The sequence below is a fragment of the Varroa jacobsoni genome, unplaced genomic scaffold (genome assembly GCF_002532875.2).
Source record: "Varroa jacobsoni isolate VJ856 unplaced genomic scaffold, vjacob_1.0 contig00812, whole genome shotgun sequence".
Lineage (NCBI taxonomy): Eukaryota > Metazoa > Arthropoda > Arachnida > Mesostigmata > Varroidae > Varroa > Varroa jacobsoni.
The window spans coordinates 1-118,868 of record NW_019214531.1 but is presented as its reverse complement, the minus strand read 5'-3'; the positions used below and the strand labels follow the sequence as shown (position 1 = coordinate 118,868).

The window sequence follows — 118,868 nt, the reverse complement described above, 5'->3', positions numbered from 1 at the left end:
ATGATAGACCCCTTTGACCTGTTGCTAACCTGCCGAACTTCAACAAATACAAATATGTGCGTAACATGCGCTGAACTGTATTTATGAAAGAAAAGATGTTTTCGAATATGCCAAAAGTACTGATTGTACAGTTAGTTCCGGATACGTACGATTGTTTATAAAAACAATACGTTACTGAAGAGTCGCAGCGCGACGCAGAAAGTCTACCTAGTCACTCGTAAACTTTATACTGTAATTGGTAATAAAAGGTTTTCTGAAAACCATAGAACAATGTTTCGTTGAAGGATAGATCTAAGAAATCTTCCGCAGCCTTCTCAAATGTTTACTATTGTCTATCGGTAGTGTGACGCGAACTGTGATTCCAAGTTCTGACAACCAGCTGTTACCTTACATTAGGCTTGTTTTAGCGATCAACACTTGTTCAGGAAGAAACTTTTATCATAGTATATTATATATGACAATTCATTCTCCCGTAATTGGCTTTGCCTAGCTTCCATTCTACTGGTCGGTAAACAAATAAATGTTAGAAGACTTCGGGTGACAATTACAGTCAGATGAAATTCTCATCATTGAAAAAAGTGTGCATAAACCAGTGTTCTACTTTGAAGGAACTTCTTAGAATAACAATCCTAACCCAGCTGGTGAGCGGCCTTTAGAGTAAGTGAATGATTTCTGAGTCGACCATGTTGAACTTCCTTCACAGTTCAATGAGGATTACTGCAAGCTCCGACAGAGAAAGGTGAAGCAAAGCCATTTTTAGACCAAGTTCCAGTTGTTTCCCGGTACCGCTTCCTTTTAGACGACAGTCCAGCTATCAGTGAATGATGCCACCCTAAATATGTAACACTCTACGCTTGGACCCCACACTAAATTAACCTACACCCACTAGCGATATTCTTTTCTAGAGAGCAGCGGTAGCATGTAGGAGCTACATGCTACCGCATGCTACATGAGAGTATAAAGCGCTAATAAAATATGCGATACTGGGTAAATTTGAAGATATTAGAATTGATTTATTTCATTGTTTTTGCTTAGCTTAAATCGGAACGACAGCTTTGAAATTTACATCAGAATTGCGATTCATCAGGATTAGAACAACCCTCAACTTAAATTACAATTTAAAATACTTTTATTTAGAAAAATACAGTTTTGCTCAAATCAAATAAGCTATATTGAGAGTTGAAGATGCCATTCGCTCTCTCACTCGATACGTGTGTGTGCGAGGTACACGTCAGCACCGTGGCAGTTACTAACGTGCGCAAATTAGGAAAATGAACAAGTGAAATGATAAGGAACTTCATTCATCGACTTCAATGTTACTGAATTTTCAACAGCGCCTTCATCAATCACTTCATAGCACTAATGCTGGACGCTATCTCTTTGGACGCAAACCTATCTCCTAAATATATATTATGTAATATCGATAAAGCAAGTCCGGCTTATCGGATCCAGGAGCCGTTGATGGGTCATGAGCGAAATATTTGAATTTTACACTGCTAGCACAGTATGTCTAACTCACACTGATTCCACTTAGTTCTATGCATTAACAAGGATTTATACATTAACAATCATTTAGACTTAAGGGAAAGAGAGTGTTTAATTAACTTACATGAAAATCTAAGACCGGCACGAAGGAAGCGTAAAGCTATAATAGCTCGATGTGAGCGTAAGACAATTTTTCCTACTGTTGTTGGACATTGACTAGTAGCTTGAGAACTAAGCTAAGCATACAAAGAAGCTGAAGACTATCTTCGCCCGAACGATTTTAAGTTTTGCCTATTTTTTAGTGCTTGTTGAAGCTTCTTCTGTAGGATAAAAGTAAAATCCATTGGCTTAAATAGATCTCTTTGTGAACATTTTCGGTTTCTCGATCAATAGAGATCTGGGTGTATGTGAACGCTCTACTCGACAGGGCGGTCTGTAGCTGGTAAGACGTAGTCTCTCTACATCAGCATGTGACTGTGGATATTAACAAAGCTGGCAATTTGTCCCAGACGCCACTTGGTAGAAAAAAATGAGACTTGAGACGCTTATGCCGCCTCGACGGTTCCCTATGTTCGGATTCGGCTCACTAAGCAGGCTGTTTTTTTCCCAGTCAATTGGTCAGGTCCATTGCATAGTATGGAAGTTTCGACTCGCTTCGAACATCGGATGTTCTTGCCAAAACGAAGTCAGTAAAGCGTGAAGCCGCTAAACTCAACCAGGATCGCTACATCACCCACATCGTAGTTTTGTTCCTTTATTTTCTTGTCAATTGGCAACTAGATTTTAAGACCAGTGGCGCCGCCAGAGTCACTACAAACAATTTAGCATTCAGTAGTTTGGTGATCGAGCTCGAGCTGCCTCTACCATGGCAGGCTTCAGTCGACATTTTATCATGTTGTTCTGATGTGCTCTCCGTCTGGCCTGGCCACTCTACGACCCTGCCTTCTTCACGGAATCGGTGCCTATTTAAGGAAAGACTGTGGTAGACCGGTCTCTTTAAGAAAAGATACATTTCGGCGAATTACAAACGTGACAGGATAAGTCACGTCTAGCCATGCTAAAATTAGGGAAAATTTCACATTTTTGCATTCGTCCTTGACGGATATTCGAGTTCGTCAGCCCTTTGAAGATCAAAAACAATCCACATATTGCGGTGACAAAACATTGCTTTTCGAGTAAAAATACGCGTCATCCACAGAAAAGTATCGTCGATTATAGTACGAAGAGAATGGAGAAACGGAAGGGACGGTGAGTGCAAGGATTAATTGAATAAGCATGTCTGTACATTAACCTCATTTGAAGCGAATATACATAGCCTGTTCCGTCTGCTTTTATGCTTTGGTTTTTAAGAAAATGTATTAAGCTAGACCTACTTGTTCATGGCAAAAGTGAGACCATAGTTAGATTTTACACTAAAAGGACGTGTTCCGTTGTAACGGAAGGAATAAAGTTATCCACCTGTGAACTCTATGTGTTCACATTACTTATGTTCTATATATTAGACATTATTTAACATATACTCTATACATAAGAAAGAACTCGCAAAGATGGGCTTACAGTGTTCTCTTTTCTACTGGTCTTTTTTTACAAGAAACGTAAAGCGATGCGAGATTAATCGCAGTTGGACGAATATTATTGAATATATTTCATCAAAACGAGTGTCAATTGGCTTCCGTCCAGGCTATTATATAATAAAGCATCTTGGATATAAAAAAAAATCCATCCTCAAAGACGTTCCGAGAAGCTTTCAGATAACGTGTGACGGCTTCCACAAGCCCAAACTCGCCCATTTTCATAAATCTTAGAAGAAACGTCATGATCCCTTACTACGTTAATACAAAAATATCTAGATTATAAAGTACATTCCGAGGCAAAGAAGTCAAAAAAAGCTTTACGACAAATATCCAATAAAACCTTACATTTAAAATTTAGCTAGAATAGTGGTTTCGTCTTATTTTAAATATATGGATTTATCGAAATGCGTATCGCAAGATGGTGTCAGATAAAACGGTTATTGAAGTTTTTCTTAAATTATGATAATATAGATTCGTGTACTATGCAAGTCAATTTCGTGCTACATAGCGATAAAAAGTGTTCAAAGAAGAAACAAACCAGAGAAAAAAACAAAGAGTGGGATAAAGTCAACAATCCTAGTGGCCTACATTTTTCAGAACCTGCACTATTTTTTTTTGTGTGTTTTTATTGCTAAGTTCGTATGGAACGAGAAGCGGTTTTCTGTCGCTAGTCAGCGATCTAGATCAGGTTCGAATCCGGGCGTTGACACACCGTTTTGTTTCGTGCTGGTGGCCGGCCGTCTAAAATAACTTCTTATGGTTGAAGTAACGGACGCAAAATACGAAAAACATGTTATTATCCGAGTACGATTTAGCCGAAGAAAGATATCACTGATTTTTTTGCCCACTGTCCTTCATTTCTAGTTGTCGATTTTTTAAATGCGTTTATAACTTGTAAGATATCTGAGCTCAACACTAGCTATACGCTAAGATCGAGCCATCGACTTCAATTAGCACGCGCATAATCCTAAGCATAACACTATAAAATGCTTGATTTGCAGATAAATCCGTTGTAATTACAATGTCCGACACAGTTTAGTAACACCTTTTATCTTACACATCGTCCTTGAAGTGCTCCGTTGAAACGTGCTTAACCTGAGTAATTCAAAGACAATCCAAACAACTAAAGAAGATTATAGACCTAGCTACATCCTAGCGAAGTACTCGCCATTGTCGAAGACCTGTTTACGTTAACGCAGAGTCTGGGCATACTGTACGTTGTGCCTAGGATATGGTCAACGAAAGCTTTCCTTTGTACAAGCAACAACATTTTCGATGCAGATTTCGAGCACTGGGTAAGGTTAAAACCTAGCATTATCAGCAAAATGTAAAATCACATCGGCTGTTATACGGCCGTGATTTTGATAGTTGCTGAAATTGTCAAAGTAAAAGAGCGCGATCCTGCTTTATGAAGTTTATGAAAATTACTCATGAGACGAGCTGCGTTTTTTCTTTGTTGAAAACAGACTTGTTACATTGTCTAGATAGCGTGCACCTGGACGTTGATGTTGTCAGTTCCACATTTATCAAAATTTTACGTGTTTAGTCAAGGAAATGTATATTTGACCTGTTTGGTAAGTGATAGCCGACAAAGCCATTTACCGCGTTATCAACGAGGAGGAGCATGGTCACTCTAGTCATCTACGAGTACGTAGGTCTGTTTTAGACTAAGCAACACTTGCTACTAACGGTCACAACCGTACCAGTCTTCACCTTTTGTTTTTGCATAGGTTTCTGTCATTCATAAAGGCGCCGCAACTAGAACGTGCTTCACAGGCCTGCGTAGCTTTTTCAAAACTCAAAACGGATTAACGTTCGCATCGGTAACGATGTTTTCAAGCTTCTTCTTTACGATAGTAACTAAGTCTGCTACGATAAAAGCTCATAATATGATTGTACTTCATTTTACCTGCTTTGTACTCTTTAGCTATCTATTGATGGACAATCATCAGCTTTTTTTTGAGGTTTGTACCAGCCGACATTCTAATTTTTCTTTGCTCAGGCTTTTTCAAATCCTTTTTATCCCATCTCTCATAGACGTTATTGTTACACGTTCGATATTCACGCGTGACGGAGTTCGCAAAGCGCCACATCCGACACTTTTCTTCATTTTGCTGCCTACTTACATTGAAGACACTTCTTGTTTTGTATCGTAGTGCGATAATTGTTTCCTTGTACTAATATTGGTAACGATAATAGCGCCAATATGTATGCGATATGATCCGTATTGCAGACAAACCTGGGCGCTATCGTAAAGCTAGTACCTGTCGAAGCGTGTCTCGAAGACCTATCTGAAGTAAGTTCCTGTTGGCGGCTTCATACGACCATTGCGACCTAAAGCTGTAGTAATTTTGATTCCTTTACGAACCGGCCGCCCTTACCCCTTTCGTTAACGTTCTACTGCGACGCAGCAGCCGATCACCATAAAATTCTAGAACAGCCCCTATTTTTCCGCTAAACGCGCATTGCTCAGCGCCTGCGTAGACTGTTAGCCTACCGCTCGTGGGTGGGTGGAACACCTGCCAGTCGTTGGAATTCTCCATGGTTCAGTTAGCCTGCGCGGTACACCAAAGGTAAAGAAGGCCATCCGGCATTGACGTACCAGGCGGCAGTCCGCCTGCCCGCCCGCACGCCGACGTGGAACCATCGTGGTAAGATGCCTGCTAACGCATAGTGAAAGCCGTTGAAGGCTGCGTAAGTGAACCAAGGCAGGGGCGGAGCCCGAACGTTCCAGAGTTGGAATGAAAGGCGGGGCCGCACCTCCTCCTTCCTGCCCTCTCCCATCTGGATATCGGCGGGACCTTCTTCTAACAGGGGGCGACAGGTGTGCGCAGCGTTTGCGTGGTTGGTTTGTATGTTAGCAGGTGACTGTTCGTTGGCTCAGGGTACAACTATGGCGGACTTTGTGGCGTGGTATGATCGTCATGATAGTGGTGGTAGAGTGCTATGGTGTGATGTGGTGCGGTGTCTCTCATGCGTTGCCACAACTGTGATGGCGCCAGCGGCAGCAGCGCCAGCGGCGGAACGTCCGTTGGGAAACCAAGCTGCAGCTTCTATCCCCTAGGTTACAGCGTCAGGACAAACCTGCCTGCCCCCTCCGAGCAAGCAGTGTATCTTGACTGCTTGTTTTTTCAGTCAGCCGATCTATCGAGCTACTGACAGCAGCGATCTCACTGTTGGTGAGGCACACACGCCGCCCCGTGCGCAGAGCGCTGGTGTGCATACAACAGTATATGCCCCATACGTACTCACCCACATCGAGCGATGCGTTTACCCACACAGAGAGCGAATGCCGATACCTAAATAATGGCAAATACATTCAGAAAGAGCGATTCAATTCCTCATCATAATCACCGTCATTGCAATAGCATTAACAATGACGATATCAGAATTATATGCAAGAGGCAACGATGAGAAAGAATCGATCCAAGCAAAGAGCACAGACGAGGAGGGAGGATGACAAACTTCCTATTTGATATTTATGTGTATGTAAATGCATCTGGATATGTAAATGAATATCTATGATGAATCGATTTTGAATCGGATCGATCGATCGAGCGTTCTGGCATATTCTCATCACCAGATTCGCGCTAAAAAGTACGATAAGGGCGTCAGTCGGAGTGCCTGACTGACAGCCTGAACGATATTCTACCAGAAGCAAATAGAACACATAGGGAAAATATCGACCTAGAAAGACGCGATGACACAGAAGCTCGCAAAAAACATATATATATATATATATATATATATATATGTATGTATGTGTATGTATGTATATGTATGTATGTATATATATATATATATATAGAGAGAGAGAGAGAGAGAGGGGGGGGAGTCCGTTTGTTAGCATCGGATCTGAAAAATAGTTATCTACAGAGATACCCAAACGCACGATTTGAATATTCAAAAAGTTCGTGCAAGAAGGAAGAGTCACTTAGTTGAGCGAAATAATTAAACGCTGGTCAATTTCATTTTCAAAATACACCATAATATTTCCCGTGTATTATTTTTTTGCAGAACGTCATGCTCTTTATTAAAATCATGTACATATGCCCTGCTACGTTAAAAAATGTGAAGTAACGACTTTTTGGTCCACTAAATATGTATATATACCGCGATATAAAATTAAATCCACAAGAAACTAGAAAATGCCGAATTGTCGTCATTTGAGGAAATCCGGTTAGAAACTGGTGGGCGAGCTATAATAAATGAAATACTTTAATGTAAATAGATAAATATGGCTATATAAGCGCCAAGAGAGCAGTTGTGAAACGCTCATTCCTGCAAACCAACGAAAAAGCTAAATCAATGTATATATAACAATAGTTGAATATGAGCCACCATCGACTTCGGAGCTTCGGTGCATTGTCAGTTAAAAGAGTTCTGAAAGGTGGAAGCTCTACGGCCGCGAAAATCGCACTACACAGCGAGGTGATCGATGAAGGATTTCATTCTCAAAAAGACAATGCTTTATGCACGATGAGGTACAATGCCAGGCTTAACGTTCTATATTCGTGTAATGGCAATATTGCACAATAGCTGGCACGCAAATAAGTTTACAATGTGAAAAAAAGGCTTACAGTTCGGTCACACAATGGTCTAGCGATGGCAAAAGACGGGTTTAATGCTAGGAGACTAGGCCTATAGATTAAGGTGCATTTATTTCGACAATAAATTGCTTTTTTACAAAATAAAAATACCTTTGCGATCTGTATACTTATATATAGTATGTCCTAAATAATCGTATCTTTTCAAATGTTACACGAGGAGAAGCTCTATTTGTGTTTCCTATCACCGATCAACGAGCTACTGTGCCTTTTCGTCATTTTAAATTGTAATTTACAGACCATCGTCAGAATGTCGGACTTCGTCCATTCCTTGACTCCCTAATACACGCGTACAAACAGAATTGCTATGCAGTATATTTTTCAATGAAAATTCTAATAACGAGATCCTCTACAATAAATCAGTGTAATTTGAAGATTAACTCCAGGTTTTGCATGTCCCATATGATTAATTTAGAGGCTCATCACACAGAAAACCTACGAACAATGTATTTGTCTGGCAGTACTCGACCAAGGCACAACAGCAAATTCAAAGCTTCCACGTCGCCTTAATGTAAATAAGCTTCTTAGTTGGAAATAGCTTTATTAAATTGATCTACTTTAGTAATCTATCCTAGCAGACGCGCGGTTCTTGTATGCTGCTCCCTGATTGAATCAATTTGACTAAGCATCTTTATCGAACTTGCAGGAAATAGAAATCTCCAGCCGACATTTACCCATAAATATTCAGACTAATAAATTTACCTGTTTTTTTTTTTCGATTACCTGACTCGGGCCCATTCTGTAAAGTCCCAAGAACTCATAGCTGTTAGAATTAGTTTCGAGATGACAGACACATACGGATATAAATACATGGCTATACAAATTTGCTTGCCATTCAAAGCTACTATCATCGTCATTATTGTGGTTTGCCATAGAAATTCTGAAAGGGTTAAGAACTTGACAAACGACCCACTATTCACAACAGGGTCGTTCGAATGATCTAAAGAAAAGCAACATTAAAACGGTCATGATATCCGTTTCCTTGTTTAGCCTATTCGAAGGCTTCTGGATGCCTGTGCTGAGTAGAGCCTATAGCGAACGTACAACAGGCCTCGTTCTAACGGTTTGCGTCATCGCGACGGAATTGGCACGGTGGCCAGCGCTGGCCGAAGAACCCGACAGTTTGCGTGAAAGCGATTCGCGTGATTTCGGTGAGCGTAGTGACTGTGCACTTCTGCTCAAACGGCACTATGTACCACATGGGCAAAAAGACCCCAGTTATAGTGATCTATACAGTGGCACGTACGGAAATGGCGGCGGCAGTGATAATGACAAAGGGTAAGTAGCATAACATTTAGAAACTTCTTTGTTTTTTTCTCGGAATTCGTTTGTTTCTCGTTGATAGTTACCTGCATTCATGTGACGGTTTCTATCCAGAAAACGCTTGAAGCTTTCATTTCGTTCAGGATTTTGTTTAGAGGTGACGGATAGCAGTTGTTAAGCAGAACTAAAGTGTAGAATTTACGGGTAACGAATTAAAACTTAGCAGAACTTATTCGATGGTTCAACTAGAACAATGTATATCTAAAACTGGCTGTGCGCTTTAAATAACTGCTTATTGTAATGCGCGTTCTTTTCGTGAATAGATGTATTTCTTGCAGATATCTGATGATAGGTCGTTTAGTAACTTGGGAGAATAGGTCTTCAATAAGGAGTTTTCGATCCCCATACTTTACGCACCGGTTTCGTGTATATATGTATATATATAGTATAATATCGTATAGAGAGCCAGCATTTCACATGCGGTACGCGTTACATATAAGTATACACGTACCTATTATTCCGGTACTACGCTAATATATGGCACATTATCGTATGGCTTAACGGCTAGTAGTAACAGTAAAATTTCGTTTGCATGATGTCACGGCACGTTGCCCTGTATAAACAACAACAACAACAACGGCAGTACAAGCTGCTCTATTCAAGGGTACTCTTTCCTGTTCCTAAGAGTGCTTAGCTGATCTCTGATGTGACGTCTAGGATTTTCCATTCTAGACAGCGTGTACGTATATACAACCCGGGAAAGTCGCTCAGACCGAGATTGCGTGGCCTGTCAGTAGGGCGCCAATTTAGTACTCATGCAGCGATATTCTAGCTCATTTATTAGTTCCCCAGAGGGACGAGCGAATGAAACAAGCAACAAACCGTAGCAGAGAATGCATTTCTCTGACTGGAAGAGTAAATCACTGAACATGGCGTAATTACACTCGTTTGGTTTGGTCACAGGCAGGCAGGCAGGCAGGCAGGCAGGCAGGCAGGCAATAAGGACAGTTACAAACCACGACGCGGTCTATGAAACTCGAAGAGATCGAGCATCTATATGAGTGTTATTGCCACATAATGTATGTACGTTAGGCCTGTATTGCATCCTCGATTTACAATACGTTGTGTTTCTTGTTGTTGTTGCTTAATGCTGTATAGGGAGTGTGCAACGAATGAATCAAGTATACATACGCGACTTGTTGAAAGAGGGACTGATCTTTTGCACAGTAACGATTAGTTTGGTTTAGCTGAGTCCAATACGATATAATTAGGTAATTATTAAGATGTATTGTTTCAGTTGTTCATGAGATTGTGATGATCCGTGTGGCCTCTTTACATTTGTCTTTCTCTTTTTTTTCCTTTTATGAGAATTGAATCTGAAGTAGTATCAGTACCGCATCGTAACGGTATGACCCTCAGCACACGATGCTTTACTACTGGCTGAATAGTGAAAATTAGGCATAGATGGTGGCCGCAAAGATCGGCCATGCATGAATGTTTATTATTGAGAGAATATGCTGTAATGACGTTTCGATGTGATAACTATTCCCTAACCTGTATCGTTGAACCATCTCTATTCTAATATAATAATATAAAACTCGGATTATCCATAACATGCGTATTAAACGATGCCTAAATTGACTAGAATGCATCTTCTATCTTATATCTGAACTTTATAGTTCGATAGGCTACAAAATTATAGCACGTCTAAATCCAATAATGGAAGCATGACTACATAGGACCGTAAGCTAAATCACTGAATACCTTTTCAGGCTGAAACCCAAAAAGCTATATATTTTCAAGCACAATACTTATCCATAGCATCTGCGTGTTGCGTTATTTCAGTTACTACAATGACATAGAGCCATACGAGATGATCTGCATCAAATACTCGGACGTTAATAAGGCAGCAATGGAAGCTAAGAAGCGACTCAGTTTGTAGTCGTATCTATAGATTTTGGCTCTGTTATCTGATATATTTGATAGAACAACTTGTCTTGCTTGAATACACAATTTTCATTTAGATATTCTTCATCTTGATATAAAAAAGATCTTCTTGGAAATGGCTAAACTGTGATATCTTCTTCCATATACTTGCTAGACGGAGTTTGAATCTGCGGGTCCTAGGAAAATCACCGAGGACAGGCCTAATGGCCGAGATAATTAAGTTACAGGAATCGTCGTGTCAAATGTCTTGACATAAATCATAAAAATATAATCTCGTGACTATAGCTATAACTCGACCTATCTTTCCTTCTGACGACAAGCTAGTGGGCTGCATCTTAAGCGACCATGTCCGTCTAAGGATGATTATAGGTCTACCCTAGAAATAATCTTCAAATACGTATTCAGAATCAAGCAGTAATATCTAGACCGTTTCATTTGCCGCGTTCGTGCGCTAGCATTGCATAGAAGAAAAGACTGAGCGTGGCTTTTTTAGAAGGCTATTTACTAAATTCCAGCGGCTCAACGAGGTCTTCCGTCCTCTTTTCATCGCAAAAGCTTGACCTTCCCTCCTCATTGGCCGTATACCAATTTCCATCGAAGCAGATCGTTAGTTTTAAATCCATTCTCTCACTTCAGAATACTTCTTCGACTAATGGAAAATTGATACCCATTAAGATGTCTCCACAAACGTCCTAAGCCCTAATAAGTTTTGAAGGAACAGCTTCTATATGGAAAATGTTGCTTGATACAGACAATGTGTTTCCGCTTTTTATTAGCCCTCGCTCGATCCCTGCGATAGCAGTAAATTTAAGCCGTAGTTTGCAGAATATTATGTCTTTCATATAGAAGGCTCTTAAAAACAATCGCTCATCGTCATAAAGGCCTATTCATTTTCAAATGATTCCGTAACTCTTTAAAATAGATTTGCTATTATTATTATTCTGCTTTAATAAATGCCTACTTCAAAATGAAGATATGATTGACTTTCACCTTCAGTTACAGCTAATCCATAGAGTGGTATAGGCTATGACCTACTGCGCTCTGTCCCTAGTTTATTAGCGGCGCCCTCAAGGTAACTATGTTTTGTATCTAACATGGACGACTGAAGAAGCCATCTGTCTACAGCCATCGGGCTAATTTCGGCGAGAAAGCAACCTGATACTGTTCATCGTCATTACAAGCACAATCATCATTATTATCAGCAGCCATTAACAGCAGCTGTACCCGCCAGGGGTTCATCTAAACCTCCCAAACGCTTTAACCTGTGTGTTGTCTTAATGAATATCCCGCACCCTGGCAAAGCCTCCAGCCTACCAGCGTAGCGAAGTACACACCATACGAAACCAATGTGGCCTTCGTTTAAGTTCAGCTCAAGTGGTCTAGCTTGTTTCCCCGCGTCGCACCCTAAACCAATAACAAAGTCAGCCTATTACGCGACCCCCTTCTCCCCAGCCCCTTCATTCAAGCCGACATTAACGCCGCCGATTCTACACGGCACAGCTTTACCGATCTTTCCTTGATGTACAGGGTGTTCGGATAAGTTGGAAGAAAACTGGTATCGTTCGGCCATTTTGGCCGCGAAGCTTACATGCCGCATCTAATTGGTAATAGACACCTGAGTCTCGAAAGCAACCCCTATTTTTTTTTAAAATTGTGCACGATTTTGATGAATTTTCGAGCTCTTCCTAATCCCTCTTGTGGATCATTGGCTTTCCGTGAGAGAGTTTTTGGAGGCCGCATGATGGCCACTAACAAGGCAAGTTGTCAACTTCAAGCAACTAAGGAAGTTTATAAGCTCGGTGACGAGTAGCGGTTCATCTTGTTTAAAATCGCTGGACAATAACTAGTCTTCGCCTATAGTTTGTCTTCGCCGTAATTAAGTTGTGAGTATGAAAGAATCCAGTCATGATAAAAAGTCAACTCATGTATGTCTCAATTTATCTTGAACGCGTTGTAACAGTATTTTGTCGTATGCTGGCACGATACTCTTCGTCTCGCTCTCGATTGCCACGGACACAGCAGTGGCTTTTTTAAGCGTTCATTCTAATAAACGTAAAGCGGAACCACCTTCGAAAAAACATTAAGTTCTAATAAGGACTATTACTCGAATAAACAATACATAGAAGTTAATTTTAGTGGGTAAAAACTAGGGTACGGTAAGATACGTCATACTAGTTAAGCGCCCGTTTAAGTACAATTGTCTATACACTTTAAATAGTACATTATGTATGCTATACTTTTGGGCATTGGTTCCTTCTAATATTATAAGGCGACCTAAAGACGTCGAAACCCGCACAATAGTAGCTTTAGAAGAAGAAGAGGGCATACTTTGACAAAATAAGCGCTAGCCTAAGTGTACCTTCTTGCTCATATGGAAAGGACAATGCGCTAATTCTCATTGTCTTTGGCACGTGTTCATTGGTTCATATAAACGATGACTGCCATTTTAATGGCGAATAGTCAAGTGCAGGAAATGAAGGGTGATGGCAAAAAACGACAAGATTTACGAAAAAAAAAATATTTTTCTAAGTTTTTGGCTAGTTTTATACCACTGAGGCTAGTTAACAATCAGCTAATCTGGTGATTTTATCGGCTGGCGATGTTATAATTATACCTTTAGCCATTGTACAATTTTAGACTTCATCCGTCCGCGTGGAATCGATGATCCATTGCCAACTGAACGAGACATTGCATTAACTGGAGAACTTATTCTTGAAACTACAAGAATTCTTTCAGGTAGCGTGTTTGATTAACTTATTCTATCTAGGCTACTCTTTCTGGCGTACGGTGGGTAGACGTTACGTTTCATGCGCATGTTTCATATGTCGAGTATTCAAACGAGGGGCACTCCTACCCCATTCTGTACGTATCCATATGTAAATTCGGATGAAACCGTTTTATAACTTGTTGTTTCTTTTGGGAGACGATTTCTTTAAGGCACGTTCATCACCGAGCATTCTAGATTATAGATTTAACATGTCTGCGATTCCGATCCGGTCGTTTTCGTTTAGCTATGTTTCGTCTCACTTACGACGAGATCGCGAACGCTTTACCTCTTGTGGATGTATCACGTACAGAACTCTGGGATGCGTGTCCTGCCCATGTCAAACCAATTCCGTGCACCGTTGAGCGATTTCGCACACAGGACGCAAGATGTAACAATATTAAACACCCCTCCTGGGGAGCCACCAATACGCCCTTTGTCCGATTTCTGCCCCAGGTCTACAGTAACGGTAAGTCAAATACACATTTGACTTTCTCACACTTTCTAGTAACTCAACAAATACTAGGCTAAGTGATTAACAAAGCAGAAACGTCACCCGTAGCCCCGAATCTCCATAGATTCTACTAATCAGATCTTGTGTATTTTACTATTTCGGTTACGTTTTAATTATTCGCTTTTGAAATGGGGTTAGAAAATATAGCTAATAATACATAAGCTCAAACTGAACTTGACCGGGCGATCCAAAAACAAACTAGCAAAACTTTACGGAACACATTGCTTCCGCTACCTTGAAATGTTTGATCTTTATGAGTTGCAAACAACTTAGGACAGGCTTGCGCTAGGCTTAGCAACGTCAAGGTGGCTTTCGTGCTGTGCTACAGCCATGGATAAATGGAATTAAAGGTTTCTGTCTCCGAAGTAAAAGAATCAATATTCCGTTCGTTCAAGTAGAGTGTTCCTGTACTATAGGGATTTTCGCTCTTACCAACTAAATAGATAGATTTATTCCGGTCAATGCCTTCTCGTCCAAAGCGCCCGCTGCTGAGAAGGGTTTGTTTCAGTCTCGAGACGTTTATTGAAATAACATGTTAATTCAAAAAGTTCTTCAAATTTACATTCTTTCAGCTCTTGTTAGTGAGGATAGCGCGACAGGTCAGATTGCTCTATCCTGCTTTTGTAACAGCGACAGCTCCCGTCGACTTAGTGAATAGAAAAGGGAAACTTTAAGATCAGAAAATAATGTATTAATGTAATTTATGTATATCCAATAATATATTTGTTTGAAGTGCCCATAGAAAAGGAAGGAAAGCTCTACGATTCGGCTAGATGGCACCAGCACGGCAACCAACAGCTGACGTTTTTGCCTAATTAATGAGGCGTTCACTTAACCAGGACGACTCAGCGGGTGATTGATATTCTTGACGTTAGATACATCGTCCTTCGCTCAGCGGCGATTGGTTATATGGTAGGCATTATAAAGATACGATCGAGCAAGCTAAGCTTGTCGTTGCCGAGGTCATATAGCTTCTAGGCTTGAAGAAAGTAAACGGTTCGCTCTATAGTCACTGCGCAGCTTTTCAGCTACATTAGAATAACGCATTTAAAACAGCAGGATTGCATACTCCATAAATGGGTCACTTTCCAAAAACTATTAATTTAGGACCGCCGCTGAGAGTTACATTGAACTGCTGGTCGCCATTGTGTAAGCAATTTTGTTCACTACCATGCACCTCAAATATGCCTTTATGGTTCATGGAGAGATACGCTATTACTGAAACATTTCGGGGAATCTTTTAGAATGAAGCCATGCTTCTTAAGAGAAAATGCGATCATTAAGAATTGGATCCCAGGAAAATTAGCAATTATCACTAAAAAGAAATATAAAATTGGCTTAATAGTTGCTTATATTGTTACCATGTCGTTTCATTGGTCTGTGGGAGAAAACTCAGATATCTACAGCAAGGTCTAGTCAAACTACACAGCTCATCGCTGCTATCCTGGAGAACACTTGACAACCGTTCTTACAGAAAGAGAGCCGGAAGGCACTGATAAAAAATCAATCTATACATAAACGAAAGTACTAGATTCTGTTAATCTTAGGGACACGTTGTGGTCGAGGTTCGAATTCAGGGATAGACACTTCATGGAATGCCTGACGGCGATGCCGGATGCAAAACTCGAAATACTAAGATTGTCTTATATTCTATGCGGCCGTTTCTTATTGGTATAACCAAATCTGCAGGTATCGATGGACTGCGCAAAGCACGTGATGGAGGTGATCTGCCGAATCCAAGAGCAATTTCAAACTTCATTCATCGGGACTTCGATGAGGCTTCGCCTAGGCTGACCATCCTGGTGATGTCTTGGGGACAGTTTATTGACCATGATCTCACGTTAGCTGCACCTCCCCGTGGTACCTACTTGATACAATAAGTTTATTTAGAACGTCATTGTTGATTCACGGCATTTTACCTGCCGATGCGTTACAAATACGAATAGTCGACACTTTATGAAGAAATGTCGTATGCTTGCAGAGTATCACTTATATGAACTGGCAAGCGTGGTATGATCCATAAATACATAACGTAACTAAAGTGACGCAGTTAGTGGAAACCGAAAAAAAAAAGTAAAATAGAACAGCTCAAGTAATCAAACAAGGAATTACTCAAATGATAAGTGGGCAGCCCATTGTGACGGGTTTTCGCTGATAGCTACTGCCCCATATCATAACTATTGCAATAGCTGGGCGTTTGTAGCCATCAGACAAAAGAACATTCATATAGGTGCTCGTTTTAGCCAGGTTTGCTATATCGGACGACAGCGATCGACTTCGTATTCAGGCCATCTTTCTACCGTATCCATTGAAGCGAAAATTGCGTTCACAGTCAACAGTGTGCTAGTTGAAAAAACCATCGGTTTCCCCATACTTAATAGCTCTCCATTCGTTCTGTCCGCTTACAATGACTAAGCGAGACGGTGTATATCATTCGGAAAATCTTATTATGCCCCATATCCTATCTGCCCAATAGCGAGCGGACGAAAGTCTTCAAGCTGGCAAGATACTGCTTGCGTATGGTACTTAGCTTCTAGCATCTTTGCTGGACGCTCTCTCGCGTCCGACGTTACCCTGATCAAAGGTAAACCTAGACAGGAGTTCGCGCAAACCTTTTTATCCGTTCGCATACGAAGCCCTGTGTACAAAGGGGCACATTAATTCTATTTGAATCTTGCTCTAAGTCTTTGACCAACAAGCTCTAGTACGGTGAAATCTATGCAAATTTTGGCTTACTGAGCGATTTCCAGCATATTCGTAAGATCTCTAATGTTAGTAAAAGTTCCATTATGCGTACAACTAAAATCACGGAATGGAAAACTTTGCATCCAAACGATTTGGTCAGCTAATATTCATATTTAAAGTCGAATAGATATACCGTGGGGCAGTATATAGTTCAAATACATTTCTGATTGCCTCATTTTTTTATTTGTCAGCTTAAGCCGGTTTTTGTACAAACCCGCCTAGCTCGGCCTGATCACAGCTTAGCTAGTCACTCAGGCTCAGGGGTATGCTACCAACTTTAAACCGGTGTAGCCTACTCCACATCTCGACGTTTGCTAATATTAAGTAAGCTTTATTTAGTTGTTTATCTAAGTGTTGTATCACACTGCGGTTATTCTTCAGCTATAAGATTATAGAACTTGATTTCATATTAATTACCATATTTGCTGACATAAGCGAAAAAGGATGTAAGCGGCAAAAGCAACTCTCGTTTCTGTTACGAAACACCAAAAGCTCGAACTGTTATTAAATAAACAGATGAACAAGACCTCGACTTCGACTGCTGTGGAGTGCCTCCAGAAGTGCAGCATCCTTTATGTCTCACGATAGACGTACCGCCCAAAGACCCTTTTTATTCAAGATTCAATCGACGGTGCATTGAATTTAAAAGGAGCCTCGCAGGACAACGGCCCAATTGTGCCCTTGGTACGCATGGACGTAACTACCTAACTATATAGCAAGCGTAACTATCACGCAGTACGGCTGTTGAGAACCTTACCTGCTTCCTGTTACACACCACCTTTACGTCTAGCCGACGCTGTTCAATAACTTCCCTTTTATAGCCTTCCATTAACTTAACCTACAACACATTAGCTTTCGACCAACTCCTTTGTGTTATGGCACTGTTTTTTCATTCTACCAACCTGAATGCTAGTGCAATGATTTTCCTCACTAGATCCTCACGAAATTATTGACTTGTTCATTTTTGTCGTCAACACGTCCTCTTGGCTTTGTCACTTGTTAAGTAGTTATTGTTAATCTCTATTCAGGTCCCCGAACACACATTAATACCTTATCGCACGCGGTGGACGCAAACTTCATCTACGGATCATCCGATGCCCTTTCTGCCCGCCTGCGTGCTTTCGATAGAGGTCAGTGGTCTGGTCATTTCCAGCTGCCGCCATCAATAGCGCAACAATTGGCTTTTTCTTACGGCGGCCATATCAACCAATACGATATTAGGTGTATAAAAACGCTGTGGGTCCCACCAATTAATACGCCATAGATGGTAAATTTTACTTAAAGCTTACCAATCACTTCCCAGTACTGGTTCCGTTTCCGGTCACTAGGTTCTATGAATTGTCTTAGCTTTTTTTTATAGAGATTTCAACAGTGAACGCAACGACAGATAACATGATTTCAACATATATGTATACATAAATTATAGAGAAATTTCAAGTTGCTTGATTGCTAAGAACCGTATGTTTGGATGAGCGTATTTGCAGCTTCTCGGTAACTACCAATATGCGTATCTGGGTGTCGATAAGCAAACAGAGAACTTATAGGTAACTAATTTAGTGTTAACTAGGTTAACAGTTAGAGGATCGTACTCATGAGTCACGATGATTGTTACTGTACCGGTAGCATTTCGAAGCGCTTCAAACATTCTCGAATATATTTTCGGAGTAAGTAGCGACGTGTGACATGCGCCACAGTTATTTACCTGCGACAATTTCGAAAACAGTACAATCGTCAATCTGCCCGTAAAGTTCCTTCTCATTTCTAATGAACGAAAATCATATAGAAACGATCGTTTTTTTTTTCGACAATCTACTGCTTGCGTCATTTTTGTTCAAACGCGTACACGAAACAGATGGACTGCAATTAGGCATCGGGTGTTTTGTGTTGAAGGTTCTTTTTTAATCGATGTAGTATTTTCCTCTGGTATCTGTGTATGCAGTGGTCTGCTTTGATCAGTTAACAAAAAAATCAACATGTATTTGCATATTGTTCCATGTTAATTTTTATCGGCTGTCCTATCCAAGAGTTCTACTTAGGTACGTTAAATCTGATTGTCCTTTCATTTACTCTATGGCGGGCTCGGACGTCAAATACTCGGTCTTAACAGCGCAGCGTCTGACTTCGCCTCGTGATGCACTTACTATACATTAGAAGCACGATGTAATGGGTGTTCGAATGAACTTCGTCATAGCGTCCGTTTGTTCATTAGCAATAACCAATATCACTATAGACATCAACTAGCGAGGGGATTTCGCGAAACGAGCTTATTTTAGAATTTGTAAAGCCAGTGTTATGTATTAGAAACTTTGAACTAGGAATTATGGGTGCATTGCGTATTTTGATAGATAAATAAATACTCACGTAGAATTGTGTAATATTAACGCCGACTAAAAGCGTATCGTAAACATTTCTAAATACTCCAATCTTACCTACAAGGGGAGTTTAGCCGACGTTTAGAGATGCGCCTTCAAAGCCTGCAAACATAGGTAGGTTGAACCATTTTCTCTATTTTGTGATATTTCCAAAGATGAGCTGGAAATGGCTTTACGTTATTCGTTAGTTCACTCAGTACGTTTTTTTTAGGTACTTGTGGAAGCTTATATGTATCCCTATTACTATACATTATATCAATATGGCTCGATTCTTGAAGCAGGACTGATGCGGACGTGGGATCGCTTTAGGGATCTGGGTCTTAAGCCTATCCTTCCACCGGAAAGTGAAAACCCTGAGCGTGATTGCATCGGAAGGCCCAGAAACCTTTTTTGCTTTATCGCCGGTGACGAGCGCGTTAACGAACAGATCCATTTAACTGTTCTACACACATTCTACGTCAGGGACCATAACAGGTTTGTCATTTATGTATCAAATAATATTATAAAATTTCTTAAATTAAATCGTAACGTAAATTGAATCTTTTAATTAATGCCTGGAGTGATACGAAAAACAACAATAGTAGTAATAGTAATACCAATAAAATAGAGGCAAAGTTTTTCTTAATATTTCTTTAAACGGAATACAAAACACTATCACATCCTTTCGATTTGTGTATGGGTCGGGTTCCATCTCAATTATCATATATATCCGATCATTTCATGTGCGCGTATCGTAGAAGAAGGACATTGCAACGACGAGTCGCCTAGATATTTAGCGGCGCCATTGGAAAATTTCTACGTTTTGCCACTGCTGTCATGACTTACAACAAGTACCGTATGCCTCGTTTCATGTGAAGGTTTTTGTTATCCCTGAAAAGCAAATAAAACGACATTCGTGGGTGATTTGGCCAAAGTGGTTCGTTTTTGACGGCATTGTCGGTTTCGAAGTTTCATCGTACGGTAGACGCTCAGATAAACCAGAAACGCTCCATACCCTACATTTCACCTCGTCTGCTGTACCATCACTGCAGCCGCTATAAATTGCAAACATCTCCATCACTTTGCTTCGCGAAAAACTACACATATGGGATCAACACCATCATCACGGCCATAATCAGGGTTTTATCGCCTTCGTTTCAGCGGTTTTTGCGTAAAAACCGCTTTAGCAGCCCTCCTTTCCGTCTCCCTCAGTTCCTATTTGTTTTAGAATTATGGCCAAGAGCGAACATTTTAGGAGCGCTTGGAAAAGGGAGACTAGGGATGTGGACGAAATTGGGGCAAATAAGCATCCACTATTTAAATAGCACATGTACAGCCGGGGTATTCTTTCTTGATTCCTTACGATCTTGCTTACATCTTGGCTACTCCTTCGATAAAATCGTGTATTCAAAGATCATAAAGGTAGTAGAAGGAACATTAAAATCGTAAAGAGAAAGAACAACGACGAGAATATCGTTGCAAACTGCCCTGTGTTTAAAAAAGTTATTATTTGTTTCTTTTTTTTTTGTGTATGTTGACACGCAAATGACCTGTAAGTACACCGAACACTTCTTCGCAAGCCGGCGAGGTGCTGGCGGTAAGGTTTTCGCGAGGTCAAAAAACCTATGGAACTCTGAAAGCACATAGAAGAGCAGTAGAAGTATTTGATATAACAATGTATGGATCTTCGAGGAAACAATATAGTTTAGATTATTTAACTATAGTAATATTGCCTTCCTATATTTGGAACTTTCCTATATTTGGAAGTGACATTTTTGCCGGTCTACATGCAGGTTCGAGTATTTTTGTTTGAAGTGAGTGCTTTAGGTCTAAGAGCCATGTATATACTATGTTTTTGCTATTCTTGTACTCGTACCTGGACTTATTTCAATAGGTCCATTCTACATAGCTTATATTGACTGAGTTCTAACGTTCTGAGCTTTCGCTTGATCGTCACAGACGTTTATATCCTAAAATGTGTCCTTCGAAATCATCATGTCGGTTGTGTCCAACTCGAATAAATTTAATGGTTTCAGGCCACGATTCCGACTGTACGACGGGGTATGTCGTGACACAACCTTGTTAAATTTCAGTCAAGCATGAAAAAGCCTTTAAAAACAGAACGAAAATCCAACGTGTTTTGATTGATGTGAAGAACTGTTCGCTCGACTATGAAGATAATATCTTGTAAAGAAGTGCGACATTTCATGCGAAAGCCAAGTGAGATGAGTGCGACAGGTCACAGCAGGAAGAGGACCTGAAAAGGTGATAGCCGTATGAATCTGCAACTGCAGGTCTGAACAAACCCGGTTAGAATTGCATCTGACAGCGTTTTATTCTATCGATGTCAACTCATAGGTCTTCCATCTTCCTGGCCATTAAAAAGTAAACGACCACTCTGCTCATGGGCCTAAATAAAATATAAGACTATAGGTTAACGGAGAACGTTTTGGGCCTCAGAATTAAAAGATTTAGGCTGAGTTAATGTCAACTTTAAATTTAGACTGCACAAGCAGAAAAATATGAATTATTATGATTATTTGATTTTGCACGAATTAAAACAGACGAAAAGCTAGATTATAGGAGCACTTTGGTCAGCTAAGGCAAACATATACGCGACTTTAGATGCTCTGTTTAGGTAGATAGAACCTCTTGCGGTGGTATTATATTTAGTCGCTAGTTTAGACGGGCATCCTATAGCTAAATCGGTGTAGAAGATTGTTTAGAAGATCAATCTAAACAAGAGACTAACCACCGAAATTGCGAACGAACGAACATGTAACTGTCGCAAGAAAAATTCATTTTACCTACCTTTAATTTTATCTGAAGCCATCAGCAAGATTCCGACAATTAATCCTATTTTAGCCATATCGCTTCTCGGCCTGTGCTAATTGACGATCATTTAAAAAACAATACAGACATCGCCTCTGCTAAAGAATACTTCAGTTATTTACTAGGATTGTTGCAACAATGACTTCATGATCGAATAGAGAGGAAGAGTTAATGCTTGATACTGGCTCTATTTAGGTTTTTGTGGAAACTGGAATTGGCTAATTTGTTTTGTATTTAACCGTCTATATGCCCTCCAATATATATCGAAGTATAGGGTTGGCAATTGCTTTGGCATCGAAATGTGTTGCTCACTGTTATATACAGGGCTTTATTTGTTCAAAATATATAGGTATTATTGAAAAAGTGTTGACTGTAGCAAAAAAAATGTACCGGCTTCGGACTCATGACGTTATACGTCTAAAAAACCAGTGTATCACTCCAAAGCCCTATAAGTGATAATATATAATAGTATTTAATAGTAATACAAATTTAGGTGGTCAACTATAGGATATCTAAAGGGTGATCTTTTGCTTTCACAATTTTGTGTGAACGAGTGTTGGTCAAGAGCATATGGATCGATCGTTGTCACAGTCCCTAAGCTGTAATTTAGGGGTTTGTTTCTTTCTAATATTTGCTCAACTTCCTATTGGCATGTTTCGCTAATTTAATGGCTATTGTGAGGAAAAAAACTCTTACACAGGTAGATTGGCAATAATTCGGTAACCATAAAACGATAACCAAGTGTTTATGCATTTTAGGGTTATTTAATTTCTCTGGATCTCTGTAAGAAGACAACATGCGAATGCAGTACGTATGGTAGGAGTCTATGGTGTTCAGTATAAATATATTAGAATAACAATCCCTAGTCCAATCTTAGGGGGTAACAATAATTAAAACGATCATATGAACAGCTTATAAAGAATGGTTCTTTGGCTGTACGTACCCTAAATACAGGCCTGTGGCCTTCTTATCCCCTTCCTGGTTTCCGCATTGATTCGCGCCGACGCACGCCTAATTAAATTCCTAAAGGCACCAGATATTGACGCTAACGGAGCACCTGCCAGGCACTACTGTATAAACAGACGCTTCCCGTCAACCTGACCTTTCCCGGTTGAACCTCTTACTTCTATTCCTTCTGACTGATGGTGATCAGCAGCAGTGGCACGCCGTGCTCACGTATAAATTTATTGACACTTTTTTTTTTCAATGTGCTTCCATTAAAAACCCCATTTGTCCATTGGAACTGAAATGACCATTTGCTCACGTGCTCAATGATATTGTTCACGCGCAGATTTCTATGCCTATAATATCATTGTTATTATTATTGACATAGTGTGATTTGATGAAAATGAAGTGGTAAAGCGAAATTTTTTCATAGATTTCTAGCAGGGCTGCACCTTACTTGTGATGTAACCTAGAACAAGGAAATATGTGAGTGAACGCCCTCGGGATCCTTGAAAACACTTTTCCACAATATTTTACAAACAGTAAACAACAAAACTCCTAAAAACATCGAATCGTTCGTAATAACGGAAACGTTTGTTGTAGCGAGAATATCCTATTATGATTTAATATTATAGCAGAAGGGATCGAATGGTCCGATCAACTCAAAGTAGTACCTAACAGGATTAAATCATTTTCTCTCTTGATAGTGGCTGGCCAACATGACGTCTTGTGTTATCTAAAAAAACAACTATTTGTCATATATGAGGGAACCTATTCATACATGCATGTATCTCTAGCTAGATAACTATTATACGGCAATACAATTAATGTCCATAAGGATGGATCCATTTCGATCACATCACTACCAAATGTGTATGCACGTCGCACCTATACATTAATTTTGGATTGTTTTGCACGTTGCACGTATCAATGAAGCGGATCGCTACAGCACGTAGCTGACCTGCCAAATCGACGGTACCGTCGATTTGGCAGGTCAGTAATGACGCTGGTCTGATACCTGTGCTCTATAATGATGCTGTGGACGGATGATCACTTTACTCTCGTTGATAGCTTTGAAAATTTTCATGGAAGGCACTTGATAAAGATTTATGTTTGTTAACATCTTACGCTATCATCTACATAGCTCACGCGCTCAAATGAAAAGCTTATAATTGCGCTGGTTAAAAAAATGGCTAAAAGTTAAGTTAATTGTTATTTTCAGGCACTACAACTCATCGGTACTGATGAAAGAAAAAACACACACACACAAGCTAGTCGTAAATAGTAAAAAGTTTTAGCTATTCTCTGTTCTGTTTAATCCCTAACTTTGACGACGTACAGGGTATAGTATCGTTATCCCACCTATTACCATGCAGCGTCGGAAACACGTTGGGAAATAAATACTCGTGTGTTTTTGATGTTGAACAGATGGATCTATTGAACGCATAGGCTGATTGGGAACTTAAAAGAAGAGTCGAAACGTGAGAATTTGATGATAAAAGCAACGCGTGTTTAAGTAGCTTGTAGACACGGTCGAACCTTTCTACCCTGGATTAGCTCTAATGCAAAATGGACAATTATCCGTGACAACCGTTTCTGACGAACGAAATATTTTATCGTTCTTCTTGAGAACTATGTAACGTGTAAATTTATTTCAACTTATATTTTCTTACGAAATAATTGTGGAGACGGCTCAATTTGACTGATGATTTCCTGTGTAAAACGACTGTCCTAAATCAATAGTAGCTGAAATTCACTCGTTTTATTAAGGATTTTGCTGGGCACATATCATTGGTAAAATAGCTCTGAGTAAATTTTAATTTGAATGTTCGTACGATGGGAAGATGTGCAACCGAATAGTGAAACCTAATTAAGTAGGTATAAGTGGGCCTCTGACCACGGAATATAATCGGATTTTTGGCAGCTCTAGTGATTTCCCAAAACACGGACTAAAGAAACTTTATTTAACAGATCTACGATTTTGCTGCTCGTAGATTTGCTTTGGAGTTGGGTCGACTCAATCCGCATTGGGACGACGAGAGAACATATCAAGAGACACGCCATATTCAAGCGGCCATGGTCCAGTACATCGTTTACCATGAATATCTCCCGATGGCTCTCGGCCCCGAACCCATGCAGACATACAACCTTACACTTGTGGAAGATGTACGTGTCGCTGTATTTCTATATATAAGCAATGAGATTTGATAGTAAACGAAATAACGGTTTCATATATTATAAAATAGCTCCGTTCTATCTGGATGTTGATACGTGTTTTTTCAAGTATACCGATGACCGTGCAGAAATGTTCATGCCATGGTCCGAAGGCAACAGCTGGGCCTATTTCATGGGCCTCTTTCTAGATAATGTTTCGAGTTTACGTTTTGGTGCACGCATAGTTTCAAGCGAAAGGACATCAATAAATGAAACTTGCGCTTAAAATGCACGTGTTCCAGAGTAAACGATTGTTATTGTACCGTTTAACCGAATTAGTGTGCTGTCAACGTGATATTGACAACATCCTCCTCCTGTATCTTAGAAAAGCCAAAGCCCCTTACAAATTACCTGGGAACAGTTACCAACAATCGACTGTATACCTTTTAAAATGAGCTACCGAAGGATTTATTCGTCGCTTCTGTTTGTCTTTTTTTTCACTTATGTCTTATTTTCGCTTATGTCTTTTGACATATAATTTTCCGCCTTGTATCTAAAAAAAATTCGCTAGTCCAGTCGGCCTTTGGCTGACGTCGACTGTACTCAAAGTAAAGCAATAGTTTCCTGTCAAATTGATTGATCGTTTGAGCGCATTCAACTTTTCTTTAACACCATATCTTACCACATAACGGATTTAATGTGAAGACTTAAGCACTAAAAAGGCTGTTATCCTGTATAGTTGATCAAAGTTAAATCCCACATCACCATGTGAGATACCAACCGGTGCGCGCTGCATGTGTGAGCAAACTGACAAATCATCCTCGAGAAAGGGGTCAATCGACTGATATTTCTATCGATGATTTGGTTTATCAGATCATCGATGGAAATGTCATAAAAAGAAAAAAGGGTCCAGCTCTAATTGCCATAATTCAGCACGCTGCATTTTACTGTAGTCTAAAATGTGGCACTTTATAGTTGGACATGTATAAGTTCTGAGGTCTTGCAAGTTAACGAGCCTTTTACGTGAATTTTGGTGACATTTTTGAGTCTAGTCTTCACGGAAATCGTCCCCTAGGATCTCACAGACCAAAAGAAAGCGCTCGGTCCGTCATAAAGAAAGTTGACCAACGGGACCTGAAGACCTCAATAAATAATACACACCATCCTAGCTCTCGACATCCCCCTGGTAACCTTCCATGAAGAAATATCATTAGCCCTGTCAGCACAGCATCCGCGACTGTTTTCTTTGGCTATCCAAAAAATGCTCTAAGCCATGACACATAGCCCACCTTGAAAAAAATGAGACTTGGCCACACAACAGGTTGCTTGCTATCTGTGGTCTGGCTAAACGTGAACCTACTAAGATCATCTATTATTAAACATTTATAACGACTCTTAACATTTCCACCACAACCGTGTTGAAAGTAACTTAGGGGGGCGAGTCTCCAAACTTATCCAATCGTAACGCAACAGGAATATAGTCATAAGTTATAGTGGACTTGTGCTAACGTTGTCTGTATTTGTAATTTATATATAGAAGTATAAAAAGACGTTTCAATGTCAGATGAACGAGCTCCTAAACTAAATAAAAATTGTTTGGTTAATCTAAAAAATGATGATTTCGTGACTAGTTCTGATTGGGCACGCCGGGTAACAGCTATCGTTCTCACCGGGCGCAGTGGTACTAAATAATAATAAAATTTGATGCCAAATAAAATTGACAACGACAGTTTGCCTTCAGGGCTATTGGGATGGGTATGATCCGGACGTGAACTTCGCATTGACCAACAGCTTCCAAGCTGCAGCGTTCCGCTTTGGCCATACGTTCATCCAGGGGATGATTCGAAGATATAATAAGTACCACGAATTTCTCGGTATGAATCAATCATTATTAGATCATATTATTATTTGAGCGAGAATGGATGCGCTGCGAACGGCATCCCCTTTGATATACTCTGTTCATGATATAATTCGTGATGGATAACCCAGATGGCACATTACCAGCTACTCCTCGCTGGTATATTTAAGTATACATTTTTAAACACTGATGTTCCATAGATAAAATCACCCTGAATGCTCTCGATGTGGATATTATGTTCTTGTCCAGTGTTCATATGAATAAATACATTTATCGTATAGAAAGTTTTCAGCTAGGTTACTTTCTAACCTTGCTTGCCTAGCCATATAAATGATCGTTTATATAGTTTTTGATTTTCATTCGTTTCGATTTGAGTGTTATTACAGTCGTTATTAAATTAACACTACTCAATTTCACAAATGGTAATGACGAGATGCTATTTTGCAGGCCAGACGCCTTTGCGGGAACATTTACAACAACCCTTTGTTCTGTACGAGCCCGGCAAACTAGACGAATTAGCATTGGGCCTTATCAATACGCCTGCACAGACATATGACCCTTTCATCACTCAGGAGGTAAAAAATCTTCTTTTTTTAGGATATCGACAAAACAGAAAGGCCTTTTTCACTCTTCAGAAGAGCTGAATTTGGAATAATTCAACATCCAATGGAAACTTTCATGTTTCTTGCTCTCTAAAAGCTCTACAAACGTATGTCGAAGACACTACACTTCTCTTCATTAATATTATCTCAATTATCAACCCCCTATGAAAACAAAACTACTAATGATTTGTCTGTGTCTGCGGTGCACGTAGCACTTTCTGTTAGACTTTTAATCATGCCTTGTTTTGGGCACAGGGTCTGACCCTTGGTATTCGACTGAATAAAAAAAAAAAAAGTGTTTACATTTCATCCTTCTCAGATGACAGAGTGCAGGAGCACGGAGTGAGACGGCGTGGCATTACATAATTTTGATAATAGAAATAAGTGGATTGTAACTAATTCTCAATGAGCCATATATCCAAGATGCTGGTATCTGAGCAAGATCCTAGTTTGCAGACTAAGATACAAGGTGAATCAAGAATAAACGCAAATTCGAGAAAAAAACACACACACACACACAGAGGGAACGCATAACGTATTGGTGCATTTCGAATGATCTACGCTGCATCTCTATGCTATAGATGTGAGTTGATTTATTTTTTCTACAAGAAGAAAAATAGTATTTGAAGAAGCATGCTCGCTGACATGTTGAAGCCGATGATATCTTATCAAATTCCATATTGTATGACCTATACTTTTAGAATGTGTGATCTTGTGGCACAAGGTACAAACAGGCATAAGAAGACTCCGAGTGTCCGTAAGCGTGATATCTCTATAAATGCTACGCATTAATTTTCCCAAATAAACTATTCCCTATGGCTCTCCTGCGGAACCTGCAACACTTAGAATAGAAATGTTATGAAAATAACTTTTATTAAATATACGTAAAGCTGACCAATATAATAGTAACAGAAGCTAGGGCTCTGCGACCTAGTTTTGTTAAGGTCTGCGAGCGAACAGTCAGTGATCATCAAACATAAGCAGCTAATTTGATAAAACGATTATTATCACTATTACGCTATATAACGTATAGTTCAGAATCTTTAAGGTTAGATTTCTCTAGCTTATTTTTTGCCCGTCAAGTTAATGAACTTCTTTACGCTTAGCATTATAGCTGGGGGAGTCAACATGTAAATGTTGGGTGCAGTCGCGAACTAGCGCTGTTGGTGTCACCTGAATTACCTCTCTACTATATACAATAGATAACTATGAAATCGCGTTTGTTTCAACCAGTTCATCGGAGTCCTGCCCTAAAGATGAATAAGCTGCTTTTCTAAAGCCGAATTCTTTATGCTTATTGCTATTTCTCGTGGTCTTTTTTTTTTAATAATGAAACAAAAATAGATGGACAAAAAAAAAAGAAGAAAGCACAAAAGATGGCCACAACAGCTCTTATGTTCTTAGCGTTTGTCCAACAGATACCGAGGCTTCTACTAATCGCCAATCAGATAAAAGCAACATGGCTTTCAAACTTTTTTCCGTCCTTAATGGATTACAGCTGCATTAGGACTAAATAGTTGATACCTTCGATATCCTCTTAAAACTATTAACTCGATAGCACTGTTACAAACATAAGGGGAACGGCAAAATCTCACTCGGTGTTACGACAAAGCTTCTTAGAGCTTTTCGCGGTAGTTGTACTTACCAGTCGCTAGACGCATAACATTATACCCAAGTTTAATGTTGTCTAAAGTCATCCAACAGAAGCGGCGCTCTCCTCTTTCAAGCAGTCTAGCATAGTAAAAGTTACATTTTCAATATACTTAAATGTTTCATACCATGTTTAGCAATGTAAATCTAAACACGTTCGTAGTGTTTCAACATTAACCTCTACGGAGAACAGGAAGCGTCACCGCGAGATTTTGCGTTTTATCAAACTGGCCGAATCAGCTAGCAAACAGCGTTATAACAAAGCAATCGCTCAAATGCAGGTCGAGTATAGTTGGAATGACGCAAAAATTTAACGAGGTCCTACAGAATCGTCAGCTTCCGAATCTTCGAAATAGCCTTACAGTCTAGACGTATCTGTTGATCCTACGCTTCAATACGATGTTTTAAAAAAATTACAAAAACGCTCGGTGGTTTCGTGGTATCGCTGGATATAAACACAGATGCGGGTTTTTATTTTAAAAGGCTCAGGACAACTCGACATGTACGCGGCCATTTTTGCTTAAGAAAATAACGGTTTCGGGTATCGGGACAAATTTTACTATGCATTAAGCACCCCCAGAAATGATGAATCCTACATAAATGTGTTTCGTGTACTGTTGCTATACTTTTTTTTTAAGAACTATCCGCTAAAATGGCGTTACGTGGCGTTTTACCAAACAGCAGAAAAATCTGAAAGAAGGACACAGTCTATGGCTGCATCTACTAAAAATTGCCCTAATCATTTCGTCCCTATTTTTTTATTATTACTTTTCTTTGGCGTAGCTACTGGGTATTGGTTCCGCGTTATTTTGAGCATCTAGCGATATTGATCGCCTTATTGGATTTCTTTTATTTATCTCCTCCATTAGTCTTCCTCCGAACTTGAAGCAACAGGTTGTCTAGCGGGGTCCCGGCGACTTATGTGGCCACTTAGCCCGACCCAATATTTTGATGACCCGATGATGGAGACTCGCTTTTAGGCAGCTGCTGCCAAGGGCCAATCTTCGTGTATGACAGCAAAGCCCGGGTTGAGATTGAGTTTCCTAGCGAGTTAACCGAACTATGTGTAACACAACTAATAATAATAGAGGTACTAGCAGTCGTAGCAATACAAGCGAGCAATAATAGGAATATTAAAAGTCCCTTATATACATAGCGATGATTGGGCCTGAGTAAGATCTCAGCTAGAGTTCGTAGCCTAAGTACACGACCGCCACTCAGGTCTTTGCCTGTTATGTTGTATGACACTGGTATCAAGCTCAGAATACCGAGAACTGCCACGAAGATATCCTTGATTAGCCGGAATGTCCTTCGTTCAGCGTTATGATTTCGCCCGAATAACCGATCAGACATTCTCAGATACAACTGTGTTGTCTCTACATTGCTATAATTAAGTAGGTTAGTTCGACCTTTTATTAAATGGAATTTTTTCCGCAGGAGACGGTCGGGGCTCACAAGATTCTCGTTTCGGGACAGACAACTTACCTTGAGTTCTTGCTTTAATTTATCGTTTACCCTAGAATAATGCGAGTATTATAAAGGTTGTTATAGAACAGAAAACAAAAGGCTCTTTTCCTAGCTATAGTTGTTCCCTGTTCGCTAAATTAAGGGTCCCACAATTTCACTTATCGAGATTTTATCATTTTGTGACGGTAGAGTGTGTCCCAGTAAAATCCAATGATGCCCACGAATTTGTTGATTCGTTAACTTTAAAAGGTACACCTACACAAGTTTAACTTGCTCCGAGATGCCGAAACTAGAAAAGCGTTCTACAAGAGTTACTCGCATTCGATCGCTGGCCATATTTGAACAGAGTTTAAGTAAATAACATACTGCCAAAACGAATTGATCCCAGTCACCTCGATTTGTTCGCCACTATTTGCAGGCTGCATTGAAGCTATGAAGAAGCATTGTTAGGCCGCTTACGTAAGAAGAACGGATATTAACGTTACGCATGGCCACGTTAATGGATTGCGAGTGACCTGCGTCTGCAGCGGCGGTCTACCGATACTAAATATCGCATGGCGCGTGCATGGACAATGATGCTTGAACTTCCACCATTTGCAATTTAAAACTATCATATAAATGACTTGCTCTCTAATCCACTTCTTAGTTAACTCGGATCCAAACGAGTTTTCTACTACTCAGAGTTGTTCCCATTCATCTGAAAATTTTTTCCACACGTAGACAGACCAAACTGGAACCTTGTTCATTTGTCTCTTAGTTGTTTGGCAAATGAACTAAACCTTATTTTCCTATGCCAGTGGCAGTTCATAAAGAAGTAGCTACTGACAGTATCATTTATGCGGTACTACACAATGACCATTACTGAAAACTATATGTTTCTTGGTAGGTAACGGAGCATTTGTTTCAAGACCCAGACGAAGGTTTTGGTCGAGATCTTATATCTATAAATCTCCAGAGGGCTCGAGAGCATGGAGTGCCAGGTTACAACGCGTTTCGTGAATGGTGTGGCCTGGGCAAAGTCGAAACCTTTGAAGAACTAGAGCCGTTTCTCAGTAATGGCACAGCTATGCGATATTCGAAGATTTACGAGTAAGCTTCTACAAACCTAGTTCATTATGTTCGAATAAAAATGGAACATTTACCTAGGCTCTCTCAGTGAGTCAGTTCCTGGCGAGAATGAACCTTCGGCGCGTCGCACTCTGAAAATTTTATCTTTATTTATCCTGTTTAGCTATATTCATAGATTTTATCTGCTTTTACAGATTAATATTCCTGTTGAACATGCGTTTTACTCCGATCAAACGTTGTTGAAATTTGCTACGCCGAAAATCCATATGTAGACACTGAAATAGATTTGCGAAATACGTGTTATTTTTATGTAAAGGAAAAACTTAAATTCTAAAGCTAATCAATAGGTCTATTTGTCTTACAGGCATCCAGACGACATCGACTTATGGTCTGGCGGTATCTCAGAGCGAATTATTGAAGGCGGGATGATTGGGCCAACATTTGCCTGCGTTGTGGGTCGGCAGTTTCAAAATCTCCGACGAGGTGATCGTTTTTGGTTCGAGAACCCTAATCTGCCTTCATCATTCACCCCAGGTGAGATCGGATTGCACTGTCTATCGGAAGTGTGTAGGATATTCAGCGCAGTGGTAGCAATTTCTACAGATTGTTTATGTGTTTTCAACGACTGTTTGCTTATAGAGCCCCGTATGTATTGGAAAAGCGGTGAATGCGATACCCAGAAATTTACATTTTACTCTAGACCCCCTAATCGTAAATGTGTTGAATTGCTCTCCTTAATCCAGCTTCAATCAGTCAACAATATCCACCTTCGAACGCTGTTCTTTTTCCTATCTGCACTTAATATTCTACATCATCGAAAGAACATTATGTCGAATCAACTTTTAACGAATCTGCACAAAAAACTTCGATCAGCTGAACACACTATACAGCCGATGGGTGATTCGTATCGCTGGGTCGGCGCCAAAATCGCTTCGCGCGCCAAAAGTGGGACGTTGTCATCAAGCGCCCTCAGCTGGCTGATCGGCGCCAACAGCAAGACCACTAGCAGAAGAGAATCACAAATTTGACCCTCAACAGTGTACGCAACGGATATGGAACTCGCTAACGATACTCGCCTGCTTAATTACTATTCGCTTTTTGACTGCTACCTCTACCCGTGTATTGCAATTGCGTAACAAGGTGCTAGCATTTTTTAAAATATAAATTGAGGCATCAGCGTCGGTACTTCATTGTTTGTTACTTTGTGTTTCTTTATTTTGGTTGCAATGGACCTCGTTTACTAGAACAACTCCGCGAAATTCGAACAGCGTCACAGGCGAGGATCATCTGTTCGAACGGAGACGATATTCCGACAATCCAGAGATTCGTTCTTCGGCTCGCACACCCAGTTTAGTAAGTTACTTATTCGATAGAAAATCCTGTCAATCATACAGCTATAGTATCGTTGATTTTTTCGTTCTCACAACGCCATTATTATTTGAGCTGGTTATTCTGTACATCTGTGCCTTGAACAGGATGTATTCCAGTATCGAAGTTGATTTAATCTCTAATCAGATTGATAATGGGAAATCACGTTTGTTAATGGTGTTGACAAACAAATCACCACGCTTATCAGATAATCAAAGTCCAACAACACAATTCGTCTGTTTTGTTTAGGATTCAAGTAACAGTGTTAAATTATCAAGCGAAGTATTTTGTAAAGTCGAAATGGACTTAGGCTGGCCTGAGCTAAGCTAGCAGTATAATTTTCATAATCTGTGGAGTAGTCGTTTGCGATTTCCGATATGAGGGCCTTTGAAGTTAGCGTCCAATAATTGAAACTTATATAAATTCTTATATTTGATATCGATAAACTGAAATTAGCCCTAGGCTCCCGCTAGAGCAGTAACTGTCATAAAATTACGAAGATTATAATATCTTGGGGTTTGATGTGTTACTAACGATTCGATCCAGCAAGCAATAAAGCTCCTTATTCACAGTAATCCGCGGGTTCGCTGCGAAGAACTGCCTGAACCGGACCTGAGCCTGTGGAGAGAAGATCCGCGTTCGGGACAATGGCCCACCAACAGTGATTTCTACAAGAAAAAAAAGAAGAAATAGGTGCAACAACATCCTCTCGACGACAGATATTATGTTCGAAATAAATAGCTTAGTGACATTTGTACTTGCTTACAAGTAAGTTTACTTGAGTGACTGTCGCACGTTTCGTGCCTTTTTCTCGCATGGGACTCTCCTCCCATCAATATTATGTCTCAAACAGTGACTCCAACACGTTTCCCGTATAGTGGAGGCTATATTATAGGCCTCGCGATTAGTGACGCATGCATTTAGGCCGTTGCCGCGACGCTGACACATACTCTAGCAATGAAAGAAAAAAGTATGCCAGACACAGATGTGCACAGGAGCCTGACAAAACGTGTTTCTCATATAATTTTTGGCCTTCTTACACTATCCGAATCGACTTTTCTGGAAAATGCATGCATATTTTCGCATAATATGTAAAACAAGGTTTCTCAGAGGGCGCCCAGCCTTGACGAACTTGAAAAAGAAAAGCACCTGGAATACATCACGCAAGGTTGCCAAAAAGACGTTGCGTTTCTTTGCGGACATGTTCAAATAGTTGCGTAATCCCATGGCAAGTTCTCTAGTCTTTTAAGCTACGTTTGTTTCAGCCGGAATGGAAACTAACAGATCTGCCTCAAGCAGGCTAATAAGCAAGTATAAATATTTCTTTCTTAGGCCAGTACAATAAATTCGTACATAATTTAACCATACACAAGTGATAGTTTTTTAGATTAATCTACTGTCCATCCATAAAGGGACACAATTGCCATGATCTAGGCCTCAAGAGCTTCCTAGATATGCTCCATATGGTCAATGAGTCTGGGGCCCTCGACGGAGACGGCGCCTCTATGTGCAACAATCGTTGCATAGTTTTCGCTATCCATATTAGGATCATACAACCGACAACTGTATGCTTGCACTATGGCACTCTCCGCTAAGCGAGATTACTTCCCATTCCTTCTACCGCTCCGTAATGGACATCTGCAATTAGAGAATTTTCCATCCCGACCTTTCTTCATCTAATCCCCTTCACGTTTCCCACTTTCCCTTCCACGCCCGATATCTTCATCTAGCTGCTTCGCCTTCTATACTAACACTAACGACGTTTCCGGTGGCTCATCCGCTTATTGTCACTTTCCACTTACCTAACCCACCTTACACCTGAGCCCCAAATCACCGTGAATTTTTCCTTGTGTCGTCTTCCTTGTTGTCTTTTTGCCCGCATCCCAATCGACCTACGGACAGATCCGCCCGCCTACTTTTGCCGCAAACTCCTGACCAACGAATGCAATTTAGGCTTAAGTTTATCTCGCTGGGAGTCTTCGCAGCGATCATTCTCATGAGAATCAACAACTCGCACGGCTTTTCGACCCTAAGTTTGCCCTTTTGCTAACCCATAGATACACGTATAAGAATGATGGAAATCGTACGACCATCTGCATATAAATATTATAGTTAACGGCCGACTGGTGGTAAGAGCCACCCGTGGGAATACTGAGTGATTGTTGGAATTCTACCTAAGTTCCATTCTACAGTACACAATTATAGATTTAATTCTTCTCATCGAATTAGCGCGGGCACGATGTCTTGCTGCTGTAAAACTGCCGACATTGAAGAGCTCGCATGTCGCTTGCTTGAATCACATTGCTTTGATACGTGCGATCAAACGCACTGTAAAATTACCATAGTTGTTGCTAGATTTTCACTAGAAAAAATTAAATATGTAGGTAAAAGTATATATACACTATTTCTCAAAACTTCTTCAAGCCTACAAGAAACAGCGACAGAGCTAATACATCGAAGTATACGCGTATTTTTCACTGCGGATACTTCGGATGTATTTGGAAGGTTTTTGTTACAACCTTGGTTAATTGACGATGGCACTCAAATATTATGACGTGTCATTACCGCTGCATGCGTAGATCTACAAAATTTGTTGCAGCAGATTTTCTTGGTAGGATGATGGGAGAACTGTAATTGCCGAGGACAAAGGCCGTTACCTGTTGCGCGCGAACGGCGACGTAGGTGATCTGTAAACCATCCATTGAAGACTGAGCGTTGTTGTTCCTCTCTAAAATGAAACAGATGATTACTAGAGTAGTATAGTAGGATTCGTTCGCTTGCTTAGCTTCTACCTATCCTCATATTTGTTCGCTTACGCCTAGCGCGCGACTCTGTTCCGGTCGAGTCTGCTTCTCGGTGATTCCACTACCCCGCCCACCGAACGGGAAGTTCTTCATTAGCGTTCGCCTTTACCAACCTGCCACTGTCTCCGGCTCCATCGTCCTTTTCGACTGAGTCCTTCTCTTCTTTATCCTCCTATATTTTTTAAAAGGGGTGGCGAGGTAGAGTATCGTTCGTGTTCCTAGATGGCCAACCAGCCTTTCTGGTATAATGCAGCGCGTTAGCTGTATGATATAGTAGGAGTCTAGACAATGAAGCGGAGAATGGGGATTTTTTAGTCTGTTAATAGTCATTGCGGTAGAGATAATGCCACACAAATGTGATTCCACAGGTGGTGCGCGTATCGCTGCGAAGGGTCCTTCTTTTCCATCGGTAGATAGTATCTGTGTTAGAGAAGGGTGGTACTGGTGTTTCCTGTGGGGCCAAATAGCTGCCGGGACAGAGTGCAAAGTGTCTTGTCTCAATTTCGAATTGTCTAGTGATGTATGGTAGCCTAAGTAGGAAAGTAACGGAAAGGAAAGGACTGAGATAAGAGGCCGCCGAAACCCTTCCCGAGAAGCTTCCTGCAAACGGACGACTTATTTGCGTAGCCGATGCACCGCGTTGCCGAAATACAATGCAGTTGCTACGATGCAGTTAAGGTTGAACGAGGAAGACCAAGAGAACTAGATGCTATAATTAGTGAATATTTCGCTGTTATGATAAAGGGGAAACTGATGAAAGTGTTGAAGGCAGCCACATATAAGAAAGGTTTTAGTTATATAACTTTGCCTGTGTTAGCTTATACGCTTGTCCCGTTGAAGCACATAAGCTGTCACGAGAATTAGCCTCAAGAACGGCAGTGTGATGATTTATCTATATGACTCCAAATGTCTGGTCGTCCAATAATTCAGTCACATACATAAACAACTGTAAAGCTACGTACGTCACAATATCAATATAACATAAATGAATTTTTCGCTATGTGAGTGCCCAAGGCTCTTCTCCACGCGAACACTACATGCGGGATAGAAATACTAACAAAAGCCATTGTGCGGAACCTTACAAGTACCTACAAATTACACAACAATAAACATGAACCTCACGAGAAATGTCAATTAATTTGTATAAGATCTCTCCAAGGTAAATCTATCAGTACCTATCATCCCAGAATAGACCTCTACTTCGTTGCGCTTTTAGCAAAAACCTACCTTTTAATAGAACTAAATTAACCACTTCGTGTTTCTTTTTAAAGTTTTCTCATAAAGGTCGTTCTGTCAAGACAACAATCCATGTAAAAGTAAGGCATTCATTTATAAAGTTATTAAGAAGGCTTTACGTTAAAGGGTGGTATAGCAGAGCGGTACTAAAAATTATATCGACCGCAGGGTCTTTCGCAGTATTGTCAGCGACAGTCATTTTTCTAGACACGTTACAGTCACGTGCCGTCGAAGTGCTCATCGTGAACCAAAAAATATAGAATGACCAATTCCCGCTACAATGCAAACGTTTCGGTATCATTAGGTACTTACTCCTTAATATGATAAAGATCGTTTAAAATCAATGTGCCTTAATTTAGGTCTATTTTGAAAATAGTAATAATTCGTAAAAAAGCTATAGCAGACAAGAGAGCGACGTATTTACAATGAACACTGACGTTTGTTTATGAGCACCGAACTTATTACCTGCCTATGTACACCACTCACTAGGCCTTGCCAGCCAAGGCTTCTGTTAGCCTACCCTAAAACGTTTCCTCAGTCTGTTAGCAACTTAATAAGAACTTTATTAAAAGAATAGTAAAAGTGAAATCGTGTTAGCACAGCATTTTAGATTAGCGATATCATCGGAAAACGGAGGGTATTTACGCTAAGATTTTACAGATACTTTTTGGTAGTTACACAATTTTTTTTCTTTTTTCATTTATGAATCATCGCGTAAGCTATCTCAACGAGATAAACGCAGGAGTCCTGCACGAGAAGTGACCGATGGTAAACGGTGAATAGGAGTAGGCCTATAATGTTACTGTTTAACGAACAACAAAAGGTATTACCAATTTAAACCTAACGTTTGGAAAGCGACCTAACCATCAAAACCTTAGACATGTATCGAGCAAGCTGGATTTATTCGTTCGAGATTTTTTATTCGAATCATCACACATGCCAAACTTTGATTTTCAAGTGTCGTTCTCCGATAACCGACTCCTCATACGGAAATTGTGTAGCGTCTGGCTAATCGCAGTGCCATCCTATAAGCAACTGCTAAATAACATTGTCGAGTTACCATTGTCTAGATTTTTTAGCTGAATGGCATTTATAAAAATCGATAAACACGGGATCAAGCGTTAGCCCGGGAGATGTTCGAATGCTGAGCTCCTCCCATCGATGTTCGTTCTGAAAGATGTTGCCTGAACCACTACGTTCGACGCTTAACCTAGACATTTTAACGCATAAAGGGAGACTTGGTAAAATAAACAATTAAAGGCTGCTATAGAAAGAGATAGACTTGCTAATTCTCAACTGCATCGGTGACTCCTTGGAAAAGTTGAGCCCACGAAGGTTTAATTGAAATGAAATGAAAGCAGAACTGAGTGGATGAGATGAATGGTAGCTGCTCCAAGACGTTCACCGCAACGGTCAATGGTCTCCCAAAGATCCTAAACAAAAGTCGATTAGGAATATAGAGCGGTAGTCGGCAGGTCCAATACGGTTACCTTCAATATTTATTAAAAGAAAAATACTCGCGTTTATTAAGACATCGGTGACCAGTGCTAAAAGATAAATTGATTACATTAGCTAATAGATAAACAAGGGTCAAGGCCTCTATTTTTAGAAAGTGCTCTAGCTAGCTTTCGTGCCTTCGCGAATCACCTAAAACTAGGAACTAGCCCAACGATGCGCAATTCGCCTGCCAGGAAATCCGCATGGAAGCCAGCTCAAGTATCAAAGGAAGCCACGGTACTGGAGCCTATGCTTGAGAAGCGTACATTGAGCTTATCAATTGTAGCATGAAGGATTATCTCAAGTACAGCTTTCAGTTATTTTATAAACCTCTAAATTGAGAAGTATGATTCTGCGACAAGCCAAATCAATACAATTGAACTTCAGCGCATGTCTGTCTGTACCCGTCATATACTGCATGGGATTGCTGTGAATTTCTGATACCATTTGTATAGCTTGTTAATCTTCTTCCTAAAATGTCGAAAGCTAGATCAGAATTCCGACATATGTGAGCCACAAAATAAACGTTTGTTCTCAACCGTGACGAAACATCCATCTGATTTATAGTGTAATAGTTTCAAAAATGCCTTAAGCTTAGAGTCAACATCTTTTAGAGACAGTTTATGTTCTGCCTATCATGCAGAAAAGTGAAAACTTAATATCTTATGTCACATTATCAATAAAACGATTGTTTAATATATCTATAATTTGTAAACGGTCAAATCAAATATTTCCACAAGAAAATTTCAGTCGGAATAATAGTCGGTTGCTTGCGATTTATGCACGCCTAGTAATGTGCCTTAAGAAGAAAAACGCATACAAAATTTAACAAAAGGTTATTAAAAAAAAAAAAAACTTTAAAATTTAGGTAATACCCTATATAGCTTTTAAAAGAAAAACAGCTCTTTTTTTTTTTACCAAGACTAGTTTACGGTTATCACACGCACTAGACGCCCATTGCCACTTTTAAGTTCTAGGTAGGTTTGTTATTTTTCAATTATACATATATGCAAAATGCAATGTTATATAAAAAAAATTGTTTCGATTAAAATTATATACCACTAATATAAATTTTTCGAAAGTACGTACATATATCTGGCATTATGCGGTAGTAAAGTAAGTTGAAGTGCATGGCACAAGGTTTGAGAAGAAGTATGTACTGTCTAAATAACCAGAACTAAGATTCAATTAGTTGGACCGTGTTATTGGTAACGGATAACAGATCCACACGTACAATATTTTTGGTCAAAAATCACTAAAGAGACAAGCTTAAGATACTTCATAATGGTGTTCGATTTTATCCTATTCTTGTTTATGTTACACGATATTCTTAATTTTTAGTACTTGACTTAGTAGAAATAGAATTGGCAAAACATCTTTTTGCAACATACTCACTTACTAACAGGAGATTAGCTATAACACTTGATTGTGAGGAAGAAACTCTCGACTAACTCGCAGCGTCAGTTGTTCATGGCAATACATAGACTGGATAGGAAAAGTCAGAAAGCTAGCTAGTCAGTCTGTCTATCAGCCTTCAGACTAAACCCGCTACAGTGGATGGGCTTCCGTCAACGCAAGTGTCCCAGGCAGCCCTTAGTATTCCCCGTCCGGCAGACACAATGTTCACCAGTGTTTTACCCGCGTCGTCTTATATGTACAGTTGTACGCTTTCCGGTTTCTTTTCGAGAATCAAGAGACTCACGCTGAGTGGTATATTGCTTTTTAGCTCTTTTTCTTCTGTTCTTACGCCTCTCTTTCGCCGACCCTCCACACCACTCATTCGACACCCCACAGCTTCCTGCAGCACTTGATTCGTCTAGTCGTAGCAGTACTACCCCCACCGCCTTAGTCACCTGCTGTACGCGTCCGCATAGATAACCCACGAATGCTGCGCTTCTAGTTTCTAGCTAAGTGCTGCCACCTGGCCACTGCGGTGACGATTTCGTTTAACCAGACCTTCGTATTGCAGAGAATTTAGCTTTTGTTGTTCTTTCGCCAGGCAGCCAGCGTGCTCTCCCTAGTTGCCGTGAGCCGCTACATCGGTGCCAACTGTATCAATCAGTAGGGCATATACGGTTTGTAGGAACACAACGAGGAATACGCTTCCGTGCCGCCGAATGCAGAAGCAGCAGGAGCTTCACTACTCCCGCTAGCAGAGGCAAAGGAAGTTGTTTGCATTGTTGAAAAGAATCATAGTCGACAACTTTGCTAGATATATGCCAATACCGAAATTGACTCTAGCGCATAGCGAACGCGTAGTATGCCATAAAATAGAAGTTCTTGGTTCTCCTCTTATATAAAATACAGTAGGTCTTGCGCAAAATTCACCTAGTACCTATTTGATACCTGGCGAGTGACGTGTAGCTTGGCTTTTGGATAAGCGGCGGGATGGCGAGAAAGGGGCTCAACGGTAGGATACTTTAGGAGGCGGTTGAAAGACCGACTTGTACGAGCTTTTAGGCTACGGCAAGAGGCTTATGAAGCCTTCAGTTGAAATCGCCAACGAGGGCTTGTCAATGAACACGGCTTGAAGACAGAGCAGCTCCTTTGCCTCCGTTTCTGCTTTGTGCTCAGCCTTTCCTGCTTCTGAAATGTCCTGCCTATAACGTGTTTTGAACAACCTCTACAATATATCTGTATATAGTGCTGCCCTACCTTGCCTGTATAGATTCCTTTCCAACTTCGTGCTTACTATATGTGTATGTGCGTGCACATTACTTTTAACAACATCGCCATCGTAAGACTCGTGCGTTCTAGAGATATCTTCTCAGACAGGAGAAATATTTTCTACACAATGCATGTTCTATGCAATCTATATGTATATATATAATCATTCTTCTACCTTGATCACCTCCAACCTAGCTCCTCATTTAACAGTATGGCGGGCTGAGGAAGAGGCTACTCAAAGATGTTCAAGTCTTCAGAAGCCACCCTTAATATATTGCCCTTATAATCTAATCGAAAAGCAATATTGTGAACTCGAAGTCGTGATGCTTTAGAAGACCGCTGTTTTTGATACCGGACGATCACCCTATCTGGCTAGTATTTTTCCATTAAAATAATCGTCTTTTCCCATGAGTTGAAAAAATTCACACCACAATTGAGGGTTTGTATAAAGCTAACTCCTCGAATGCATCTATCTAATTTTTGGTGATGCATTGCAAAAATAAGCTCGGCAGCAGTATGGTTCAGGCTTTCTTCACGGGCCCTCCATAATTCTTGCTACCCTCAATACATACTAGCTTCTGTGACGATGTCTACAATAGTTCCTGTTACGACCAATAATAAGCACATTATATTGGCTGCCTGTATGCGTAGCGGGTCGAAGTTTGTCCTGAGAAAAAGAAGTTACACAGAAAAAAAGAGGTTACAGTCATTACATCTAGCACCCAGCAAGACAAGTCGATGAGAAAAAATGTATAAGTTGTCTAAGGCAGAGCAACGACATTTTGCAATATGTTAGATGTGCCCCACCTATCGTTCTCTTCAAGACATGAAAGCACCCAAGATTACACGGATTTAACTCTGAAAAACATGAGGGCTAAAGCTATTGCTGAAGTCTGTCTTTTTCGATCCAGGCTTGAACGAGGCATGGCAATGGGGTTGTGTGTTGTCGTCAAGAAACTATGTTGCATGCTGTGGAAAGCTGCGTCGTACGAGACCCTTAAAAAATGTAAGATATCTGGTAGCGTTGACGGTTTATCTTTTCGTGTAAGGTCTCGTAATGTTTTGAACATGACGATAAGTTTACACTCCAATCTGCTCGGTGTTGCCACCAAACCTACTTTCTCATTCTCTTCGTTGATCCCTGCTAGTGGATGGCCCAGTTAACTCATGTTTCGCCTATTTCGGTGGTAAAATTCGGACGGGTTCTTTACTGATAGTTCCGTAAATTATCTCTGAAGTGCACACGCGCGTTTCATCTGTTCAGGACGTAGCTTATGAGAAACCCATATTTAAATTTCTCTTTCATTTTTAATATTTTCGTTACAATTTCAAAATACGTATTCCGAAGAATTCTGTATTAAACTGTGAAAGGTCTATTGCGCATGTTCTCATGCTTTTCTGAAAAACTTCTGTAACTGCACGAATTCCCTTTCCGTTTAGCGATTTGCAGTCTCTGAATTTCTGTTTTGAAGTCTAGGTCTTGAACGAACCAACAGCGAATTATTGGTTTGTTCAAGACCTAGTCACGAGTGTTTTCGCCGATCTTTGATAGACTTCACAACGCTCTGACCTTCGAGAAACATAACTAAGTACTAGAATTAATTTTATCTATATGTTTGCCTCTAAACGTATCACTCGTTGTCTGATGACACGTGGAACGTCTTTCCTAGCCGACTCTCTGTTAGTAGTTTCTCAAAACTTCCGGCTCAGTAGTTTCGTGGGCATTATTACGAAAGCCATTAGATGCACTCGCTTAACCTCGTAGTTCCCCAACCTCCAAATGTTTGTCCCTCTAATTATGTTAGCATTTTCCTCACTATATAGCTTCCCTCATAGCACCTAGCCAGCCAGCTTATAGTCGTAAATAGCCAAACACGTAATGTAAATATTTACAAAATTTTGCCTACTAACTTACTTTAAGTTTGTCAATTTTTCTAATTTGCCACAGGGCTCCGGATAAGCTAATGCATAACTGTGAAATTTACGAACATTCTAATATTAGTACAGTTACCATAGTTCATAGCTATCATTATTCATTTATTTAAGAATAAAGATGATAAATGTACGACCTCTTTACAATGCAGGGCAGGTTTCGATATTTAGCCAGTAGATAGAGCTTGCTAATTGAGACGAAATCAGAACAGGCAAAAAATAAGAACTGACTACTCGCGCACTCAGAGCAGAATGGGTTTGCTATCTGGCGGTGAGGCGGCAGGCGTAGCAGTAGTAGAAGGAATACGACTGCCTCAGCTACTTCAAGTTCATCGTCCTCGTTTGAATTAAACCTGCCTTGCACGTTACTGTTGCTCTTCCGCCTGCTGCTACTGCCTAAATGCAACTAACTCGTTTACCGAGGTACAGTAACGCTTTTTTTTTGCCTTGCGAAGGGCGAACTCGCAGAGTGAGGCGGTAGCTGCGAACGACGACGGCCAGTCGTCACGCACCGAAATCAGAGAGACAACGAGGGGGGTTCAAAGGCCATTCCGCCGTCGGCGTTGGAGCAGGGGGTCAAAAAAAAAAGGCGGAAGAGAAACCGTGTGAAATCCTCTGGGATTTCAAGCCGCAACCGAGCGATTTCTAATTGAATCTGTGTGTGCCCTCCCTTGGCCGCTCCCACGCTGTTTGGCCCGCTTACAAGCTGGGTATTGGCAGCCACACTTCAGCCTTGGCCCGTTGCCGCCATAACCCGCCCGACTGACATCTTGACACTTGCGTGCTGCTACAACTGCACACGCCTGCTTTCTAGGGGCCAGGAAATAAAACTGCGATTAATGCAGAGTGCGAAAAATCAAAATTGATTGCGCAAAATTAGGTTTCGCCTTACTCGATCCTGCTCTAACTGCTGTGTGACAATTTCCAGTTCATACGAAAACATGGGCGCTATTCGTTAAACGATAGTCTTAGTCTGCTCATTGCGGCACTTGTAGGTTGATTGATAAGCTGGTCACGACCAGTCTGTGATCGGGAGTTAATTTGTTGCTGGTTAAACCAGTTGGGTATCACAGCCCCAGAAAACGGATTACAATGTCTAAAGAACTGCTAGCATAAAATAGAGAAAATTTAGCTTAATTTTATTTCTTAATTTATAGTGTCATAAAGCGGTTTAAAATAGACAAAACTGTAGCTGGTTGGAAATGGTAAATGAATCAATAAGTTTGATAGGCACGAAAATTTGCTTAAACGACATACGTTGTTAAACGTGATGCAAATAAGGGCGTTTACTCAATGCGCAGATAAATACATGTGTGATTACAGAACGGCGAGAGTCGACAGAAACCTGATCGGGCGTCCAGTGCTCTAAACAAAGTATTAAAATTTTTTTGAACGATTCAAAAAGCCCGGGCTTCGTTTTGTCTTGCCCTAGACAAATACGCAGTAGATACTAGGCAAGTATAGTTTTACTACTAACGGTGTCGCCAAACTTTTTCTGCGGCACAAATTTCATTGAAACCTACACAAATTTGTCCGTAACGATGATTGTAACACTGCATACGTTTAGAAGCGGCACTGAATCGCTCAAACGTTATTATTGAGATTTCGCTAAAATATTGCAAAGCTACACCGTCTATGCCGATACGCGAGTACGTATCCGACTGGAAAACGTGACACAGCTTAATAAATATCCGTGCGAGAGTTTCAGGGGCATAAACCATAAAGACACGACAGCGTCGATGAATTCACACATCTAAAAAAACGGACCTTTCGTCATTACGGGAATACGGATTGCTTGACGCAAATTTGAAATCAGCAGGCTAGAACAAGCTGTTAGATAAACTGATAAAGTAGTTACCTGAATTCGCACAAGCTACACCTCGTTATGTGCACAAACAGATACTAAAATGAACAGCGCAAAGCTAATTTTTAATTGAAATTGGAGGAGAATAGCGCTGCAGCCTCATAGCCCTTAATAATTGTAATTTAAAGTGGAAAAGGCGTGGTTGCCCTTTTCTGCCTCGCTATGGTTCATTTACTATTCCGCCGCCCGCCAGTTTCGTATGCCCTTTTTGTGTCGGTCGCCGTTCCTATACTCCTTTGCGATTGTTCTGTTTTCGAACAGTTTTCTTCCTCTTCTTCACGACTGTCCTAACTTAGGGATTCAGGTCTTGAATCGCACGAGCCTGTGCTGCCTCGGTCAATCTCGACGGCCTTTTCCACCTCTTGCCCCTGCTCATTTTACTCCATCCAAATCACACAAGCTTCTTCACCCTACAATATCCCTCTTAGTCTTAATTTGCTGTGACGAACTCTGCCTGCTTCGAGGATATCGACAGGCTTCATTCACCAGCATTTGCAAAACGCTATTGCCCGCAAAATTACAGCGTGTTCCTGACGCAGTGTCCACATCATTCTAGGTTCAAGTTCACAAGTCCGCAAAAAAGTCTTCTCAGAATATGCACCGCATATCTTCGTAGTCCCTATAACAGTGCACGAGATATGAAGAAAAGTCGGTTTGTCATTTCAGGTTATACACAAGCCTGTTGGACAAAGCAAGACGAGACGTTGATCCTTGACCTTGTCACATTTGAGTCACGAATCGCTCGTATAACTAATTAAATTTAATTGCACATTTAGAGAGGTACACATTAGGTCTCACCCTGTAGTATTTTGTATGGCACCATCAGACTGTAAACGATTGTTGTCATATTACATCTTTGTTCTCGCAAATAACAATACAATAATACTTGAATCGCCTATCACTCCGGCTTGCCAAATGCAATACGCAGCGTGTAACTTCAAAAGATTAACGTTTCCGAAGATGGCTACCCAAGCGCTAATTGGGACTATCTCAAAACATACTTGAGGACCAAGCTGACTATACCTGAAGACGATAATGTTTTAATTAATGTAATAGAATTTACTTATCGTATAACTAAAGCCAATTTTAAGTACTATTTCATGGGCATTTGTAGCGGATTCCGATTTGAAATGGTTTAAATTAGCAAATATATTAAGAATAGCTTGGTCCAGGTGGTAGCTGTCACACATTGCGTTTGTCTCCATTGTTAGCCAGGGGTACGAATCGCTGCTGCCGTCTACACAGAGATATTGTTGAAGATAGCAAGGTAACTGGGCTCTGCCCTAAAAGAAGGAGAAAAAGATAGCCTACTGACGGCCTAAGGGATAATTTGCGTAGACGCTGGATAACCCGACAAGCACTGGGGAGCAACCGGCTACAAACCGCTTGTTTCATCGGTTTTCCGCCTCGCCTCGCCGCTCCAGGAGGCTCTCACTCGAGTCAATCCACGCTCGTTTTACTAGCGCTATCACGAGTGGCACCCTTTAAAATCTTCATGACTTTGCCCACTTTGCAGAAGCCACATCCCGATTACGTAGGAAGTAGCGCCCTCTGTCTGCAATTCGCTTGTAGACGCTCTTGCCTTTAGGCTGCACGAGAAACACGTTGCGGTCTAAGTTAAGCGTCAAAGTTGCCGCTATGCTCCGACGGCTAATATTTCAAACTTTCCTATATACTCACGCTTCGCTTGTATACCTTGTTATACTACTAGTCGAGCAGCTGGGCAGCTGGCATCACCGTGTGTAAAGCTATGGGAACGGATGAGACCCACTAACGAATCTTGATGGCTGCTGCTAAAGGTAACAGTGTAAGGGTAAAGCAGATAGGGAATAGGAACTAAGAGAAGGGAAAGCGGAATCCCCGTCGCTGTCCTGTTGTCTCGTCACGTATTCACGCATATTCACGCTTCGCAGGCTTGGGTGCAGTGTTTATCCTGCTGCCCATACCATATCAGACCTTTGCTTTTTAGCCTTTTTGCTTTCGTTGCCCTCTTTAGTGCCGTCCCCACCAGCCGCCTGCTGCTTTTCCTGTGCAGATACGACAGAAAGAATTCTAGAGGACGTTTCTAGCACGATCGTTTGAAACGACGGAGATCCGTTTGGAAAGTGTGACGTCAATTGTTTAGTAGTAAGAATGTACCCAGAGAAGACAGGGTTCATTTGTTCAGATTCCAATTTGACGTTTAGCTGTCCAATTAGCGATTATAGCATAGGAAATTCTTTAATGCTACATTGAAATTAGTGCTGATATGATTAGCATAGTTTAGAAAATGCGTAAAATACTTAAGTATTGTTCGAGAGAATGGCAATATGCACTAGCGATAAGTTCGTTTGTTTCTCTTCTGCTGACATTGTCCCGTCAATCATTTCGCATTCCATATAACCATCTGTATATGAGTATCTACACGAGGCTGTGACGAACGAACTCACCTGGATGCCCACCGCTGGCCGACAGGCCGAGATGAATGTGTTTATAGCAAAAGTTGCACTTTTTGCGAACCATGAGCAACATTCGCCGCCGCTTTCCGTTTTCTACGCGACTTCCTTTCTTGTCCTTTGCCCGTATTTCTCTTCTTCTCTATTTAATTAAGTTTGCTCTGAAACACGACAGCGCCTTCAGCAGCCGTTTCTTTGGGTCGGGCGCAGAAGTCGCAATGGCCATAGCAATTGCGCCGTCAGCAGCAGCAGCAGCGGCGGCGGCGGGCGCCATCGAGCTACGTTGTGCCAAAGACGGCTAAGACAAAGAGACACCCGAGAGTCAATGTAAACGTAGTTGTCGACGGCTGCCTTAGAAAGGACAACCAGATAAGAAGAAGCGCTGAGGGAAAAGGCGACTGCCATGAGCCACCTAGCTTAACTCATGGACCTTCCCTGTCAGCCGCTTCTTCCTGGTAAAATACCAGGGGAAAGCTAAGAAACAGGACAGGGAAGCAAACGAGAAGGAGGGATAGGGATAAGGCAGAATTAGAGGACGCGTCAACCACAGTAAAAAGAAATGCATGCGTCGAGCTTCCCGAGGTTGTTGCTGTGTTCGTCTGACAATGGTAGGTACACACAACCGGTCATAGTGGCTGCGACGCTGGCCGGAACCAACGGCTGCCTATTGAGGTAATAGAGGCGTTCGGGGCAAAATTGACTGACGCGTTACCGTCCAAGATGGGTCCTGACACAAGTAGTATCATCAAAGTGTTTTCTCGGAAACGGAAATCTGACAAGATATGGCGCGAATATGTTACAAACAATTCACTGTCACCTTCGTATAAATTTTCTGTGGTTCCGCCTTCGCCTCCACAATGTATTCTCGGGAACTCAAAGTAACTCAATCGAAGGGGTTGCATAGGCCCTAACAGCGATACAGGTTAGGTACATCACAATAATGCTATGGTGGAAAATTATGGCGGCATGACTTGGATGTGTGTGAGATACGGGACAGCGTAGTGAGTGGTCAGGAAGTGGTCCGATAGGTGTGTCCTGCTTGTCAAGGTCGGGTTCCTATATACTTTGTCAAAAGTTTAGAGTTCGGCTTGAGCTACTATTTCAGTGATCGCGTTCAACGGTAGCATACGGCACAGAAATACGCTATAACTAGGTATGTCATTAACGAAAGCAATTTAAGCTTTTAACCGTTGGAGTTAAAATTCTTAATAAAATTCAAAATGGTTAAATTCAAAATGTCTATTACACAAATCGCTTCCTAGATCACGATGAACAACATGATCCTACACTTCATTTAGATACAATCTGAAACTGATTTTAGCGTCCTATATTAAAATATGGTAGCATATTATGCATCAGCTTTCCATTTGATGGTTCCTATACTTTTTCAATAAAAAGGAAAGATGAAAAAAGATGCTTATCATATCACCATTATTTGGTCTTCTGTGTAGGCTTGTAAAAAGTATTTTTTCCTAATTTTTTTAATTACTTTAGTGTTTATAGGGTAAAAAAGGAGATATTTAAGACCTGCGCAGTCGCGCGAACCGGTGATACTAAAACTAAAGAGAGCGAAAACATATCGATATTCTATATCGTACATTTATTCGTATATTATCGCTCAGTCACCTAATATTTCCTAGTTGTCTACTTAGATCCCCAGCAGTTAGAATAGACCCATGCTTATCCATATGTGTGTCTCTTTCAAGCTAAGATCGAAGTCTGATGACGTTGCTTAGAATAAACTCGAAGTAGCTCCCCTCACACATTTTAAGAGCTCCTTAAAGTTTTGAGCTAAATATAAATATTGAAAAAATAAGTTATATTAGGGTCAATCACCATTTTGGTTAAGCGTCATAACATGTATTTTAACTATCCATTAGATTAAATTTGTTACCAAGGTGAATAGACTGAGTTCTTCCCTTGTATGATCCCTGTATGATTACTATCATAACTCTAATAATCTGACCATTTTCATTATATATTATATCCGCTATCCCTAGTCGCTTAGTAAGCTATAGTCAGCATCAAAAGCAGTGTTTGTCGTTCTCTCTTAATGACTTTTGAACACCGGAAGGGACCTTCGTAAACTACACTCCAAACGGCTTTATCGGATTTCGCGTCAACTAGCAACGTTATCCGTACTTTATCGAGTTGGCACATAGCGTCAAAGTTTTTCGACAGGGATCATCGCGATTTTCCTATATACCATGTTGCGTCTTTCTGCTTCGATATCTCACCATATGAATTCAATTGGGCATCGTAGTTCTTCCATAGGATCCCCAAAGATCCATACTCAACCCTAGCGACCACAGATTGATCGGGTCGCTTGAGACACGGGTACCACTCTCTGTCTTAGCAGATCTATCGAACTCACTGCTAGTTCGGAAAGCTGATGCTTGCGGTGCATCATGGAGCTGCTGCGGAGACAGTGCTAGCCGCATTTACTGCGGCGGTCACAGAAATGCAAGAGATGAGAGCCGAATGCCATGGAAACGGCGTGTATTATGATTTGTCACTAGCAGCTGGGGAGCTAGAAGCAAGAAGCTGAGGGATAAACAGACTTGTCCAGTAAAGAGCTAAATAGCAAGAAAAGGCACTACGTTAGCCAGCATGCGTTCCGAAGGTGTTGTGAGGTTTTTGGGCGTTTGATAGTTGGTATAAAGAGGATAAGGGGTAGAGCATAGGTCTTGATGTGGCATGGTTAGAAGGGACAAGCTGTCGGTTCCTCGTCGGTTGGCTGCTGCTGCTGTGTAGCGTCTGTTCATAAAGCTGATGTCTCAGAATAGGCAGCTAGCTTCTCTTAGACTCCATCCAGTGCATCCCCTGTGGAGAACAACTACGGGGAAAAATGTCCCCCTAGATGCCTCCAACTTGTTAACCTGTCAGGTAGGTTTCCTTGGCGTGAAGTATCGACCATCTGTCCGCCTTCCTTGTGCCTTTCGAAGTGTTTGATGGAGTGCATCCTTTACAGCTCAATTAACCAAGAAATACGCTTGCTAAATTTAATATTTACGCAGCATGTTGTATTGCATACTCAAAAAAGCTGCATAGATATACCAAAAATGTCAAGGGTTTTCGGAATCATCTTTTGAAACGGCCCTGGAATCACATAAGATATGACTAAGTTTTCACATTTAGGAGAATCCGTAGTCCTATGTATAGTAAAGAGATGGAGGAAGGCACCTAGGCGTAGCACGACTTTAAATAATCTTCTTTGACTGTAACATAATGAAGAATATGCTAAAAGATTTGTCACTATTCCATATGGCATCTTCGCATCTAAAAAGAGGCCCACAGTCAAATAGGTACCACCCGGCTAGTTTGATTTAAACATCAAAAATATAGAGTGACAGTCGACAATGTGCCTGATGATTATTAATGACAATATTTTATTTGGGTTATTTAGTATAGTTTCAAATCTTCGGTGTATTATTATTATTATAAAAACTAATATTTTTAAAAGTACTACTTCTAGGAATAGGTAAACTTCTATCACGTAAAAATTATGACCGTAGGTAAAACCATGAAGTTTTTGCAATACATCTACTCGCGTTCATCACGCGAGCGTACAAATGAGATAATTCTAAATTCGATGGATCTAGTTCATTTGGCTATCAGCGTATCCTTGTTTTTCATTTATGGTGGCCCTTTACGTTCAAACTTATTTATTGCTTCCGTTCTAAAATGTGCTGTGGGGCTACGTGGGGGAGTCAGATCTTTGGTGCTTTGATTGTCGATTCTTTAACCTAAATACCAACTAGTTATTTCTTCAACTAGTAGGTGGAATGATACGCCACGCCAATATAACAAAGGGTGCGATATGCACTACATTATTGAAACCCGACTTATTGCAGCACCGTAGAGTAGCAGGACTATGATAGCTAGGGCACACCAACGCGTATCACAGCATTTTGATTCTGCAACAGAAATCACTCAAAATTTTCGGCTGTTTTAGGGATTATAGTTTTGGGCCAAGCTAGACGAGCTTTTTAAAGCCAACTTTGGGGCTTTCAAACGATTTATTAAGATCAAAACGCATAAAGAGTTACGTTAGGTCGTAGCGCTTCAAGAAGCAGACCTTCTCAGTCGCTCTACTTTTCAATTAGCTTAGAAAAGAATTTTAGCGAGAAAAACCGCGCAAGCCTTTTTTAATGCGTTGCTTTTTGAAAGCACCTTCAATGTTCTTTCAAACACGTTTAATCTGGGTAATACAGGATCATATCCTCCTATAGTTTGGCATTTATCGAGTCCATTTGAAATAAGCTAATTAACATTTAAATCAACCTGCCAAGATATTCAATATTCGCTAATGCGGCGTCTCAAGTCGATTCTGTCACTATAGAAGGCAGCATACATCTGTTGTGTCATAAACATTTCATGATATTAATGCGATACCTAGCTGGTTCATAGTTCCCGAAATTTCTGAGATCCAGGGAGAAGCCATTTGTTCTCTTAGACTATTGTAAACTGTGAATTTTTGATTTTTTACTGTCTCATAAAGTTGCCTGCCTGTGTGAAGGGCATTGGCTATATTAGCAACTCTTCGACATCGTATATTCGTTTGACTTTGCTAGGTTAGATCACCCCCTGATTTGCAGCAGTAGACGTGCTGCTGTACGAGTATATGAAATGTGCTACGTATACTGTTATGGACGTAATCTATTCTACGATTATGGACCAAGGGCTGGCTCGTCGTATAGTCGTACTGAGAGCGATAAAGAGGTACAACGAAGTTGCTGCGCCTAACCCCTAACAAAATCATTCATCGTTCGCACGTCGACGATGAATGCTTGCCAACCTGTTGCTGATGCTGCTGCTGTCTGGATCAGACGAAGTCCGGCAGGGGCGATGAAAATCTCTCTGGGGGACCTGCATGATGGACACACAAGAACAGTCGGTGACACATGAGAACAAATGTTCCCCGACAGAAGAAGCTTTCTCAGACGTCCCCGCCCGCAAGCAAGGTCGCGCCTGTGAAAGGTAAAACATGTTGGAGAGGAGATAAGTAGCTATTGAGGCTAGTCTGCGGGTTTTTCCCCATCACCTTTACGATGTTCACAGATATGCGACTTTGAAATTAAGTTACTGCCGCAGAGTAGCTTTGGAAATCCTACAAGAGTCGCGGGACAACAGCTTGGACCCTTCTGATGAAGCTGGATGATCTTACGGTCGTCGAGAAGAAAGCAGAGATCGGGCTGTAGATACAAATGAGGTAGGTACGGACGGTTTGTTTTTGCGTACAAAGTGTGCAAAATTTATCACTGTATATCTCAACCCGGAGGATAAATTAAGAGATGTACACGCTTGTTGGAACAACGAAGAATTACAGAGAACAAGGGCTTGATGAACGACTTGCTTCCTGTCATATGAGGAGATGGTAAAGCTACCTAACAGACACTGGGAAATTAAGCTTGGATAAGTGATCAGTGCTGTATCTATAGCTTAAGTTTATTGTGGTACATAATCTGGCTGAAACGCAGCCATGAATAGATTGAAACATCCCCGTTAGGGATTTTATTTTGACAAGGTAGATATCGAACTGCTTTCGAATGTCCCTTGTGAACTTGCATTACTATTAAAGCAAGCACCGGTTTAGAATCGGAAACAGAATCAGGTGCACATCTAGTGAGTGCTACTATAAGAAGACGCTGACATCTTCGCCTCGCGTGCTCCGATACCATAGCAGATGCCTATACGTAAGACTTGGTATCTTATAAATGAGGCTTATACATCAACGCAAAGCTCACAGACTTTTAAACGAAAGGTTTTGGGTTCGTAACTTAGGTAGTTCTGTTTCGTCGTTCTGTTCAACTCAAGCATTTCATCCACTAGAAGGTAGGTATTCCAGAAAGTTATGATTTTTCTAGATAAATTGCTTACAATAGTGCAACAATCATTGAAGATTAACCATTGAAGACGATAATGTCAGCCTGAGGTTCCGGAAATGTACAGAATGATCGAATGGTCATCAAGCTACTAGTGGAAGAAAACAATACTATAAATGATATACAGCTCGGTCTGTGAATGCTCACGGCTTATGCCAACATGGTTCTTTTGAAACGCTACTTAAGCAAAGGTTCGGTTACAAATTTTAGCAATATGCCTGTTGGAACACCGTAAAGGGTACGTTGAAAATAGATTCCCCAGGTCCGACGAACATGCTACTCGAATGATATCTGCAGATCTGTCAATAAGCTTATAACTGTAACCATTCTATTAAATAGGTGGATTATTCTATTGGCTTACAAACGGATAATAGACGGATCGACCAGCATCTAGAGCATGCCCGAAATGCGCTAATCCTATATTTTAACTTAATCTATTATGGGTGCTTTAATAGTCCGGAAGTGGCCACGTATAACTTGATAATAACCTGTTTAACGCTTTTAGGTCTGTCTATATAGCAGCACGTAAATCTCATTTCTTATTTTACATTACAGACAATCAAGGTACCTTTTAAATCGTTCATTATGAGACGCTGCATAGTCGGATTAGGTGGGGTTTTTCGTGGTCAGGTAGTTTCTCGTCACACTGAGACATAATTAACTACTAGATTATATCGTCGGAGATGATTCAATGTCAGCTTGCGGCCTATGTTTGTCCATTACGGAAATGCGATCATATCAGATATATTTAAGGTGGTGAAGCTATACCGGTCATTTTACTTGCTCTATATCTCAGTGAAGGCTTTGCAGAAACCCTACGTCCATCTGAATCTACTAGTTATGGAGTCTACTCGAGCTCAGGTAATGGTGTGCACGTACTTGACGATCCTGCAAAACTCTCGCCCTTTGGTGGTCTTGCATAGTTATGCAGCGGCTGGATCTGGTTAGCGTCAGCTGCCTCAGAATTACCCCTTGACAATTTCTTATTCATGCAGACATTGCAATATTATTATGCAGACACTGGAACGTGCGACCCGCACAATAGACAACAGTATAAAGTCGCATAAATAGTTAAAATTTCCAAAAGATGTTAAAGCAGTCGTTCTGGATATGCGAAATTTGTGCCAAGCGCGATTTTCAAATACGCTCAAATCAGCACACAACTAACTGTTATAACAGCAAAGATCTCTAAATGTCTCTCTCCCTATCTCGAAAAAACGTTATCGAGCACGTTTTAGATCGATGATCCGTACCCAAAATAAAGCCGCTAAGGTCCCAATGAACGAAACAGTTGAAAATTCGTCGGTAAAAAATCCAGAAAATATTAAAGGTACAGCAGGAACATTCCGTTTCAAGTTCAAAAAAACCGCCTTGATGACATTTGCCACGCGTTAAATCCATGCAACCGGGGCAAATAAACGCGCCGATCAACTTGTTGATTCCTAGGTAGCAATTGTTAATGAGCCAGGCCCTCACTGTTTTATCAAACGCCAAAGCATCATTTCCTTTGGGCGAGAATCTGGTTAGACCTTTGGCTTAGGTTTTTCTGCTGGACCCGCTGATTTCGATTTCTTTTACTTACAGACACCATTTCTCATCACCGGTGTCAATTCTGTGCAAAAATTGTTGATGACGCTTAATACCAGCAGTTATGTAACGTTAAACCATCATCTCATTTTTTGATTCCGAGAGTTCATGAGGTACCTAAGCTCTCAGTTGCTCTGCAATCCCAAGAGAAAAAGTGGTTGATGGCGGTTATGTAGGTACAGCTCAAGAGTGCCTTCAGATGGTCGTCATAAGATTCAGATAACCGGTATCCTCTGAGTCCCGGATACGACTTCATACTTGGTAAACTACTCTTGAACAATCCTTTCAGTGATAGCAACCTTATCGTATATGAAGTAAACGTCCTGGATAGGGTTTGACCATTGTGTCCTGTAAGGTCCACGCTGGAAGCGGCTCGCTGAAAATTCCGTTGCAGTTTGGTGTACAGACTTCTAATCCACTTGTTGCTAAACATTGTCTAAGGGATTACCACCACGTTTGTCGGTAATGAAATTAGTTGTTATGCGAACGTCTAACTTAAGTTGGTTTGGGTAATTTCCATTCTGGATTGTATTAATTGCAATGCAAATGTACTTGGTTCTAAGGAATACAACTTATCACACCGGTTCAAGTGAGATCTTTAGATGGTATCTAGAAATGACTGAGGTAACCGTAATGAACAATTTTACTTGTATAACCACAAATGTGTAAATTTATGATACAATAGAAGAGGAAAACCTTTATGATACGTTCCAAACTGTAACTTTACCTGGCTGTATAACTTTAAATGTAACTTATATGTATAACTTTAAATGTAATTTAATGTTTTCTTTCGTCTTAAATATATTCAAGCGATGATGTATGTTCATAAACAAAGTGAGAATAAGGATAACAATATTCTTAACAAGCTATATCAGAGCACTTTGGTTATAATCTTCCAAATATGTACATTTTATGGACTAATTTTTAGCATCCTTTTTGTTATTTGTATATAGCTGGTCTAGTAAATGTGCTAACGGGTTTTCTGGCATTTTTCTATAGCCCTAAATGCTATGTGCTGGCGTCACATTGATTATTACTAGTACAATATATAGCGCGACCAAAAAATTACAAAAAATGCTCATTGATAACTTCCGGTTCGTCCTGTATCATCGGTTACACTAGCACCGGCATGAAATACATGAACTCAATTTATTGTTTAAATAAATAGGCTGCCAGTTACCTAAACCACTTTGTGCCAGGCAAGTTTTTGCCCCTACAAAGGTTGGATAGGAGCAGTGACGTCACAGGGTGGCTTTGCCTTGAAAGCCGAGGTTACTATAGCTCAAGTTTTTATATAAGACACATACTTTTTACGGTAAAAAATTGAATTGCTATAATATACGTACCCACAATATCTGTATACTGTTTGAACCATTTCTAAGCTCGCTCTGCTTTTTATCTGGAGTTGCTATCCTGCAAAAATACAATGCTTTTGTTTTTTGCCCAGAATATTGCAACATTACTGAGCGCTTATTGTGAGTATATCACTACGGGAAAGACTAAACCAAACATTTGTTTTTATGTGTAGATAGAGCCTCTAGCGCTTCTGAACTCCATATACAGGTGAGAGAAGCAACTATGACAGTACTTCGAACCGCTCTGAAGTTGTTCACGACAAAACCTACTTAAATCTTTTCTTATTTAGCATCTGCTAAAGGCCGCAGTTGTACTAAGACCAAGCCAGTTGTCTGCAAGAAACAAGTCGATAAAAAAAGTGTCTCGATCGTTGGGCTTCCGCAGGACAGTGACCCCAAGCAACAAGTGAAATATAATATATATTGGAGAGACGGTAAAATCGTTTTCCAAATCTTTATGGGCTCTGGTTAAATGACAACATCTGTTCATCAACAGTAGAGTGAAAAGGCTTTAGCCGGTTGTGAACACTGGTGAAAAAGGACAAACGTCTTATAGGTCAACGACTGTCTACCAAGCCTACCTAACATAGGCATCAAAACGATATTAAAGTCTACGACTGCAGGAAAAAGCACCCGAAGATCTTGCCGGACGTTCTGGAAGCAAGAGGCCAGCAGCCCCATGGGCAAGGAATGATTATACTTATATATAGCATTGAATGACAGAGAAAACGAAGGAAGAGAACATAACTGATATGTACGTGGCTATTTTTCTTTCAATCATTGCATAAACGCATTCGAAACTGTTTGACTTCAGGTTTAAATTCTTTGAAATATCTATATCAATAGCTGTGAAATATTAAAAAAATCATTGTGGCATAGAAGTTCTACTTTGATCGAGAAGCCGTAATGTGGTTGAAAACAGTGTACCTGAAAACTGGAGGTATTATATATATTAATTTTAATATTATATATATATTAATTTTCCCCAGGGAACTATTCAAATAATATGCGAATACCACAGCGTAAGCAAGTGGAAAAAGAACATTTAATCAGTTCCGCTCAGAGCGGGTACTGTGCTTAATGTCATAGACAAAATATTGCCGTTAGAAGTTAGCATTGTAATGTATAAAGCTGCCTAACAGCAAGGTAAGATACTCTTTTTTTTTCTTTTTGTTTTTGCTATGGTAGCGCGTTATCTTATTAGACTTTAGATGATTTAGGCTCGAAGTCGAGCATAGACACACCTTTTTTGATGCTAGTAGAGTCAACCGTCTGGGGCAGTGCATAAGGGTAGTATCGGTCGTAAGAGCATGAATATTCATTTCGATTGCATCATTCGGTTCGTAGCCCTCTTGACATACTTTATCAACTAGCAGGGGTTATGTAAATGTACTGGAGTAAGAAATCGGGGAGGGAGAGGGGGGGGGATGTAAAGAATTGGATAAGTATAAGGACAACAGCCAGATAAGTAATAGCAGCCTGTTTCATCGTAGTTCATCGTTTTGATCAGGAGCGGGAAAAGAAACAGTGCGAGTGGATGGGTGCTACCACCACGCGACGCGATCAAGGGGGCCTACTTGTCGCGCTACAAGCCGTCACATCTGGGGGAAAGGTGGAGGTAACGCGCATGCGCTGAGCGCGCCCTCTACAGGTTGTCGCCGGTGTCTTACTTTGAGGGAAAAACGGGAAGAGAGGAAGTAGGGGAGCAACTATTCGTGGAGACGGCAATTGCGATGGTAGTAGTAATCTGGGCAAATAGAGTGTAGCTTTTGTTCATTTAACACCACTAACTTGACTGAGAAGTCATTCCGGCAGGTAAGATCGTCTATTGCGGCGATTCAATGTTGCCGCTACATGCTTCTATCGCAAACAGATTGTAAACTATGCGGTTCGCTTCATGCGAAGTTTACGCTGAAACGCTCTTGTGAGTGTGTCTCAACGTCTGCACAACCATTATATATACATATATGTGTATAAGAGCGACAAAACACACTATTCGCAATTACTCTACATTCATCTTAGTACCTCTGCGGATACATGCTCCCCTATCCAATAGCTAAGTCACGTTACATCACCTATCGTAAAATTACACGATAAATATTACTTCTAAAAATATAGTTTACCTAAGCTGCCCTAAATACAACACCAATAGGTAGATCGATCGATGTTGGTTAGATAAAATGCCATGGCCTTGGAAATTCCCGTTTTTTTTTCTTTGCGCAATCAAGTAGTTGTCAAGGCGGAAGTAGGTATACTCCGTGTCCGTAACAAGGATCTTTCGGCTTTCACCATTTAATGGTGTTTGCTGTAATAACGCCTATATAACTTTAATGTGTTGGGTGGCGAATGTTCATGATTTTATATAACTTGTCAAAAAACAAATAGAAGACCTGTACTAAAACGAATAAAAACTAACTAGGTTTTGAATCGGTGCTAGTTATGACTATTATTTTTCTCTCTGCCACTGTTCTTATTATTTGACAGTACTATCCCACACGCTCTGTGTGGGCTCCGGGATGCCCATTCTGTGGGCTTCAGCCGTAGAACATCGAGTATGCCCATTTTCAGATGTACCCTTTCCCCAAGGTGCGCAAAGCCCTCTAACCAACCGACTATCTACCTATCCTTTCCTTTTACGACTACCCTGGTCTACGAACTGGATGACATCGTTGTCTTCGTTCGTCCGTCCATCCGTCCGCTCGCTCATTTGTAGGAGCTTGCTAGAGTTGGTCACAGGATCGTCGTTAGCATCGACCAAGCGTCCCATTTACCTTAACTTGCCTTGCCTTCTTTGCTTGCCTTTTACCACAGTTTAGCCATCAGTTACATTGACTCTTTCTCGTGCACTCCACAGATAACCTCTCCCATTTCTCTCTCTCTCTCTCTCTCTCTCTCTCTCTCACTCACCTGTGTCTTACCTGTGGCGTGGTCCCTTTCCATCGTTCCACCTTCTCCTGAATGCGGGGAAAGGCAGCTCAGGTTGCGGCCAGGTAACCAGTTACATCCTCTAGCTCCTCAATCCCTCACTCCAATCCGAAGCGCGATCTCGTGTTGACTGGAGCTCTTCTCCTTACGTCCTTCATTTTATCCCGCCATCACTACGTCCTCAAAATACAACACGAGAGTAGCAGTACGACTGGCGTCCTCACCTAAGCCACAACCGCTGAGATATCATTACACCTCCAATTATTGTTATTTGTAGTAATATAGCTCTCGTTACAACTGATCGTGATAATAGTTATATAGCTGTTATGAATTTCTACATCGAATGTTGAACACCACAGGCACATCGACCGTCGTGAACGTATTACGCCACCAGGAGCAGGAAAGGAGTCGTCTGGCGGAAATGTGAGTAATATTTGACTAGCACATTATAGTGGAGGAATTATGGTCCGTTTGAGCTGAAAGCCGCGAATAACCTAGAATGATTTAGAAGACATTCATCATTAACTTTTTTGTACGGCGCTCTGCCACTCACGGTAATCACCTGACCCTAGATATGGCTATCGTGCTGACGGTACTGATATCCTGCAATTACTTGTTCGCCAAAGGCTACAACGTAATGGCTTAGGCTTTTCCGATTTTAGTCCAGGCAAGCTTCCCTTTGTCTTCGGTAACTGATATGATTAATACACTATCTGCTTACATAGTCCATTTTAAAATAAGGATAGAATTTCTAGTCTAATTTCTACTATACATTTCACGATTGGGAACACTACTTGTAATGTGGTGACGAGGTCAACGCCTTCAAATAAACCTAGCGTCCCAGTGTAGCAAGACTGGCAAAACTAGTTTACATAAAATAGAACGGGTAGCTGTTTTTTATTCTGCTGTTCGGCATGGAATGTTCTCAGTCACCTTCCTTTTGTTTGCGTGCGTGTGGGAGGATGGGGTGATGGGTCTGAGAATTGCGAAATCGGTGGTAATTCCTCCGTGAGGTGTAGGATCAAACCAAGAAGAGGCTTTTTCCTAAGCGAATAAGTGGTCGTTCCATCTTTGTTTTGGGTGCCGCACATTAGCCCCGAACTACAGCCCGTCGCAATCGCTTGAGTTCCGCCAACGCTACTCTAGTGAAACTGGTGCCAATTGTTTGTACAAGGAAGGGAAAAAAGCTGTGGTTTTTCTGCATGACCTTCGTTTTTTCCTCTAGTACTACTCGATCTGGTCGACAGAAGTAACCGTCTTACTGTTTCGGCCACTGACAGCAGCCGTGTTCCCTGAAGTAGCCAGCAGGCAACCGCAGCGGTTAGCTTTTTCCTCTTGACTATTTCAACATGAAGTTGGGTGATACTGCCAAGACGTATCGATATAATATAATAATAATAATAATAATAAGCGAAAACAACAAGGAAGAAGAAAGTAAACACCTTCGCAAGCGGTCACAATGACAGCAATAGTAGGACGTAGGGTGGCAAAACAACTATACCGATTGTGGCAAATAAATACACGTAAAATAAAAACTCAACGCACGATGGGTGTTGACTACAGTTTTTCTTTAGTCGGTAACTAACTTCTCTCTGCTACTGATACTTTCGCTGTTACTAGTGGTGTCCGTTCAAACAAATAGTAGCTGCGATTGCAGGGCGACGACATTGGAGAACGAAATACATTACGCCAGCTGGCCAGGGCTGGTGGTCATCCTTCGTAGTGCAAACAGCCATCACCGGGGCCAATTCTCATGAACGTCTCGCTAACTAGTTGCTTCTACTGAGCTGGTCGTCGGTCGACTGCCGTGCAGCTCCCTGCCTCACCGTTTCCTTACAATTCATTCTAACAAAACCGGAACTCTTTACCATTGCCGCCGTAACTGGCATTAGAGGTGGTCTAGCGGGGCTTCAAGCCACCAATGAAAAAAAAGTTGCATCTCGTGGCTACGTGGTAGTCGTGTGTACCCATTTCAAAATGAAAAGGCTGACGGCGGGTCAGCGATTGGACTGCAAGATGCCGACTGCGATAGCATACGATGAAGCCAGTAGCGTGGCGACAATACCGACCGCGAGGACAATGACCAGGATAGTCCCCGTCGCCGTTGTCGTTGTCGCAGTCGGCCGAGGTCGCCCTTTTCCACGGTCCCCGTACTCCCCCCTAGTCCGTTGTTCCCTTCTTCTTTTGGCAAGTCTCTCGTGTACTCCTTGCTGGCCGTTACCTTCTGCTTTCCAAGCGACCCCTAACAGTAAAAAGCAAACATATATCCAACCCTGTACATAGCCCAAAAGCTGTGGAGGCCGAAGCAGCTTTGGCAGCGGCTTCACTATCGTCGACTCGACTAAGGCCCAGTCACCTGCTCGCCTTCTTAAACCATCTCACCGACGACCTCAAAAGCAGTAGTAGCAAAGCGCTTGCAGCTCCGTTGCCGAACAGCCGCTCATAAGCCCGGCCGTCGAATGCCGTGGTTCCGAACTACCGGCCCGGATATACCCGACTGCGACCGTTTTCCTTTCCCTCTTCCTCTTCCTCCTCCTCCTCCTCCTCCTCCTCCTCCTCCTCCTCCTCCTCCTCCTCCCCCCCACTCTAAACTCAACCCTGCTTCTGGCCAAACATTGATACTTGCAAATCTTGCTACTTGTCGCTAGCGGCTTTCGACCCCTCCTTCTAAATTGAATTGAGAACGGCCCGTCGCTGTCATGGTGAGCTCAGCGTCAGCCGCCACCATTGCCGTTGCTGATGCCCACAGTAGTGTTATGAGGCTGACAAGAAAAAACGCAAAGGAAGTGCGGGCGAGCGATAAAGAAAGAAGGACCAACGGGAACATTTAGCAAAGCAGGGGGGTACGACGACTCCTGTTGGTTTTGAGTAGAAACCGTGGTGTTTGGTCGTTGGCTATAGCACCAGCAGCCGCAGCGATAGCGGCCAGAGCGCTCGGTACGACCACTGAAAAACGACCACTGGCTGGCCTAAGGTACGGGATGGGGACGTAGAGAAGATGAAGGAGATTTGGGGATGTGGCCTGAAGGCGGGCAACGAGAAAGGAAGAGGAATAAAGAACCAAGGGGAGGGGTAAGCGTGAGACTCGACAGATTTCTTTTGGGGCGAGCAGAAACAGAACTAGTTCCGACTGGCTCGGTGGCTCCCCCAAGGAGTCGCCCGCTGGGCATAACTGACCCTTGAGGCTTTCAGCTCTCGGCGGCGTCAGAGCTCACGGGGCTATATAGAGGAGTTAGTCCCTTTAAGCCTCGTCCGAGCTAGGTCGCTCGATCGCTGTCGCGACGGCATCCGAAAAAGCCCATCCTACCCCAACATCGGTCTGAGCAAAATTAGGTATCAGTAGTAGCAATGGTAGTAGCACTCCTGTGCGGTGAAACTATGGGAAGCTGGCTTTGCCAAAGAACGCGGCATGTGGCGTTTTACCTAATACCCCCGTTTCCAAGCATATCTATTTTTGGAGCAACTGAAAAAAGTTCTTGATAGACACCATTTATCTTGAATCTTATTAATGTATATATGCCTGAAATGTTAACAAATGCAGTTAGTAGTACAACAATAATAATAATAAAAAACACTCCCAATTTTAGTTAGAAAGTACAACGCAATAACATTTAGTTTTGGGGCATCAGTCCTGATTTGTTGCTGCTTTTCGACCTGCTAAATAGGTCAAGATAACCTAATAATAATAATAATAATGCAAGTAACAGAGCTGTAAATCAATTTGACCAACGACTTGACAAGTGTCACTAGGAGCAGCAACAATCAGCGGGATGTCAGCGGTGACAACGCGAGGCTTCCCATAACTGTCGCCGTAGTCTTTCTGCGTTTCTTCTGATGACGCTGTTGACATCCCGTATTGGACGCAACCTTTCATTTGCGTCAAGCTCGACGGTTAAAGATGCCCGTTTTGAGTGATTTGAGAAGTTGAGTGTTCTTGGCAGTAACGTGTTACTAATCGGTTACAAAAGTAATGGATATTTTAATTTATTACTTCCCTCTTTAAGGATCCTTTACGGCTATATGGAACGTTATTGTTCTATGAGATTATTATCCTATAAAAGTTTAGCTTGAATTGAAGCTTCGAAGATGGCCATGTAAGCTAAATAGAGCACTAATTCGTTTTCCGTCGATGTCAAAAAGCTCCCGAAACAAACTGGGCAAACAAAGACAATTTTGAACTGAAATCGCTATACAAGAAGCGCTTGTCGAGTTCAAAGAAATTTTTTGACAATGAAACGAGGATCGCTGTGAGCTGCCGTTGAAAACGGATAATTGCTCAATCAGCCTATATCACCAAAATTGGAGACGGCTCAAAGATACTGGGCAGATTTATCGGATTGCGTCGGTAGGTCAGTATCCAAAAATTCACTTTCATTTTACCCTGAACTATCTGCTTTTAGGGGTAGAGCTAAAGCGATGTTGATAGCCTTTTTGAAGTTGAAAAAAGGGATTTTAACAGAACAACACAATGCACAACAACATGAAGAACTGCGGTTTCGTTTGCAGCCATCAAGTGTACCTATCTGGTAGAACGCCCCAGCAACAGAAAAAGGTTCTTTAAGAAGAGAAAAAAAAATGCATTTTAAGAACCACAGAAAAGTTTCTTGGAGAGAACTTGCTTGGGTAAAGGAGCCATTAATCATTCCGAATCAGACATGTGTGTGCTGCAACACCCAAAATGGGTTTTGGCTTTTATACTATTCCATAACCCAGTAGAATGCATTCATTTGCCCGGTAGACTAGCGACATATTTATAGCAACGTCCATTGTAACAAACGCACCTTTTCCAAATCTCGATAGTAGTTTTCAACAGAACGCTTTAGAGAATATTCCTTAGAAATGTCACAACAGTTTGTATCTATCAATTCATGGCAAGAAATCTGCTGGTGTTCCCAGAAGTCGTTTGCTCAGTAGACAAGTATATATAATAGTAATTCTTATAGTAGTTCTTTTCAAAACGAACTAATGAGATAATATCTTGCCCTAAGTCTCGGCCTACAGTGGCCTGTACACTCTGTTGATCTGCTTTGTTTCTTGTTTCTCCGTTGTGTAGTCTAAAGACATAGCTACATATATGACATGAAGGTACAAAGACATAATGGGTAGTATCATAACTCTAGTTACCGGCAAGTTTGCCCATGATCTTTTGCCTCTAGACCTGACACTTTTTCATGTGAAGTTACCAAGTCGTTTTACTGATTTAGCAAACATGAAATAAAAAAGGAAACACATGTTAATAACAGAACATAGGGAAAACTTGTCACATTTAGGCTCGCATCCAAGTAGATACTGTTGCGACGCTGCACTTCGTTTATAAACGTATTATGATACACAGTTTATCTAATAAATGATATATCTCAGTAAAAAAAAAGTAGATATCGGATTGTGTTGTTAATATGGAGTATCATCTTGCGCACTGCTTGTTGCCAAGTGATAATAAAAGCTATGAAAAAATAAGAGTCCCAAGTCGAACCATTTCCGTTTAGGATTAATGAAACCCAACTGCATCACGCCGTGGCTGGCACCCATCATAACATACTATTTGCAATAATGTCATTTGTGTCAACGGAACTTTCGGTAGAACGATAAATAAATGTATCCAGGCTTGGGCGAGATATGTGGGCCTCGTGCTAGCCGGTACGGTACCATTAATACAGAAAGCAAAGTGCAAGTCATTGTGCCGGTAGCGAGGTAACGCAAATTACTACGCTTTATAGAAATGCAAATCGACATGCGTATGGCGTTCATTCAGCCGGCTTGGTCGTCTACAGCGACTAGGCCGGATTAAGGGGACTAGGGCCAGTCAGCCAAATGTTGTCTCGGTCTATTTTCAGCCGATCGCACCTACCACTACTGATGATTTGTCCAACGGTATCAGGCCAGTCAGCCAGACAAACCACTCATTTGCGGAGATCTGGTCGAAAATACATCGCGCGCCTCTATAAAGATGCCTATGTGGTATACTACTTATAGGTAGATCCGTAAAGCAGGTCCATAGCACTGACTGTTGTGTATTGAAGTGTTCGCTGTATTGCGACTGATGCGCGAATTCTGGCTACCGACTAACGAACGAACGCCCGCCCGCCCGCTGCTTGCTTCGTTCAGGCTGAGTGCGTTCACTGTCCGGATAGAAGTGCGACAACCTGTTGCCGTCGTGGCTGCAAAAGCCGCCACCTAGCCACAGGTTGCCACGGCCACGGGCATACGTTGTTTGGTGCTTCTACCTGAAGCCATTGCCTATCGCTCTGTCATATCTCGCCGGCTTGCGCCCTGCGCATCTGGATGGGCAAGAGCCTTAGTAGGGGTAGCAGCATTATCGCATACGCTTACATCACTTTACACTCAATGTGGGCAACCAGCAACAGGTAGCAACGGCGATGGTGGTGAACGATAACATTGTAGCCTGGGTCGGCGTTGACGGCGTTCAGCAGTTAAGTCTTACTGAACAGTGAAGCTATAGGCGCACGATGTGGCAGCGCGACGCGTACTCGAGTTCCTCGTCCATCTGAGGATAACTTGCGGTTAGGAAAAAGTAAGGGCAAAAAGCAAGAAATGGCTATCATTTGACAGCATCCCGGCTAAACATATTAAAACGAAAAAAAAAAGCAAAAAAGAAAACAAGAGAGAGTTACGAGCTGCACTAAAACTTACAAGGTAAGTGCTGACAAACGGTTGACAACAATAGATCTATTCGTAATCTGTACTAGGGATACGATTAGTTTCTTTCCGGGAACAACTATGCATACTCATATATTGCTGATCTGTATGATATGACAAACTCTGTTATGTTGCTTTCAGTTTTATCGTAATACCCACATAGTGTTTTATAATCTGCTGCTTGAGTGTGTTTACGCGTGCCAGAGTAACACGAATACACTTGTTGGTTTGAGTGTTCCAATAGGCGATCCTCGCTGTTGTCTGCTATGGCCGATTACTGTTCATACACATCGTGTATGGAAATAAGGGTTGGCTAGTGGTACACAGGGGCACACAAGTGGGTTAATCCCCATAGCAGTATTCATTATTGCACGTTGTTTTGTCCGCGGACTGCGTTAAGGGATGCTTTCGTCGTAAAGGCGATTTTTGCTTGTTTCAGAAGATTTCTTATCGCGCCAATGAAGATAGCTATAGTCTGCTATAATCCAGCTGCCCAAGCTGTGGCAGACGACACTGACCGGTGCTATGTATTACGTAATATGAATCAGTGGTCTGTACAGAGTAGCAACAACGACAGCGGCGACTTTGTAGATAATTTTTCAGTCTTGCCCATCTATCGGGTGCCGCTGCCCGTCCACTACAATCAATGGCTCTGTCGCCAGTTTGGCTCTGTATGCATGGACTAAGGAAGTCACGTGCACTTGCCTCATCGCACGTTATCTGTCGCATGCGAGCTCACCCCCGGGGGGACATGCGATTTCTATTTCTTTCTCGCCATCTCTTGCTTTCCCTGCAAGTCCAATTATCCGCGAAAAATCATTGGAGCTCAGAAGAGAACAGCTACCAGCATCGGAATCCCGTGCCCCACGTCGTTTACATAATACTGCCTACAATAGGGACCTTCTAGAAATACAAGAATGAGATAAACATAGTACATATTCTCTTATTCAGATATATATATAAGAAAAAGCTCATATTATGTGGATGACCGTAAATTTTGAAGAAAACTGCTGTTTACTATCGCAACGACCAAGTTGCCTCATTTACTAATGGAAAGCACTAATGAAAAGAAAAAAACTATAACAGGTAATGTTTTTTGTTTACTCGCATGCACAGTAGCGGTGCCCCTTCTGGGGCGAATATCAGCCCTACGGTTCAAGGTATGACAATAGAGAAAATCAAAGAGTAGACTTCCTTCTTACTTACATTTGATGTTAAGGCGTACGCAGTAGTGGATTATTGCAGCCTTTATGAAATTAACCGTCACACCCGGACCGAGGTATAATTCTGCATAGGCATCCTAAATATGCCACTACATTGCCTACCCGAGCGTAGACATTGCCGCAGTACATATTCACTGTTAACAGAATTTAAAATCCAATTGTGCTTTTAATACGCGCTAAAAAGCTATACTCGATATTTATCCGTCCCGTTCAACCATTAAGTAGTATAGCAATGACGACCGCACAAATTCTGCAGTACGAGCATACAACCTTAACACATTCTGGGTCTGAACGAGCATATCAACATACTGATAAGTTCATAATGAATTGTTAAGCAATACCGCTTTACCATAGATGACGAATCGTGATAAAATAGAAGAAGACTTTTCAATCAACAATTAAGTATGGACCGTATACACCAAAGGACCTCTGTTAACATTTCGAGCATCTTGACTTACTGGTAACGAGGGTTATTTGAAAACCTTCCCATCACTCGGCCTGCCTGAGATGATGATCTCTCTTTAATTGTCTTTAATAATTTTTCTCTATGATTGTTGCTTTCAGAATCGTCGCCCGACGACATTGATGGGGGCGTAGTCCTAGAGGTTATTTGGTTGATTGTACAACTAGTTTAGGACATTATTGTAGGGGTGCGTGAACATACCCATTCTATAAACTCAGCGAGAACGGAGTGTCTGCTTTTAAGCTGGATCGAAGCATTTAGTTAGACATACTGACAATCGAAATCGAGTGGTGAGGTCCAAAGTGTCGTTGGCAAGGCATCGTCGAAAAGCTGAGACAAGTTGTAACACTGGTGAATACGTTGCTAAGCGAGATACTTATAAATGGAGAGTCGGGAGAACGAGTAATGGGCTTTAGTGGCCTGAAAGAGCAGAGGAGGTTCGTCGTCTGGAACGAGATCTAGGTTCTCCCCTACGCACGGCTTATTGCTTGTACTGCCAAAGCGCTTTAGCTGGCCTAGGTGCGCTATGCGTTTAAAACCTTGATGTTCGGGTCGACAGACTCTACGATATTTTTTTCACCATTACTAGAGATCGTAATATGGCATTTAATTTCCTTAACATACTAGCCGTGTTTTATGAATATGCAGATCCCCATACAACGCCACCGGCTCGTATGTTTTGTATTAATACCAGTGTGTTTTGTATTAATACTTTTTGAGCCCTTCACAATGACCTAGTAGCCTAACGATATGCTTGCTCCCTAACCTTGTTACTGGGCCTTTTCCAGCTTTCTCCTTCCGACTAGCCAAGTATTTGACTACCAACTAGCAGTAGATCTGGAATAGCTGAATTAAACCCACACATAGTTCTGATAAAGACTACGGCGATAGTGCCCTTTACAGACGTAGTAATCTGGCATCTGCCTATGTACGTTGGTGACGAATTCATTTGGCCGAAAACGAAGAGATTATGCCATGTCCGCGTTCATATTGCCTGCTACTCAGGGTCTACATCTAGAAGTTAGATGACGCTTGGTGTTCAACCTTTAGAGTTCATCATCACCAACGTGGTCAGCAAAAGCTATTCCACGATTCATAGTATAATGTGCGAGCAGGCTCCTTTTGAAAAAGATGCATGAACAGCAGATATGATCACCGCGGCAGACATCCCTTTAATTGGGGTGAGATAAACAAATTCGGTGAGTTTAGGGACCACTACCAACACACTGAGATTTCTTAGAGAGCTGGTAGGACACGGTCCAACGTAACCTAGGTGTATGCACTTGAGTGGGACGCGCTAAGGAGTAGACGCGTCAAGAGGTCCTGGTTGGTTGCCTGCTACGCATGGAACGCATTGATAGTTCTGAATTTTGACGGACAGTTCTATTCAGAGAAACTGCTCGATTCCGCACAACATTCTCATGGTTACCGATGGTACTGCAATAAATATGCACCGAACGATTTGAATATAGCGCTGGCCGAACTTGACTGTGCGAAAAAGCATCTACATGCGCTTTGATACCTTACGATGCTAAATCTTGTATCGAAAATTCTGCTCTCAACGCGTTCCTGGTAGAATAGGTATGTTGATGTTGACAGAATAAGCGAAACTTGAACCGACGTTTCATCAAAAATAGTTTTAGAGTTTCCAGAGCAAACGCGATCGCCAGTAACATTAGCCCGATAAATAATAAGTAGCCTCTACTTTGCCACACTTACGTAATACGTAACGAAGATGGTATTTTCAATTGTAGCTATGAATCTCGATCGGCATGCCACCCGTACCCACTGCTGATGCATCCATTCATGACTTTGTTTCAATGAATGAGTTAAGCTGGTTAAGAATAAGCATTTTACCCATGACGACCTTAAGACGATTGAAAGGTGACTGTTGGGGATCACTCCACTCGAGTTCAACTTTTAGCAGCGACTGCCTCGAAGCTAATCCTGATATAGGACAACTAAACAAGCAACCGACAGCCAAAAATTGCCGTACCTGTGTGGCCGATCCTGGATTGGAGCACATAAAAATTGTTTGTATAGTCGACAGAACAAAGCCTTCGTTTATGAGAAGACACATAACCACGACCCCTCGCAAACCAAAATGATACAAGTTTGGGTTAAGCCCTAGCTAGATCGGCGGCATAGAAGCAATCAAAAAGCAAAGGAAGCATCCTCAATCAACGCTTCATTGATAGAGTAGAATCGATTCAGTCATTCTAGGACAGGTGGTGAGAAGATGATTAAATACAGCCGGCCCGTTTGTTAAACAGTGAAGCTAGCGTGTAAATTTGCCATCAAAATCTGAGACGATTAAGGCGGTAAATTTCGCCAGATCCTTCACGAGGAGTATTTGTAAAAAGCCTTCCATAAAATCCAGTTACGAAGGCAGTTACATTTAACAGACTTATCGTTTCATCCATTATATTCGATACAAGCCATTAAAAAGTCAACTGTTCGACCGCTTTATCACCGCTCGTAGATTCTTCTAGCTAAGAACCTGTTGGAGACATTTCGCGTCGCGATAGGCGCTTGTCTGACATAAGAGCTAGTCCTATCGGTCACAATACTGTTATTTCGGCATTCCTGAATTGTTATATCAGGGAACTTTACGGTACGGTCCGTTTCATTTAGTTGAATGAGAATACATCTGAAATTTTTAACGAAATTTCAACAAGGAAAGTTAACAAACTTATTGACAGTCGTTAGGCATCCTAGTAACTAAGTTCTTGGTGGGTGCTGGGTTATGTGCGGCGAGTCGCGAGAGTAGGGCAACACGTGTACAATACATATACAAGGAGGCTTGATTTTGATCATGTAGAAGCCGACAAATAGGTTTACGATATGCCAGCAGCCGATATAGAATAGTCATAGGTGTAAAATAGAAATAGAATGAAAGAAAGTTACTAAATAAGTCACGGGTATGCCGGGTAGAAAAGAAAAAGTTTCTTATATATATATATATATATATATATATATTTATAAATAACATGACATTTTTATCCCTGTGACTTTTGAAGATTTAAAGTTAGGCATCAATCAAATTATTCATTCCTTTTTATTAGCAATTTTCAGGTTTTTATTGTCCACCAGATTCATTGTCAAATGAATGCAATACCGAATCCTACATTCGAAGTCTAGAAGGGCAGCTCTGACAATGTTTTTAGTGTATGGCCTTACGTTATCATGAAGCAGGATAACCTGAGCTGTTATGTCAGGTCTTTTTTAAAAACCTTTGTTCTCGGTGCAATAGAGCCAAACCTGTTGATCAGTCGTTTAGTACGCAGGCCGCAATTCGCAATGAACTAGGCCTTATCAATTCCATCAAACGTAAACCATAACGTTTGTTGCATAAGTTCCGATTGATGTCCTGGCGCTACCCATTCCGAATTTTGATACATCTTTTCATTTCCCTCTACCCGTGACAACCCAAAAACTAGTCGTTGTGGCTGCATAGCGCTCGATCCCAGATGAGATGTAGCATAAAGCCATAATCCCCTGTTGGATTCAGACGTTTTATGAAACACGTAAGGTCCAGATTTTTGTGTAAACATAACGACTTTAGGTGATTAATAATAATTACATGGCTACAGCCCATCTTTTCGGTCAATCCTCATTAATCAGTCCTTAGTCGGGGCACTTGTCGGCACTATTTTGTAAAGAATACCTTCATACAATTGTCGTCAAGTTCAGATGTTCGACTAGAGCGGAGACTATCCTCTAGATTCCAGTCAGTTAAATTTAACAATGTCGCAGACTGTTTTAGCAATGTTAGCAGAATGCGTCGAATGTGCATCTTCTCTTCCGGTAAAAGGAAATAGGAAAGGAAGCTTCTTCAAAAAAAGCGTATTGTTTTTTTTAAAAAGTGCAGCTTTAATCACTTAGTTACTTAAGATACGTTTATTTTTGCTGATAATTTGAATGTTTACTATATATATATATATATATATACTATCGTTATGTTCAAGATGGGGGCTCTATATGCTGATATATTCGAATATCTTTTTATCAATAAGGTGAAACCTATCAGAAATGTTTGGCTCTTTTTAGTCGCATTTGATGGTAGCGCGCCCTGCTAAAACTTCTAGTGTCTTTTTCGTCAAACTAATTTGAATACCATGCGGATGTTGCGTAAGTCATGGATGGCTCAACACATATCTTGAATAGCTTGATATATAAACTTTGGTCTCTTAGAACAATTTAGTGTAAGGTCTAGTTAGAGCGGCGGATTGCGCAAAGAACTATATACCTGTCTCATGCATCCTGTCACACAACGTATCTTGGGGTAACTGCCGTGGCAACCCCTAAATCATAGATAATTTTTTACTGCCTGCCCAATGGAATATGCATAATTAGCATTTCAGTGCTCAAAACGTAGAACGGCACATCTATCTATCCACTCTGCCAACTTGCCAACTTCATCTTGGGATAGCAAGCTACCATCGTCGTTATCGACCCTTGTGTATATTTTTTAGATCATCTATATACATTTTTATAAGTAATAATGGAAATAACATGTGATACATCGATCTGTGCGCGAATTGTACCTTGCGGACAACCCCCGACAGCTTTAGCGGTATTTCTCATCGATTCTACAGCCATTAAAAAAAAATTGAATCCATTTCACCGTTCTTGTATATAACAGCACAAATAATGTTTTCGAGGAGTGTACATTTTACTGTAGTCATCTTATTTGCTTTTTGTCGGTAGGTTCGGCCATTGATCCGGTCCTATACACCAGACACAATGCTGCTATATGGAATATTTGACCAGTTCTGATCTCAAGTCGCTTGAAAAATTGTACGAGAAGATACAGATTGAGATTCTGAGCTTTCTAAATAAGTATGACGTACATCTGCACGGATCTCACTAGTATTGGACTCTAAATACTCGAATGTCTTCAGCAGGTTCACATCTATATCATGGGCAGTAAATTAGAATAAATAATCAGCTTGGGACTCGAAGAAGGCACTAAACTTTGGGAGAAGCAAAAAAGGCATTTTGTCCTTTTTCATAATAATCTATCTATCTACCTGTTTGAATATATGGACAAACTACGTTCGGTAATATTAATCCAAAAATGTTTATGAGAATGCTTCCTGATTACTGCCCCTTACGATGCTTTTCCGTTCCACTAAACTTGCACCAATATCATACTAATATTAATCATCACTAATGCTTAAATACAAAAGAAAAATCAACATTTAATGCATTTTTTTGAGTACTAGCCAAAATGCAAACGAAGCTGGAGAAGCACGAAGCACGTGCTGCAATTTTACTTCCCTTTAGTACGAGCTTCGTCTGTATCTTTTGCTAGGTTCCATTGCAGTATCGTTTTTGTTTTCCATAACAGTGGGTGGTGTGGTGGCGTATTACGTGTGTCTCTCTGTGGTAAAAGAAATCAAAAATACTTTAGATTCAACTTGAGGCTTTCTTTCGTTTCTGTTTCTGCGTCATTGGCTCGTCGTGACGTGCAAAGAGAAGTTTTAGTTCAAGTTGTGGTTGATCAGGAGTTAAGTTTGCAGAGGAAGCAGAGTTGAAGCGGCAACGGGCCTCGCTTCTTTGACTTTCGTCAGCGCCGGCAGCTGTGGAACATCAGAAACATGCTTTCCATCCAGGACAGCGCCCATATGGGGTTACAGAATGAGAAAATGGCTTAGATAGGTTGGTTGGTGGATGAAAGCATTTTCTGGGACGCGCCTCACCCCACAGAGCTGCGGCAGCTGCTTCTGCTGTGACCGCTGTTGCCGTTGCCGTCGTCATCGCTGTCACTGCCGTAGCACTCAAAACGAAGGATGTGCGTGTGAGTGGTCTTCCTTCACTTTGCCACATACCATGTGCCGCGCCATACATACGTTATCATACATTTGCAGTTGTATAGGACTGCAGCAGGAAGCCGGGTCCCAGACGCTTCATCTTGTTCACCGGGAGAAGCCAGTTGCATAGGCCCTATTCATTTTTAGTCGGGCTCTTCTCTCTGTTCTAGCCACGTTCGAACCTCATCTGCCTGACTTTGCGTCACTAAATCTGCCTGCTAGCTAGGAAATAATTACTGGACAAAAAAAGGAAAAGGGGCGCTGTTCGTCCAGCAATCTTCAGCAAAAGACGCACTGCATGTGTCTTCCACATACACTCATCACGTACAGACACTCGCAGTCACACAACAGGAGAGTAAGCTTGGGCAAATTGCAGCAAGACGTACCTAATCCTGAGCCGGGCACCGTATTCACAGACAGCACTACCACTGTGAAAACGTCACTTCATACGCTCACAATGTACACAAACGTAAAGTTGTCTATAGATACGAATGAAGTTAGCATTAGAATGGATGACGAGGTGGAAGGTACGAATGCATGCCCTTAGAGCAGGCCACTAACATCCTCAATATTCACCTGACTGCCGTTGCGCGATAGCGACCCTCGCTCCAGTTCGCTTACGGGTTTGACATTGTGTGTGTTTTTGTTTGTTGAAAGGAGGAGACAGATATACTATCTATGGCGTCACTAGTGGCTGAAGGGGCAGCATAAAATGAGGCGACAGCCTAAAGGGAGGGATGAAGTACCTTACCGTTTCCTGCCGTTCAGAGCAACCGTCATACCATGTAGAATGCCGGAAAAACAACAATCTCTCAGCTTTTCATCGACGTACTAAAGCTGTATACTGTTCATAGATTAGCGCGTATGCAAAATCTGTGCACAAAAGTCTGCCTAGCCACTTTCCAGTAGACTAATTCTCACTCTTTCGCTAGTTAAGTTTCTTTTGCACAAACATGGGCTTGTCCCCGACAATCGACATTTTGCCCGACAAACGACCTCTGTCATCATCTCATTTGCTGCCACCGTTACCCTTTCTAGCAGTTTTTGCATCATTTGAATGACTCAATGAATGAACTAAAAACTTTACTAACCAACGTCGGCGCTTTGCGACTGGAAGCGAACAGTGACCTGCTGTGGATGCTCTTGTTGTTTCCAGATGGGACTGAGTCGCTGTTGATTCTTCGACTCTGTTCGATTAGTCTTTTCCTTGATGGGTTCCGCCAGTTGAAATCCTGAGTGCGAACAAACGATGATCCTTCGCGAGACACAGGGTAGCATCTGTGTTGACTAGAAGCAAAAGTGGGGCTACGGCTAAATTAAAAAAAGAGGTAGAACGGGTTTCCCGCAAATGCTACAGCGGTGCACCCGTGAAGACGTACGCCTTACTCTGTACTTTTTCTGCTGCGCTCTAAGAGGCAGACGCAGTAGAAAACAAAGCGTATACTTAGCATGAAGGCAAAGGTATTTACCGTTCTACCGAAATTGGCTTCAAAAAGTAGCTTATGCCTGTCATGATGAAGCACTGACCCACAATGATTATTATTATTATTATACAGGTCTAACTCCTTCCCTTTAACAGGCCAAGTTGAAGCTTGCTATGACAAACTGGTTCTCCAGAACCAGTCCTTCATAGCTCAATTAAGTCATCATCTTCATAACGACCAATACTATCGTTGGCTCCTTTGCTACTTCCTATGTTATTCTGCTTTTATTGCACTGTTTCACGAGCCGTCGGCTCTTTCGGTCGGTGACCCATTTTTCCCCGAAACGTTTTATCCATCCCCAGAAAAACTGTTGCTTCGGCTTTTTTCTGCTCTCCTTGTCTCACAGTCCTTATTCATTGAGAAGTTATAAAAACGTTTACTGTGGCACGTGCGCGGCGTGCCTTCTGCTCTCGAATGCTGACTAGTACGGAAACTTGCGAGTCCAACCGTGGCTCACAAACCCATTTTTCATTCGTTTGGCCTGCCTGACATGGGGTCGGTCCCTTCAGTTACACGTAGAGGACCAAACGAAAGGAATGTTGGAGGGCCACTGCCGATGCCCGTATTGCTACAGAATTAGTTAACGCTGCGTGAGTAGTGCACGTAGGTCAAAAAGACGTGGAAAAAGCCTCATACGCGATTCAAGTGACAGCAGGTAGCGTGAGCATTCTTGCATAGTTGAGCCTAGCTTACTTTATTTACTTCAAAAAATCCATTATGGACGCTTGTCTTGCTTTTAGACGTTTAGAAATATCTGTCCCAATCTATATGTTGATTGGATCTATAAGTATAAGAGTATATATCGATATACTAGCACTTCGCGTAAGATTACATCAAGCTGTATCGCATATTCGCCGTGTTTACGTGTTACGTCGCACGATAGAACGACAAATAGGCGTCAGTCATTTTGAGAGGAAACTATGGGCGGCCACTACTTCTAGTGAGTTGGCGTTCATTTTTCGTAAGCGATGGCGCTGTTCCATTCAATACTTGTCAGAAACGACAGATTACGTTAGTACATCCCATGCGATTAACCCATGCCCAGTCTAATGTTCTTCGTATTTTGCATCCAGTACTTGAGCCGTTAGGCGTTCATACTGCCAACCGCTAGGACGAAAAAAAGCGCCCACACTTAAGCCAAATTCAATGAACGGCTCTAGCTGACATATAATTTTACCAATAATGATTTATTTCGCTGGCTTTTTTTGTATAGCTCTTAGTATGTCTGCGTTGCATGATAATTGTAAACACTGGCACCTGATTACGGGCCAAACTTTGGCTTGTTAGAATGATGCATAGGGCCCTTGCGCGCGAGTTTTCCACTTGAGTTGCCGTAGGCCCCTGAGGTCCTCGGAAAGAACATTCCTTCACCTTTTCTCTTTCGCAGATTGTCCATCAGCAGCAGTAGATAGCTAATCGAGTTAACGTAGGATAATCCTACCCCGGGGGGGGGGGGGCGTTCTACCTTTGTCTTCTGCTTAGTGCAGTATATATATATATATGAGTTTCAGAGCCGACATCGGGCCAGTAGCGGCATGGCAAGTTCTGTTCGGCTAGCGCTTCCGCACCATGCCTCTCAGCCGCCAGGTCCACCTTTAGACCTAGCAAGCTTTTTCGACGGGTGTCGTCATACACGTTAACGTCACGTTCATCTTTTATACTGATTTTCTGGCCCTTCGTTCAACTTCCTCTCGAAGGAATATAGCATTAGGGCATCATTGTCTGTTGATAGAAGGAGCAGACAGATATCGCACACAGGACCCGCCGATCTGCCGACGTTTTTCGGGAGATGAAAATAGAGTGATACGTCATGTACCCACGACAGGAAAAGAACGACTTCGTATGGGAGGTCCAAAGACCGTAAGTTCATCTAGCAAACAGTCATTTTGTTAGATGATGTTATACTAAACAATTAATTACACCCTTTAGCCTGTCTTTAACTGTAATGCTCCCGGACTAGCAACTCTCGGTGATCGAAGTAGGTCGATCAATGATATCTTCTATTGGGTATTATTGTATTAGAGATCGTATAACGCTTAATTCCTGCAAGCGTAATGCAAAGCATACAAATCCCAAATGATCTCTGCCGCTTCGTATTAAAATAAATCTAGGTCCTACTGTATTCTAGCAATTAATAGATTCAAACGCAACTTATATATGCAGCTGAGGATATGTGTTACAGGAATTATTTTTCCCTTAGACAACTGTGTAACAGAAGAGTAGTTCAATATACACATTACTACGAACCAGAAATGGGTTCTTAGATGACTTTCGAAACCAGCTGATTAGCTAAACGTCGAGGCCTAAATCAGCGCTAACCGTATAGACGCGTCTCCTTGATGACTGGAAAGGCTTGGCAAAACTTTATCCATTTGGTGAACCATTTTATTAAAGATGACGACTACCGAGTGGTCCGCCTAGAGCCGGTTAAACTTGCTAGGCCGTTTGTTGTAACGGGCATGCATTCACCGATTGTTCTCGGTGCCAGAGGTAAGCCAGCCCTTTCTCGAACCATCATGGCGAAGAACAGTGGGCGTTCTTAAAATCTGAAAGAAATTATCCAATCTCTTCGCGTTAAGTGGAACTTCACTAAAATTAAAAACTTTCTTTCTTGGCAAAATCGACAATGTACGTCTTTAAGCGCTCCAAAACTAATGAAGGTAGCTTAAGAAAACTATTTTTCATATATCTGGATCCTTTTTTTCAAAAACTAACGGCTCTTTGGAGAGGAAAACATTACTTGCAAATTGATTGTCCAGGCAATCTCGGACCGTTAGTCCTTTTGAGATCTTTGGCCTGCTGTCAGTTCAACATTTAATTCCGCTGGCATACAACGTACCTAAATGACGTTTCAGCGAGGTTACATTTTGCAATATCGCTTGACGCAGGGTTGCTATCAGGTCGTGAATTTAAAGAGGAATATTTTCTACGTCCTGAATGAATGATGTCATCGCAACGAATGACAACTATACTGAATAGAGACCACAGTCAGGGTGACACTTTCTGTACGTGCTAGAATTTTGCTTGGAAATTTGCTTTTATTCTGACAGAAGCTCAGAGACAGTTTATAAGAAAACTTCCGGATCTAGACGGAACACACTGTGCGTACAGGATACAGAAGACTTCGTTTCTCCTCTCTATGTTTGTAAAGCTAGCAGAGCCGACGAACAGTAAACACAGCAGCTGGTATAGTTTGCGATGGTACGGAACGCTACAATATAGGAAACGCGTTCGTCTTTATTAACGTTATTATTTTCGGCTGAATGAATGAACAAAATCTTCGTATCTAGAGCTTAGGGAAGCTAAGGGTGAGTGCTGAGTGGGAAGTGTCGCAGTTTACTTGCGAAAAATTACCGCGATGTAGCTTGAAAAGGAAAGTGTCATTGGGTCCTCTTTATTCGAAAATGAAGATGGAACAACCAGTACCAGTCGATTGCGAGCTCAATCGTAACATATATCCATAAGTCTTTTTGTAGACAGAACTGGGCTGTAAACTTTTCGTTTTGGCAAGATAAGGAGACTTGTTTGGGAAACAATCAATCTGCTTAAAGGCATGTTACCTAATCTCTATACACGGTAAACCCGTGCGGCTACATCGGTCCAACGATTTAGCTTTTCTTGATTTTTCCTTTGGGGCTATATGAAAGAGAGAACCTATAAGACAACGACTGAAACAATCTCGGACTCGAAATACTGTATATGTGGAGTAATCGGTGAAACCGATGCCAGGCTGCGTAGGCTCATAATTCATAATTATGCGAAATTGATCAAGTTACACAGGCGATCCCCGGCAGGACATCCGGCTAGCTCCGCTCTGAACTAATACTTCATTTTCCATCCCGGGAACGTTTAGTTTGAATATTTTTAACACACTCTATATAATATTATAATTAAAATTCGTCGACCAACTAAATATAACGGTATACAACATGTAGTATTTGCCCAATGGTCTTTAGCTAACGTACCTTAGGTGGCGTTAGTTTTTTCGGTATAGATACAGGACGTGTATCCCTTGTAAAATACTATAGGTAGCGTTTTTTATATGATCGGCTTCTTGTTGATGTTGCAATTCCGCAGCTGTTCACGCCCGATTCCTACTAGATTTGGCGCACATTGGAAGCATCCATATTGATCACCTTCATCTGAAAGCCCGTTCAGGGCGCTAAGGAAGAGGCTTGAGCCTAGCGTCGGATACACGAAGTTCTGAGACGCACATAACAGCCATTGTGAACCACATTTGCAACACAAATCCCCGACCGGATTCTCTCAGCGGCTCACCAAGTATGCTTGCCTCAGCAAGTTCCCGTAATAGAAAACGAAATATAATGGATTTCATTTTGCCAGCAGCAGCAGCAGCACCGGCAGTGATAACGAAAACAAGACCGAGCAGGAGCAATGCTTTCGTTTGTGTTTAAATTCTGTGGCATACTCTCTGCTCCTAATGGTTGCTTATTACAGCTTCAATCTAGATGATCAGGCCCACACGTTTTTGTTTACCGCAAAATGCCGTCTTTAAGTGTAATGCACCACGAGACTTATTTTGCAATATAAGGACATATATTTTAACTATTTAATTATCTAATGATGTCTAGTAATCGGCACTAACCGATTATGATGTCCGAAAACTTTCGGATACAACTTTATAAAATATATAGTTCTATCTCTATATTTTATAAAGAAAGAAATCAGAAAATTTCATAAACAAAAAAAAAACTATCTACCTGGTTGGTGGTAGATCTTTAACAAAATAAGAACTATCTATGTAAATCAGAATATTGTACATATTCCAAGGGTCAAAGCTCTGAATAGCTCACTAAATAGAAAGTAAACGCTAAAAGCTTTACAACATAGTGCGACTTACACCTTCGAAACTGTTTGCTTGAATTTTCTGACAAAAAATAAATAGATGCGGGCCATTACGTGGTAACTTTACGCCATTAAGCGGCAACGTCTTTGGCTTCCCATCTCGGCCAGCTGCCATCGCGTTTACTTATTGTGTAATTCTGTGGATATATTCCAAAAGTTAAGAAAAGGTACGGATCCCGCTTGTTATTTGACGCAATTCGTAACCGATCATGCTTATTTCGATGGATCTGCTAAGCCGATACATTTTTACCATGTTGTATGTTTAGTACGGCAAAAGCAAATGAAGTATTGATAACCTATAAGGACAACGATGGTATTAAAAGAACGAATAGGCTCGCTAGAACGCGCTTGGCAGGCCTATAAACAAAACGGAGTGTGTGTGCGAAAAGCGATGTGATAAAGGTGAATGAGTGAAAAGAGAGAAGTTGTGGGTGATGATCCAACTCAATTTGCATACATACTGTAGCCACACAGCCGGCTTTTCTGGCGCTGACTAGGTATCACCGAAGTACCGTACTTCTTGCAGCCGACTTCGGCAATTTCCCGAAAGCAAGCCAGCTACAACGAAAACCCTAGCCGGACCTTGCAACACTCACTAGTAGTTGTTGCGTTTCAAGCAGGCCCAGCTTGGTTGTTGCTCCTGCGACTGCCAGTGGCCGTATCGGCTAGCCAATAAGTGTTAGGGACCACAAGGAAAAGCCTCACTGATCTCGCCTATCTCGATGATCTACATAAACTCTATTTGTTGAGGTGGCTGTGATCGCCAAGTAGCAGTGGCCTGCCACACGCAGGACCTATCTCAGTCCCTTTTCCAGCGTGTTTTGCGATCCCCAGTGGATGCGGCTGCTGCTACTGCTAATGGCTGGTAAAACATGGGATGCCGCCTGCCTTGTTCCCGCTGCGTCTGTCTGGCACTGTTCGAAATTATCACTGCACCAGTGCTGGTTGGATGCTAATCTAATATTGTTGAGAAGCTCCATGCACTTCCCTGACGCTCCGGTTAAGGTGGTGAATTTACCGCTACCTCTGTTGCGACTACTGCAACAGAAACCGCAGCTGCTATCTAATGGAGTACCAACATCCACAATATCTAAATACTAGATCTCGTAGGTAGAAAAGACTAACCATTCTCACTACTGCACGTCGTGTGAAAGTACAGAATAGAGGAGTGATGATAAAAAAAAAAGAAGCCAAATGAAAAACGCACGACCACTAATACTAGACGCCACTAGCAATGCGAATGGTCGTTGTTGTTATCCATGTTTTTGTTGCATGTCGTCGTTAGAGAGGGCCTGCGTAACCGCAATGGCTGGGGATGTCTTCGGGACTAATCTCTAAAACAGGTGCTGAGACGAAGCAGTCCATATTAAAACACTGATTGCAGCGATATCTGATTTAAAATAGTATGTACGCCAATAGGGACAGTTGTGTGTGTGTGCTATTTGCATTTACTTTTATCAGCGACGCCTGTAAATATACATTCCTTTGTGAAAACATATTTTTATGGGATCATCGCTGGGGGCACAGAACTGATGTGTCTGACGAGTACACAAATTGTATAACCGCCGTAGATGTTTATGTAGTTTATAGATCATGCGGTTATAAACATTTATATTAATGTGCTATCATATACGATCCGATGAAGGAGCGCGAGCCGGCTGTGATTTCCGTTCTGCTGTTGTCATTGCTATGCTGAATGCCTCGTTGTCGCGAGTACTCAACTAACCGACCTCGTCGGTCCATCGGTGCACACAGCAATTCCAGCAGCGTGTACGCTGAAGGAGTTGCTCACACTGGTATGCGTTGATTACGTTGCGAGGAGTGTAGCTTAATCTCCTGGCTTAACCCCAGCCCCTTTCGAGCTTTCATCTCCTCTTTAGTCCTGCCTGCCCCTCGGCCTGCCTACAGTGGCGCTATCGTGCGTACAGGCACAAGTGCGTACACATACGTTCACGCTCGCACTACAACAAATTCACGCCAGAAGGACACTTTTACGGTCTTCCTTTGCAACAACGCAGCACGCGAACGAACCAATCGCTTGTTCTCCCATCTTTTCGGTTGTGTCTTATGTCCAACAGACCAACCAAACGCCCGTCCATAGAGCTGCTAGCGAATCTATTCGCCCGACTGCAAGCTGCCAACAGCAGCAGTCGAAAGTGTGTTTGGATGGTTGCGGGCCTGATGCGGCGGCGTCGGCAGGGGCAAAGCATGGCGCAGCATAGGGACAGTCGCTTTTTGAATGGGTGGATGAGCGTGCGCGTGGGGGACCTGCTTGAGACTTGGCCAGGCCTGCGAAAGACGATACCGGCAGGCCACCGACCGAGACCCACCGACCGTTTTGGAGAAAGAAGCAACACGCTAAGCAAAGCAGAGGTAGCGGAGCCAGCGACTTGGAACCGCAAGCCAAAAGATTGGAGTTTCCAAGCAAGGAACCAATCAGCGGCAATCCTTCAATCCCCCAGCGCGACGTCGCCGTTGCACTAAGATACAGTGAAATAGAAAAAGAATGAAAACGCAGCCAGGGCAAGTGAAGAACTGTCCGCTCCTACCGATTGTATCACAACGTATGTGTATACTACTATAGGCAAGGCAGACACGGGGCCAAAGTTGCCGCTACCGTCGAGAGTGGCGCTTGCTTACGGGGCTAAGACCATAGAGGAGCCATTTTTCGACCGCGCAAGAAACGACAAAAGGAGCTACGAAGACGCGGCAGAGTTCGAAAAGCAGTGGGTTTGATTCTACTAAAACAAGCATAGCGCGAAACGAGTAACCGAGATTACAGAGGTATGGAGGGGTACAAAGTAAGGGATACAACAAACAGTTCCTTGTTCGCCAGCCCGCCCGCTCATGCTATTTACACCACAATCACCACTACCAACATCGTTATTTAGTGGACAAGAGTCTGCGCTGTATGCCTCTCGTTCTCCGTTTGTAGTTTTGTCCTCCCTGCCGGCAATGTTGTAGTATACAACCATGTGTTTCCACATGGGGTAGTACGAACTACGGACAGCGATGCGGATCGAAATGATGACGGTGGTGGCAGCATTGGCATAAGAGTTCAAGGAGAGCAGTGAGCGACTGTTGGAAAAAGTTCGAGCGAGCTCAGCAGTTATTCTCAACAACGATTGTCAGTAGTGAGGAAGGGAAACGCTGATGTAGTGAGAGTCTAGTCAGCCAAGAGACATGGCCTCGTGAAGCAACCAAACCCGCCTATCCATATTAATATTAATAGTGACGCTGCTCGATGAGCTTCTCATAAACTGATATGTAAGCGAATACGTGGTATCTTTCTTTCGGTTAGGAGGGAAGGCGACGGAGGTAAAGAACAGAGTAGTTAGACGCACCGCGGGGCGGAATAATTGGGAGGGATTTTCGCGTCGACGGACAAAGTTCGTCGCAAGTTAGGCTCGACGAGATTGGACACATCCGACTTGGTAAAACGATTTTAGCAGGCCGAACATTCTTCTGCGTGTGTCTGTGTGCACCGTCGTTAGAGAACAACATGGCACTGCGTGGATCGATGTCCTGTAGATGTCCGAATATGGCAGAATGCGCTATCTTTTTTCTCTAGTCAAGTGTTAGCATCGTTGCTGTATCACAGCATCACTGGCGCATTCGGCCCTTCAGTATCAGCCACTGTCCTATCGACCATCGAGCGAACGGGGCCGTCTGGTGGTGGTGAAAAGGGGGGTTTGCTCTAGGGACGGAGCTGAAGAGCTGTCTCATCCAGTTGCTGTGGCAGATTGTTACGAGAAGTCCAGTGGCTACTAGTAGGACGAGACGAACAGGAAAGCGGACAAGCCAACCCGCAAGCCTCATCCGTGGGCAACGGTCCAGTGGCTGACTACCTCCTTCTGCCAGACGACCACAGTAGATCTATCTGGATCTCTTAAATTATTTACGACGGCGTCCCGGCCTTTCCTAGGGCGTTCGCAGCCGCGGCGTCGCACACATCTCCACAACTCTCGAGACCACTAGCCTCAGACGAGCTATGGAGGTGGGATGAGCAGGAAAAGGCGGTGTAGGTTGCACTCTCACAAGCTGCAAACGAACAGCAGCGATAGGTGGAGGAAGATGGGCCGCAATAGAAGTATAACAGTCACAATAACAGCGCACACAGATTCACAATAAATAAAATCGTTACTGAAGGTAGCGATGGCGCACAGTATTGAAGCTCCTGTTTAAGATGTATTTGCGGCGGCTGTAACTAGGACGCGCACTGCCAGTATGGCCTACAAAGAAAAATGCCACAGCATCAACCCCTTTTATCTACCTATAGCTAATGTTTTGTAGTCTCTCTTCGTGTACAATTACAAACCTACATCGTTATGTTTCTGTCTACGGCAAGGGCAGTTTCCTAAAACTACTGTAGGATATGCGCTTCTGTCTACCTCTGTGTACTCGTGTCAAGAGAATGCGTGAATTGACAATTTTTTTCTCATTTAATCATCTTGTCTTACAAGGTCCCACGGGATCTAGCCAACACCTAGTTGCACATCTGTATGTAGCAGGTCATTTTGCTTCTATGCAAAAGTAAAGCAGCCTTCTTTCCTTTCTTGTTCACATCGTGCGTCATAGTAAAGGCAGGTTAACGCTAGAAGGAGGAGTTTGCCTCGGGCCCTTTCGTTAGTACAGATTTGCAACGGGCGGTATCAGCAAAAGCGGTCATTGTAGAGCAATGGCTCTAAATTTAGGCTTTTAATTATGTACCGGTTTGCATATGAGCGTGTGTGCCTGAGCATGGTGGGTAATGATAAGCTAGTAGGAGACGACAAACAAGAGCAGACAGGTAAGAATATGGTGACTGTCTGGTTTGTTGAAGAGACCGGATGTAAACGGTGGCAGAGATGTCGATTGCAGCCGTGCGTTCATGCCGGGATTTCCCGCTGCGGCTATTACACCACAGACAGCCAGTAGCTAGCTGGCTGGATTACTAACCGAAGATGCACGTAGTGGGGTCGTCGTTGGTACGTCGCGCCGCGTATGATGAATCTGAAGAGGGATTTTACTCGTTCGTAGATGTGAGTTTGCATTTAGAGTCTGCGAGCTCGGCGGCAAGTAGTGGAACCTTCTAAATAAAAAGGGAAGGTGACAGTACGAATCGAAATGGGTATGTCATTCCCTATCTCCCCTCAACCGTCAATTCTGTCCCCCAACTGCCGCTGTTGGTGCCCTATTGCCTTTTCGCTAGTTAGACACGTGTGGTTTAGATCGAGAGGGTGGTAGCTGTAGTGGCGATAGTCATACTAGTTAAACCCAGAAAAAGCCGACGACTGAAATGGCGATGACATTTTTGCGGCAACGGCTGGATCGTCGAACCCGATAACGGAAGCAGGAAAATCAGTAAGTAAGGCGTATAACGGTATGGGGCAAACATTCGAAATTAATACATAGAGATGAAAAAAAGACAGCGCTACAAGACTGGAGAGTTACACGGTATTGCACATCCGTCTGTGCTAAAGCAAAGCTGCGTGTCTGAACGCGAGCGCACGGCCTTAAACATGATAAGAACAAGCGGTAGTTGGCACGATGAAAGAATCAATGATACTGGCAAAACTAGTGCACGAAATTGATGGTCCTAAATAAAATACGGGACTATTGCGTCAACAAGGACGGAAGTAACAAACGCATCATCGGCAGCTGTAAACAGGACACACGTTACTGTCTCTAAGAACCTCAGGAAGTACCATTAACAGTTGCCATACAAATTTCTGCCTTGCAATAAAGCACTATCGGCATATGTTGCCACTTTATGTACACAGACATTTTGGCGAGCGCCTATACGTCTGTGGACATACTATACACGCATACGTATGCCTACAAGCATGTAGGGTAGGTACATGAGAGCGTGATGCCGCTATTTTAACGTAGTGGTCTTTTCAGGTAGCTGTGTATTCTTATTCTCTCTTTTTTTCTCTTTGCTGTGGCGTGCCCACTAGGCGCATCCTTCTGTACCAATCCAACGCAATGAAAACCGCTTGACGAGGAATAAAGTTAGAGCGCGATGCAGAACGTTAGCAAAAAAGATACTCCTTATGCTACAGTTGCTACAGCCATTGTTGCTTTTACCTTCTTGAGCTGAGATGAGCAGCGTAATGACGACGACGTCTCGCTTGAAGAATTTTTAAAAACCTCTATCTCCAATGCCGTAGCAGCGCGGTGCATTGCCCAATGCGGTGTTATGACAACCGATGACGATGTAGCAGCCGTGGCGTATAGCTGTGGCGTTATATATAACGTATATAATGACAAGAATAGCCCTAATCGCTAAGCAGCCACCAAGTAAGATCTTACGTGGTATAGCCGCTAGCGCAATGAGAACATCCACTTTTTCTTTTTTTGACTTTTGCCGCGGCCATCACTGAAGCACAGCTGTCAGCCCTCAGACGCGACGCATTGTTACCCACCGCTCACTCTATTCTCTTTACTCAGTAGTTCAACTCAAATCAGTCGTTTTCAATCTGCCGGATCGACAGTTACGGCAATAACGCACTTCAGCACCTCAGAGCTGGCTGATCTTCATACGCCGTTAGCTGGGCGACGCTAGCCGAGGCGAAGATGGTGCTGCGTCGAAATGCCTGGCAGAACGTACCACACGGAAAACTGCACTAAGCAACCAACTACTTATGTCCTATATCCAACCAATCACGCTCTACATAGCTCAAACCATAAGCTTGATGCGAGATTTCTGTGCGCGGTTGGTCCTTACGCATAGCAAAGACAATAATAACTACGACGTGGTAAACCATATCGACAATCAAAAAGAGCCCACGGATCAACTACATCGGCGTTGTCGTAGCCTTCTACATGATAAAAACAAGCAGGACAATAGCATAGTCACGTGCCGCCATTATAACTTGTGCTATTCTACTCAGCCACTTCAGTGAAACTAGGATAGCACTTTCTACGCTTAAAATGAACGGACTGCTTATACGATGTCTACATATACTCGCTGAATCTTGAGTTTGTATATTGGCAAGCGGCTGTATATGTGTGCAGCCACATGTCAGCTTGAACAGATGTACCCTTATGATGTACCATGATCTGGAAGTTTTTTTCTTCGTTAAAAATATAAACTTTAACAAGCCATTTCGAAAAAAAAGGGCGGGGACCCTGCTTATCGAATAGAATCCACCTCATATTCATATCACTAATCATCACTTCTGCCCTCTCGGTGGGCTTCTGTAGGAAGGCGCAGCACGAATATCCACATAGGTGTATTTTTATTGAATCGGAAAAGTATCTATTAATACGGCGCAAAAAGGAGATGGCTAAAAAAGAAGTGGTGGAACACAGGAGAGAATAAGAAGAAGTTGAGAGAAAACAGAATAAAACCCACCTCAACATCGGTTCCTCGTTTCCTCGTTCAGTCGTCAACTCAATGGAACGATATGCTGTACAAATCGCATAACGGCCATTGGGGGCATTAGATGCGGTGGGGGGCTAAAAGAAAGCGACAGCCTTAGGGCAGTTGAGCAAAATCCAGGTCTCCTGTTTAAAGCCCGCCTTTCCGCCCATTGTGTTCTTGGTTCAGAATCGAAACCTATGAAAGAAACATTTTCACGCAAAGTATTGGAAGGGCAAAATTCGCCCATGTGAAACCGTGTTTGTGCGGTGACAAAAAGTGTTTAGTGTCAATTCATCGCTTTGTCCAACTCAGCCGGCTGAACGCTGGATTGGCATCGACTGACGCTATCGGCACTGGGGGCTATGTCACGATGGCAGCCAGAATACGGTGTATAATGGCAACCGCATGGACGTTAACGTAAAATAGCTGCTTGTCCTCTTCTTGAAGTTGTTACAATCGTTACCGAAGCTGAATATTACCAACCATCACGATGACTGTGAACCATTATAACATAGGCAGAATATGAGAAACGGTTAAAAAATAATCGGTATTCGCCAACTTGAAAAAGCGTTGACATCACTCCGCCCCGGTGACCTATCCAAAGCCAATTTAAGGCCCCCTTGAAGGATAACGGTTAGTCAGTTGTTATATCACTATCATCGGACATTTTAAATCTATCGGATTTGGTTAAAAAATAAGGAGTTTGTGTATCGCAGCAACTAAGTGAAGGTACACAAAATACAGTTTGTCTGAATAGAGAGTCTGTATAGAAGCTTTTTACATCTAGCACCTTTCTGAGGGCTTAAGCCGATGAACTCTTAATCTTTAAGATGACAGGCAAATGAAATTTGCAGTGGTACATTTGATACTAAAGAAGCTTTCAAAAACCATTTCTATCGAGACGGTGCAATTAGTTATACAAAGGTTGCAGAAAGCGATGGCAAACACATTGATCCACTGCTGAAATCTAGAAAAAAATGAAACGCATAAAATGTATATTAGCGGAAGGAACTGTCACTACTTAAGTATCAGTTTTATAACATGCCCATGTTCCCACTGGTCCGTTCAATTCCATCTCCGTAACGGTTCCAAAGAGTGTCTGGGGGACACACATTTAATGGCCCATAGAAAAATGCCGCATTTCTTCGTCGTGGTTACTGCCGCATGTTGACCTATTTTGATGAAAAATCATTTTAGAAAGGCGCAAATCAAACGTGTGTGTTTAAGTGTTACTGAATCTGTTAACTGTGTATGCATGTATATCCGTATGTATATTGAAGCTGACCTTGTATGTTATTCATGTAAACTGAATTGAGTAAGCAGATCTCTGCGGGCATGGCCATCGTCCGTGCAATAGCTAGCGCCGATTTCTTTCCGTACACCGGCAGAGCTAGATGATGGACGAAAGTGTTACGGATGATACCTGATGAGGCTGAAAACATGAAAACACCAGACTTCAACACAAATAGCTAAAGCAAGCTAGACATAGGGAAGGGATTAGGGAGAGAATATTAGGCGAGACAGGAATTCTCGATTGTTTCAAAGCCGCTATCCACACGCTGTCCGATTGCGGAGACCGTCCCTGGTGAAAGCGGCAAGGACAAAATAAACCGATTTTACCCAACACGTCACTGGAAGAGTGTCAAGCCTTCGGTTCCGGCGACTGTTAGCTAGCCTTTTTAGTTTGTTTTTGCGCCAGCCGCTCGTTCCTTCGTCGTCTTCGTTACCTAAAGGACACTCGACGTGTGCCTTTGCTTCAATGATCATCTGCCTAAGTAAAGCATGACAACGACAGCAAAACGGAGTCGAGAAAACGAAACAGGATGGCTCGTAATTAAAAATCAACATCATTCTAAACAGAAGCTGAGTGACCGGTCAGATTGCCAGTTTGGTTATTGCCGCTCTAAGCCAGCCATTACGTAGATTTCGCTGCTGTTCCTTCTGCCGATGCCACTGCTGCACTAATCGATACTGCTAATCTTAGGGATGCACTGGGGTGTAGGTTCGAATCCGGGCATAAACAGGGAGACATGGTCTTGCTGAAAGCCAGCGCCCTAACGGCGATATTGGACATAAAACATAAGGCTAGGTGACACTGGCTTCCTTCTAAACGCAGAACGTGTGGATGATATACCATTCGAATGTGCGTTGTTTATTTGACACTGGATAACTTCTATTCATCGCGTGTTACACTATTAATATGACTGGGATGTTGCACAAAGGAATACGAAGGGTTCAGTTTCAATTGGCAATATGAACCTTCCATAACTTTACGGACCGCGGTAAAGGTACGCCGTTATAGAACTAAAGCTGCTGTTGCAGTTGGTGGCTATCATGGCGGCATCGGACGCAAATGCTGGAAGACGAGGTTACAACTTGAGCTAGGTTCCATGGCTGACTGTGTTAGGATTTGGGCCACTGCTACTGCCGCGCCCGCCGTCAGAATGCGGCCAGCCAGACCATTCGTTTCACTTGCTCGGCGGCGACGCTGACGGTGTTGATGATGGTCCAAAATATCAGAGGTAAAATATGTGATACGACCAGTTTGGCTGCAATCAGGGCGCACTTGAGTTGAGTGATTACAGCCATGTCAGCGCGATATCCAGTGCTTGCCCTAGAAAAGCTCAGGATTTGGGCTAGACAAGGGTAGTTTTAAGGGCAACTGTCGACGAAGGGTGGACGGGCCGCCTAAGAGGATATGGATGTAGAGGGGATGTGTAAAACGAATGCACGAACTAAAGAGGGTAAAATGTCGGGGTAGGCAGTATCTGTGGCTAGCAGTAGCAGCTAAGGGAACACGGGCGGTGCGCCAGTCTCAGACCGAGACGAAATCCAAGAGATTTCAGCGTAGCTCAACAAAACTGCCCTTCATAGCTGTTCTTTTATTTTTAAGAGCAGACGAAGTCAAGGGATAAACTCACGGGAGCACGCGCTTAGCTTCGAGCTCACGAATCTTGTGCCCGTTAATCCGTTGGGGTCGACCGTCACTGCCAGCCGAGTAGCTAGGACCGCTCCTTACAGACATTCTAATAGCCGACATACGTGAGGTCGTTTTGAACTCATTTCCTGAGAGACGACGATTCTCTACCTGACAATTACTATTAGACGGCCACAGTGGGCTGGCTAGTTCGTAGGTAGACTTGTAGGTGTAGACAAATGGCGGCGACGATTGTGTTGGTGCTGCTGCTGTTTCAGAACAAGCGGACTGTTTCGTTGGTTACTGGCGGTGTCGTTTCGTATTCGTTTGCTTCAACCAGGCCCTGAGCGATAGTTCGAACCAAATGACTTGAATGCAGTGCTAGGAACAGGCCGAACAGATATCCGTCCTTCTGCTAAGATAGTTATGGTTGTAGCAACGGAAGCAGTCGCAGGGCAGAAAGCCCATTACGAGGAGGCATAAGGTGAAAAAAAAGGACCAAGGTCTGGGAACGGTGCATAGTGCGATCGAGTTACTAAGAGACAGGAAACAGGTAGGATAAACTGGAAAAGACAAAAAAAAAAAAACAGAAAGGTGGTATTGGATGCAAAAGAAGAGAGACGTTAAGTAAGATTACAGGAAAAGAGATGGAACGAGAAACGGCGACTTAGAGAAGCTGCTGTGTTGCCAAGCGCATGATTTGCGTGGCGACAGCAGGAACAGCAGCTCAGACACTGCGCCGTGGGGTGTTTCGCCCCAGTGACTCGTTTAAGGAATATTTTAAGCAGAAAAGTATCGCTCCCTCAACCCCGTTGAAGCCTGGCTGAACCGCACCGTTTCCCCATGGTTCGCCTCTAGGAACTAGCGTCTTCTACCTTTAGGGCTAGCTTTCGGTGTCAGCGCACAAACAGAAATAACAGTGGCGGTTCCACCGTTGTACTCCTTGTTGTTCATCTAGTTTCCTTCGCTTTCCTTTCGACGACACTCTGCCTGTTTTTGCTATAGCAACACAGTCTACACGGCGTTAAAATCTTTCTGACTCGATTTTCGTATGCTGGCCTCATCGCTTAAGCTAAGCAGACGCCACTCGTTCTATTTGTATAGGACTGTTCATTCCTATCATTATCTTCCGTCGTCCACCTCCATGATGGTTTTGCGCTTCGCACTTCTGCTTGGCAATTGGTACGGTGTAAGAAGTGCAGATAGAAAAAAATAGTGATGTCTTGCCGCAGAGACACTCAAATGGATCGAATTGATTGGAAGATAAAGAGCTTATTTTGATTATTATCTTCCCTTTCGACAAAAAGCGCCACTTTTTGTCTGGAACTTGGCGGTTTGCGCTAAGGTACGAATAGATATAGGCATATTTCGTGGCACTGCCTTAACAATTGGCGTTATAGAGAAGCACACAGGGTGGCCATAGACTCCATTGAGTACAGCTAGCTAATGGTAATAGCATGACAAATATGTTACCTACGTAGTCGCTGCTCTTGGCGAAATCCGTTCTAAGTGCGACTGGTATATGGACCAACGACATCTTATGTCCGACGCCGGCTTTAGTATCCTTCTGAGACAAACCCCCATTTTTGAAAAGGAAATACGACCTAGGAAAACTAAACACCTGTCCTCATTGGCTAAGTCATTTTGACCCTTCGCAAAAGATGCTTAATAGATACAGTTGTCAACATCACCAAATTGAAAATCTGATTACTGCAACAGCTAATTGGTTTCGGCCTATTCAGTAGGCGTGTATGCGAAATTGTCGTAAGGAGGTTCAGTAATAAAGTGAAGGACTTCTTAATATATATATATATATATATATATATATATGTATATACTATAACGTGGATACGGAATGTACAAAATGGACAGCGTTTCAATGCTATTCAACCGAAGTTGTTAAGCATCTTCAATGCATCATTATGTATATTTGTTTATTTAAATTTTTACCATATACATTGATAACCGAGTATCTTGTTCTATAGAGGAAAGGAGCGGGCACCTACATTCGTGTTCGTAGAGATTATACTCTTTCATAACCAATTTCAACGTCCAGCGTTCTCTACTCAACGACATGATGATAGCTGCATGTTTGTGCCCCCCATTACGGACGCAATCACACATGCTCATAGACGCACACACATCTGCATTTGCCTCACCATACGATCAGGTCTATTGGCGACTGTAGGACTTGTACTGCGCAAAAAGTGAACCGACGCGACCATGGGGCAAGGCTTGAGCTAGATGTGTTTTTTTTCGAATGCCCGCCCCGCCCGCCACTTGCGTATCGGTGTACGTTACTGTTTGTCTTCCAGCAAACGTTACAATCCTGAATGTTTGTTGAATCGATGGCCGGTCGGTTTGTCGATCTAGAAATTCAGCCGGTCTATAATCTTGCCATCAATTCATCGCTTTGCTCTCTTCCGTTAGCATCGGATGTCATCAGCTGAAATTTGAGCTTATTGCGAAAATGCCTCTACTTCAGCAACAGCGTCGGGCTACGGTACGAAACGAGGGTGGCGGATCATCAATAGAGGACAGACACCGGTTGGATAAGTAGCAGTACAAGACCAGATTGTAGAAGGAAAGGCCGACCAACTTGCTGGATGTTGTTCTGTCCCCATTCCCTTTAACTCATCATTTTTCCTATATACACACATATACAAGGATTTCACTGACCTCCCTCACTCCCCTACAGCCCTCGTTCAACATTTTAGAAACCGAAAACGGGCTCGCCGAGTTTTACCAATAGTGATGATGCAAAAGCGAACTCTACAGGAGCAGCATGAGCCCAGACTGGGATATTGTTTCAAAGCACTTAGCTGCCACTCATCCTAGTCTTTCAGCTCTCGCTTTTGTTCAATACGCCATCATTCGCTACTGACGCTTAAGATAGCTTCGCCAATTCAGGGCGGAATCTTTCGTATTACGTCTATGCCGTGATGTTAGCTTCGTCATGGCTCTGGCGCTCCGATTTCCTTCCCACTTCCCCCTTTCTATTCCTTTCGTCTTTGCCATTCATCCGTCAATGGACTTACCTAGATATCGTATGTATTTATCTAGCGAGTTTTGCTGGGACTCCCTAACTGCGCCACTTCTATACCCCCTGAAATTTGCTGGGGTAGTGTTCGAATTTCCTGTAACATTGGCTACATACTATTTGTTGCTCTCGGATTTCTTGAGTTGCAATAAGATCTTGTCGACGGCAGCAGCAGCAGCAAACCTAAATTGTTGTGTATGGCCATCTCCCGCCTACATGTTGTCGCTATGGGCTTGTCTCGAAACATTTCGCCGCTTTCTCCTCATTCATGCACCCTTCACCCACGTTTGCGTAGGCTTTTTTTTTTTCTATATCCTTGGCTTTTTTGGTTGACCGCGTTTTTACCACTGCCAAACTAGCCAAAATTCAAATTCTGTCGCTCTTTGATATCTTTTATGTCTAGGTCGAGGTCTTTTTGTTCCCCTTAGAAAGGAAGCAAGTTAGAAGAAGCCGAAAATCCCCCTGTCGATTAGTCCCAGCCCACTGATCTATCTGTCTGTCCACGAGTTACTAGAGTTCCATTTAGCATTTCTTTCTAAGAAGCCGCCAGATTTGCCTCTAATAATGGTGATAATAGCGATGTACTTTTGCAGCGTGCGCAGACAGCAGAACACCGCTCAGTTCCAACGACTCAGTCCCCTGCTACTCTCTCCGGCCTACGCCCCTGTTTAGATTCTTTGTTTTGCTTAAATTAAGACTTTAGCATAAGTTCGATACTGGCACTAGAATTACATCTTACATTTATTCTTTGTTCGGCGTGTTTTAAAGGGATGACTTCGTATAGAGATTACCCGCGTCAGCCGTTATCGAAAGCAAATGATTAATGATTGGTTGAAACAACGGCAACTGCTATTCTGAAAACTGCATCGTTATTTATGCTTTGCTCATTTGTCTTATCTGCTATCTTTCGTTCAAATTCAGACAGACCTTTAACCACCACGAAAGGAACTGTCTGGTTCGAACGTCATCTGCTACTCAGATGAGACTTTTACACGGCGGCATTTTACAATTTAAGAGGTTATTCCAAGAGACTGGAAAATTTATGACGCAGGCTACAATATTGCGTACCTCCGTCCACTGGATCGTACCACAGAATAGAGTTTAGCTTGCGATTTAAAATGAAAAAAAAAGAGGACGTGAAAAGGTATCTAATACGGAAAGCAATAAACGCCATTTGGCTTCAGAATGGCCAAAGGATGCTCGAAGAAACGGAATAGGCGGTGGAAATTAGAGGATGTCCGCCTTTAACCGGGCATATGCGGTCTTGACTTGCAAATTTGATAGTAGAGCAAATCATTGGACTACACTTTTTACACTAATGCTAATGCACTCGTTACTGCTTCACTTAGGGTAATCAATGTTTTTTGCAGAAACTCAATTGCAATTGGGAGTAGCTTGTCGCTAAGTGAAGCTATTATGTTAGCAACGCTTATGATGCACGAAAAACGACGCATGCATTTTAAACCTATATCTTAATCATTGATAGAGAAAGCCTACATATGGTCCTTAATCTCACTAACTGACTGTCCCTATCTCCGCTTCGTGTCCTACATGTATGATACGTATATCTAGGTTATTTGTTGGTATGTAATGGGCTCGACTATTTCGTTCAAGAAACGCCGACATCACCAAGCCGTATATCGTTAGTGTGCTGATTAGGAAGAGGGGCAGGCTCTAATACCAATCAGATAGTCGGAGTTGTCAATCTGGATCAGTCATGTGAAGGCACAGTTCGCCAGTGTTTAGTCTCCTGGGAACAGCGAGGAATCTATGGCGTGACATTCTGGCCTAAGCCGAAAACTGCGTCCTACGCCATGGCTCCTCATGACGACAACTGAAGGATGAGAAAAGTACGAAGGAGAGATACTGCGAAGCACAGTGGCCAGGTCCACCTACCAGCTGAACGTAATGTTCCTCCATGCCGTGGAGGTAACCTTTCAGGAAATGTTCAAGGCGACATGTGATCTTAGTGGTCAACCTCGAACTCAAAAAAAAACGCTTTATGCAACGTCCTATTTGAAGGTAATCGACGTTTGCAAGCGACAGGCTTCCTGATTTCGTCCAGTACTACAATCGGCTTACCAATGACGAAAGTTTGCCTAACTTTCAAGTCAGAATCTAGAACAGCCACGGTGGACTTTCGATGCCTGTCCTATTGCCTGTTGCTTTGCAGCAGTTAAGGTTCTGGGAAAAAGGATTACTGAGTTATATGACCGGTAACATCACATTTAAGTGCTTGCTACTGCCGATCGTTAATTATGGCAAATGAGTCCAACAGGACTGAGCAGCTCCTCACGTTGCGTATGCATCTGATATGTAGTTTTTTACAAATGTGCATGTGTTATTATGTTGCTGCATTGCCCATAACGTTGCCTTGTTGGAAGGCCGGCAGGGAAGGGCTTCCCCACACTTAAATGCTACCGTGGATGATAGACATCTATCATCAGCGTGTACCATATCATAAATTAGGATCAGGCTGTTGCAACATTTTCTCCTCGTACCTTGACATCGTCTCCGAATTCTCACTTTTGGCTAATAACGAAAAATACTTATTCACATAAACCTACTATAAATGTATGACTATTATTATTATAGGAGAAACACCTGGCTTTTATTTTACGAGATCTGAAAATGTTCGAAGGTGAGCATGGGGGCATCCAGTTTTTAATATTTACTATTGTACCGTTCATTCGGTTGTCCCTACTATTGATTGTTGGTAAACAGACGGTTCAGGCATGGGAGCAGAGCGGACATGTATCACCAACGAGAAAATGGCTAACAATAGTTACAGGAGTAATCCCTTGTGGACGTTCCGTCTCTCAAGCGAATCCTCCTCGTTCCGTTGCTTTCTGTAATCTTTTTAGAGAGCGTATTAAAGAATACGGATGTCGACTATCATTTCGACCGACTAATCACTACGATTCATCGTTCTACTGCAATTGCCGTTGTAGCGTCGAACAACATGGCTAATTCAAGTCACGTAGAATGAGGAATATACAGTACATACCACTTGCTCGTATTCACTGCTTGCGTTTCTGTGTGCCTGCGGCGTGCCGCTGCTACCGTTGTCCCTGACACTACTCCTTGATGCCTAATCAGGCGGTTCTTGTGCTAGATCGCACCGCCTGCAGTACCATTCTATTATTCTATTAAGGCTTAATAGGACCGACCGGCAGCCTGCTGCGTAAAGCAGTAAAGTGAACAACGAAGCGGCCAGCGACCAGTTTCTCGTCGTGGTTATGCCGTCCCATCTAGAAATAGCGATAGAAGAAGAAACGAACGACGAAGAGGGAAAAGGCGTTGCTTGCCTGGCCGATAGATGAACGAAAGGTAGTGGAGGAAAGATGCCCGGGGAAAAACATTCGCAGTTTCGAATCTGAGGGTGTTGCGGACTAGAATAGCACTGTAGTAGGACGGTGTTTTGACAACAGAAGAGGTCAGAGGATGCCGACGGCGGCAGATGTGAATGGTTTGTGAGATCGGATCTTTGCTCTCTAACTTCGTCAGCATCCGCTTCGAGTGCACTTCCATAAAAGCTCCGTGAAGCCTAACGGGATTTTAAGGTTTACGCTAATGCTCCATATATTTTCAAGCAGCCTTATAGGGAAAGGTTAGCTTGATAGCTTGATGAGATAAAGTTCATTAGTGCGATTATTGAAAAGCGTGTCTTTCGTATCAGCTTCTTGTTGAACGACATATAGTAGTGTACTTTACCTATAAAGTGCCTAATTCTCTCAGCAGGTTATGCTTAGCGGGAAACTCATAACATTTATAAGTAGATCAGATAATAAGTTCATTGACATTTCATCTAATAATTTTATTTTTTTCTATTTCTTTACTGTCCAGGTCCCACTTGGGATAATGAACGTTGCCGACTACACACTAAAACTGCAAGGTGAGGCACATCATTGTCAGTCAACTTATCAATACAAAATTTAGAGTTCTGAGAGCTTTTCCATTTGACTGACTCTAGACAAGCTCTAGCACAATGGCGACGTCGGATGTCTTCCGTCTGCTCGCCGGCTTTGCTGCTGGCTGTCAGACACACGCTTACACATGCAGAAACATCAACTGAAAATTACGTAGCAACGTAATAGGGAAGTGGTGAGGCGCGATGGAAGCAACAGAGAAGGTAACAATTCATTGGCGCGATGCGCTATATTCATATATGGTCCTATATCACCCAGCTAGCACCCCGTGTTAGCACGACCGCCGCGTCGTCCATAATTGACATTGGGATCACTTGACGCATGGCGTCGCTATAGAGTCAACTACGGCACCCTCGTTCCTATAGCCATGCCATTTCTAGTTACAATCGTACCACATAACGGTCGTATGTGTTGTGGGCCTAAGCAATGGCAGGAAACGACGAGTCGAAGATTACGAAACTAAATGACAATTGATTTCATCGATTTCACAGAACACATCGACTATAGACGATAGCAAGTGATATGACTTGTATAATTAATAGCGTGGTTTCTCTAAGGTACATTGTTGCGCCGAACTTGGCCGATTTAGTGGTAGCGTCGTGGGTAAGTAGCTGACGGATGCCGGTCAGTACGCAGTATAGTACTTGGAGCTCTAATATTGTGTCCCTATTCTACGAATGAAGTGTAATTTAGTCTAAGGAAAATGGGGTCGGAAAGGATCGTTTCTGACCCCCTGCAAACGGTCCTCAAGGCGATAAAGTAAGTAAATTATTAGTGATATATACTATTCTATTCTGTCATTGCTATCTAGTAAATTCAGCACGGGACTGTTCCATCGAAGCCTCGACTACTAATCATGAAAAAGGTTTTAGTTTAACATTTTCATGTTAAACAGGTGGACGTTATATTTAGAAAAACCAGAGGGTATTAACGGTTTACGAATAGACACTATGCAAATCTTCTATCTCTTGTATGAGATGAAATGTGCTAATTAAGATCGTTTCTTTTGCTAGATAGCTATAATAACAAAACTGACCTTTTAGACATTATTTAGACGCTTATAAAGTCCATTTCGGTATAGGGTGTACGGCCCCACACTCGTTATATATTGACAAAAACCTTGGAAGACATTTTCTGCATCTTTGCTTCGATGAATAATAGACTATGCTAATCTGCTTGTACGCATAAAGACGCTGATAAAGTAGTCGTAATGTTAGCCCATGACCCTAAAATGCCGACTTTAATATTTAGACGCCAAGGTTTAGCTATGTTAAACTGATGATTTCTCATTTGAGGCGGAGAAGGTACAAGTAGGCTTTGCGTGTTACAAGTATTGTGCCAATCACGCACAGGGAACATACATATACATATGTATATATATATATATATATATATTGGTGTTTTCGCCAAAGATGTCTGTATCTTTCAGATGTGTTGATGTACATTGCTTTCAGAAAAAATCAACTAGAGACGGCTACTCTGTCGGTTCATGTAGCCCCGCATAGTACGGCTATTAAGCCCACAAGCAGTTTTTCAGTGTATAACCATTATAGACCCGGGCACTAGCACATTCGCCAAATGTATTTTAGCAGAAACGTGAAATAGTCTTGTCCCATATAGGGTATAGCACGCAGCGCAAAATATCATATAGCCCTATTTCACTCCGGCTCATGTAACTTGACGCAGTAACTTTGACCAGGTCGAACTCCATTCACTTTCAGTATTCTTTGAAAAGGCTAGCGTTTGAATCAGTGCGCTAAAGTTCCAGCCTTTATTCATATCGAAAATGCTACAACCTTGATAACGTTCTTTTTCAAAAACCGACGTTCCTATTATAGAAAAAACGGCCTGGCTTTTATAATCCCAAAAATTTCAACAATATACTTGGATTGTATATAGAGAAGTATGGGGCTATGTGGGCCGTAATGCATTGTTGAACATAACCGATGCCACGAAAAAAGCTCCTCTACTATGTGGCCGAAATTAACTAACTACAGTTCGTTCTTTTTTGATAAAATATCAGTTGAAGTTACCTACGTTGTAGGCCCATAAAACTCCATGGGCCAAAGCTGAAACTATATGGACAACTAATGATTCCGTGTGACGAAATCACTCATTCAACAAAAAAGGACAAGGCTTCCTCTTCTTGAAAATCATTCGAAAAGCGATTTCGAGCAGCCGATACTTCATAATAATACCGTTAGGTCGTATGGCAGAACGAATATTCGTTTACCATACGCCTACACGAACTTCTGCCGCGCAGTTTGAAGTCACCTTTTGAGTGACCCAGGTACTGGCGGATTTACGAGTAGTTTTTCCTTTGACATTATTTTCGGGTCAATTTGACCGGCTTTACATGCATGTCGTGTTTATACATAATCCTGGAAAAATAATCATGCGCCGTCAATTCTGATTTATGTAGTTCATAGTTATCCACAATATGGTGCATATGGTTTTTCCGAAATAGGCGTTCTGTAAAAAAAAAAGCAGCCACCTGTAGCCCGTTGTTACTACGACTCCTAAAATACGATGCTTTAACTTGACTGGAAGTATGCTCACATATACGCATACCTAATAAGCTGAGCTATAATCTGAGGCCGCGTGGTTCCTTTAATTTTTCTGAAAAATTAGCACCAACGATGTCCGGTTTCGTATGTGTTCGCAGTGCAGTGGCCTATACAACCTCCTTTCATTTTGACCCAGGTAGACCCAAGGGTGATCACGTAAAGCACTATTTTTATGAAACGTAATCTATCTTCAATTTGTCTTTGAAAATGTCGCTTTGGATCAGACAAAACTGTGCTATAAAAACAAGTTTCTGATTCTTTATTGGTGAACAAAAGTTCGATTGTCGCATACAACTCGATAATGTCGTGTTTCGACAGCATCGGCACACCCATGCAATGGCGATCAGAACGATGAATTAGATGTTTCTTAAGGAAGCATGGTGCAGTTATACAACGAAGCAGCAACTTCCTTCGATCTTTCATCAATATGCTCATCAGTCCATATGGTCCTTTAATCGGTACGTCCTTTTCGTGCATCGCGGTCAGCACACATAAGTTTCTGCCACCTCTTTGTTTCCGAGTTCCTATCTGTGGGTGGCGTGCAGACTTCTTCATTTTGCGAAAGTTTCTCCTTTCTCGACTTGGTTTTTCGTCCGCCCGCTGTGCATCTCTCATGGGCAGGTTGTGCCCGTAGGATCTCAAGACCTAAAGGGGCCAGTTGATCGCAACCGCCCACGTAGGACATAAGGTTAGCTATACTATGTTTCTATACAACTTTATGATGTGGATGCTGCCGTCAAACCCCCTATTAATCGCCAACAGACATGTATATAAATACAATAGTAATGATGCTTATAATGACAGAGTACTTTTTATTGGGCTGTTGTACAGCAGCAGTGGAGGAAAGAGGGCGTCCAAGCCCTGGTAGACGCGCCAAGAGATATAGAACGGCTACCGTTCCGTCACATCGTTGTGGGATGGATGCGGTAAAAGCTCACTAGCTAGAAATAATAGCCAGTGATACCCTCAAATCAACGAAGAGGAACCAAGGAAAGCGTTGTAAGGCAGGTATAAACCGCAATAGACAGATGAAAAACAAAAAAAGTGAAAGGGTAAGAGTGAGATAAAATTTACGAAGGCAATAATGGACTTTCTGCTTCTGTAGTTCGAGAAGATCCACCCGCTGCCGTCGGCTTATACCAACCCATGCTGGTCAAAATGAGTGCGGTGTATGGACAGAGGGGGAGGAAGACTGAAGATAAACTGTGAAGACCACCACCGACGAAAAGAGACGACAAGGGCGCCCAGAAGCTAGAGGGGAAGGGAGGAGTCTGTAATAGTGTTTTCGATCGTGGGAGCGGACAGCTGTTCACCAGACGGATCCTTCAAGCCAAGCGCTTTTTCCTTGCTATGCCTCCAAAAGGTATCCCTGGAATGACCAGTTGTTGCCTTCCGAAAATTATCTCGATTTATGCACTGTAATATTGTGCATTTCCATAAATCTAAAAATGTACAATAGTACAGTATAAATATATTTTTGCCATGTCAAAGGGGGGAACATATGATGGTAAGGGCCTAGTACGAATAATTCAATTTATCTATTTCCGATACCTGAGGCGCTGTGCATACAATTAGTAGGGGCGTCGTTGCAGGCCATATTTTTTGTTATTAATGTTCCGTAGAGTCTGTCACTGCGTATTCTAGAGGTCTTCTTTAGCTACACAATTTCCTTTTTTTTATTTTCAGGATATATGTTTGCTTTTCAGAACCCTTTTTTGTGAGAGCTATTTAGAAATTCCAAAGGACCTTATATTTGCGGAACTTGATATTACGAAGAACTGGACGCAAAGCACAAAACGGCCCCTTATTATTGAGACATAAAAATAACATGGCAAAAGCAGAGTTTAGATTCAAAATATCTCCTCGATGGTCACGTTTGCCAGACCAAAACTAAATTATGGTGTTTATAATTGGGTATCTTGACCGCTATCTGTATAAAGAGATTAAATAACTATTTCAATGCTTCATAAGATTCCAGCCACGTCAAAGCCGATGGCGTTCTTTAATCTAGTTAGCGTCTTCCGATTAAATAAGTCGAATTTCGATAATTAGTAAAATTAAACAGATTTAGATATCGATTACGTAAGCTTTGCCTGCTAATGACAAGCCTAGAGTAAAATAACCTTGCTTGTTTTAAAATAAAAATTTAACATTCAATTTTAACATTTTGTTCATAGAGCACAGCGGGTAACTTTAGCCCTGAGTACTACTGATTATCCATATATATCCTTTTTTATGCCGAATCAATCCATACTATTCTGTGAATGAAAGATCTACAGTAGCTTTACGGATATTTCCTGGACAACTTTTTGGCTACTATCCAAACGAGAACTTGAAAAAGTTTACTGTTCTAGCCCAAAACATAAATAAACTATTACTTTCGGTGAAGGCTTGCTATGACGTGCATGTCAGAAAGTAATTAGCTAACTAAAGTGTGTGAAGTCTGCATTGTGTTGGTATCCCGAACCGTGTGTGTTTTGCCTAGAAAACAGATGTGGATGTGTCAAAAATTGCCTCAGAGTGTACGTATCCGCACATAAACTTTAAAGTGGCCTTTGAAGCAAACGTTGCCCAAACGTATCTTTATCGATACGCTTAGAGACGGTTTCGAGCTTCATATTCATTTGTGTGTACTCCGGCGTCTGCGTGTTCTCACTTGGTCGCTTGTCATAGGTTTGTAGTTTTATATTTCGCCGCAGACCCGTAATTTGTCTCTCTGTCTTTTCACAAGCATGGTTTTTTTTGATGCAATTTTTTTTGCTATTACCATACCTGAATGCTTTCAAATTTCAAGACTTTGCTATCTTTCAAAGCTTAGACAATATTCATAATGTCTTAATGCTGTAAAATTTGCAATACGCCTGCTGTTAGAAAATTTGTATGAGTTGTGGTTCTATCGGCCATGTAAAATATTTCACCACAAGCTCCATAACAAAAAAAAAAAAAAAAAACAATTGTGTACCCGAGCTGTGGATGGAACCGTACAATGATCGTATGTTGAATTCTGGTGTACGCTAAGCGGAGAATTTGACATATGTCAAAACCAAAGTAGTCGCTCGTAACAGTGAGTTACAAGAAACTGACGCGGGGGGTAGTGCTATCTCTGCTTAATAGTAGAATTGAACGGTGTTCGATTTTGATGCAGCTATCTACCCTAACTCTTTTGCCGTTGTGACATGAGTGGACGGACTTCTTCGCTCGCGATGACTCCAGCCGCGTCGAGCCCCAGTGTTAATCAACACTATCCCAGCTCGTTTGAGCTCATTAAAGTGAAAAGAGGGCAACAGTTGACACAATCCTTTGCCTCTAATTGGGACCGCCGTGTGCCGTTTTTGACCTCCTGCCCGCAATCGTGCGATTTGTCATAAAGCATATACTATTCTAGCAAATAACCCTAATCTTGGCGAACCCGACCTGTATAATGCTGCAAGACCCAAATTCAGCCCCCAACCTTGTACCTGTGACGGACTAACCACAGTTACGAAATGAAAAATTTGTCTTCTGAATGTTTCTAAATATCTGAAGTACGAAAACTGATAAATTGGCCCAACCGCCCAGTACAGTATAACTTTAGAACTTGCAAAAAAAATAAAGGCAGTTGACGCTGTTTGCTGTGGGTTTACAGTGCTAAGACGAAAGCCTTTTTCTTTATTTTGAACATCAAAGCCCAGTCAAACAGTACATGAATGTCGACTAGATCAAGTCGAAACAAATATCTAACACCGATTCTGAGGCTATTTAAGAAGTGAAAATTGGTATGCCTGAGTTTGCCTTTGCGGAAATAAGGGAAAGCTAGGCAAAAAGCGCGAGAGTGCTTTTCTGCCCTACCTTCAGGTTTTCGTGTACGCCGAGAGGGCCGGCCGCTCAGAAATTAGGAAGCGAAGGATGGTGCGATGGTTTGCGTAAAACGGCTACGTTTCCCAGTATGCTTATTCTAATGGGTCGGCGGCGATTGGTTCCAGCCAAACAGCTTTGGCCTCCTCCAAGGCGAAACGGCTCAAACCTTCATGCGTGGGAAACCCGTCCAGCTGATGGTAAGCTCTTCTTTCCTCATCAGCATATCGGCTGACGCAGTCTCACCAGCCATGTTGCCTTTGATAACTTGAACAGCCCTCGCCCCTGAATCTTTCCTCTTAGCTATAGGCCGCTTGATTTTCTCTCTTGCTGTTTGCCTTTTGTACAGAACTAACCTACCTCGGGTCTTCGATCGAGACACGCGAAATGGATCACAAAATTTTCGAAATACTTAGTCTAAGTTACAGAGAATATTGCATAGATTCAAATTCGTATCTAGCCCTGCTACTGCTTATTTGGAGTCCATCAGTGCATGGCGTACATGGCGGTGATACGTTCCGACTTCTACAATACGGGAGTGATGATTTATAAAGCCTGGAGAGGAACGAACCTATTCAATACATATTTACGCGTTTTGCATTACATGGCTGTCGCTACATCCTATGCGGTGCCCTGGGATTTCATTTGTCAAACGCTAAATGCGTCTGCACAAGGACGCTGAAGACGATGCATTGCCGTCGTTGAGCGAATTCTCTAAGTAAGTGTATCAAATTTGATTTCTTCATTTCGTATGTCCATACAAAACAACTATATTTTTGTATACATATAATAAACATTTGATAGATATTACATTATAGTTATCCACATTTTTTTAATAATGATACGTATGCATATTAAGTAGAGAACCGATATGTCTGAATTTGGCTTCTTCAGACAACTAAAGTAGATCGGCCACGTAAAGTCAATTGGACGAATCAATCAGCGTAGCTCAAGCGATAAAAACAATTTTTGAGTAACAGCTCACAAAACCAGGAATAAGAATATGATGCGTTTGTGGCTTCCAGGCGCTTGAAGACAGTTTCCTGATAAACAACGAAGTTACTATGTGGCTTAAATCATATTTTGATGTCTTTATGGAAAAACCACGCAATAGATACTCTTAAATACGTTATTAAAAACGTGTGTTCTAGGTGATAGTGGATTCGTAGCAAACTCCAGCTTTACAGCGAAGAGAGTAACAACTCATTGCTGACACTGAAAAAGTGTAATTTTTCTATGGAAAATTATAAAAAGCAACAATAAAGGCTCAACAAAATGTACCATATTAGCTGGATTAATAAAACTGGATAAACAAAATTTAAAAAAAAAAAAAAAAAGTGACTTTGGAGTTCTAAAATCTATTTTCGAAGTTCAGGATGAGTCAGCATAAAAACCTATTAGAAGCTGTAGAGCCAACGCTTTGGAAAGGTTGTAATAGAGTCGAAATTCTGGAGACGGTCAAAGCAATCAATCGGATAAAGGTACTTACACAGATTAACAAATACTCTTTACTCATATACCACCCCACACAACATTGACTAGTAATGCCTGCAAACTGAGCGATGTATGCTGGTAGAAAACCCTTTGAGCTGTTCTATACAAATATTAGTACACATTTAAAAATACTGCAAAGAGAATAACAGCATCGAATAATACCACCTTCATTGGCATCATGCAATTGCAGAAGTGGTTGAAAAGTACGGAAGTGATATCAAAGCTCACTGTCAAACATATTAAAGCTAATTTCAGCAAAATGTAATTTTCTGGAATCTTTTTTTTTTCTGGCATACATTTAAATCGGTTAGCTCGCTAATTTATCGATGTCTTTTCGCGAAGGGTCGTTAAATCAGTCATGTGTACCGCAAAATTATGTGAATAGGAATCACAGGCACTAATGGCGGTGGGTCTAGCATCGAATCCCGCGTATTGACATCAAACGGCGTTATCACGAGCACTTCGTTCAATACAACTCACCGAATAGCATATATAATGTTTATGGCTTACAAGTTCCGATTAGTTTACCTCGAAATTTAACCATTATACTTTGTGTCAGCCATAAATCTATGTATATATATCAGTTCTCGGGCATGGATGTGCTAACGCTGGCACTATGTTATAAACAATAATATACTTTTACGTGTGATTACGAAGTACACCAATGTTTGCCATCTGGAGATGACGTTAGCAAGTGACTTGAACGAACGATAAACTAAAAAGATCACGATTTTTTTGCATCGTCGGTGTTGGAAAATTTACCACGAACAATCTTCAAAGACCACACATTATACAAGCACTTTATCCCTTATGTGGACTGGCCTCGACATAACGAGGTCGTACCAAAATAGGAACGTCTAAATTATGCGCCCTGGAACGGTGCCTAAAACTCTACTTAGTTGAGAGAGCAAGTTCGCTAAAAACTTGGCCGGAAGATCTGTGCTTTGTACCTCGGACCCTGACAGCAGCTTTTAAATACTAAGTGGAACACGCAAACGCACACGTGCGAAGGCAACAGCACACTTGTGTTACGTGATGCACAAGCGATCCATTTATGATAAAACTTCGTTTGGATTGCCACGATCGATGACAAAGAGTTCTTCTATTTGCATTGTGCCAAATATACCCAATGAAGGCAGTAGAAATTTAAGCCCATCTATAGGTTCGTTAATGCTCGCGGCAATAGCAGACAGTCGTCACAAAGACGAACTAAGCACAACAGAACGATTTGTACGGAAATTGGCTACTATCCATTCATATATCGCTTCTTGGCTTTACGACAAGCAATCAGCTTTGTTATTTATGATGTAACCATATGACTTCGAAACAAAATCACCAATAAATGCAAAACCATTGTTAGTTTCCAACTCCCCTGATGCGCTTTCACGAGGCAGTTGCCGATCAGCCTCTGTTCTCGATTCTCGAGAACCAATATCATCAACAGCAAGCATCCTCACATATAATGCATCCGCTGCCCTGATTTTTGGCTTGTTCCGAGTACTGCGTACGATCTGTCGTACTCTTCGCAGACATTCCGGCACACAGACAATATCAGACATACATAAACCTTCAATAAATAGGTAGATAGTTCTAGATGGAAAGATTCTTGGATATGAGATGATGAAACGGGGAAATCGTTCCCGCCGCTGCTATGGCGGTCTCCACTACTTTATCCGCCGTCCTTTCAATTTCAAGCTGTCTCTGTTCCTGCAGCTTCCGGTGCCGCAGAAATAACAGGAAAACAATAACCCAACAACGACGACGATGACATCGAGGACGAAGCTTGTGCTTGTCGGTCTGTGTATTTTCGCTTAAAAACGTTACCCTTCTATCGCCGAGTCCCGTATTGCCTCTCACCCGTAATCGGCGACGATGTGCTACGCAGTGTTTTGTGTAGATCGCACACAAAGTGCTGTATATGAAAAATGAATAATACTGCGTGATGGAAACTTTGCAAGCGGGCTAAACTTGTACATATTTCATATACATATGAGCACATGCGTATACTTGTACGCGTGCATGCTGTTGTATATGCGTTGGCGGGGAGGGGGCAAATGATGATCTGCTGATCTTGTAGTGCACTCGTTTTTGGACTTAAATAAAGTGAGTAAAGAGATTCGATGAAGCCTGTATTGCGTGTATCCAATCTCTTGTAATGCCCCGCGGCCACTAAGCGAAGCAGATCCGCGTTAACGTTGTTTCGTCCGCTCTAGGCTGATTTGAATTTGACAGAGGTGTTGTCTTAGTCTTTCATATTTGTCTAAGCGCACATCAGCGATTCATTTTCATTGACCGGACAAACATGTGAGTCACTGAACGTTATTTGCACTTGTACATTCTTCCAAAAGTTCAATTAAGAACACGAACTCCATCAACTTACAATCACTAGTTAAATATAACACCGACTAAGTTAAATTGCACCAGCCATACGATTTGTAGTCTTGAGATATTTCAGACGAATTCGAGTGTCAAATTGTTGTCACAGTAAGTATAGTGCATGGGCATAGCCATCCCGTAACCCATATCTAGTTATACTGTATTGATTTTTCGGGCATACAATCCCCGATCTACGCACGCTCTATGCCCTCCCTATCTGTCTGGTAAGCGGCCAAAGTCACAATGCAACGTACCGACCCACACTTCTGCGGTCGAGATGCAACGGAGACTAAGCCACGCAGTGTGCACCGTGATACCCAATCGCAGTTGAGTTCATATAATAGTTATTGCATCCCTGTCTGCAGGCCAACCAGCTTGGCTATATGCTCTGAATCACTATGACGTAGGTCGCTATGCTCTTATCTCCCAAGGGGGTCGTTCTGTGCTACCTATCGCCGCGCTGGGATGACAGTCAACAACAAACGACGAAGCTGATTCATTTTTTCACTAAACCGACTGCTGCGGAGACAGAAGCCACTGAGATGGAAACAATATCGGCAGCAAGATATAATAGAAATCGCTTCCGCTCGATCGGTGAAACAAAAACGAGACAGACGACCGCACAACCCGTTACTACAATAAGTAATATTAGGCTTTTGCTCCCCATTGCTTATCTTATGCGGAGAGGCTATCTTGTGATAATCAGAACGACGGGACATAATATGTGCTTCGGTTATCGGCCGACGCGGCCTTGTTTTAAAAACACTTTTTGCTAGTTCGAATTTAAGTATATGTTTCCCTTAAATCAGCAGCAATTAAAGTAGGCACGCTTCTGTTCCACGTTTTCGTTGTTCTTTTGCTTTTCGGGCTCCGCTTTGGAATCTTTTAACTTACGAAGCCGCAAGCATCGAAAAGAGATTAAAAGGCTGTAGCTTCAATTTCGACCAACGGAGGCACTAACATGGACAGACGAAGGCCTCTTGTAGTACCGTGTATCCCTATTTCTATTGTTAAAGTTCTGCTTCATCTGCTATTCGCGGGCAGTGCAAGCAGCTTCAAATAGTTAGAGCACTCTAGCTGTACAACTACGAACGGAGTGTTGAATATCGGTTATGTGAGGTTTGTGGAATGAGGAATGGCAAAGCGGGAAAGATACCCTTTGATATCTCCCTGCCAGCAGAGGAAATGGCGGGGGCAGATGAGGCGACGAGGACATACAGGCATAAAACGACGATGCCGCCGACCGTAACTCAGAGCAAGGAAAAACGACTTGAAAAATACCTACATTTATAACTAGACCATGTAGGCATGTCTTGGACGTGTACTCGGAAAAACAGTAAGAGCGTAGGCTTGTTTAACACTGATTCAGGACTACATGAACTATTCTAAATAGAAGCGAGGTTCCACATGGTGTTGCTTTGTTGAGTGCATGCATCCTTTGCAAATCAATTGTTGTGATTCTATTTTATGGCAAAAAATGGGTTAGGTGAAGTTTTCAACATGTGGAAAGTAGAGCTGCGTGTCATTGCTGAATTCGTCCAATTAAAAGACTCCTCTGAAACTACAAGTGGCAATAGATTTGATGTTATGTCATCCTATCAGTTTAGACATCGCTGAAAAAATATACGGGACGAACAAGCCTCGAGTGATTCATCAGATCAGCCTAAAAAGAAATTATAACAAAATGTAAATAAATATCTCAGCCAGAGTAAATTATGACGATTAACAGATCCTTTTTGCATCAGGAATACTATCCACTTCATAAATTTTTACCAAGATTAGGTGATGAGCTCTTTTTTGCCAAACAACTAGCTAGCTTAAGACGGTTAGGTAAAATTCGCACCCTTCAATAGTTTCGTCCTTCAGAGACTTGCATGTATTTATATCAAGAAAACGATCACCTAAAACAAAAACAAGGGTTAAGTCAGTTTTACTAAAATAGAATTCAGATACGTGCATACATACAGATGAAATCAGTGGCCAAAGGAGACGGTCAATGGAACGAAGACTGAGACACAACGACGACAATCCATCTTATTTTTCGAATGATGCGGCACTATAATGTATCCATTAAACGGAACTGTCATTGTCGCTTGTTTTTTTTTCGTTGTAATCAATGGTCTCAAACGAGTATAATGAAAACAGCTACGTCAGAGCAACCCGGAAGGGGCGGTAGTTCTAAGGACGACGCCTAGGTATTCCTTAAGGATTTTTCATCTTGCGCGGACCGTAGGTTTTCTTCTCTTGCACAACGTCTGCTCAATTGAGAGCATTTTAATTATTTATATTTTTCGGTTTGAGTGGCCTAGAGTTGATCGTATATGAGATTAAATTAAATTTAAACAGAATTTAATAGAGTTGAACTTGGTTAGTTGGCACCAAAAAAGTTAGCACTTTTATAATTTTTGCACGATTCTGCCACGGTCGACCGTGCTGTGCACGATATGCATCAGCTATGAATAAATACATATTCAGCAAATTGGCGTTGTGCACAAAAGGTGTTTACGTGTTTGTGTGTGTCTGTGTGTGCGCGCTCCTCTCATGGAGAGATATCGTAATGTGACGAAAAGACTATTTGGCGCCTAGCGGCTTTTTTGAAATTAAGCCAATTTTTAACGATAAAGGGATCATTAATTCTCAACCTTGCATTTTCAATAGCAGTAATAATAAGGGGCTCTCGCTGCATAATTGACTAGGGTGAATAGTCTGCGTCTTCATGACTGCGGCTTAGGCGTTGATATTCGGTGAACGACTTGACAAATTATATAACACACAGACATCTATCGCAGATATCTATGGCAAAACATCTGCCTCTGCGAAATATCCAGAAGTAAAAGTCATAGTTAGATTAGTGATTAAGTTACAAAAAGGGAAAAATGTCACTATATAAATCAGAGCTAAGTTAGCATAACTTGCTCAGTGGATGGTTACTTGAGTTCAATACGTAACACTGATCCGCAATAGAGTACAACGAGTGTTCTTCAATTTCTTTCTCAATAAATATTTCTGAAGTTTTCTAAAAATGTAACCTTTCATAAAATTAAGCTATCGATGACTTTGACGAGAAAATAGAATCGGTCAAATACAATGGAAATGTTTTTTTTGGGAAGAATTAATTTGTTTGTTCATGCGTCTAACTCGGCATTTACTTCAGTAAGATATTACCCCAGCTAAGATTCGAATTGAAACGTTTTATATGTAAATATAAATAGTTGAGAAAAGCTGAGTTTATACTATATTCGAACAATTACTGGACTGCCTCATAAGCCAGGTCTACCATAAACATTATTAAGTGTACAGCAACCAATAACGCGCGACCCGGACGCATGCTTAGCGTCCTTGCGGCATACTTGTTGTCACTGTGTGGCTAGGCGGTGTGTGTTCTATGTGTGTGCCCAATGCACGTTTAGATACAGGGTCTCTGCAGGGTCCCCTGGGTACCGTCGCAGTGGGCCCGCTTTGTTTCAGCCCACTAACCGCGGTGAGCAACTGTTCAACTGTGGAAGCTGCGGGCGGCTCCCCATAGGAGCCTGCTTTGCTAATCGGAGTTAGACTTCTCCGGTGATGTGTGCGTTTGTACAATAGAGACTGCCTTCGCAATTTCAATCAGCATACGTCTTCCCAAGCTCCCCTTTAGCCTCCACAGCCCCTTGGCGCCCGATCTTACTTGCTTTCTAACTCCCATCCTACAACTACTGCTATCCGTACCATACCACCACAGCTCCCAACAGCAGCTAGCTAGCTAGCTAGCGCAAGCTTCAAGTCCCACTCTTCTCGCTGTTATTCTGCTCTGTCTGTAACGCTTACCTCTGCTACGCCCAGTGTACCTTTCACTTTTCGTAGGGTACCGAATTGCTGGTGGCCTGAAAAACCAGCAACCACCTGATTTTGAACAGTGGTACAGCGCATATGACTACGGACGGGGGCTGGTATGGAAACTGACGTTGTCCGCCACCGCGGCTATTTCCTACAATGCGGTTGGGCAGAACTTGTACAGGGCCGCTACAGTGCAGTGAGGCGCGTTCGCGCGCATATCGAAATACCTCTTTCCGACTCGCCTTTCTTCCTAGTTCTTTTAGGCTTTTGCACGAACCCTCTGTCTTCGGTTTACTCCTTCCCTTGGCACACTCCTCGAAGACACAACAGACAAAAGAATATCAGGTCTCTCTAGACGAATCCTGGTAGAAGAAGGTAAAAGGGAGAGAGAGTGCATCGCGTGCAAAGGAGACAGAAAGATTGAGAAAGAGTATATTTTCGGGCGAGTGCACGGACCGCACTAAGAGACAGCGAACTGAGGCCCAATCGCATATTGCGCTTGTTGGATTCCATCCGCGTATGAAGTTGCAATGGCTTTTTAAGCCCGCCCCCCTCCTCCCCCCGGCTCATGCGCGCAGCCAACTTCCACCCATCGTTCGCTCTGCTTCTACATGCCTGCCTGCCTGCCTGCCTATTCTATCCCACCCGCACAGCTTAGCTGGAGAGCTTTCACTCTCTCAGCCGTCTGTTTCCTAGTGGTGACTCTCTACCCTTTGGGGGTGATCAGAAGTAATCCCCTTCCCCGGGTTCAGTCAAAGAGTATGATGAGTCACAGGGTGTCCCCAATCCTGTTGACGTATGGGGGCATGCGGAGAAACACAGACATGGCCTGCCACTAGGCAGACAACTAAGCAGTCATAGGTCGTCCGGCTGCAGCGATGTCGGATTTAGTAGAGCACTGCATTTTATTGTACTTATACAGAGCGAACGAGAAAACGACGATGACATTGGTACTGAAGTGGGACAATTTATGATACATTGCGAGACGCTGTGTTGCTTTGGCAGTCCGCCCCTAGCTCTAGAGAAGCTACCAGAAGACCGGAGGAAAATATCCTGAGAATGACCGCCCAGATTTAACGGATGGCAGCTATAATACTACTACTACCATTGTACAGGGCTAAAAATTATACGCTATAATGTAAGGAAGCAACACGCATAAATGCATTCATTCATCCAAACCGATCTCAAGTTTTCCCTGCTCGTTTGCTCTAGAATTTCTCTATTAAAGTTCTGTTGAGTCAGCAATTGGCCAATGGAATACTTCGATAACAGTGAACCCGGCAGATTGGCTTGTTGAGGTATAGACTTGATATGTTTGTTATCGGGCGAAGTACATTTAATTATACTTTAATTTTTTTTTAAGAGAAACATCGTATTTTGAGACGATGGTCAAAAACAGCGTATGAACTGATAACATACTGGAAGGTTTCTTAAATCTAATCGTATATTTGTGTAGCGCAATGGTAACAAACTACAAACACGTAAAGACGCACTGGGCCGACTAAACGCATTTATGAATTAGACGCATATTGCGTAGACTGATAAAAAAAAAGTCAAAGTCCCAATGAAACCCTTTTGAAATGCAAATTCTAGTCATTATTTTATGCCAGCCACTCGTTTTAGTAAATTACTTTCTGTATGTTGTCTGAGGAGATTTATTTATCGAGCACGCTTGATGGGAAAGTTTTACAAAATTGGTTACATGTAATTGTAAAAACCTTACATTCCTTTAAGGCAGCGGCGTGACGTATAATAATGGAGAAATTAATCACGAAACCACTAGGCGGATTAATCAAAATATATATATTTAAAGAAAAAGGCCTACGAAAAGTGGGTTGCGAATGCGTGCAGGTAGACTGCTAGGTAGGTGATGCACTCGGGATGAGAGAACTACCTTTGAGCAGAGACGACAGAATCCCCTTAGTCTGTGCCTATCCAGCGCATAGTAAGCAGGCACGAGTCGGAAGGGTCAGGAAGATGCGCTTAGAACTAGAGGGAAAACGGGAGCCAAGCAAAACAGCGTGGGAACCTCGAGGGACCTGAAGCCGTATAGTTGTTTGGATTGCCACCTATTTTCCGTTTGTCCCGCATACCTAGGGAGCCTGGCTGGTTGCCTTAGACTGCGTTCTGTTGCTCGTACAGTCGTAGAGGCTCTCACCTATAATATAATAGCGTGCAGTCTGCATCAAGTCACGAGCGCTAGCGTACCTACTCTCAACGAAACCTTTGCGAAAGCCCGTTTGCGCTTCCCGCCACCTGCTCCCTATCACTTTCCAACCCCCATGTCTCCCCTCGATTTCACCATTGTGTCCCTTTTTTTTTGACGCGCCGGTGACTGCTGTGGCTTTATACTCCTGCATCCCGCAGAGATGTACCTTGGCAAGGCAAGGTACAGAACGGAACTACTGAAACGGGCCCCTTCCAATTCTTCGCCATTTCCCGCTATCCGGCCTTTCGGCATCAGTCTGGCGTTTCCCCGAGGGCCAGCCTTAAGGGATGGTCCTTTTGTCTCCACTCAATTACGCAAACGCTTGCGCGCACGGCGACGGCGTCGAATAACATCGGTAGAATAGAATTGTCTGTCTGTGCGTGTGGTGAATCGGTCGATAGCATATAGTGGTTCTAACCATGACAAACGTCGTCCGTCAGACATCCGTCACTTTATCTGTCCGCTATCGTCGACGTCTAAGCTAGATGTCGTATTTCGTTGGGCGTTAGACAGGGCAAATAATGCGACGGCTCTCCTCAAAACGCTTCCAATAAACTTTTAGAAAACATAATAGAATGTGAAGAGACGCCAGCCTTCCTCTTTTGTAACTCACTAAGTGGTTTGATTCTGGAAATCGGGTCGACGACTATAGGCAGCGAGAACAATGCATAAGAAATGCACAACATACAATGAACGCATGTATACTTGAATAGAAGTCTTCGAAGGACAGAATGAGACAGGATGGAAGCCGGTGTAAGAATGCAAAGCCCGATATAGAAATAGTTTTTGATTTCCGGTAAAGACGAACATCAAGGGATGAATACACTGTGCACGCTCCCAGAACCCATATAATACTTATGAAGCGAAGAATACCGTAATGTTGTTTAAGTTTGATAAAACACAGACCAAATTACGCATCATCTCATAACAAACGAACGAGTGCATTTTATGCTACACCAATCTCAGACCCTATATTCGAAGTATAAAATAACAAACAAGTTTGAATTTTCTGCTAAAGGAACGATCATCTGGTGGTAGTTATTCTCTTTCACTGCTTACTAAACCTAACGTTGCTTTTCTGAAGCAGAATTGTCTATTTGTTTCGTTTGTACTCATGGTCGTTCAGTGCATACTAGCGGTACGGTTCAGTCTTAGACACGCTTTGTGTGAGTATAGTTAAGTAGAGACGTAACATCTAGCTTAAGGCTTATTTCACATCATGTTAGTCCGTTCTAACTTACTAAATAAACAAAATAATTCATACTGCCATACATGTCTGCAGCGCTAGTATAAGCGAGTGCTATATAAAGGCGATGCACATATGTATATTATATTTTCATGATATGTTGTGTACTGTCGCTACCGCATTTTTCTCTATCGGTGATCGCCCTTTAGAAAAAACGAAGGCCACAACCAAATGGCGTTTCGGGGCCATTAGCATCGTCATCTTTTTTCTTTCTCTTAAAGCCGATAATAAGTGCGCGAACGATTTCGATGGACTGCCCTCACATGCGCGACCGTTACTAAGGCCCATGACGGCATGACTCCTTGTGAGTCTCTGCGGGAAGTAGCCCTCAACGCAACATCTTATCCAGTAACACACCTTCGCACAGCTCTCCTTTGGTCTCTTCAATTCGTAGTTTATTGTTCAGGTTTCTATCTACCTGCGATTTTCGCTTCTATAGCTATAACTGCTGTGTTACCGTAGCTGGCCGCTTGCCTCCAGTTGCATGTAGTTCTCCTGTGCCTTATCGCTTCGAAAAGTATCCGTCGAACCAGGCCGTCGTCGCCACTCCTAGGACTCGACTCCTCAGTCAATCCTTTAGTACTGCGAGAACTGAGGTTTCTTGATAAGCGAGCATTTTAAAGAAGTTTGTTCGTTGTCGTAGAAACCTGAGCTCCTCCGGGGAAGTCGTCGAGCCAGGAAATGCTTCCTGCGGTAGTGACTGGAGCAGTGGCAGGAGCAGCACAGTTCTTCTTCGCCGTCTTGTTCGCTGTTCTGTGCACACACTCCTTCTTTCTCATTTCCCTTTCCACCTTTTCCTTCGCTTAGTTTTGCTGATATTCGCCGAGCCAAGATTCCCCAAGACTTCCCCCCAACAGACTTCTTCCTTGTTCCAAAGACTTTACCCCAGACCCCCACCCACCCACCCATTTTACCTCGTCCTTGCTTCAGATGAACACAGCGTGTAGGCTGTCGTTCCTTTGCTCTCAATCCTTTTTGATTCCGCTACTTCGCTCTCAATAGAGGCTTCCACTACTGCTAGCGGCAAGTGGCGACTAGTTCGAACCTTCGTCCCACCGCCGTCGTCCTCGAACAGCCAGTGATCGAAGCGAGCAGCAGGGTTGCTGCCTCTGCCGCTGCACTTCTTAACGGTAAGTGAAACTTGTGAGAATTCTGTACTCTTTTCCCTCATTTGCCCTAGCTCCCTTAACCCCTTGTCTCCACTCTTCTCAGCGCCGCGATCCAACCGTCCACCCACCTGACTCCTTCAGAGAGCCGCCGCCTACATCCACCATGTGCCCCGTAAACACTCCTTTGTCCACTTCGAATCTCGGTTCAGCCATTCGGCTGAAAAGATGAACATCTTATCTTGCTCATCGTATTAGCCAAGCATTACCCGACAAATATTTCTATAAAAAAAAATTAGACAGCTCAACTTAGCGATGAAGATCGAAATAATTGGATACGTATTCACACATGGGCTACGTCCTGGACAAGATACGTATACCAAAATGCGTTGTTATTAGAACTATTCCGGACATTCATCATAATAGACGGTGCCTGCTGTTTATATTTAACGCGGATCTTATGTTCGGTACCTACATTGTTCAACGTTCAAAGGCAGTTTTTCCTTACAAAATACTAAATCCTACTCTAACTCTTGTTGTGACCTAATTTTCTCTAAATGATAGTATTGCTCTAGAAGTATTTCATCATAGGAATATAAATAACGCACACAGAATATTAAGACGAATAATATAGATATGAGGTATATCTCGTATAAATTATAAAGCATTATATTTCTCCACAAAAAAAAACCGCACATAAGGATGACGTTGATAACAACCCCTTTGACATTAAGATAAATAATTGGAACAGATCCTACCTTTATCACTATTTCAAAAGAAACCACCCTTGAAACTGTTAGCGTTCGCATGTGGCAAGATTGTAACTGCTCTGTAAATGTTTTCAATACGTAGTATGCACGAAATATGAATATTTACCGAAGGATGCAATATAAAATAGAAAAGCATTTCGCTCATCTGCAAATTGCCCCGCTGGTTGGCAACACCATCTAAGTATTATACCCTCATTGTGTTGATGAAATCGTGAAAAAAACAGAAAGGTATACAAATACTCACTTCGTAATGCTCCCAATTTTAACTTAGTATTTATATCGAATCTGAGTTGATTGCGAGGAAAATTTTGTAGATGGGCGGAAAAAGTACGTCGGCCGCCTGGGAGTCATGTGCTTTTATTGGGAGGTGTTGCTATTGGTTCGAAACATCCAGCTCCCACCTTATAATAGGTTTGTAGGACCTTTGTGTTGTTCCTCCCGATAAAAATTTCATCTACCGTAGATATAGCGAAAAGCGGATGATTTAACAAAAGATTCAACAAACGCTTGAAACAAACAAATGGTACAGTACGCAAACGTCATATTTATTTGAGCGAGTAACAAGCTATGATAATTACGTTACCTGATTTATGGATTGTATTAACTAGTTTACGTTGGCCTTTATTTTTTTCTTCCTAGGCTCTTAGACGAGTAAGAGAACCTTTATAAAACCATAGCTAAATACATTCACCCGTACCTACAACATTCGCTAGGCAAATACGTTATTATTACACTATTACAAAGACTGATACTTTGAATATAAATAGGTTTTCCTACATGCATCCAAAAATGCTTTTAAGCTCTGTTTTATTTCCGGCTTTTGCATTTCAAAATATCAAGGATCTGTCCGATCCAAACGCAAACAGATGAGTGACCAGGGCCGAAGCTGAGCGATGACAGTGACCGAGCTTATTTTATCAATTACCGTCCCGTGTCCTCGTATGTCGCACGTAAGTTTGCGACGTCTTGAAGACACAACTCGAATGGCTAGCTCGCATAGCCAGACAGACTGACTGACTGACGAGGTCCCTAGGGTCTTCGCAGGTCCACATTGGGCCAGGAACGCGAAAAGTCCAATGAACATCAATGGACAAAGAACTCCTTGTTGCGCGCTCTAGTCAAGACGGCTCGCCTGTCCTCGTTTACGTGTCATTCTGTCTGGTCTAGCTGCTGTTTTTGCTGTCGCCTTCCCTGCTATGCCATATAAAGGAAAAAAGGGCGGGGGCCAGTGAGGTTAGTCTTCGACCTGTTGGCACGTTTTCTGTCAACATATAAGGCGGCAGCAACAACGACATTTCATGTTCCAGACGACCCTAGATTCTGACTGCTGAAATAACTAGCGAACCGTGAATCACGACAGGAAGTTATCAGCATCCATCAATTGTATGTAGCCCGTAAATAAAAAAAAAATAATGAGACCGCTCCCAAACCTTGTCTGAGCCACAAGATCCATTGGCGCTATTGCTCATTTTGATTTCTCATTGTATTATATACATGATCAGAAATTTAAAAATATATTAATGATACAGTACATCTGCACACTTTTGATTGGTGCCGCACTCATACGAAATTACTGGCCGATGTTTCGTTGATGTTTTTTGTTTATGGGAGAAAGCTAAATATCCAGTTCGAATAGGTAGATGCATGGCTAGTATGGTATAAAACTGACTAGACTCCATTAGTTTTGTTAGAATGTTAATTACCATGATCTATTAGAAGACGGGCGTCTAGAGCCATAAAACACAGGCTTCTACTTAAAGTTTCTAATGGAAGCAAGCTATGCCTAACCAAAAAATAAATTATGCGCAAACAATTTTAACAGCCAAGGACTTGTTTCTTTCTCCACTATAAGCGTTCAGTTTTTTTGTTATTTTGAAAAGACGTACCCCAAGGAATTCCAATACTTGCTATAGATATTCGGTCCTTGTTGTGTCTGTATTTAAACGAACGAGTAACTGCATCGATCTCGGATTGTATGGCGTGATCGCGGCTAGCATTATTTACAGATCTTACAGAAGAATAGCAATTTGCCAGAAGGCAAAAAAACGCGCACTTTAGTTCCTCTTTCCGTTACTTTTCTATTTTATATCTAAAAATATGAAAGATATACGGTTAATTGTATGTGTGTACGAGGCAAGGGATAAAATCATTATCCTAAATGTGTCGAAAAGTTCGTACAAACAGTTATCTACTGTTCTAACACCAGAACCCACGACGTAAAATATGGCGATATATTTTAATGAACCAAACTATGGCAAAAAAACGCGCACTTTAGTTCCTCTTTCCGTTACTTTTCTATTTTATATCTAAAAATATGAAAGATATA

At 42.1% G+C, this 118,868-nt stretch overlaps 1 protein-coding gene and 2 long non-coding RNA genes across 13 annotated transcripts; 2 read left to right on the top strand and 1 right to left on the bottom strand.

The window, feature by feature from the left end:
• Nucleotides 1-8,895: 8,895 nt before the first annotated feature.
• On the top strand, nt 8,896-33,962 carry LOC111271623 (immunomodulatory peroxidase). The gene is made up of 16 exons (XM_086972975.1): nt 8,896-8,944; nt 9,901-10,008; nt 10,775-10,863; nt 13,514-13,612; nt 13,888-14,109; nt 15,844-16,014; nt 17,416-17,583; nt 17,928-18,029; nt 19,553-19,745; nt 25,022-25,193; nt 26,923-27,055; nt 27,487-27,614; nt 31,645-31,847; nt 32,191-32,360; nt 33,071-33,179; nt 33,767-33,962. Exons 2-16 carry the CDS (start codon nt 9,959-9,961, stop codon nt 33,885-33,887), a joined length of 2,130 nt encoding a protein of 709 aa, XP_086829101.1. The 5' UTR covers nt 8,896-8,944; nt 9,901-9,958; the 3' UTR covers nt 33,888-33,962.
• On the bottom strand, nt 31,959-68,080 carry LOC111271624 (uncharacterized). 8 transcript variants are annotated; one of them, XR_002686981.2, is made up of 5 exons: nt 67,926-68,080; nt 67,245-67,395; nt 59,375-59,619; nt 52,428-52,498; nt 31,959-32,101 (listed from the first exon to the last, which is right to left on the bottom strand). It is a non-coding gene; the product is annotated as an uncharacterized LOC111271624 (long non-coding RNA). The 8 variants fall into 8 exon arrangements; XR_002686984.2 differs by lacking the exon at nt 52,428-52,498 and having other exon boundaries at nt 59,364-59,619; XR_002686980.2 differs by lacking the exon at nt 52,428-52,498.
• A 28,959-nt stretch (nt 68,081-97,039) lies between these two features.
• On the top strand, nt 97,040-105,142 carry LOC111271626 (uncharacterized). Of its 4 annotated transcripts, XR_015315404.1 has the most exons (5): nt 100,060-100,695; nt 100,797-101,054; nt 103,526-103,725; nt 104,200-104,243; nt 104,551-105,142. It is a non-coding gene; the product is annotated as an uncharacterized LOC111271626 (long non-coding RNA). The 4 variants fall into 4 exon arrangements; XR_015315403.1 differs by lacking the exons at nt 103,526-103,725; nt 104,200-104,243; nt 104,551-105,142 and adding exons at nt 97,040-97,090; nt 101,378-102,090 and having other exon boundaries at nt 100,526-100,695; XR_015315402.1 differs by having other exon boundaries at nt 103,526-104,243.
• Nucleotides 105,143-118,868: the final 13,726 nt, after the last annotated feature.

What these genes read in the sequence shown, in the direction of transcription:
- LOC111271623 (XM_086972975.1), top strand. Translation starts at nt 9,959, where the DNA reads ATGAAACTCGAAGAGATCGAGCATCTATATGAGTGTTATTGCCACATA. An exon ending in GCCCCAGGTCTACAGTAACG is followed by an intron (nt 14,110 to 15,843) that starts GTAAGTCAAATA and finishes CCAAATCTGCAG; the next exon opens with GTATCGATGGACTGCGCAAA. An exon ending in CGATATTCGAAGATTTACGA is followed by an intron (nt 31,848 to 32,190) that starts GTAAGCTTCTAC and finishes TTTGTCTTACAG; the next exon opens with GCATCCAGACGACATCGACT.